Below are 140,908 nucleotides of genomic sequence, written 5' to 3'. Positions count from 1 at the left end.
CTATCCAGAGTCCTCTAGATTGCTCTCTCAACACTACTCTCTCATCATGTCGAGTCGTCGCATAGGCTTCCACATGGCCACCTATAATACAGGCCGGAACATGCAATTTGGCGACAGCGCTTTACGTGACGTCAGGGGTGCTACTCTGCACATCGCCTGGGGTGCGGTGGATCGGCCTCGCAGCTGTTGACGTTAATACGGTTGGACCTCCGTTCACCTTCCCTAAAGTTAAGCTAAAAATTACGGTAGGGTTGAGTTATTCGAGTAGTTATATTTCGTATTTTAACAGCTATTTATTAAAAGTAATCGTGAGAACTAATAACAAGCCAAGGGATACGAGAGATTATTCACGGAAATATATTTAAGTACTGCGATCGACGTCCCAGAAGTTCAGACCAAGAAGGAAATACCGTTTAGTTTACTACTTAACCCATTGGTTGTTAATATGGAAGAACACCCTATAAAATTTATTGACTTAGAAATAAAGAGCGGCTTTTAAATAAACATCATTTCACCTCCCTGCATAACCTAAAAAATTAACATGTTAAAAAGTAATTCGTTATTTTCTAGCACCTTTCGTCGCGGTATTTCAGGAGAGAAAAATAATTTATGAAGTTCAACAACATTTATTTAAACTAAAAATCAGATATATACATTTTCCGGTAAACATTTCATATTGAAGAGGTCAAACAACCTCACAATGTCACAAGACATGGCCATAAAAGCATAAATATTACTCCAGAAAGTGGAATAAATAAAAGCTGCCACAGGTTCTTAATTTCAATTTCAGCTGGAAACAACCTCCATAGATCTTGCCATTTGAAGTTCACCGATGAACCGTCACCAGCAACAGCTATCAGTTTCACAGGCACCACATTACCTGATGGAAAAAAATGATCAGTACAAATGTTAGGGCTAATTAGAAAACTATGTGATATAAAAAAAAACTAGTCTTAGCATTATATAAATTGGACAACGTTTAAAAAATATGAAGCCACAAGGAAGATAAATATATATTCAATCTAATATTTCTTAACAACAAGATCAGTATAATGAAATATTAACGACTTCCGAATTGGAAAAATCTCAAGAAATAACATTATACTAACATTTAACTCAATACTTATAAAAAGAAAATCAAATTTTACAAACGAGAGGAAATTATTGAATTAATCTCGATAATGGTAGCCACAACAGGTTCTTCATAATTGATTATATGGCCAAATTTTCAAGGTTCACTAACAAACGTTCACTCAAAAGGGAGTTTTAGCTGCAGAGAAAATTATTATATTGTTCTAAATACTACATACATATATGTAATTTCACTCAGCACTCATGGATTTTCCAATATACCTACTGTATTGGAAGGCGGCTAGACGTCAATTTACTAAGTATTTTCAATATGAAAACTTATATAGTCATTTCCTCAGAAGTTCTTTCATGTTCCACTAATTCATACAATATTCGTTCATTTCATCTTTAATTATTTCCACAGATTTTCATGCTTCACTGATCACAATAAGGAGTTTTACCTGCAAGAGAAAGATGGATTAGTTCAAAAATACCACGTATAGATATATCACTCAGTACCCTTGGATTTTCAATATACCTAGAATATTGTAAGGCGGATAATTATCAATTAAGGTGCCCTTATCGATAAGAGAACAAATATTGACATTTCATCAATGTTCTTTCATGTTCCACCGATTCATAAAATATTTGTTGATCTCATTTCCAAGATTTACATCTACTTATGTTCACAGGTTTTCATAGTTCACTGATCACAACAAGAAGTTCTACCTGCAAGGGAAAGATGAATTAGTTCAAAATACCACTTATATATTCCGTATCACTTAGTAGCAATCGATTTTCCAATGTACCTTCAGTAGTAGAAGGCGGCCAGATGTCAAATTAGCATGTATTTCGGAAATAATGATAAATATTATCATTTCATCAGCAGTCTTTTCCTGTTCCACTGATTCATACAATATTTCCTGATTTCATTTCTTAGAAGTACAACTCATCTACTTATTTTCACAGATTTTCATGGTTCACTGATCACAATAAGAAGTTTTAATAAGAGGAGAGGGCCTGAAACACTGTGGGAGTAGCACCAGGGGACAACTTTAGGCGATCTAACTCGTAACTTTTCACTTCAACGTTCTTATTCATGTAAGTTACACGGTGTAGGATATCCTGCTCAGCAAAATGCTTGACGCAAACTATTGCGCTTGAAGAAAGATTCCAATCCTTCCGAGGGATATTCTTCAGCCACTTCTGTCAACTGCGTTCATCTTTGGTGAACTGGAACACAGTCACATACCCCTTGTTCTTGGTGGATAGGTAGTTGCTTCTGCAATATGGCACACGATAACGTTTGGGCACCTTAAATGAAAACAATGGAAAGTTGCATGAATAAAAATAGTTTCGCTGATTACAGAAAAAAAGGAGTGCATTCATGATTAGTTTGGAAAATATGAATGACATTAGTACCTAGAAACATTAATAGAGTTAATGAGTAGCCATTCTTCCTTCAATAATATACGACGTTATTATAGATACAGCTACACATAGTTATTCATAAGGCAACCAAATATAGCAATCACTGTTAACTCAAGAATAATAATATTATAAAAAACAACGCAGCATTTAAATACCCGACAAATACACTTCGTTTCATTTGTGTTCTCTTAATGTTCCTTCGTGGCCGGCCGCCAAGAGACGCAATGCTTTGGATGAAATACTGCTGAATATCCACTCACAATACACTGAGAATATCTTTTAACTATTTTACTTGCCGTAAGGCAAAACACAGTACAGAAAAATAATTCTTTTTCCCCATTTAAAACCAGTATTGTTGCACTCTCAATTCCCCTCCATTAATGGCCGGCCGGCATGTGATCACAATACTTTTGAAGTAATAAACGTGATTTTCCTCCTTCAGCTCCCAAAAAATATCTTTAAACTATTGTACGTACCTTTAGCCAGTGGGATATCCACAAAATAAGTCCAGTTCTGCCTTTTTAACAAGAGATTTAATGCTTCTTAGGCCACACGGACACTCTTCACGCATAAGTCGCCATGCTCTTAAGCAAACACAATCGCACCCCGGCACAGCGTTGCCAAAATTCCATGTTCCGGCCTGTATTATAGGTGGCCATGGCTTCCACTATGGCAACCACGACGTCCGCCATTTTCGGTGTAAATACTCCGTTTTCCCATAAGGAGATGTGGTAAAATTTCTTCGTTTTTTTGGTAAGCGAAGAATGTTGGTAATTTTCGGATAGGTGATATTGATTTTCGAAACCTTCAGTAACATAAGTACAAATTTTCTAGGCATGACAACAATGCAAACGGCGAAAATAAAGGTAAAACCAGGGCAAAGGCTAAACGTATTACGACCTGATCGAACCCTTGTTTTAATGGGTTGACACCCAATTGCGCTAAATAATCACTGAAAATACTATTAACGGAAACTCTTACCCTCAATAAAAAGGCTCTTTGCAAAATATGTACTGACACAAGCAATTCCGCCGCGAGTTTAATGACTGAAATCTGATAGTAGGACAGCGGGTAGATGGGCGTAACCAGCTGGAGACGGCCTTTCAGCGGCGTAGTGCGGTGGGATAGGACCCCCCCGTCCCCCGGACAATATGAAAACACAGTTACTTTGATTAATTTAAAAAACAAAATATTGAGAAATGACGAGTTTACAAAAGATTTCTTTGACAAATAGTTTTTTCGATCATTAACCCGAACGAAATTCCTGGCTACGCCCCCCCCCCTCCCTTAGAAGCGAAAAGAAATTAAGCTCGTAACGAAAATTTCAAAGAAATTATTTAAAAACTTATATTCGCATAAGACATGTAACAAATTTAAGTCATTCTCTTCATTGTATAGACCAATGAAACGCTGTCATAATTTACTTACAATTTTGACTTCTTCATTCTTTGCAAAAATGTTACTACTTGAAAGACCACGACATGTCCTCCTTGCTTTGATCCTGGGTACCAATGGAGCAGCGAGGGGGGTTATGGGGGATAAATTCCTCCCCCATAGAGATCAGAGAAATTTTTAATTTTAATCCATTTTACTTAATTGGATTAATATTACTAATAGAATAGTGTAAGGACTAATAAAATATCCCTCAGAAAGCCATAAAACTCACCATTAATCTTAAAATTCGCCAATTTACTAATCTCGCACTGACCGCTTATCCTGGAGGGTATTCCGTTCCCCCACACACCCTGGTATTAGTTGCACCTAAACCCACCCCCCCAGTCTTTAAGTACTACCTGGGCCCCTGCAGGGTACTCACATGGATGGATGTGCTCAATACCAAATGCCAATGATAGAAACAGACAAGAGGGCATATCTGTTCCAATGATAGTAGTATCCAGCGGTCTGGGGTCCTGATGGGGGGAATTAGGAGGTCTTCCTTGGAAAATTTTAGGGAACTGCATGCCCGAAAATGGATTTTGACAATATTCTCGCTCTTAAATAGTAGATAAAGTTAATAAAAAATACTATGAAAATTGAGAAAATTAATAATTTATTATGGAGCTGATATCTCTTTAATGACTTTGTCCCAGAAACAGCACTGAAATCAAAAAAAAGAAACTAAATACAATCTTTCCAAATAACCATTCCAAATAAGCACTTGCAGTTTTTTTTTACCTTCCGGACACCTAACTCACTTCATTTAATTTACAATGAGTATGCAGTAAAGAAAGCAACCAATGAACACAAAACTTTTTATAATTACAAAAAATATTGGTGCAAGTAACCTAAGTAATGAATATCTTTTTTTAATTACACCTTTGATATCCCCTCAAGATGGAGCAGGGCCCCCCTAAGCTTGGGTGACTCAGAGATTGCAAACCTGGCCAGCCCGTCCTTGTACCCAAATAGCAATGCAAGCCGGAATCAGGCTTGCAGCAACCTAGAAAAAACAAACTTGAATCACGGTTTAACAACTTGCTTATTATCATCCCTATGCAAGCCCTTCCACTGTTTACTGCATTACTAATTGAAAAAAAATTTAATAACTACAAGCCTAGGTGAACCACTGGGGTCTTTTCCTGGGAAATAAGTCCTTGGAATAGAGAACACATAGCAAAAGAAAACAATTCTAAAATGAACATCCATACAATTCCTTGAAAAGTAAAAGTAGAACAAAATCTAACAGGGGATCATGTCAGACCATTCTCAAAAAAACCTAGTACGTACACTAAGACGCACTCTTGCAATTAAATCAACACAAAAAATTTGTGGGATACAATGAATGAATGCCTAATAACACAACATAGCTCCGTGAACAGTTAATTGTGATTAATAACAGCAGTAGGTAATACTTAACTAGACATATAAAATTAACTTCTACAATCTGAGTTGACACAAGGGTACTAACTTTCAAAGTCCAAGCAGACACATTTGGTAAAAAATTTATTTATGACTGAAAAAGAGATCATTTCTCCCATAATATCCCAATCCCAGATAAGATATTTGTGATTATAAGCAATTCCCATCTCTGCTTAAGGTGAAATGAAGTGAAACATAAGATAAATAAAGAAGAACCAAAGTGCTCATATTAAGGCCAAAATGCCTAATATATACCGGGGCACTAATGTAGGAATAAAATTCAATCTATATATGACATGAACTATTTTTGTTATTAATCCAAAAACGATTACTGAAGTCTTTTATGACCAGGACACAACTCCTCTAATGGCATGCCCATGCATTTTGTAACAAAACACTCAAAAGTATATGATAAGATATGGAAATAAGTCTTCCTTCTTAGTTAGCTTCAAGTCAGCTAGATTGCTATGACTTTTGTCAACAGCAGGCTCCTCATTTAGTCCACTCTTGTCTCAATTCAATTCCGTGAAAGATTTACAACAGGACATCTCTGTTAACCTAACTGAAATATGCCATGGAATAAAATACAATTTCCATACACTTAGGTATCAATATCCTTAAATTGGAGATTAATGTGAATGACATCCATATCTTAGTAGCCATTTTTTACATCCTCATCATATGCTTAGGATAATTAACATAATAATAGAATGATTTCCATACGTCTGCATAATAGTTACAAAAATTTAACATGCATGAATCACCTAAGTTTATTCATGAGTCCTTTGATGTGATCTCATGTGTTCTCTCTAAACAAGTGGACTAGTAGTAGTACTGTATGGGAATAAATGTGAAAAATGGCTCTTAATCTTGACAATATGTTAAGCAAAGGTAAATACATTTTTTAAAGACCGAACCATGCACCTTTTAGAAGTGATGTAAGAATCTTTCTCTTACTTGAAAATTCATTAAAATCTTAGGTAAGGAGTGTTCTTGGAAATCATTCCTGCAAATTAAGGACTTCTAAGGATATTTAAACAGAAAGATCTGATACTAGGTGGTAAATTATAATAAACTTTGCTCTTTTCATGCCAAAATAATGAAATATCTGATGTAACAGTTGATTTTATATCTCTACATAAGACAACTTAATGCAAACATGTTTCACTAGAATGTGTAAAGCCGTCAACAATCCACATTAACCACGACTCAACTGGTAGATAACCAAGTATTCATGGTATAAACATTATACATAATGGTAATGATAAAATGTGTATATGCCAAAGAGGGATATATGCAATAAGAACTGATTAGTCATCGTATCAACACACAACAAACAAAGAGGGAAAAACCACTTAACCAGGCCAAATATACCTATGTCAAAGCATTAGAATAAAGGTGCTTCCATGCTATTGAATAGATTGAGAATTCCATATCAGCAACTCATCTTCAAATTTGATGTAAAGAACTCAAAAATGTAACCACTTATGTGAATTACCAGAGTAAAGCAATGGAACAGGTAGTTAAGAGGTAATCATTTAAAAAAATTACTCTTGTATAAAATACATCAAGGCCAGGTAAACACTGACAGAAGTGATGCTCTAATAACTAGCTATGTGGAGCAACATCAAACACTTGCTCATAAATAAATAATACAGATGACACCCCATGGAATCAGTTTTAACATAATAGAAGTTCAATATGATTTAGACTGAGCGTTGAACTTGAATATAGAAAAAACAAAGAACAAGTTAGAAAATTTATGAAAAAATACATTTTGCTACTCCAGATATATTCTCTCATTAAGCAAAATACATGGTGACACCACAATGCCAATGCAGAAGATGATTGCTGTGAATATAACGCTGCACATGCTTCTTCTGCTTAGGTTATTTGGACATGAAATGCAGTAATTGTATCTTATCATTGTAGAAGTTGTTCCATTATATAGCCATCAATTCCAAACATGATACAACAGGCAGCATTGAATCTGGAACAAAGGAATAATCTTGGTGACATCAACTGAGGGAACTTGAGTAACATATAAGAATAAAACAAATCACCACTGGTATTCACATAACATGCATTTCAATTTAATGCACAATATATGCACTGCAGAACACCTTGGTAAGAGGACTATCCACTTAGAAAATAAAAAAAGCTAATCCATACAATATTATGGGCCAAATTCAGTACCAAAATATTCTTAAGCACTCCACTTAGGAGGATCTGAATTCAAGATATTGCCCACCCTGTTCCTCTAAATGATGCAACAAGATGATGAGCCCAGGTATGAAGAAACATTTATGCACATTATTGAATAAGACACTCAAGTTTAATGCAATAGAAGCATAATTATAATAGCATCCAAAGTATATTAATCAAGAAACGATACTGAATTTCAAAGTGTCAGAATGACTTTAGCAAACACGATGGTAGTTCTCAAATCAGACAGTCACCAAAACAGCTTAACATAAGAGCAACCAGTGACTCCATTTAATTAATATTACTACTAAGTATTTTGAAAACACTTTTTCAATGTAAAGAAGCAATTTGGATGCTATGGAAGTAATGAAAAATGGTATAACTGAAAAATTGTCCCAATATAAGCAAAGGCAATGTGAAAAAGAACTTGCAATAGATATAGTTTAATCTTACATTCAAGAAAACTTGTCAATTTGGGAAGCTACCTTATTTGATAGATGATAAGCATTAGCAAAGACTGCATGCTTATTTTACAACAAATGTGCTGATTTCTCAAAATATAATAGATGAATGAGAATGTTAACAAATAGTCATTTAAAAATATACACATGTAGTCATATCTCAGCAAAATACCAAGTCCAGGTGACATGTATGGAAGATAGGAAAGAAATGACTTACACCACCTAAAGACAATAAAATGAGGCATAATAGAAACAGACAAACTATGTACAAGAGATTTTAGAAGCCCATGACTCAGGGTAATATAGGTGCTTATGACATGAATAAACACACAAATAAAGACATGCTCAATATCTCCAGCTCATAAGACTGCATTTAGTCTTCAAAAAACACTTAACCTATCCTAAAAACAAGACCTTGGATTCATCCAGCCTTCGACTATGCCAAACATGAATTACACACAGGTGATTTTTTCCAAGGACAACTATCGAGAAACCACTGGTCAATGATTTTGGTTTCAAACAAAAAAATTGCATCATTTCACATTTTAATATAGCATTGAAGTACTCTCTCAAAGAAGTAAACAAATAGGACTTTAACAATGAAAATAGCAATGAGGTACTTCTTCATTAATTACTAAAAAATCCTCTTTATTTTCTTCCTTTAGCCGCAGTAAGTTCAAATATTGTATCACAAAATGAAGGTAGTTTCAAAATCATTTGAATTGTCAATATCAGCAATGTTTTTGATTTGTAAATTAGTTCACAGACCCCAAGAATACAATGAAGCTATGAAGGGAAAGTAGAGATATCACTTGCTTGTGCATGCTTGCCACGTCTTACTTTGTACAAACGTGAACCAATAATTAAAGAGTATGTTTAATTACCACTTCCTTTTGATAATAATACTTCAGGCAGCGCCTGACACTGAGAACCTAAACTATTGAATGGACGATGAGGATACATAAATGCTTTGTTGATGCCATTCCCTAATAAATGCCCTGGCATCACTATCAATCCACCAGTTGTTTGTAAGAAACATTTCCAATGAACCCATTTATAAAGGGATCGATAGTACTTGTACAATCATATTTTTACAGCCTAGAGCTAATAGGTAATTGTCTCTCAGGCTGGTTAATAATCTAAACAGGACAGCCGTTAGCGCTACTTTTGAATAATTTCATAATTTAATCGTCATAAGAAGAGATAAGTGGGCAGTGAAACTTGTGCGTAGGTATGTGGGTGACAGCAAAGGACGATGGAATTGAAAATGCTACTCAAGATGAACAAAAGAAAACAAAGCCCAACAACCAGATGACTGATAGACAATAACCCAATTGAACGGTGCCACAATACTTCGTTATCACCAATAATAATACCGTTCATTACAATGCACTGACACTGATAACATCATAAACACACTCTCAGCAAATGCCAATAGTATGAATAACAGAACAACCTTAATACGTACATACCACACTCGATGGCTCTTCAACTTCAGCAAAGGAAAAGACTTTCAATTCAAGACCGGCAATCGAATATTAGAGGTCTCCTCTTGGTGTAATAGGCTTCGGACGGTTCGCGACGCCGAAAATCGTCGGAACATCATTGGGCTTTTAATATTTTCCAGCCTCTCTTCCGAGCGGATTCAAATTTTGATTCGTATAAGTGCACCTGTGGTAAGGAAAACTCGCAGGAAAATGTTTTCATAATGATTAAATGGCTAAATAAATACATGCATGTAATATATGTTGACTATAATATTAATTAAGGAAGGTTTCGCGGCTTATATAAATCGCATTAATTACAAGGTGTAAAATCCAAAATGGATTCGAATGCAATTACCTACAAACATTCGTTACCAACAACATATAGTTCCAAAAGGGACATGAATATTACATGATTTCAGTAAGTCTTTAATGAAAACTGGTATCATTGATTGTATCACACGTAAAGTTCCTCACGATATTTCAAACGTGAAAGCACTTATATGTTACAGGTATAACTTTCAAGGACACTTACAAGTATAACTTTCACGCGACGAAATAATAACAACCTACCACATTCCATTGTGTGAATAAGTTGCGTATTCTAGTTTATTGTTTAAATTAATTAATTGAATGTAGCACGGGTTAATTGTATCAGTATTACGACACTATCAAAGTTTAAAAACCATTGACACAAATAACCTTAAACCTATACAAGAAAAACTCTCAACAATAGCAGGAATTATTATGCACTCTTTTCTGTTTACATTACGTATACAACGTAAAACTGATTGGCAAAGGTATTAATCTTTGAAGTAAATCACAGCCTTTCATGAAATTATGCCGAAACTAAGTAAGAACTTGATCTTCATATGAATAATTACCCAATACATTGAATTACATCAACTTCTAACTCACCTCACAAATAGTGGAAGACGGCTACGGTTGCCACTCATCCATCCCCCACATTTGTAGCCATTTAGCCCTTACCTGAGGATTACAAGGAAAAACAAAAGCGCGGAACACATCCCTACAACTAATGGAACAGTTTGGTGCAGAAGAACCGCCCATCTCTCTTATTTATCAATTACAAAAATGTAAAAAACTGCACCAACTCGACGTTACGCCTATGCTACAACACAGGCCGCCATTAATGATGAGAGTGAAGATGGCAGACTGCGACGACTCAACTTCGTAGTTATTATATGGCAATATAGAGGACTCTGTCGCTATCGCGCTCTTAGCGCCACACGCTTACTTCGCCGTTCGGGGAGGCTTTTGGCGCTCTGTACTATGAAGCTCCCCGAACGCAAATTTAGCACTCGTCGCTATGGAGCTCCCAAAACACAAATTTAAAGCGCGTATTTCAAAATGGCATCTTTGGATGACAATTTGGAAAGACGAAGGGCAATTTTGTCAGCGGTGAATTTGATTATCCGAGACTTCATTGCCGACTCCGAATCAAGCTCAGATGAGGACTTAAATGTGGCAGAGAGAATGGTTTTGAGAAGACGTAGGAAAGTGCCACGTCTTCAAAATTATGTTGAAGAGGTTTTGCCGCAGTGGACAGATGTTGACTTCAAGTCACATTTTAGGTAAAATTTGAGTATTTTACTATAAAAGATGCATTTATTGTATGAAATTCATTCATTTTAAACTATTTATCCGCAGAATGAGTCGGCTTACATTTGAATATGTCCTGGGCATAATCGCTCATAAATTACGACGGAATTATCCAGGTCTGGAAATGATTGGCCCGGAGAAGCAATTTCTATTGACGATATGGTGAATGGCAACTCCCGACTCTTACAGGTAATAAAAACTATCGTGATACTAATTCACCGAAATACGGACCTCTGCCTTGCAGGTCCGTAATTCATTGCCTATACAATAAGCACCTGGACTGCACGCCGAAAAGGCGTTCACATTTCCGCTCGAGAACGCACTGGGATAGTGTTCTTTGAGTGTTCTTCGCAGTTCATGATCACCTCCATGGTGCATTCTTAAACAATCTGAAAACACTCACATTTTCTCCAGGGTAATCATTCATCAATGGTTACTAAGCAGACCCATGAAACTTTTGAATGAAAATTCCTTCCACCTTGTTAAGGTTGTCTATCATGTGAAGGAATCTATTTGGTGTATATTCTTGAAACAATATGCAAAAAATTGGTATTAATATCCGGAAGGGGACGTCCTATGGATATCTGATTTTGGGACATATGGATATCTGATGGATATACGAGGGATATCGCCGGATTTTCTTCGGATATCCAAGGCCCATCCGCAACATCCGCATTGGACATCCGTCGGACATCCGTTGGATGTCCATGTGTTGTTAGGGTTTATGGGAAATACTAAAAACGACACAAAAAAGCCAAAAATAGATGGATCTTGAAGATTTCACATCAGACAACAGCGGAAACCTACACGGAAGTAACTGACACCACCAGCAATAACTAACTGGAGGTTAAACCACTTAAACACTGATTATCTGGGAGCGGCAAAAAACACGTATGTCATGGGTGAGAGAGAAAGAGAGAGAATATTGAATGAATGAGGTATTCCTAGGCATGACTGCATGGTCTCTGTAGGATCGATATGTAGATTCTGAAAACGATTAATCTAAATTGACCCTTTCAGCAAGCCAATACATCAGCCCTAGTTGGTAGTGAGAAAAGTGCCACAGATGGATTTGTAAACCCAATTGTTTTCCAAAATTAATAATGAATTATTTTTCTTTTGTAAAAATATTATTCAAGCCCCATTATGTATTATTCTATTGGTTTGAGCACCAAACATATCTTCAGTACCAGGGAGGTAGAGAGCAATCTAGCGTAAGGTTAGAGCCAGGAGCGGATCCAGGATATCTTTCTGGAGGGGGCACAAGCAAGGTCATATCCTGGATTTTGTTTAGGGGGGGGGCACAAGGATATCTCGTAATACAAAACGAACCCAATGATAATGGGACCGTATTAAAAGTCTTGCATATTTTTGAGGGTCTGGGGGGGGCACGTGCCCCCGTGCCCCCCCCCCCTGGATCCGCCTATGGCTAGAGCAGTAGTGGATACAGAAGAAACTCAAGGGCAGTGCAAAATATATCTTGAGCTACCTTCTCTTTTATTGTAATGAAAAATAATCAAGTCACAGGCAAATTGTGCGAATAATCCACAGGGAAAAAAAATCATTCACCTTGACCGGGATTAAAACCTGCACCCCCCAATTTCCGGTCAAGTGCTTTATCCAGTTAAGCTACCGAAGTGTATCATTCCTCCCAGTGGATAATTGTGGACACTACCAGACAAGGTGTTATGGACTGCTGAGCATATGATGCCACATGCAGTCCAAATTGTGCACACAGCACCACTCCCGGAGAGCAAGGCCCAGACTTAGAACACATATACGTATAGAGATGTTCGCTCTTGACTAGTTCACATGCAAAGTTTAAGAAAGTTTTATTTAAACTGATTACTCACACATACAAGACAGTACCATCTTATGGTACAAAAAAGTTACAATTGTGGTTATGCTATGTTAGGCAATACAGGCGGCCCCACAATGGGGGGGAAGGGCACGCACCCCCAATATGTATCCACCACTGGGCTATAGGTTACTGTTTTGAGTCTCAAATTACTATAGAAGTGATGAGAAGAGCTATCTTGAAAGTAAATAGACCTTAGTTCAAGAGAAGCAAATGACAGCTAAAAAAAAAAGATCTCAGTAGGTAAAATATGGAATGCATAGGGCTCTTGCCCATAGTTAGGGTGTTCATCCTTTGGTGGTCTCCTCTTCAGCCTACTTGGAACTTTCCTATTTCCATCTTTGGGGGGAAAGAATCAAATCCTGGAGGGGAAAATATTCCTTGGATACACTAGATTTGATGATGGCCTCCATGAGTGCAGATGTATAGGAATTAAATTGCTGATTCCTCAAGTGACTCAGGCAGTTCCAGTTTTCTGCTGAGCTGACAAATGCAGTGGTGGCAATTCGTAATGTGGTGAGAGAAGAAACAGCCATGTATAATGGCGTATGGCCAAGACTCACTACGACATCCAAGACACTGATCAGCTTTCAAATAATTGGAGAGATACTTTGACTTTGAACAAACCTTATCGACTTCAATGAAGATGAGGGAATTCTTTTGATTAACCTGCTGGTTCAGGCACATGGCCAGAAATATGCTTTGGGAGGCACTTGGGTGGTAGACAGATTACCTATACTGATATTTTGTTCTCAATTTGCACACATTGGGAAACCATACATTTGATTTAACCAGCTATATCTTTCATTTGCATAATGCTTTAAGTTAAATTCATCGATAGTTATTGGTACACCTTTTGAAATTTTACTATGCATGCCCAAAAAATGCTGCGGGTCGAAAGCCTCCAAAGTACCCCATGACTCATCATCATTTTTTGGCCTTTGAGGGTTATCGGAGCTCATATTGAGCGATATAACTGTGCCCTATATTACAGCGTATCCATTTATTGTGACAATGATACATGCACATGGAAAATATGGAAATTGGCAGATGGCTGCAGATTCAATGACAACTTTACGCGTGGGCTGGCAGGTCTTCCTCTTGCATGCACTCAGGGACGCTACTTTGTCAGGGTAAGGGCACCAAATCCCTAGGGTCTCGTTACCCTATGGGCACCAAGAGTCCTCTGCCTGTCCTCCTCCAGGCAGTGCTTCCTTTTGGTGGTAGCACGCAATGATTTGAACACTACAACCATTATCAAGAGATTTAAACAAACTTCTTGTATTTGTTATAACCTCTTTACACAAGAACAGCCAAAATGGATAAATTAAATCCCTTTTCGATTTGAGATGAAACCCATTTGAAAATAGTGGGTCGTAGAGCCATTTTATTTTGCGACTTCTTATCATTTCATAGTTCATACATGGGCTTAGAAGCAGACATCAACACTTAGATTCTTACTAAATACTTTGTCAATAAATATCAAATTAACCTCAAAAAGCCACAGGGATCAAATTAATACCTCTGCATGAAAAATTTGTAATTCGAAGAATGGAAAGTTCATACATAGGTAATATGATCGTTCTGATATGATGTAATATCTGTTCAAAATTGAAGTTCTAAGCTCTCCTTCATTGAATTTAACCACAATAAAAGTGCATTATACGTTGTTACATCATATATGTATCTATACTGCTAACTCAGAGGGGATCAATTTCATCCCTTCAGGCATGAAAGTGGTTAACCGTCTGGCTTTTCTAGTGTTAATGATGGCGATGAGCAGCAAAAAGCAGATAAGCTATATGGTGTGGCAAACTACTGAATTTTATTCTTATATTATATACTGGGTTGCTCCCGTACCGTGCGGATTGAGGAGTGAACGATAAGGATCTAATATTAGACCATTCTCGTTCACTATTATTAATTATAGGGCTAGGGAAATTATAGGCCATTCTTGTTCACTCGAGTGAGCTCATATTAATTTCAGGCTACGCGAACCTGTCCGTGACTGCTCCCGCTTAATCAACATTAACCGTACTATAGTCATACTCATATTGGTATCTGCTTAACACTAGTTAGTAGACTAATATACGTTTCATTACATACCAAAGCTTGGACTGAAAATAAGTTGCTGCAACTGAAAATAAGTTACAGTTAGAATGTTATGGTTTTAAATTAGCTCAGTATCAGACTTATTTGTGGTGTAGTTACCTTACCAAGAGCAATAATTTGTTACACAGGAGTTTTATCTCTTCACTTTTATTCAAGAAATGCAACTGATTCTCACTTTTTATCATTTTTTTTCTAATTCTGGTATGAATCAGCAAAATCGGTACTCCTGCCAGTAAAACACGCAAATATAAAATTCCCGGATAGTTTTAGGTCTTTGATTCCAACGTAAGTTCCAATCATCATTTAATAATAACCATTATCAACTTATTCCTCACCATCCAACTCAGCCTATTTTCAATGGAATCCTTGGATGAAATCATGAATAAACTCTATGGATGAAATCCTCTAGGGTGTAGTGATTGTTTTTACGGTTTTTACCGCCATTAGAATTTCCCGCGGCATGCCTCCCGTCCTTTTTTTTCGGTTGACAAGATAGCAACGAAATCCGTTAAAATAGCGTTTCCGTCGCACCTCCGGCTGTGTATGTCGGTTCAGATTTAATATTTCTTGATTCTGATGCTGTTTATCGTTGTCAGCGTTTGAGAATAAGCCTGGTGAAAGTTTTAAGACTTGACAATTCCCTCTGAGGAACATATCTTGCACGTATGCCTTTTTTCTATTTTGAATATAAAGTACAATTTAACCTTGTTTGTTGTCCATCTACTTTGGTATTTATTCTCGTATGTAATTTTCAGTATTTTAACTTGCATTATACTTGCATATACTTGCATAATAAATAACAAATCCTGGGGCAGAAGTATAACCCTGAAAATTTTCCTTTATTAGTTTGATTTCGAGTGATCGATCTTACTTTTCTAGAATGGTGATTGAGTGGTCTCCTGATCCTCCTCAGAACCATTGTGGTGAAGAAGTTGGACCTGTTGGTTCATCTAATTTTACTGTAATGGGAGGGAGTAGTTCTGATAGCGAAACCGATGAGGTTGGAAATAATGGATACGAGTTATTGCCAATGGAACCTGTTGAAGGTCCTGAAGGAAATTCGGACGGTGAAGATGAGGTAAATATGTTGGCAAATATGAAAATTTGAATGGTTTCGTACGTCTTTGGAAACTTTTCGAATTGTAAATACATGCCATTCGCGTTTCAGGTTTTGTTATTTGTTTACTGCCTTTACTTCATTCGGTTTTTCATGAATCTAATTTTGACCCAGACTGCCCACACAGAAAATAAACATCTATTAGATATCTAGTAGATATCTAGTAGATATCTACAGATAGATAAATAGTTATCTAATAGACATCTATCATAGATATCTATTAGATATATTATTGTCAAAATAGCAGCAGTTCTAATAGATATCTACGGTAGATGTCTATCAGATATTAGACATCTACTGTAGATGTCTATCAGATATTAGACATCTACTGTAGATGTCTATCAGATGTCTACTGTAGATGTCTATCAGATGTCTATTGTAGATGTCTATTAGATAGTTAACTATCTGTTTTATACTTATCTATATCTATAAAAAAATTTCTCATGCCTATGCTTGATGCAATTAACATTAGTGAAAAAATTGTCGCCGTATGATCAAAATGAAAACTACAAAAAAATACTGTGACATGGCATTGAACTTGTGATCCCCGTTCCATAGCCAAACGCGCTCACCACTACACCAACTGATCCTGTTGTAATAGAGGAGGTTTTTTGAAATTATATAACTATTGTTAAAAATACCACTTGGAAATTAATTAATTACAGCCAAACTAAGGCTCATTCAATGGAAGCATACATCTATTCATAGATGAAAATAGACAATATATAGATACAGTTGGCATAGTCGCCACGCATCGTTCTACGCGTCGCAAAATTTTTCAAGTCCGCCATCACTCCAGTAAGGAACCAAAAAAATTGTCCCTAAATCAAATGTTATATGGCTTCCTTAGCTCATGAATCGCGTTTTAAAACACACTTTCGGAGATGTATCCAAAATCGCCCCTTGTCACCTGCACATCTAATAGATGTCCAATAGACATCTATTAGATATACATCTATTCATAGATGAAAATAGACAATATATAGATATCTATTTTCCGTGTGGGTGTCTATAACTGTGACCCCGTTCTAAATTTTTTTACCACCGTTTCATTTATAATTTGCTATGAAGTATTTGGTGTGTATATCCCTCTATTCAATTTTTCGTCGCGTCCTTATTTTTATAATGAGCATGACTGGTTATTTTAATTTTTTTGTGAAAATTTGAACGTGTTCTATTTTGCTCGCATGATCCTGTGAATGATCATGTGGTCATTCAGCATGATCATTCGCCATGTATAGCGGCCTTAAGACCATCCAAAACCATATTGTAACCTCAGTATCTTAAAAGATGTTAGCATAGACAAGATATAGGAGAGTAGAGTATGCATAGCAACCAATCTAGATTTTATTACAGAAGTATTTGAAAAATTTATTTCTAAAAGTGTGGCGAAAGATATTTATAAATTTTACATCCTTAAGATTGATAAAAAAGGGAGCTGAAAGTATTTCTGCTGACAACTGAATGGTCATTTCATCTTGGACTTGAGATAAATTCACTTTATTGTCTCTGCACATCTATGTTGACGAGAGAGTTGTTATGAATGTACAAACACAAGTTATATATTTAAGTATATTAAAAACTCAGGCAACTTAAAATCCACTACAGATGCCTTAGAGTATTTTTAATTAAAGAGTATGGGCAGCTCGATACCTGAAATATCATAGTGTGACTTTTCTTGCTCTTAAGAATTACAGTTGCTGCCATGCATATTGAAATCCATATCATTTTGAATGCTACTCGGTGACCATGAGTATTTAGTAGCATCGCAGTGATATGACATTTTGAGAAAGAAGTATTATAGTAAATTTTTATGAGATTTTGATAATTTTCTCACGTTCAGGGAAGTGATTGTGACACACAAGCTGTCCTGCAGCCAGTGGATGCGGAAGAAAGTAGTGGTGGAGATCTTGTCACTGATCCTAACAAATCTGTAAGTACATAATTATTTTATCAGTCCGTATTGGAAGTGTTTCATGATGTAAGTTTTTGGGGGTCAATGGGCATACCTTTGTACTCTAGAGTTGAAATCTATTTTCAAGTTGAAGGCAGGTCTGTTTGTGTAGGTTCTAATTATGTTATTACCATGTGTCTTTGTGGGAACATGTGATTGTGTAACAAATAGCTTTATGGAAGTGATTATGATCATCTGCGTTTGTTACTTCATATCTATGATGATTCTCTCCATAGCATGTCATTTTTGTTTATGGTAGAAGGCTAAAAATATTTTAATGTACATCATTTAGGGCCGGATTTAGATTTAAAAAGCCCCTAGGCTATTCCAATTATTATGCCCTTTCACTCCGAATTTTAAGTTTTCATTCCTGTGGATCTTAACAAATACATATGAATGCAGGCCCCTCTTCATCTTCATGAGGCCCAAGGGTGAAGTCTTACTAGCTTACCGGTAAAATCCAGCCCGGACATCATTGTAAGTGATTAAATATCTTTACAGATTGGAAGATAGGGTAATCATTCAAATCAAGTTTTATCCTTTTAATGAACATATTTTTCCATGGTATTTTAATGCATACCCCTAACTTGTGCTTCTAATATCATATGTTCTTGATTAAAAATATTCTGATGCTAGAAAATAATATGTATTTTGAAATAAGAATTGATTTTTCCGCTCCTTTGCTGTAACATTAACTGGAATGCAATGGGTCAATGGGAGTCCTTTACTGGATCCCCTGTCAGATATAGGAAGGCTTAGAGTTAATCGCGTTGACATGAAGAATCCATCCACCTTAATTTGATGTTATACCCTCAGAGCTTAAAGCATGTAATGCCCCAATGCTCCTACCAGTTACCTTAGTTAATCTTTCTTTGTATACAATCTTTAAATGTTGACACATGTGCAAAAGTCATAGGCTAGACTGTTTAATTTAATAACCAAACACTGCTAGTCATATTCATGCACAGATGTTATTCATTTATAATAATGCCATCATTATTTCTGAGAGTGTGTCAATGGGCATTCCATTTAGAGTCCAAATACATGGACAGTGTGTTTTATATTTTTAATGTTTGGGTCAAGATTCACAGGTTTTGTAGTGTTCTCTTGTTCTAAACTACCCTATTGATTATAATTCAATGATATCTTTGTTTTTTGCATCCTCTCTTTTTACCACTCTTCTTTCGACTCTTTCATTGTCCTCCTCAGTAATATTTAATGCTTTTTACATAGTAAATTCATAATTTAGTGATCATTACCTTCAGTTGTTGTCACATATTGCCTCTGTTGATGATGTTGGAAGAGATTCTGTGACTTTATTTTGTGTAATAAATCTAATATGAACATTCAGTCATGCTAAGGTTTCCTTCCAGGTCTCAGATGTGCCAACAACACCAGAACAAAGCCAAGACATGGATCCTGAAACTATGGACAAGGTAAGGCATGGCAATGCAAATGCTGGAGTTGTGGTACTCTATGGGCAGTGATGTACTTTTGCCTCAATGACTTGCTTCTTATGGCCACTTTTAACAATGCATTAATTAGAATGACAACAACTCGGTGAAATTAGGGAAGCAGGAAGGGATTGCAGGCGGAAGAAAATGGTCAACACAATATGGAGGTTTGTTTGAGCAATTTGAAAGTTTGCAAAGTGATACAAACATGTTCATGAATGAACAAGTGTTTGTCACCCTCTCTCCTCTCCTTAAGTTCCTGAAAACAAATGGTCAAATTCTTTCTCCACCCACTCCTTAATCGACTCCAATCTCCACAGGGGTTTTCCGTCTAACCACCCTCCCTCCGTATTGTGTTGACCATTTTCTTCCATCTGCAATCACTTCCTGGTACATATTCCTGCTAATAGTGTGGTTTCCTATTATTTTTTTATTGCCTAAATCTAAAGATTATTACTCCTGGGGTACGTATTTCTTGATTTCTCGTATTTAGATTTCTAAATGACGATATCTATTTTTAGCGATTGAATGAAAAGTGAAAATTTTCAAGCCCGTGAAAACGCCACGGGTACGTATGAATGCCGGGAAAACTCAGTGTGACGTCGTTCTGGTTCCCGCTGCCGCAAGTGAGGTGACCTCGGGGCGAGGATATTGCACGCCACTGCGAAGCTGGCTGCTAGCAGGTAGCAGAGTACCATGCTAGCTGGTAGTGCTTGGCTTAAATAAGGATTGTTAATACCTTATCAAATGAAGAAAACTTTCCGACCTTAGCCAGTTTTAATAGGTGATTATTAAGACATATTTCCCTGAGCTCTGTGCGTCATGCATGCATTGGTAATCTCAGACGATGTAAAACTCCTATCTACTCGTATAGAAACTAGGTCCCTGTGACGTCACGTGGAGTGGCATCGCATGGGCGCCAATCTGGCCTTTTTCAAATAAGGATAAAAATTGACCATTGCCATTCGTCTAAACCGGTATTTCTAAAACCAAATAATTTGTATATTATGAATACACTAATGGTGGGTAACGAATCGCAATCAATGTCTTTCATTTTCTTTGATGAAGGAAACTACCCTATTCTCACTCCTCCTCAGTTACCCTTCCGGGGACTTCTCTCCCCCACCTCATCCTTGCTTCACTACATACTCCTACCTCTCCATTTTTAATGACATATACTCACGGGTCTACGGGATACAGGTCTCTCTTTTACTCAGGCCATTCTATTCTTCTCCATCCCCTTGGCCTTCCCATTTCTTTAGATCTTTCCCCAGTGTCATTCTTCTACTGTTATGACTAGAATCCCTCTACCACCACTGGGTTTTCCCATATTTCTTTAGCCATATGTTTTCTCACTGTCTCCCCAACTTATTCCTGTTTCCCACCCCTTCCTCAAACTTATCAAATCCTCCCCCACCCCTTCCTCAAACTTATCAAATCCTCCCCCATCCCTTCCTCAAGGTATGAATGAATGTGATGTTCTTATGTACTACCGTGCCTTGTACCAGATGATGGCTCTTTGAGCCTAAACTGAAGCTACCTTTCATTTCAATACTACCTAAGAATGTTATGTTTTAATGTTTGATTTTGCAGTTTCAAGAGTTATAATGTGTATTCATATTCATTTCTTCTCGCTCTTATCAGATCAGGGCTGCTATGTCAGGATTTTCTCTCCCGTTGACTGCTGTCCCCAGCTGGGCATTCCACATTCCTGAAGAAGAGTGGCGCTCCCATTTAGTTGAGCGAATGCAAATCATACAAGATAGAGGTAGACATCTTTCTACAACGAGCCAAAGTGAGACAAATGTGAATAAAGAATGAGCGTCGTTATTCATTTGGACTTTATTAAAAAATAAAAATACTTATCATTTCACACTTTATCACAATATATAATGTATTGTTATGGACTTATGTTTTAATATTGTTGATGATGCCCTCACGCTGGGATGTGATGATGTGACCTTGCTGTTTCTATGTCCAGCAAGGAAATAGAAAGATGATATATGTACATGTTACCTGTGGAATATATATTCAGCCTTTTATCTCAATTGCCTTATCCATATACTCTTGAGGCAGGTTCCAGTTACAAGTTCTCCAGGTAATCAAACATTCCACTTCTGAGATCTCTTATTTGGCACTTCTATATACATTACTGAATGAATATTTTTGGCAAAAATCAGCCTCTGCCTCTACGTCTCCTTCTGGTTACATCTGGTGGAAGACCCTTGGCGTAAGGTTTTCTTGCATTTGTTTCCAGGTAATAGATTCCTCTGGCACTGTGATGAATGAAAAATTTACATTAATGTATCAAACATTATAATTTATCAAGATTAATTCATTTGTTATTCTATATTTATTTTTAAGCTTATAGTAACAGAATTATTTGTTAACAATATCTTTTGTGAGAAATGAATCGGTGAACTTAGTTTACTACAAATTTTTTAAAGTTTATGATGCATAATTGCTAACTTAACAAATATTTTACTTTGGAGGCAGGAGGAGGAGTGAAAAATTTTGTTCTAGCATATACTTAACCATGTTTTTAATGTGTGCGTAACCTTTATACATGTAATCTGTATTTCAAAGTGTTGAAATTGTTGTTTGGTAGTACTTAGCTCAAGTCTATGCTGTGTACCAGTTTAGCATCCAGGCAAGTACAAATTGTGCTTTTTTCGTGGTTATTAACTACCTCTAACAAGTTGTTTATTTATATTGAAAGACATACACTGCAGCCAATGGTGAACAATTTAATAAATTATAAATACGATTGAGATTACCTTTCATTTTCATAGTACTTTTACTTATCTGATAGTTAAAATTTCCTCGTAACGTAATAATCGAATTACATTGTGAAGTTTGGGTAATGGTAAAGTGATTTCATTTCATCACTTGGTATGGGAAATTTTTATTGCCCCTTGGCATTTGGGTTAATTTTTGACAGATGTGAGAAAATTGATTTAAAAAAATGGGCTGTTTTGTTAGAGGGACTGTTGAATGCCCCATGTTTATTGGCATCAGGGGCACAGGTTGGAATTAAGGCTAGGGGGGGTTTTAGGCGCAACTAGTACTTACGGGTGTGGGGTATTGCATACCTACCAGGGTAAGCAGGAGTTGCAGATGCCCTCCTCCAGAAAAAAATTGAAGAATAATGGTTCAAATTGGCGAGTTTTACGGCTTTCTGAGGGATATTTGATAATTCCTAACACTATTCTATAAGTAATACTTATCCAAATAAGTAAAATGGATTAAACTTAAAAATTTCTCTGAGCTCTGGGTGGGGTTTTATCCCCCAAAACCCCCCCTCGCTGCGCCACTGATTGGCATTGAGATAGAAAGTGAACTCATAGGAGAATTTGTGTTGTATTACTCAGTGCATGATAATAAATGATCATTTTGCTTCAATACCGGTGCATAAAAGAGTATATTTAAGGATATGAGATTTATTTGAATAATTTCAATTAAGTATTATGTAAAACGTTTACCACATGGTTTTGTTTTACCTTTTTGCAGACTGGACTAATACTTTCGTACGCTATGTAATCATGACCGCATACATAACCGACGATAGGTAAGGAAAAAAGTTGCATAAATAACATATACTTTTCGCATGCAGGGAATGGGTTGAACTGGTCACCCTCGGTGCTCACTTAAGAAATTCTTTTAGTCTGTGACTATTGTTGCAATTGCTTAAGCCATCAACTTTGTGATATCGATCTCAGATATATTATAAAAGGCCTACAAGAGCTATCGTACATTTTTTTTCGGATCGTCCTTCATCGTCATTTTTCTTTCAGACGATTTATTTTTGCGAATAATCGAAAGAGATTAAATGATTGGTTCTATATTTGTTTTATAACAAAAGTGAGTATAGAGCGAATATTTTTTATTTAATATAAAAAAAAAATTGTACGTAGGTGGATTAAACTGATTATGAAAGTGATCAAAATGAGCGGGATTACAGCTTTTTTTTGTTTTGACATCAGCTTCGATGTTGGAACGATAAGTACGGTGTTGGCCCTGCTGAGGTTAAAGAGTATTGGAGAATTCGGTGAAAATTATACTACTGTTTTGGTTCTTTCGGGATCGATGGTAAGTCCAGAATTGTTCTCAAATTTCTTCCTTTATTTGTTATAACTACATAGGTATGATAGTGTCACGTTGCTTAGCGTACTCCAATTACTATAAGGTATTTATGATTGTAAATTTTACCAATTTAAAATGATTAATTATTCATGAAATCGACGGATGATCAAATTTTTGTACAATGAATTCCTCTTAAGTCAATGCAAATCACGCTAGAGTCTTATCATTTGTTAGGTGCCTCAACATACCCACGTGGATTAATCAGTTCGTACCACGCATTGAGGAAAATTATTGTTGCTCGACAACGCAGTAGCCATTAGGGAGGGGGGTTTCAAAACCTTCCCGTAAAATTTTCGGTAATCTTGGGGGTCTCTCTCCCACCTAAAGAACCCCCAAGAAAATTTGGGAGTCGTGTGCCGGACGCTCGAAGGCTTATAGGTCGTAATGAAACTTGTATATTTTCTCGGCCAAGAGTTCGTTTTTCCTCCACGAACATGCCTTAATTGATTATGAAACTGCAATTATTAACAAATCACGAAATAAAATTATAAGGTAACGCTTTATTTTGCTCAGCGGGATTTCAAGAAAAAAGTTGTTCTAAAAGATAATGCTATGCCATCACAATACCGCTGCGAAAGGCTCACGCAGAATGCTTGAACAATAGAGCAGCGGAGAGTCGGGATTTGGACTCAAGGTATTAAACAACGATAAAATATTTTATTTTTATAAATGGTTACTGGACGTAAAAACGCTGTGAATGTTTGTGCGGAATGTAATTTACTTCAAGTTTTCCCAAGGAAAAGTAATTTGTCGATTTAAGGGTAGTTTACCACTCTTCCGTGTCTACTGATAATAGTAGTAATAACAACCACTATCTGCAAATCTCTGGCTGTGCTATGGGAAGTAGGTTTAGCCCTTCCTGTGCAAATCTCTTCCTCGGCCTGTTCGAAGAAAATTTCCTATCAAATTACCCTCTGAAACCTCTCCTTTGGCTCAGATACATTGACGACATATTTATTCTCTGGTCGCATGACATCAATTCCCTTAACACCTTTGTCTCTTCACTTAACTCTTCCGCCTCAGTTTCTTTCACTTCTTCCATCTCTAATACCAACATCACTTTCCTAGATGTGGACATTCTTCTTTCCGAAAATAACAAATTCAAGACATCTGTCCACATCAAAGCCACCAACAGACAGCAATACCTCCACTATGACAGTTGCCACCCACCACATACCAAACGTTCAATCCCTTTTTCTCTCTCCGTCCGTGGTCACAAAATCTGCAACAACCCCGAAGACCTTGAGAAGTTCCTTTCCAATCTACACACTTCTCTTCTACGCCGCGGGTATCCCAATAAACTGTTAATCAACAAAATTAGAAAAAAACCCTACAGGTCCAATAAACCCCGTGCCGAAAAGAATTGCTCTCCATCTCTTCTCACCACTTACTTCCCCGGTGCTCATGCCTTACAGGACATCCTGAAGGACTTGTACCCCATTCTCTCCAACCACAAATCCACCTCAAAAATTTTCCCCTCTCTTCCACGGATCACGTATAAGAGACCACCTAACCTCAGCACCATCTTCAAAGCCACCCGCCCCCTTCAAAAATTGAATTCAGTCCCCACTATCCCACCCTCGCCGTGCAACCGTCCTAGATGTAAAACGTGTAAAATTTTCTCTCCACCCCCAGCCTCTTTCCTCTCCAAACTTAAATTCCTCCCTATATCTCCTTCCACCACCTGTACCTCCACCAACATCATATACCTCCTTCAATGCAACTTCTGCCCCGCTTTTTATATAGGCCAATGCTCCACCCCCCTCAACCTCAGAATAAATAATCACCGCGCCTCCTGTTGTCCGTCGTCTCCACACGCATCTCTCCCGGTCCCCACACATTGATTTTCGCATGATTCCATCTTTAATCTATGTTTCAAAGTTTCTATCATTGCCTCCCTGTCACCCACTGACTCGCCCCTCAATCTCCACACCCTCGAATTGGCATGCATCTGGCGTTTGCAAGCCAACAAGCACCCTGGTCTGAATGTATCTTGTTGAGTTAGCCCCGCCCCAATACACCCCTCCCCTCTTCCCCCCACCTTTCCCCTTTTTCCAACACACTCCTTTTTCCAACACACTCCTTCCCCACTCAATATCTACTTGACTGATGAAGCGGCTACAACCACGAAAGTCTTTCAGTTTCAGTTTTATTTTTCGTGTGAGTGTTTTCTCCTTTTTTTTCGTGTCTATGTTTATAGAAAAAGAAAATCACGGGAAGGGTGGAAGAAAATAGAACCCATTACTTTAGGAAACGGAAAGGAAAAATAGGCCCTCAGTCATCTTGCCGAGCGTAATGATTAATTGTAATATTGTTCATGCCCCTTAAATAATTAAGGTAGTAAACATTGGCGCCGACTCCATGGGGCCTGAGGGGGCCCGAGCTCCCTCAAAAATTCGTTATCGGTGTGAGGAAAAAATGTGTGAGGTTTTTCGATTTTCCCCGTAGTGTCCAGATATCGAGATTCGAGTTATCAGGGTTCTAGGGTTGATCATATGACTCTTCTAAAATGCTTAAAAAACTTCAAACTCGCTACTTATAAAGTTTCCCGGGGCATGATCACCGGTTTGGGCCCCCCCAATATTTTTTGTAAGTCGGCATCCCTGGTAGTGAATCAAATTTTTTCTATTTGTATTCTTTGGGCTCCTGCAGTAATATTAAGTATTACTGCTATCATCTTTATGGGCGGATCTATACTTGGATTTTCTGAGGGCTGGGCGTTAGACTCCGGAGTGGTGTCAGTGTACAATGAGGATCTGTGGGAAGTATTGGCGGGTGGCGGGGCACTAGCAATGGACCAAGCTTCTGCTTACGAGAGGTGAGGTTTGAGACGAGAATTTTGTGCGGTGGCTGAAGTGTTGGCCTCCATCCATTACGCCCGTGGTCCTTGGTTCAACTCACGGTTGTGGGAGATATTTTTTAGACTGCCTGATCCCTGCGTTGAGTGCTTTGTGGAGTGCACTCCAAGCATAGAATTCCGTCCGTCGCGTCGAATGGGATGTTAAGTCGTGATTTCTTTCAGTGGCGCAGCGCGGGGGGAAGGGGGTTTGGGGGATAAAACTCCCCCCAGAGCTCAGAGAAATTTTTACGTTTATTCCGTTTTACTTAATTGGATTGATATTACCAATTAGAATAGCGTAGGGATTAACAAAATACCCCCCCAGAAAGTCGTAAAACTCACCATTTAAAACCATTAATCTTAAAATTCCGTAATTTATTAATCTCGCACCTACCGCTTATCCTGGTGGGTATACCATACCCCCACACACCCCAGTATTAGTTGCACCTACTCCCCCAGCCATAATTCCTGGCTGCGCCCCTAATTTCTTTGTCATCTTTCGTTGAGAGCTGGCTAATGGGGACGCCGGGTTTCTCTTCTTTTTTTCATCTACATCTTCATTCCACCCCAAAGGCCGCCTCTATATCTATTCTTAATTGCTCAAGTAGTCTTGCGCGTAGACTCCAAATCTCTAGCGGCTGGGATCTTCGTTAAGGCCTGTTTACACGATACATTGACACGTACGAGTTAATGTGCGTTTGCGTGAATGATTTTTGTGGACCGGAACGGAACATGTACGAATGCATGAACCAAATTAGAACAGGTTCAATTTTCTGTGCATGCATTCGCACAAGTTGGGTGGTTACACGGTGCATTTTGGCGTTCATTCTCGCGTTCATACATTTATACATTAACCCGTGCGTGTTAATGCACCGTGTAAACAGGCCTTTAGACATTGTGTAACGCTTTCCGTACGCCCGCAGCAGTTTGTGGCGAATCGCGCTCATTCCCTTTGTATTTTATTAAGTTTGGGATTAAGTCTTCCTGCGCCGGCTCGCTATACCATGCCATATCAGTGGCGCCGACTCCATGGGGCCTGAGGGGGCCCCAGCCCCCCCAAAAATTCGTTACAGATGTGAGGAAAAAATGTGTAAGGCTTGTCGATTTTCCCCGGAGTTTCCAGATATCGGGATTCGAGTGATCAGGGTTCTAATGTTGATCATATGACTCTTCTAAAATTCTTAAAAACTTAAAATACACTACTTATAAAATTTACCGGGGCAAGGTCCCCGGTTTGGGCCCCCTCAATATTTTTTGTAAGTCGGCACCCTTGTACCATATACCATATGCTCACTGCGTATTCAAGGTGTGAATGGACGAGTGCGAAATATCTTTTCTCTTTTATTTTTTCATCCGATAATCTTCGCCCAACACGCTTCAATAATCCTAGCTTTTCTAGAGTTCAGCCAAAAATATATTTTATATGTGTTCCCCACGATAGGTTCGAACTTATCGTTATTCCCAGGTATTTCATTTTACTTATTTCTTCCGTACCCTTTTCGATGGCGCCAATAAATCTCAGCCATCTTCCGTTAAACGACCAACGAAAGGGTTAATGGTCTGTCCTTGATAGTGATTTAGCAGTGCCCGTCTGGAAAATTTTCAAATTCAATTTTCAGAAAATATGGCATATTAATGTCAAGTCTTTTCACGATTGTTCGATGAAGTGACAGTTTGAAGAGCATCCTGGAATATTCACAATTAAGTAATTGAATTCGATTCTCGATGGAACCTGTTAAGGCCACCTGTTAGTGTTATCAAAATACTCTCTCTGTTGTTTCATGTAAAAGATAACTTTCCTTAAAAGTCTTAGGTCTCCACTTCATTGTCAGGTAAATCCGCTACAATTACAGAATTCATTATAAACCAACAGAAAACAAACAAATGAACCAATCAGGACGGGAGTGGAGTGAAAAAATCCAGGAAGGAGGGGCGGGTTTTTCCAATCCACTCCCGCCCTGATTTGTTCATCTGTTTGCTTTGTAATGGTACATAAGAAATGCTATAATTGTTGAGGAATTACCTGACAATGAAGTGTCAAAACAAAATCCGGGTGGTTCTAATGATTTTTGTGGTGTCGAGAAATAAACTTTCGTGTTGTCATTTCCATGATGGAATCGGTTCCAAGTCACGCCAGAGACCGTCAAAGTTACCTGTTTAGACGTTAATATGGTTAAGAACTTACCTAGGTGGGACGTCCTCGCCCATTTTAATGAGCTTTGATCTATCCGTTGTGGTGCACCAGCCGACGAGGTATAGGAGCAGGTTGGAGCAGGGCGTGGCCCAAAAACCCCTCTCGCTCGTAATTGACTCGATGAAGTACGGTGTTACCTTTTGATGATCGCACGCCAAAGTCTCTGGAAGTTCAGAAAATGTGGATTTGGAATGAAGGAGTATTATAGGAATTAGTCACAGTATTCAGTTGGCAATGATTCATGCAATCAGCAATGATACACTTAGTTCCTTTCTTACTTCATGAAAAACTCATATCAAAATGCAATATGTGGTACACCACGTGAATGAAACCGTGTTTTTCTAGTCATTTTTAGTGGAATTGATAGGTTTTAATTTTGCTTACTCCTAAGAACACAATCAAAGTGATTTTTTAAGTATTTCCGAATCTTAATGTGCATCACCTAACGAACAGATTTCAATTTGAAAGAATATATTGAAAGTTGAAGAGAAATTTAGATTTCAATCGACGTAATCTCTTGAGCCATACGAGATTTTTCGTTGCGTAGGCTGCCGAGTTTCTCTCTCCAACACCAACATCACTGATTTTTCGTTTTAAGAATTCTTCTTCCTTTCGTTGCGTCAGCCTTCAAATTTATATACTTAACATGTGTTGTAAGACTGGTGAATTTAATCAACTTTTGAAAACTTGGCTTAGCGCTTGACAGTATTTTTTTATTCCAATTAAATTTGTGCAATGAAATAGACTGATTGAGTATATGTTTTTTAACTTGCAATTTTAGCAATGAAAGGCAAACTTCCACTAAATTTGGAAAGTAACGAGCTCTTCCACCTTGTACTAGCTTCAAGTTTCGATTTAAATTTGAAATGATGAAGCTAAAATTGACGTTACTTCACTCTAAAGCTTCGGAAAATTATTACATAACTCACGAAGGAGATTTTATGAAATACGAGTACAATGTAATCAAGAGAAAAATATTGAGTCACATCCTTTGTTTTCGATATTGATCATCGTAGTATATACTAACTAGAGCGCTCAGGAAGCAAACGCTTAAGCCAACGTTGAAACCCCCCAACATTAATGTGTTATAATGGGAAATGGAAAAAAGTTAGCAAATAAAATAATCCCTGAATTTTTAAAAAGATTTGATAAAAATCATGATGCATCATGTCCTTCGTGAGCATGAATTTAATGGAAATATGTAGAATTTCCAGTCGAAACAAATTGGATATAAAAAACGATACCGTTGTGGTCAGCGTATCAGATCCATTAGCCCCGTCACGCGGTCACAGATTATACCAGTTTAATGTTGGTTCTATGCGTAGTAGTCCTCCCTTCAAGGGTGGATTTTGGGGGGTGGGATCACAGGGGTCATGACCCCCCAAATTTTATAATAGCGTGGTTTCCTATAATTTTTTTATTGCCTAAATCGAAAGATTATTACTCCTGGAGTGCGTATTTCACGCTCTTAGATTTTCGAATGACGATATCTATTTTTCGCGATTGAACGAAACGTGAAAATTTTCAAGCGCACGAAAACGCGACGGCTAAGTAGGAATGATGGGAAAAGTCCGTGTGACGTGTTTCTGGTTCCAGCTGTCGGCGTGTGAGGTGACATTGGAGCTAGGCTTCTGCGTTGATACGACGCAGGCTGCTAGCAGGTAGCTGAGTACCCTGCTAGCAGGTAGCGCTTGGCTTAAATAAGGATTATTATTCCTCTATCAAACGAAGGAAACTTTCCGAACTTAGGTATTTTTAATGTGTGATTATAAAGAGATGTTTCCCTGAGTTCTGTGCCTCATGCATGCATTAGTAATCTCAGACAATGTAAAACTCCTATCTACTCGTATAGAAACTAGGTCCCTGTGACGACACGTGGAGTGGAATCGCATGGGCGCCAATCTGGCCTTATTCAAATGAGGTTAAAATTGACAGTTGCCATTCGTCTAAATTGGGATTTCTATAACCAAATAATTTGTATATTAAGAATACACTAATGGTGGGTAAGGAATCGCAATCAATGCATTTCGTTTTCTTTGATGAAGGAAACTATCCTATTATTTAATTTTTTTATAAGTTTAATAGTTTTTTTTGTATCATGGTAAAGGGATAGTATACGCGAATTAATGGCTACAAGTCCTTAACGTGAGAGAACTTTGAGTTTTTTTTTTGTCGTAGGGCGTAGCACTCCCTACTGTAAAAACACCCCTCTTTCCCGAGGGTATTCCATGCTCCCTGGACCCAGGTAATGATTCCCCACAGTTTTACGTAGAATCTGCCCCTGCCTCTCTCCCTGTTGTATTTTAATACTCGGAGACATACTCGCAACATAAACTTTTAACAACGAAATTCCAATGTGTTATACAATGTAAGAATACGCTTAGCTTCCATGAACAACATACTCTTTCTCGTCAGGAAGATGAAGAAAATAATGGATTAATCGTGATTGAGGGTATCACCAATATGAAAATCCGAAAATCTCCCGTTACCTCGGATTATGCCATTCCAATCTTGGTCGCCTACGCAGTTGCCGATTATAGCTTTTGGTAATAATTTTATTTTGTAGTGTTGATTGATCCACTTACCGTAAATGCCGCCGGTGCAACCAGGCTGGCTCGTCCCCCCGTTCACATAGAAGTCAACGTGTCCATTAGGTCCCCACTGCCCCAACACGCCTGCTCCGGTGTGAATAACATCCACAAACAGGGCATCTGTTGGGTCCAGGTCCCGAGAGCGATTACTACCCATATAGAAGATGATTGTGGGATCCAAGCCTGTTGTAAGCATGCAATTAACAAAGGAATTAGCGTATTTTATGTTTGATATTGTATTGAGTATTAGCTAATTCAAGGTTTTTATTGATCGCGTAGTAATTAATTTTTAATAAGTGTGTTTACAATAATTTCAAATAATATATATTTTGAGATAAAGTTATAAGTGGATATGCCCTACTTATGGTCTTTGTGCATTCATATTTTGTAATTATGAATCAAACCTGGTTAGCTGATCCAGATTAGGTTTTATTCACTTTGTAGATGATTGAATAGATAATGTTATACTAATGATCGAGTAGATAATATAATACTAATACTATTTCCCATGAACACATGAAACACCGTGTCAGCTTATTTAATGCTTAATTTATTCGGGAATGCGGGAGGAAACTGAATAAAGAAACACCTAAAGTGAAAATGTTTTGTTACATTTCTTTGTTCACTGTTAGACGATGATATTATCAAATTGTACCCCTATAAAAACATAAAATTGGAATAGTCTACTTCGTTGTAACTGACCTTGTTTCTTGTATACTAGAGACTAAATATTTTCATTTATTATAGTTTACTCGCCTGTTATCCGTCCTATCCTCTTCTCTCCCACGTAATTTGCTATGAGGCCGGCTATATGTGCCCCGACGCTGTATCCAATGACGTGCACTCCCTGTGGCGGCGATCCCACGAAACGCAGGCGTCGTGGTGTCTCCTGGACGACCTCCTGGGTGATCTTGTCTCCGTTTCCCACGCTACCTCCGCCGCCAATCAAAGCGTTTATCCTGGTGGCGCTGAGGACATTCCTAGCTCCACCTTGGGAATTTCCTCGGGCAAAGCCTTGTGCGGCGCCTCTTCCTACCCCTTGGACGTTCACCCGCGAGAGACCCTGTACGTAAACTCTGCCTGCGTTTGACGGCTTTCCTCGCCCGTTTTCCCTCGAAACCCCCTGTAACTTTGCTCTGTTAGCCCCCTGTACATTTACTCTGGAGACTCCCTGCACGTTTACCCTGCCCGCGCCTCTGGTATTTCCTCTTGCTGTACCCGGTGCGTCCGTCTTGGTGACTCCTATGAATTTTCCACCTTCGGTGTCTACTGCGTCTGTTCCTCGGGGGACGCTGATTAATTTTATTCGAGTTACTCCTCCCCCTCTGGTGGTGCCTAGTACGTTTCCTCTGGTGTCGTCCGGTGCTTGATTGACGGCGCTGGCGGAGTTCCCTCGCGTTACTCCTTGATTACTTCCTCTCGTGGTACTTGGCCCATTTCCCCTCGTCGCGCCTTGTACTTCGTTTCCTCTGGTGGCGCCGGGTAGGTCCGCACCGACTCCGGCGTTGTTGGGGACCCAAGATTCTCCACCGCCCCTGAGGCCGCCACCAACGGCTTCTGCTCCTCCCTGTCCTCTCGTTCTCCCAGCTGTCCTCCCGAGCAATTGGACAACCCTCTGACCGAAGTCGCCGTCCGCGGTCGCTTCGCCCGGGCCTTCACCGTCGTCGTCGTCGTAGTCGTTGAAGTCTCTGTATCGACTCCGCGTGTCTGCTTGGCGCGTCACCCTGTTGACGGAGAGGAGGCCACGGATGGACCAACGCCACGCGTCGTCCAGCCATCCGATGAGCTGGGCGATGCAGAGGGCGCAAAACCGCGGAGCCCACTCTATCTGGCTGAGGCAAGGTTCCACCACGAGCGAGGAGTAATCCACTATGATGACGTTGTACTCGCCGCGGGTGAAGTAGGCTGGAAAACAGTAGGACACGTTTAAATATACAGTTCGAAGTGGTCTTAAAGGTACCCATTTTATGAATTCCATTGAAATGGAGTTTTACATATGCATTACTATAATATACGATAAAATGTATTTGTGCGGAAAAGTTGATAAATTCAATGTTTTATTCGACTCTGCTTAAAATTTCAAGGAAAGATAGAGATATGTATTGCATGTAATTATTACTCTGACAAACACATTAGAATTATTCATCCATGAAGGCGATTTGGTAATGAGCGGTGGAGCTTGAGAGGAAAAAAATGTTTTCCTGGGTGAAACTAGTGAGTAATACTAACGTTTAATTATGCTTCCCACGAAGTGCACACATCAGTGGAATTTCAATACGCACGGTTTTCGTACCAGTTTAAAAAATGACTTATTGGACCTACCTCTAGCTCATGGATTTGTTGAAATTTAATTTTGGACTCTCAATATGTGATATATCCGTAAGCTTAGCCTCCTTTTTTAAAGCTCATGATTCCTTCAATTTTAAAATCGCATCGTTCAGTCATGTAGCCAGCTATAGAGGCACGCTAAATTAGCAAACAAAATTTTTATCCATGAATCTTAATTTATATTAAAGCATGCTTAATTGATGAGTTCCAATATTTTTAAAAATTTAGACCACGCTATCTATATATTGAGCTATCTGCTGATGGAATTCGCCCTCTTAAAAGCAAACGATGAAGGCTGACTTATTTCAAATTATGTGCTTGACAATCTCTCCGTGAAAAAATCGACCTCTTATGTCGTTTTATTGCTTTTTTACCATTACAGTGCTTACCAGACAAAATTAGTCTGTTTTTTTTTTGCTGCGTAGAAGTACCGGAAGCGTCATTACTTGACGGAATCATATTAGTGAGTGCAGTAAAATTTAAGACGCTGATTAAAATGACGTTTCTGACCTGTGATGCCTCAGCCGTAGTCCCTCCATCGCCTTTATTCTCACTTACCTTTGCGCATATCTGGGCTGGGCGAATATTTTCGTCCTCCGCCGAATCCGTGGATGACCACCTTAGTGGGATGAGCTGCGTCGAAGTGCGTCTCCATGAGGGCCGGCCCTGCGTCCTTCAGGAGGTCCAATTTTTCTCCCTCCTCTTGCGTGGACCTAGGCAAAGGGAAAGTGAAGTCAAGTCAAGATTGGCGGGTGCTTAAGTTGAATTGGACTTCGAGTAAGGATTAGATTTTGGATCAAGAAAATAAGCACTCCAGTTATGAAATAATCATGAACATGAAATATTTGATCTGGAAATCGAACTTGATTCCGCGAAGTAGGTGTTCTAAAGTTTCCTTTGCGTTGTGTCGTAAGTCTCGATGACAACTCTAGTGAAGCTGCCTTTTCTATTCCTTGGTTTGGGATTTTTGAAAATTTGAATGAGTCCGACCGACGCAGTATCTTTGGGTCCCGGTGGAGGAAATCTATAAAATTATGGCTTTCTTTTCCATTTTTGATCGGTTTACTTATTTTTTTTTGTATCCGCTATGCTTCGCCCGAGGTATTTCTCTCGAGTCTTTCCAGTTACTCCTCTCCCTCGACCTTGTACAGACCTTCGTGTATTGATAATGTGCCCTGAAGTGCCCTTCTCTTAATGTTTTGGCTGCGTTTATGAATCACCCTCAGTCAAATTAATAGCATTTCGCTATCATCTCGTAACGCAGTAAAATTTACTGTCAGTAAACTTTATCATAGTACAGTAGATTCCGTTTAATGGGTCCACCGGTTACTTGGGGCAGCCGCTTAATTGGGGCAGATCTTGAAGAACAGAACTCAATAGAGGAATAGCCCAGAGTATTCTCCGCTTAATTGGGACAGCATGCCGCTTTATTGGGCCATGAGTCGGCGACATAGACTCTATACTCGCGACGAAATTAAATTTTTTTGTTTTCAGAAAACTATTTTTTCCTCCTTTGATTTACTCTTATTTTTCACAAATATTCCTATTCTTGCCCTATTTTGAAAGCTCTTGTTGTTATACTATCCGCAAGAGGATAGGACTTAGCAAAAGATATTAATTCAACGTCAAAAATGATAATAAATTAATTAAACTCGCTGATTTAATATTCAAATTAAAAGTTTTATAAACTTTTGTTGCATTATAAAACATTCTTTAGTCTTCTTTCTGTCATTTCAACGTTTGTTTATGCCCATATACAGTACAGTTCGCCTAATTGGGGCAGCCGCTTTATTGGGGCAAAGTGCACAAGTCCCGATATGTCCCAATTAACCGGAATATACTGTATTTAAGTATAGCGGGACTAGCCACGGTGATAACTTTTTACGGAGTCACCCGCACAATTTATCGTAGTATATTTAGTATTCATATTTACTACTACATCTTAATTAATGTAACCAGAAGATGCTCGGAAATTGTGTCTTTAGATTTGATTTGTATCGCAATTAGAAGGGTGGGGATTTGACTCCCTTTACAATCATTCACGCCTGCGTTGCGTCTATGCGGACTGGGAAATGACCTACTGGGAAGCGATCTCCTCTAAAACCAAACCTCCTCTGGTACATTCTGGTACATTAGGGTACAGAAATACCACATTATCTCATTTAAAATCATTATGATCGTTCACGAGGTCGTTATAGAATGACGAAGTCACGTGAGGAGGTTGGCTTCTTATGCGAACAGAGGCTTTTTCGTACCTCGCGACATTACGCAACAAAATCCTTATTACGAGACATGGCTCTGCCATCAAGTCGTTTATTCCGAGCCTCGTGTGAGGAGCCATCCATTGTTTACGCAATGTCGTATTCATGTGATGTCCTTCGCTCCGTCTATTTTTTTCTGCGCACATCTTTTTGAGGTCGTGGTGTTGTTAGGCAATAACCTCGGTTACATCGGGAAGTGTTTCTAATTTAAGTTGAATTATTATTTGCGTCAAGTTCCTTTGGCTCCGGCTACGTGTCGCTGTGATGAGTATGGCTGCATCATTGCCCTGTGAGGAATGGCAAATTGTCGATTATGATTTGTCACTTTTCATTAATTAACTGAGTTAATCATCAAATAAATGTGCATTTTTATCACTATATAGACTTGCGAAGATATTAGATTTGACTTATAGAAAGCGTATTTCTGGAATATGTTTGTCATATGAGTTTACTTCTGGAATGTGACGGACGAGTTTAGGGTTTGTGACCTATCGTGATTTTCCCCTGTAATTTTCTACACTCCATTTCATATTGTGATTGAAATTAGTGCAAGTTCCAAGTTTTCAATTCGAAGATAGCGTAATAGCTTAGGTAAATATTTTCAGTTTACGGTACCTACAACCGAATTTCCAAAAATATTAAGAGAATTTTAAATACGTGTGAATCCACTATCAGGACTTAAAACTTGGATATATTGGTGGCTTGCGCCAATAAATTTTCTCGAGATAGTTAAGGTATTCCTAATTATTGATTCAGATCTTCCCTATTCAATACAGTATATAATGCACTTAATATCATATACCACTTGGTGACATTACAGTGGCGACTAAACCCAGGTCTAAATTAAAATTGTTGTTTTTTTAACAATAGTGAATTGCATTTTATTTCTTTTCATTCCAATATGCTCGAATCGTTACCGTGGAAAAGAAAGTGGGCGGGAAGAAAGGTATAGGAAGGCCACGAATGAGTTTCATAGAGAAATAGTAAGTATGTATTGTATTCATAGAGCAATAGTAAGCATAAGTAATATAGCAATCTTAAGTATGTTAAAGAGAGGAAATACTGAACATGAAAAGGTTTGGTAATCGGAGAGCGGGTTCTGTCTAACTACTTCGGTTTGTTGACTTATTTTGGTGATGATGTTCGAATGCTTCGCAATATCGCAGAAGACCACTGAATGTAGTAATCAAGCTAGACCTCGCTGTCTATATTCCCTCTCCATCCAAGCGAGGAGGATTTATGGGCTAATAATAGTGGATGGCGTTCCGAATTCACTCCTCGGTAGAGGCAACCTGAAGGGAAACACATGCTGAATTAACGGTGTTGTTATCCGGTGATACTTTGTAGAGTTTGATGAAAATTTAGAATGGAAAACTAAAACTTTGTTTTTTCTCAGAATTTTTATTATTAAAACACGACCATGGTTTTGACGGTTTACGTCATCTTGATCGGAATATGACGTTAACCGTCGAAACCATGGTTTTGCCTTAATAAAAAAATTTTAAAAAAAAAACGAAGTTTTAACTATTATTCAAAAATGCTGAATTAATAAAATGCATATCTTGTCTATCAGAGTAAACAAGAATTTTGACACCTGTTGATGTACTTCTACACATTTCCCTTGAGGTCCTCAAGTCTATATCATTATCAATTTTTGTAGGCATGGACAGCTTCTAAATCTTGGTTTTTGTTCGTTTTTTAAACACAGCAATTACCCTCACTGGGATTTAAGTGCAGATGGTTAAAATAATTGGCATTTTTTGGCTGAGATTTAGAATATTTCGGCTTCGAAAGGGTTGCAGCTTAGAACTGCTTTTATCATGAGTTATCGAGTACCAAGAACTCGAAAAACGTGAAATTAGCTTCAGTGAAGTACTCTAGAAACGTGAAATCACCTTCGATGATAAATTCCTATGGCGTATGCTATTTATAAGGTCGGTTTCCTAGCGCATGCAAATTCTCAGCTGTCTCCACGCTAAGGTAGGTCAGGTTTCTGTTGCGTGGTAATTGATTGATCTCTCTGGAGAGAAAATTTTCACATGCCGAAAAGCTTTCGCGTGAAATGTTGTTCTCTCTGGCCTACTTTACCTACTGTTATCCAACTCTCTGTGAGTAAGCGTGTTCAGTTATCATCGCAGATATCCAGAAGTGCTTTTCGGCGGATTTGAGGATATAAGGCGTATTAGGTAGATACTAATATCACCCTTAGAATCCGGGCTCTTGCCGCGGTCGTGAAGGAATAACTAGGAAATCAATGTTCGGAAGATTTTTCAATCTCCGTAACTCCTCCATCTTATGCGTAGAGGAAGTCAATAAGAATTACACATTTTTAGTGATAATTGGTTATTTGCCTCATATTCTTCTCTTTTTACACTATTAGCTTTGTTATTTTAGTTCATCATGAGCCACAAGGTCTGGCGAGATGTTGGATTTGATTCAAATTAATGTGATGAGGAAAAAATATTTGGTTTTAAACTGCACTATTGTTGTCTTTACCATAGTGAAAATAACCGACTCATTTTTACCATCCAAAGTGTATTTCGTATATAAAGAATGTTTCATGTGACTCATGTATTCTGTCGAGTTCCTAATGGGCATTGAATGAACGAATTAAGGTCCAATAATGTCAAGAGTAAGGGAAAAGTTGGTACGCCGGAAACTATGAGTTGAAATTGGAATGAATGGCGAGGACTGTGTATGATTCGTTCGTGCATCCGGATCCGCCTGGTGAATCGTTTATTTTGAAATGTAGGTTTAGTTCGCTATCTTGAAAAAAATGCGAATCGGCATAAAAATTTGAATTTAAATACGTGAAATGACTGAAAAAATTCCAAAAAGTATAAAGATGGTTCTCAAGCCGTCCAAATCAGGGCCCTAGGAGACCCGGTCAGCTGGGAAAGGAGACACAGAAGTAAGTTTTCTTACTGTACAGAATACTGAAAGGATAACCATGGTACCCCCTCGGGTGTTTCGCTAAACTCATCACGTTGGCTAAATTATACGGGGAGTGGATGGAAGAGTAATGCAATATTTTTTTTCTTGAAAGTAGGAAATACATTTTCATATTCAGTGGGGTATGGAGGTATACGAGGCTTAAGTTTCCTAGGTGTGAAATCAATACAGAGATATCTACTGTCTAAAATGACCTATGTGTCAGATAAAATACGTTTTAACTCGGAGAAAATGAGATGGAAATTACGTGCTTGAGATACGGGTGACAAAGGTATATAATCGTACGAGGGTCTAATCTTTATTCTCTGAAAAAAGTCAAGATCATTGCTTAAGCGCAGCGGCAATGCGTCCCGAAAAAAAAGGCCGAGCAGGAGTGCCGAGAGGTCGGGCGCCGGTCATTCCTTCCAAGGAGAAAGCCTACATGTCAGGTGTTCTAATTAGGTGCTTTCTTTTTCTTGGTCTAAGTGCGACATTGCCTCTTGTCACGGGAATTCTATCAGAAGCGATAATGTGTAAATGCCTCTTTCTCTTATGGGATATTGATCAGTATAAGCCCTTTCGTCGTGTATTTATAAATTCCTCGTATTTAGAAATTGATATTTCTTGTTTTATAGAACTCCATTCCAACTTTATTAGTTTCCCCTTCAACAAACCCGAGACCTGGCCCCGCTGTTTAAATTCACGCTTTTTCGCGATTCTGCGGTTCGTCCATGACGCATGAAGTTAACGTCTTAAATTCAGTCGATAATATTCCTTTATTTTTTAATTAAGTAATCATGGGGGATTTTCATTTCCCCTCGCTCGAGGCAGATGTTTTCTAGTACCCGTGCCTCGCAATAGTCTCACATCTAATCTCTCACAACTAATGAAGAGATTTCTCCAGCAAAGCTCACTTGACTCGAGGCAAAGGTGAACGACGTATAACTGATGAAGTTCCACAGTTATTTTATCGATCTATCACTTACGATTTCTCTGTGACATTTCATAAGACAGTAACAAGACACATTTTGAAAGTAAACATTTTATTAGGCCACTCTGGGGTCAAAATTAATAGCTTACTAGTTCATGCACCGAGCTTTTTTCCATCGGGTTCAACTGTCACAGTTTTCACTAAATGGTGAATAATTCCAGTATCTTGAAATAATTACGTTGATATTTTTACGCCTTTACATTTTCTGCAATTATTCAAAAATTTCTATTGTTATTTATTTCTGGTGATTTTTATTACTCTTACAGTTGTGACAAACTCAGTTTTACTTCGATTATATTCACCTGATTTACCTCATAATGTTTATTGAGAGCTGTTGTGTCTTAGAATTAGTCTAATGAGTTAACAATAACTGAGTTACTAACTTTTTTTGAGCTCCTGTGACTTTCCTGTGGAAAATTAGGAATTTATTTATTCCGCCTCGATTGACATCTAGACTAGCTTCAAATCGACTAGCTTCAGCCAGTGGCGTAGCGAGGGGGAGATCTGGTGGGTCCGGATCTCTCCCAAAATATAAAAACAATTACTTTTTATCATAAAAGCAAAAAATGAAAAATCTTGAATTTCCAAAAAATTTAGTCGAAAAAGATGTTTTTTTTATTATGAAAAGTGTTAAAATTAGTTTTAAACCCTATACTCAGTACCCTGAGTCTCAAAAATTTTCCCCCAGTTTTGGACCCCCTACCCCCCCGGACGAAATTCCTGGCTACATCACTGGCTTCACCTAGATAAACTATGCTGTTTGGCATGGGCGCAGTCAAAAATCAAGGCTAGGGGGGGTTTTAGGCGCAACTAATACTTTGGGGTGTTGGGGTATTGCATACCCGCCAGGGTAAGTGGGAGTTGCGGGGGCCCTCCTCCAAAAAATTTTTTAAGATTAATGGTTCCAAATGGCGAGTTTTACGGCTTTCTGAGGGATATTTGATTAATCCTAAGACTTCTATGTAAGGAATACTAATCCATTAAGTAAAATGGATTAAATTTAAAAATTTCTCTGAGCTCTTGGGGGGGGGGGGGGTTTAACCCCGAAAACCCCCCCTCGCTGCGCCACTGTTGTTTGGTACAAATCGGTGACTCGAGGAAGAGTTGACTTGGTCATACTTAATGAAATTATGATCGGATCCGGAGGTATTTCAGTATTTTTCTTCTATTAGCTTTCCGAGGCTTTTGCTGCGAAGAATCGTGTGGTCAGTCGTTTTCACATTCCGATTGATTTGAGGGAAAAAATAAACTCCAAGGTCCACGACAGAGAAAGCTTTTTTTTGCAAGGATGTCGATGCCTAATTATGCATTGTGAAAGGCCGTTCGTTCGCTTTCGTTGTCTGCTAGCAGATTCGCTTGTTGAGAATGCCAGGCGCCGAAGTTGCCAGATATTCCCTTTCACGTACGCTCATAATAATTCTTTTCAGGTGAATCCTAGCCTCTTACGCATTCACTTTGGAAGATATACCTTAAAGTGTACACCTTCCAAGAATGTGTTTTGTTTATTAAAATGTAGTAATTTATTATTTTTGTTCGCTCTCGAGAATGTTAATTTCCCCTAGGAATAATTACACTAACTTCGAAATAAGAAGACAAATGAGGAAAATTACCAAAATTAGAACGTGTTATTTTTATTTTTTATCAGTCGCGTAATTCGTTGTGAACATATTTTTTGTTGAAATTGATTGAATAATGTAGCGAAGTGACCTTATTTCAGTTTACTCCTGTTAATGGAAAGCTTAACTATTTAAGTTAGTATGAAAAAGTTCCTTCAAGTATTTTGATTAATTCAGCTATTTGGAAATTCAGTTAAGAGTCAGGTTTCTATATAATTTCATAAATTTGCGACTTCAGCTGGTTCTTCAAATGTCTCATCAATATTGGTGCATTAAGCTCGTTTGATTACTTGTGAGGATTGCATTGATCTTTAGAGGATAAATATAACTGATTGCTCAGATGTTGAAACTGCATTTACAGCCAATTTTGGTAGATAGGTAGGTATTTGGAGTAGGCGACCGACAGCTGAGGTCATTTGCGCCATGAGGGAAGGGTATGGAAGGAAGGGTGGAGAGAAACCCGGCGTCGCCATTAGCCTGCTCTTATCGAAAGGCGCCAAGGGGACCACGGCTTAACGTCCCATCCGACGGACGGAGTGTTGCGCTTGAAATGCCCTCCACACAACATTCAAGCAGGGATCGGGCAGTCTCTGATAATTCTCTGCCATTGCCGGGATTTGTACTCGGGCCCGTCGGGTGGGAAGCCAAACAATAGCCACTACACCAACCCGATCCCCTGCAACCAATATCGTGGGGCGGGATGTGCCTTGGTGGTAGCTAAAAATGGCATGAATCTATTAAAATAGATATCCACACTAATTGAGCAAAGAAAGCTATTTAAAAAGAAAGAAATGTATTAACATCGCGCCTCAGTTTGCTTATATTGTTTTTGTGTTCTTCATGAATTAATTTTTTTAGAACCTGCTATTTCCTTAATGTTAATTAGTCTTTTTGAATTCAATGTTTGACTAACAAGTAAGTAAGTAAGTGTAAGTAAGTGCCAACTGGACAGCCGTAAAATCCCGACAATCTGGTGAGTTGAAGAGAAGAGACGTATATTGAAAAATGCGTGGTATTGAAGTGTCTTTGGAAAATATACGTGTATTGTCTTGGCCAAAGGAATTAGGTCTCAGCGTTACTTTACAACGTTAATAATCTCGTGTAGTTACGGTTAAAGAATTTTCATTCTTATTCCAAGTACTTCGCTTTGACGTAATCCTAAGCATGTATGAAAAATAAGTAATACGCGTAACTAGCGTATTACTCATTTTTCTCAGAATCTCCATGGATTGCTTTGTAATTCGACAAAAAACCCGGGATAGTGGAAATGACAGCTTAGATGAATGCTCTCGGGCCACTTTATAGTCAAGGATAGGGATAATTATAGGCCTCACATTTTTTTTCCTATACATTTTACCTTCATCATCGACCATAGCGTTTTCATTTTCTAAACATGCCCGTGAAATTATTGCTTGAAATAAGGGCACGGCTGAAAATATTTATTGGCTAGTTGACTTTAATAGAAATAGACAACATTCAATGGCAGAAATTCGGAATGACAAACCCTATCACGATGAAAATTATCGTATGATATAGTAAATATTTGATTTAGCTGTAATTTCCATCACAATTAATTAAGACGGACGCTAATGATCCGCGGACTTAAGCGCGTAAAGTTATGGCGTGACTTAAGCTTGAATCACACGAACTTTTTCCATCCCTTTCGAGGGACAGTTCCAGCGATCGCTCCAAGGATGACGGAAAAAAATGACCGTTTCTCTCGACCTTTCTCCGGGATGGCTCGAGGGATGGAACTCCCATCCATTTTTCCATCATTCAACACATCCCTTTTCCGCAGCTGAAACCATCCCTGTCACCGTCCTTCAACCAATCGGAACGCACGTCCGGTAACAGCGATTTTAACGCCACGGTTGGCTATTTAAATTGAATGACAGTTGTATATACAGAAAGTGACGGAATAAGCAATGGAAAAGGGACGGTTGAAATGACCGTGTGATTAAAACAATGATAGGTCGAGCGATCATTTATTTGGCTCATAAAAAGTATCACTGGAGCTATCGCTCTTAGGGACGGAAATAAATGATCGTTAGATTCAGGTTCTAGACTCAGCTTTTATCATTCAATACCAATGCATCGCGCTTAAATCTTGGGTAATGCTCATCCCTTTATCTCACCTTGTGTAGAGGTAGAACTCTATCCTGGGGTACGGGCATCTGTATGGTGGTAGTGCACAGGAAGACGTGTTGAACAGATCGGCGACAGTTTTGGCCCTCGGCCTCGCTTGCTTCTTCACTGTTGTCGGCTGCTTGTCCTGCCTCTGGGGTTGCTGCTGACCAAATGCGTTGCCTGGGATATCATTCCGCAAGCAACCGGCGAACAGAGCGTGACCAAAGTGACGTGACATAGAACAGAAGAGAAAAATTATGAATGGATGCCTAAATAATATGAAAGATGGGGTTTTCTTGATATCTTAAAATATTAGGCGATTTTTTGCCGATAGTTTATCGTGATACTATTTTAGGGAATGATTGAACTAACGGCGGTTATCGTCCCGATATTATTTATCACGATCGCTTATTAATTATGGATAGTAAAAATATCTTATTTCAATCTTGAGTTTTCAATACTGCTCAAGGCGCACCTCTCTTTCCTCCCCGCGGTATGAATCTCTTTGTACTCAAGCCCCTGCAGTACTTAACCCCCATAACGGTTAGTTTAGCCACCAGCCCAATCCCGAATCATCGAATGCTATGCTTGTTGGCTCGTGGAAAGTACGTTGACTCGTTGTAATGGGTTTCAGTTGCCTTCTGTATTCACTTCGTTGACTCGAATTCGGCGTAGGGACACGCATTCATTCCGGGCGTCGATTTTTTTCGAATTTCACCGCGCACCAGCCGTTGCTGATTGCGAGTTCGCGGGTGAAACCGTTTGTGTGTGTAGCGGAAACGTGAGTAAGAAGCCTAGGAGAGAGAGAGTAGAAATGTTCCAAATTCCCAGAAGATTACGAAAGCGTTAATTGAATCATTTCGTGGTACATGCGAGGAGGAAGTTGTCATAATGTCGAGGAAAGTGGTCGTGAAAGTTAGTTTACAGGGATTGTGTGTTGATTGGTAAAATGTTGGAAGAAAATTGTTGTATATTATGTTATCAAGTCATGCAACATTTGGGGTACTTTCCAGCACCATAACCTGTGTACGTAAAAGAAGAACGCTCAGGGAAGTTTAAGTCGTCCTAAAGGAACTTACTTAACGCTTGTCTTCCTATATGCAAGTAACTTAACGCTCTGAATAAGTTTGAATGGTGCGAGCGTGAATAGTGTCAGCACTGCTAATAATTAATGCTAACTATGAAGAGAATTTATTATGTTAATATATTTTATGCCGATGGCATTTAGATTTTGCTATGAGAATCTCTCTTTTCATGATTTTGGTGCTTTGGTGCATAATGTGGTAAGTAGGTACATTCATCTACTGCTGATGAGTGCATTCGTGATAGATTGAACGAACAACTCAGTGGAACTGTTTAATGTAAGAAATGTAGGAGGAAGGTAAAACTTCGGTGTTTTATTTATTGTTCGACTATTCACTAATTACCTCTGCGAAGGTGTCGACTGGCCATTTCAACCTTGATACTCTCGGTCACCCATAGAGTCCTAGTTCTGTTTACTTGTGAATGTCTTCATGTTATTTTAAGCTTAATTTTATTATATTCCTTGATGGACGAGCGGGAATATTTAAAGATGGTTTTTCTAAATTTCGCTCAGCTTTTTTGTTCTTAAAGATGTACGAATGACTCGGTCTCCTGTGTAAAACTTTAGTTCATACTTTAATACAATATGCAAAAACATTGTTTCTGTGTTTGATATATATATATATTCACATTTTTAATCTGTTTTTAGTCGGTCAGCTTCTTCCTTTAATTAAATATGCTGAATCATGCGCCAGTTGTTCATATTGTGAGCGATGAAGTCTGAAGATTTCGAACTGAATTCATTAGTCCAACTAGAAATGGAACAAATGACGTCAGACCATTACGCCATATGTCCAGTAATCAATTGATGTATTTTCTCTTCCGTTGCCATTTTCATGGATTACAAATTTAGTGCGAAATTAATTTCCATCTGCATCTTTGAGGGGGCGTGTTTTGTAATGCGGACCCATGGGCTATTCTTTACTTCTGAATCCATATGACTTTTCGAAAACAGTTTAGGGAATACTGAAAGGGGGATGTGCTTTATACTAATCGGAGTTATTCCTATCGGTTGTCATTAAGAGTGGTTAGTTCCAAGTGGTTCTCAATTAGATTATAAATCACTGTGTTCGATTATCTTCGCTCCCAGGACGACACAAGCTCATGTATTGAGTTATCGGAATGAAAAATTTCTAACACGCCAATTACGATCGCGATGCCAACCACGCTTAATCAACCGGTCATAATAAAACCGATTGGAATGATTACGATTAGTTTCAAGCACACCCTTTGGAAATAATAGGGTATAAATATCATGTGGGCTTTATTTTTAGACACTTTATTGTTCTCCTTTATTTTTATACTTTGTATCCTCGGAAGCTTTTGTAATCGTAGTTCCACATGACTCTTCCTTTTTTACCCGGTTTCGTCGGTTTACAATTCGTCATTAGGATATGAGGCAAAATTATTTACTAATATTTCTCTCTGCTGAAAAGTCGTACAGCGTTATTGTTTCTAAATGATGATTTATTCACCACCCTTCATTGTGAAGCCATTTCTGATAATTATTTATATATTGTTACTAAATTATGGCAATCATTTTCATTAGTTGCGATATTATTCAAATTGTCTCCATTAAGGAGGATTTAGACCTGTGTTTTAATTATGATTTAATGAAATTATTGGTTGAATTTTAGTCAATTCAAGGCGTCTCAGGTATATGTATTGTATGATCAAATTTTTACTCTAGTTCTAAGCTCGACTCGTTTTGATCTGAAGTTATGGTACATTCCTGTGGTTAATGGTGAATTTCCGCTTTCATCTCACTAGTGTAAAGACATCAGTTTTCTGAGGTATCACTACGGTTTTGAGCGAAATCTTTAGCTTCCTCATATCGTTTCTATTGTTTAAAGTTCTTTTTTCACCGCCACCTTTTGATATTCGATTCCCAGTAATAACAAAATAAGTTTTATTTTCCGCATTATTTTTTTACCACCGCGGACATATCTTTCGTGTAGATCGTGCCTTCTCAATATTGTTTTTGTCAGTACACTCACGCATGAGCAAGGAGATCAATGGACATTTCTTCACGTGTGATCCGGTGAAAGCGAGGAATTTACTTTTCCTGGAACATTCAAAGCACGTTGATTCGCACTAAGTATCAAAGCCACGCACGGAGTGCTTCGGAAAAATTGACTTCTTTAGTCGAGGACGATAGTTGGAGTAAACACGAGCCATATGACACGGTGAACAGCATCGGTGATGTGAGGTGTAGCATTCATGGCAGCGCTCCGATGGCCAAGAGCGTACCTTTATGGGAGGAATTTCGTTTCGCCGAGCGAAAGCGAACTCAGGTGCAGCGTTCGTTACGGTGGGCAACAAATGGAAGAACGAATGCATCATGCGTGGAGTGGTGAAAACGAACGCTCGGGCGATATTGTTGCCTCTTTGGATTTACTCCCTGTGGCCAAAGCATTTTCGAAGTTGAGCTTTCTAAGAGACCCAATAATCGGAGGAGGATCCAGAGAGGGGCGTATCCAATTTACACTAGATTAAATGGTGATCCCCACGGACCACCACTACTGCTGGTTGGTTACCTATCTCTCCTCCTCTTTGTCCCTATCCCGAATTCGCCACTGAGACCCATCACCTCCGCCAGGCGCGTAGACGCGGGGTCTTCAGGGGGGCTTCATTGGGGGCTTCAGCTCCCTCAGAATTTTTTCCCATTTCGTGACTGCGCGTGACACATCTCCTGAGACCTGTAGTCCGGACACCTGTCCTCTAACACTCCATTTTTAGATATAGTTACATGTCACAATGTCTGCTCTATGAATTTGAGTTTCAGCATTTTGGAAACGAAATATTTAGCCAACTTGATTAAATGTATAGTTTTCCGATGCATGTGGATTGACGAAAAAACATCAGTGTAAGCAACCCGCATACCTCCAAAGCGCTTCCGAAGCAAAGTTTTGGCTACATGCCTGACGGAGGCTCGACCGATACTTTTTCGCGACTTATTATTCCTCTTAAAATTACGCCATCATCTTGGAATTTTCAGGTTGTGTCAGTTATACCCGTATTAGTATTTTATAGCATCTCAAAATTTAAAATTCAATATATTCTGAGGTATAAAACTTTATTTACTTTATACAAATGTTGATAAAGGTCCGTTGAAAAAAGTGGATATACTCTGAAATCTAGATAAGGCAATTTAAGAACGAGTAAGGCGCCACGAAAACAAGTCAACACACGACCCGACGATTGAGAGTGAGGTGTCCTCTTTCCGTTCAACCGGTAATAATTGTTTCCTCCACATCAGATTATTATTATTCTAGACGCTCTCATATTGGTTAAATTCAGAGGTCGACATCCCCCGTACCACTTAATAATGTCAAATGCCAGCATTATTATGTGCTATGAATTAATTCTCTACGCAAAAATTGAGATTATGGAGGACGATGTGTCGCTTAAATTCATTACATTGGATAATTGCTAGATATCAAAATCTCGTTTAAATCAAGGTCTTTGACTTCCACGCGGTTATGCATGTTGATCTTATGGCCTACGGACATAATGAGGTCGACTGTCCTTGGTTCGAATCGTCAGTCTTTCAAGTCATCAAATATTAGAGACGACGCTCTAGTACCATACGCTTTGAACTCAATTGCGAGTTATTTCAGCATGAGTGCAGTTAAGACATTGGCGTGGAACGCGATCAGATATTCATCGAGGGTTGAGTTGATCGCTGTCTCGTTTGCAGTAGCATCCGATTGAAAGAAGCATTGCATTTTTTCACACTCATGTTCTCTGTTGAATCAGAGGAAGAAACAACGTTTCAAATAATTACTACAATTTTTTTCAAATAGTGCTTTGGGAAATTTTATTTTGGAAACTCTTTAATCCATAATGGAATTAATTTATGCGGAAAATAATTGCTGAGATACGATTCCATTTGGCGATATGTCTCGTCCTCTGATGGACCATTCTAATTAGAGGATATTTAAATTACTATTAATGATATTTTACAGTGAAAACATATCAATTGACTAAAAATCGCATGGAATTCATCGAGAATAAATGTTGATTCATAATTCCGAAACGAGATTTAAAAAAATATAAATATCAACGACTTTGCGTCGCTAGTCTGGCATTTATTCATAGCTATGATTTCATCCTTGGAAATGCCAAAGACACTGTTGCTCAATGTGTGTAGTTGATATCGTTTGAAATAATTTTGTGGCTTCGATTTTTTTGTGAAGAGTTTGATTATGTCATCGAAAAATAGCAGAACCGTTTTCAAGGCGGACATCGATCCTGCAGGCTAGTTTGCGAAATCTTGGCCTCAACATGAGCACTCGAGGGCATCAGTTCTTGTTCCTCTATTTCAGCTTAAATTTCAGTAATTAATGCGTTCTCTGTCCATAAATCTTGATTTAAAAATGTGACCTTTACTTTAGACCCCTAATCTGATAACTCATCGCGATGTAACCCTGGTTTGATATGTGAAGAGACAAAACCTCCTGGCGTATATGAGAAAAATTCATTGCTAATCCTGGTTTGCATTCAAAATTAACTCTGAGGCTTTCTTTGGCGTCCTTTTTCATGGAAATCCTTGTGATTTTACTCTCGGGATGCACCAGTCAGACTTGGGTCGTTGAAGATGACTTGGTGGATCGTTGTCTATCATACCTATATGCCCTTGGCCCCCCGCGTGTGACCTTAAAAGTATGCGACCCTGCCCTTCAAAGTGTTGTCGTGCCCTGTTGCGGTGGCGAGGTGCTAAGGTTGTCTTTTAATTTGGTTCGATTTGACTATCCTTGTATCGTAATAATTTGGTTGATGTGGTATTAACATGGGTGTATATTTCGATACTTCCACTGCAAAAACGCTCAACAATCGCCCACCGAATCAAATCCACTCATCTAGTACCCCTAGTAGTAGAGTTTTTGCAGTGGAGGTATCGATTTGAGTTTGGAATATTTTCCAATATCAATTTTACGTATCGTAAAGTTTGTCAAAAAATAATTTTGCGTTGCGTAGCATTCTTTTCTCTCTTTAAACGTAGAAAAAATGTCTTTGTCACGTAAGTTGTGTAGTGGAATAAAATGAGTTTTAAAGCTTTGAATTTTAGTGTAAATACTTAGGTCTACTATGAAATGGGTGATGTTTATCACACTCTACAACTGCCTAATTTCGATTAGGAATCATCACTGCTTAGTCCACTGTTACTGCCCCATTCCCTTTCGTTATAGTATCCTTACTCGGTGCTTGATATTTTTAATGTAATTTATCAACATTTTGTGATCAAATTAGAGCAAATCCTATGTTACGTCAATTTTTTTCAGGAATCGTTCTAGTATTCATACATTATATATTTTGTAAGTCAAAATGTTCTTTCTACAAATCTTCTTGAATTTCTTTTATTCGTTGGATTTTTCCTATAAAAGGGTTCCCAGAATTAAGTATGGCGTGTGAAATGTCCAAGAGTGCTCTCTCTCTTGATATAATACCTTCCGTTATTGTTTCTAACTAAACTGTTGCGTAATACTTTTCATCACTAGGGAAAAAGCAGACCGTAAATTTATTCAGGTGTGGGATACTTGGTCTCCAAATTTTTTCCAGATGTGATTGGAACGGTTCATACTTCAATTTTCTTTCTAGAACAATTTAATATGGTTACATCTCAGGGGTCCATAGCTATTCGCCACATCGACAGGAGACAGATATTGCACTTTTCCTCTAGGTATTCGTCTGCATTCTTGTGGCACACGTTTGTACTCGTCGTTCTTTCTTCTTAACCAAGTCACTCACACGATGGCAGCGATGGCGGTGGGAGCTAGAGATCAGGATTAAGGATGTTACGACTTCCTTCCGGCTTAATCCTTTCTGGATAGTATCTTAATCCTCGGCCGGATTTTTGGGTGCCATGCCGCTGCCGGCTTTTATAAGTGACCTCTTAACGCGATGAAAGATATTTTTTAAACTAAAATATCGTAATTTTCCGATGAAATTAGATTCTATTTTAAGATAAAATTCCATTCACTCACCGTTACTCACAATCAGTGATGCAACCTAAGGTTGGTTAGGATCTGGGAGGTTAGATATCACCTAGCTCTAAGCCACAGCATGTGAAACTCACTTTCAGGGTAGGTGGGCTAGTTCCTTTCTCTGGACCAGGTCGCACTTCAATTATTTTTGTTTGTGGGTTTCATACACCGAGGAATTTTACCCGGTATTCTTCGAGCAGTAGGTCAACACTATAACCACTGGGCCACTGCGATCTCTTTAGATTAGATTTGGATAAATTATATCTCTGGTTCAATCATTTTGGCATAGCCGATCTATTCATCCGCGGCTACTCATCCCTTCAGCGGAAAGAAAATTATTGCACATATCCTTTTGTCATTTGCTCCTGTGGCACATGGTTGGACTCCTCGTCCTTACTCACCCGATAGCAGCAATAGAGGCAGGAGGATGGTGATCAGAAATAAAGGTGCCGGGACTCTCCTCCTTCCTCTCCGGGGGGTCCCGTAGACTTCCGCCGGCTTCCCGGGCACTACGCCGGTCGGCGCCCGGGCGGCCGCGCCCACCTCTTTCGTCGGCGGCATCCGATGCGCGGGGGATATCGGTCCGTGGGTGGGGCGAGAGATATGAACGCGCGATGACTTTCTCCCGCGAGCTCTGGTCGTGGACTGCGAGGTCATCCGGAGGAGGCGGCCGGCTACGCGCGGAGAGTGAAAGCTCTTTGGCGGCTGCGGGATACGTGTACGCGGGGAAGATGGTCGGGAGGACGGGAGTGGGGAACGGTTCGTGGCTTGCGTGTGGGACGTGATCGTGGTGAAGGGTGCAGGGATACTGTATATAATTCTGCGGTGCCGGCGTGGCGGTGGGGTAGGAAACTTTCAGGTTTGGGTTTTCGGTGGGAGATTATAATTTTCCCTTTCTCGCCGATTGTTTTTGTTTCGTTTCATTACAAGGTTGTGGATGGGGACTGGAGTTTAAAAAAAACAGAACGGTTCCGCTCCAGGAGGTTAGATTTTTGTTGGCAGGATGAAAAACGCTAAGGATTTCGGTTAATGTATCATTGGAACCCACTCTTTAACAAATTAAGGCCAAATGGTGGTGGAATTGTGAATTTCCGCACAATTTTTCTCGATGTTTTACGAAATACCGACCGTGGTTTTAGTCTTTTTTAAATACGTATTCTTTGTATTTTAAGTTTTATATTTTATGAATCAAAACGTTGGAAATTTGAGAGTATATGTTACCGTAGTACGTTGTCGACATTAATACTTAAAAGCATTAGTTTACGTAAGTAATCCATTCGATTTATCGCAGCCATGGCTGCGGGTACGGAAGCTGTTTTCGTGAATAGAATGGACTCCGTCAATTAATCATCGTATTTAAAAAGTAACCCACTACCCCTTCCTGCTATTTCCGCCTTTAGAATATCCAATCTTTTCCTCAATTATTCTCTGTTTCCCGGCTTATTTTTTAGCCTTATAAGCTACGTGAATGCATGGTTATCAGATGATTCTTTACATTATCTTGTATTCAAGATTAACTTAGTTATCTGGAATGTTCTAAGGTGACTAGCAATTCACCTTTCTAATCTCAAAGGAGTGCAGACTTGTCGAAACGTATTGACCCGATTTGCGTAGTGAGCTTGCAGCGTGCCTCCCCTGTTATGTTCAAGCATCGCATTCTCGTTTTCCGTTTTAGGTTTTAAAATTCAAAGTTGGACTGAGTTGCCCTCGAATGGTATAATGGCATGCGCATGCTTCAATTCCTTCATATCCGGGTATCTCAATGTAGGTGCAGTTTGTGCTTGTGGATACATGCGGTAGTGTAATGCGTTGCTCATCATAATTCGCCGGGAAGACTTGAAGTTATATCCGCCATTCTTTGAATGCTCTCCTTCCTGAATCATTTTTGGTTATTGAGAGAAAATCAGGATGATTCTCCGAGATAATCTGGATAAATGGTTAGAAAATCATTGAAAATTGTGGGAAATGTTTGATTCGGCAGAAAAAATTATGGACAAGTGTGAATATGTGCTAAAACTATGCTATGTTTATTATGTAAGTTTAAGTTTTGAAAATATGTCGTGAGAAATGTATTAATTTGGGGGCGTGTAGTGTCATAGTGGGTAGGGCGTTTGACGTTAAGTTACAGACTGATCTAGGGGTCGCGGGTTCGAATCCCGAACCAAGCCTTGGAAACTTCCAAAAGAGCCATCTAGGTATCTGAGGATAAGGAAAAAACCTCCCCACCGTGGATATGTAATTCTCACTCGGTGATGAAATTCTTATTCTGAGGTGGCCTTTACCGATCCATGCCGAATTCGGGTAAAAACTCTGAGTAAGTTTTTTTTTTTTAATTTTGACGTGGTTTTCTCCTTTCCTCTTTCTTTTCCTTTTCTCTGATGAAAAGGTTCTAGTTTCGTGATCGACTCTACACGAGTGTAATGTAAAGAGAAAGCTGAAATGGATAACTTGATCCAATCAAATAGGCCAGTTCATTGACAAGGAATAATTTTGGATTAAGATGTCCGTGTCATCGGACCTGGATCTCGTTAATCTTTCATTTATCTCTATCGTGGCAAGGCTTAGAGAACATTAATCGGGAAAATCCGAAATTGTGCGTGAATGTTGAGTCCCTGGAATTATTTAAGAATTGTTCATTGAGTTTCAAAGTCTTTTATTTCAAATTCATTTCACATTTAATTTTGCAAGTTCAACACCCATTTTCGGGCATAAAATGCGTTCGTCGCAATTTAAAGTGCAGTATCTTACTGGAATTTTTACAGCGGCATCGAAACGTGAAATTTCAGACAAGTCAACAGAATCGAATAAAATTAAAAAATAACACGAAGAATAGAATGCCAGGTGACGTCAGAATATACTTAATTAGGTCGAAACAGCGTCTTGTCTTGCATTTGATACATTTAAAATAGAATGTGCTAACTAACCTATTCCTTGTCCTTGTAAATGCATTAATATAATATTATTTAAAAGTATTGAAGTAATTTAGGGTGTTTTAAAATTATTATCTATCGCAGTAATCGCGTAATATTAACCTGGAGTTTGGTGAAATTTCCCTGGAAAACCGGGAATTATGCATGAATTTCTCTGCTTTGATAAGCTGGACACCCTGATTAAAGCTCAGTTCATGGTGGGAAAAACCAAAACACTAGACCCCTTCCCCTTTGCGCTCGCCTCATTTCCGAGACATCTGTAAAAACGAAAGTAATGACGTCAGTGCGTATTGACTTGGTCTCTCTCAACCTGTTGTGCTGCTGATTTTCTCCGCTTCGTAGAAAGGTGTGCGGCGAGTATGGGGAGGGGGGCGAATAGCATGGCAGCCACTTTCTTACGGTGGGTCAGCGGTACGGGAGTGTGGGAAGAATAATGGGGTGAACTTGCAAGCTGTGACCGGGTGTCAAGGCTGTCCGCAGTTTTTCGTATACATATTTTGTTGATGGCGTGCTGGAACACTGAACAGCAGAACTCCCTAATTAGGATTAAGTCATCGAGGTCACTCATGATAATCTTATGTGCGGATAATTGAATAACTTACAGAATGGCTGCTTACTTTTAAAGGCTAAATAAAATGTGCCGCTTAATAAATGTAATTGTTACAACACGATTTAGTGCAACCAGTGACAGCGCAATGGATTCAATAATATCAAGGATACACGCAGACATAAAAATGTCAGAATGATAGTTTCAATGACGACCTTGTTCTGCTAGCGAGCAACAACCTTACTCACGTAGTTAATTGAAATTCACTCTAGTTTGTCTGCCAGTTGCGAGGACCTATTATACCACGTTTTATTATACTCGCTTTCTTGTTTATCTATCCGGGAAAATCTTGCAACTCAAATGTCGACCACTTCTCGATCACCTAGAGCGCTGAAATTTACAGGAGAGGTCAGAACTTGATGACAAAGCAATTTTTATTTGTCATGCCATGGGTATCTAGCGCTGATAACGTGTTATTCTCCTTTCCATTGCCACATTTAAATACATAACCCTACCTTCAATTTAAATACTGGAACATTCCTAACAATCCGAAACACGGTAATCAAAGTAAGTATGCATTAAAGCTTCTTAAAGTGGCCCACAGATTAGCCTTCTCATAACTGTACGATCAACTTGATTGATTAGTTATATCATATAGATATGCCCTGCTCATTGTGGACTTTTATGAAGGAAACTTGCTTCTAGTTAGTGACTAAGCTCCTTTCATTTTCATATTTCATAACGCTTGAGTGCCGAAGTTGTTCGGAAAGTAGTTTGTTTATTTAAGAAATAGCGCTTCGGCCAGTAATCTGAAATATGTAAGGGGAAAATTGTGGTTGAACACCTTAGAGTAATATTTTGGTATTTTTATTCTATGGATGACCTGCAAGCAATGTCGTTTGTTAACTGTCAGTTAATTTTTAGTTTTTATTTTTATATTTACTAGATTTAAATGGTCTTGACAGAGGTATTCAGAGAGAGAAATTGTTTACCAGCCGTGAAGTAAGATAGGAATGGAAATACTTCGGGTGGAAAAAAATCGTGAGTGGAGCAGAAATGAAATTAAACATCATTGCGAGCTCTTTTTATCGGTGGAGAAATCGTCAATACACGTTCCATTCTTTCGCTTCTTTGCCTCATAATTTTATTTTCTGTCTGCTCTTCTTTAAATTTGCTAATTACTTGTTTTTTCCTAACCCAAGAGTATTTTATACTAATCTGATAATTGCCTTCTGCTTATCAAAACCTAGTCAGAGAGAGTGAGAGACTTTCATTGTTAGCCATCACGACAACGTGACAGCTTGAGGAAATGTACAAAGCCAAACTTTTCATCCTACATCGCGATAGTTAATCTTCATTATTAAGCCGACATTTTACAACTAGTCCGTGCCTCTATTATTATATAACCCATTTCTTTGCTTATCCACTGTGGATGCATGACGAGAAAGTGTAAATATATACGATAACTCAAATTCCCCCTGCTCTTCCTGCGTATATCGCTTGAGGAACCTTCGAAATATTCCGTATACGCTTCTGGAAAAAAAATAACTATTTATTCAGAATGGTTTTGACAACATGCATATGCTCTCCCCAACGTAGTGAAGTGACTTCAATTTGATCCCGTCAAGTTTTTAAGAATTTATCAATTAATTACCATTGTTGGATCATAACCCATCTTGAAGTGTGTTAAGAGGATCAAGGAGAACTCGATAAGCTTTTAGTTGGCATTCGAGACTTATTGTTCTCATTTTAAAAATGGTTAGTTCAGTTAGATTGTCATTCGTTTGTTCAAGGGTACGCATCTCTACTACTCGATCGGGTTTCCGATCGTATTATTTTTTCTTAATGTACGCTACATTCTTGACATTTTTAGGATGCACCGATAAGACCCCTGCCATTCACTGTTTTCCTGGCTCAAATGTAGAAAATTTTAGTAATTTAATTCGTCCATTTCAATTGAAATAGTGGTAGTTACTTTCATCACAATACATTTTAGAAACATTTTAAATGCAAGCGTCCAAGGTTTTGGCAAGTAATGCCTTTATAAAGATAATGGATTTACGTTCGGGACTTCGTCCGGTTGCGTTTCATTTGTTTTTTTTAAATATATTGTGTGGAAAGTTTCTAATACCATTTCAACTGAAATGGTAATGGAGTATTTCCAAGTTAAACCTGATACGCTTTTATAGTCGTGGCCGATTTAAACGGTAAGCAAACTACGTGGCCGTGTATGGCACCAAGCAAAAGGGACGCCTAAGCGCTGGTTTTAGCCATAAATAGCTGGTTTAAACCATAAATATATCACATACAACATATGAGAGCAAGTACGTTATAAGTTCTCGCTGATATTTAAGTCTTGACCCTTATTCCTAAAGTATTTGAATTTACTTTAAAATGTATCCAGTGAGAATCCTTACTCCCTCTCAGGTTATTTTTTAGGGGTGGCGCGGAACGTTCTTCGCTTACACCAGAAAAAGGTCTCCGACCGGCCCTGTTTATAGTATTCATAATTTATATTTGAGATGCAGGCAAATGTTGGAATCATATGAAGATGATTGCATGAGTTTTAAAAACGGAGCTCTGAAAATTACCGAGGGACTAAAATCCACAGTCAGCATATTATTGGCAGAGTTAAGATATTTTCCTTTTCTTCGCGCACCATCAGCCCAAAAAGAAATCCTCGTTGACACCAAAGCTGCACTATTTACGAATGAATGAAAAACAAATCAATACAGTTATTTTTAATAGAACTAGAGAACGTATTACTTCAAATGCACGATCGATCGATCGGGAGTGACGTGTGTCCTCTTTTAATGCTTCTTTTGTTTTCAACCTGGGTCTTTGGCATGGGATGCGGCCGTCCACGTCCTCGAGGTCGTCTGCGAAGACGCGGAAATGTGCATCGTCCTTCGAAGTTGTAACGGCAGTCTGTCGACACGAGCACATCCGAGTGAGAGTGACGGGACTTCCTTTTTTGCCCCTTGGTCTGCTGAGAACGTCCTCTTGCTTCCTCTAACGCTTCCTGCAGCGTTTCACATAATTCCTGGGATGCGTCCAAAACTAGATCGTGTCTCAGACGTATCCTCTGGGAGTTGTTACTGCGCTAGCGTATGACTGGCTCATGTTATCACCTCCAAGATTGTGTTTCGCTATGTTAAAAATGTCTTGATTTTATCGTTTATTCATTCGTAAATAGTGTAGATTTGTTGTGAACTAGGTTTGCTTTTTCAGTTGATGCCGATCGCAGACAGTGAAAATATCTCAACGCTACCAAAATAATGCTGTATGCAGATTATACCCCCTAGGTAATTTTTAGTGCTCGATTTTTAGAGCTGTAATTCTTCTAGACAGCATAGTCTCCTACAAAGTAGCTCTGCGAAACGACTTAATTTACTGAAACGTTAAGTTCCTGCCAACAAATCCTTTTCGTAAAACTTTGCTTGATCAGTGAAAGTGATGCGAATAACATCCTATTAATGCTACATGAACAGTTCGTACGCTTTTGAATTCCCCAGTTTGTCGTGTTGGCAACATTTTTGTGATCTCAATGGCTAAGAATAAAATGCCTACGTTTTCCTCTGACGGCTGTCGAGCATGTAGGGACTTTTTCACGTCCAGTCTTTGCAGTTCACCTCTGTCACAGTATTTGAATTGCTTTTTTTATGCTCGGATTGTCTGAGAGGATTGCTCAATTTAAGTATTTCATACTTCAGTTGCTTAGCCACTCAGTTAACCTCTTTTTCGTCATTCAAAATATCTTGTAGTAAATTAATTATTAATTATATCGTAATGTAGATAAGTTGAGCATGGAATAAGATTTTCCAAAAATGTGTCGCATTAAATCGGCAAAAATATTATTGGATAGTAATTATCCTATCGTATTGTTGGAGTGTGATGATCTTCTTTTTAGTTTTATTGGTATTTTCAGTATCCTCACCCACGATTTCGCCGGTTGGTGGTAGCGCAAAGACACCATTTGGAATTTTTTTAGTCTTTGCTCTTTAGTTTCCCATGTATTTTTTCTCTTTCCAAATTTTTTGAGTCTGGAAGAGGAATGATGAAAACAATATTTCCTTCCTATAAATTCCAAACTATGAATCATAAGTGTGAGCTGGAGAAAGCTTTGCAGGGGTCAGTATTCGCATTCTCAATTATCTTTAAAAAGATTTTGCTAGCCTTCATCTTGATGTGTTAAGTTTTTTTAGGAAATATGTCTCTAAATTGCTTTGGAGAGAGATACTAAATATGTGATCATTGATTTTTGAGCGCTTAAGGTATAGTATATGAGTAATTTAGGCGAGGCTGAGTGTATGATTAGGCGCATTTATAGACGGTTTGTTTGCGGATGTCATGAGAGTCGCTAGAGAAATCAGGTGAATAGGAAATGGAAGCGACGCATAGTTGATGCTAATATATGGTCATTTGTCGGGTTCCAATTAAGGAGACTAATTGTAAGATTAATGATATTCTGCCTTTCCAATCATTATGTCGCTAGCCGAAAACAATATCTGGAATAGAGTCTAGTATCTCGAATGCCACTGCCAGTTGATATCCCTTGTACATGACATAGAGCAAAGCCATAATGACCGGGTGGGGATGGGGTTCAAACCCCCTGACATTATATGGAAAAAGTCTAAGATATATCCCTCTTCTCAAAATGAATACATTCCTAATTCATGGTCAAACTTCCGAAAAAATTTCAATTTCAGAATTTCGGTTTCACTTGATATCGAATATCTATTTTAATCGTATAAATGGTAGGTATTAATCGTAATCGATTTGCGGTTTTAATCGATCTCGATTTTTCCATCACTAACACACGTGATGGCTGGAGTACCAGAGGCCGCTTCGTCCTCAAGTTAAGTCTGAAGTTCCTGTGACCCACTTCCCCCTCATCATCTCACCTTCTCTTCCCCTCCATCCCCTTTCTCCTCCCCTACCACCTCCCCCCCTCTCTCTCTTTCACACCCCCTCCATGCCCTTTCTCCTTCCCCTCTCCTTCACTTTCCACTCACGCTGGATGGTGCGTATTCTTCTTTGGAGAGCGAGGAAGGGCTACTACAACTCTGAATTGGTCTTCTTATTTCCCACAATTTCGTGTTTTATTGCTTTTTTTCGTCTACGGGTGGACCGCCTCCGATGAATCTGCTATTTCTGGGTCAAGATCTTCGCATTCGGCGTCTCGAGGGAGAGGGGAATGTTTGTGACTCGCATCTTCGGAGCCGGGGGGGTCGAAATCCTCTCTCTCAACGCGCGCTCGCTTTCTTCTGCCTCACGTGAAACTAATCTTTTCTTCTCGTCATCGTGCAGGTCAGGCATGAATTCTGGCGCGTCATGACAATTGGTATCCGATGCGCACTACCTGTTGCTCAAACTAACGAGAGAATTATTTCAAGCCCACATCCGATCGTCGCAGAGTGCCGCTATACGTTCCTTTGGAAAGAAATATCTAAAAGCCACTTCATAGAGGACATTACAAGTAAATAATTCGTTGGGAACACTCATCATCACTCAGTGGATACAGATGTGGGGCGCAGGGGACGCGCGCCCCCCCTTGCAGACCCGCCAGTACTACCAAACATGGCAGAACCACAATTATAAATTTTTTATATCATAAGATGGTATTGTCTCGTGTATGCGTGTAATAAATTAAATTAAAAATTTCTTAAACTCTACATGTGATTTGATTATTTTTATTAGGATTAAAGTAAGGGTAACTCAAGATATCTTTTGCGCCCCCCTCGAGTTTTTTCTGTATCTGCTACTGTGATCACTGGTCAACAATCCTAAGGATTGGGTTGACGCAACTCTCCACTCAGTTTTCCTATCAGTCAATCTTTTCACACCTACGTACTTCTTTTCTTTCATATCCTTCTTTACCTGTTTCATATATATTTTGTTCGAGGCCTTCTTTCACCGTTCTTGCCATCTATAGGTCCCTCAGGCCATCTTTGTCTTCATCAGGCCATCATGCCTCAAGATATGGCCGATAATGTTGTTCCGTCTTATAATTGATGTTTTCATGAGGCTTCTTTTCTCTCAAACCAAGGGCGTATCCAGGATCAAAACTAGGGGGGGGGGGGGGCAAGCCATGGTTGTTCAAGTTGTAGGTAAGATTTAAGCATGGAAAAGGTGAACGAAATCAGCATTTTAAGGAAACCGTAACACCTCCTAATTAGTTTTTAAAATGGTTTGCTTGAAAAAACATTATTTTCCTTAAAGACATTTGCGATTTTTGCTTCTAGGGGTAGGGAGAGGGGGGGCAGCTGCCCATTCCTGCCCCTCGCTGGGTACGCCCATGTTTCGAACTCTTCTAAAACGTGAACTTACTGAAACCATGCGTCAATAACGGAATTTATGGAAACAAGTAATGCGGAATGTTACGCGCGAAAATAAGCGTGGGGTGAGGTCGATTTTGAATTAACAGGAAAATTATCATGGAATTTTTGGAACGCGCAATGTCATAGTCATTTTTTTAGTGTTTCATTAATTTTTTACTCGTGTCTTGTCAATTAAAACCGTACAGCACTGGAGAAGACATTTTGGGATGAAGAACATGAACATTGTATGGTATAGAGAAGTAAACCCCGTAAAAGGCAGGGGCAGCTAAGAAACAACTCAATTAAATTTCAGTGCAGTGCGTGCGGCAGTTTACTGTTTGTTCTGCAAAACAATGACAGATGGTGTGCTGTCCACGCTAAACTAGCCTATTTCATTTTCTAGCCTCAACGTTGTGAAGGTAATTTTTCATTGTGCGTTAATTGCTACTTTTGGTATACCTTGACTTACTATGGTTATGATGCACATCGATGACCTTGGTATTCCACCGATCATAGCTCATACTGCGCATAAACACCGATATCGATTCCAAAGGATTTTCGTAAGTTTACATGAATCTCGAGAGATATAGCTTTCGTCACTTTTACAGGCTAATTTCAATAGAAATTTTATCTTTTCTCAACCTGTGGCTGTGCCAACTCCAGTAACGATGCTTGTCATTGTTGTGAACTAGCCGATGATCTTTCAAATTTTTAGCCCTCTAGTTACACCGAGGTGAGTTGTTCTTTATAAGGTGTTAGTGTTTCAATTAATTACCGTAGCCATCCCCCATTCAGTTTTCAGCCCGAAAGCATGTTTTGGTAATTGAAGGATGAGCTCGATCTGAACGAAGCCGTTCGCATGAGAACAGACCTATTAATGAATTAATACAATCAGTACTTGGCCATTTCCATTTTTCGGGGCTACATGCGTGTTAGCGCGAAACTCTAACTATTAGAAATCCACTTTCAAATCGTGTCGTATTTCAGTTCAGTTCGCATGGGGTGTTCAAAGATGACTTTGGTTTGAACTGATAACGTCTCTTATTAGGGTCGGGTCACTCCGATTAGGATGAGTCAAAAAAACAAATTTTTTTAAATTTTGGTACACACCCCATAGAACAGCTGTAAACAGGGCTCAAAGTAATATTGTTAAGATTCGAGGCCCGTCGAGTGATAATTAGGGGCTTCCGTGGTATCATAATTTTTTTCTCTAGAATCAGTATCGTTGAAAGACATGGATAAGTACCTCCTTAATGCTTTCAAAAGCAACAACCATTGAGTGATAATAATGCGATTGATTGGCAAAACAATTATACTCTATATGGCTTATAGTCGTAGCCTCTTATCATGCTTCCGCTGGACCGAGCGATTAATGTAAGGCATTATCCGAAGTCTCTATCACCTCCAGCGAAGATTAGTTAATTAGAAGATTAGTAAATTTCTCGTGTGGTTTTAAGAAAGTGACCTCTTGCCCCGAGCGGTGAAATAGCCTTTAAATGAGCGAGGGCTTTATGTCACTGCCACTACATTCGTTGACATTGATTAGAATTGAATTCCTTTTATCCATTGGTTAATGGAGTTTTTCTCATCTTCGGTGCGCGTTACGGAGACTGTATCGTAACATGTTCTATGGTTGTGCGTCTAATTGGCGTTGATCTACTTATTTATGGAATGCATTCCATTTTAATCCGAGATTATACATCAAGTTACTATCTCCTATGTGAGTTCCTTGTGTGATTACCGTCCTCGACCTAGATATGGAAATCTCCCCCGGCAATTCATCTTACTGATGACGTTACGCAATTGTTTGAAAGTCGCGCCACTGAATCAAATGGTCCATTGCTTTCATGAGTCAAGATGTCGTGGGTTTTCAGAGTATCATATCATTTCTGGGGGAGACATATCATTTCACCTCTGGGGAAGAATATTTAAATATCGTGAGATTTTGTCGCAAAATTCTATTTCCTCCCTGATGGAACAAAGTTCCACATTACCGGAGCACCAGGCCACATTTATACCCAAATATTTTTGTTGGAATGAATGGTTTATTGATACTCTGGGAAATCCATAAGAGCAAAAAACCTATAGGTATAACTTATAAGTATATGCAAAATTCTGCTCAAAATACAATCAATATGAAATAAGTATAGCATAAAAACAATTGAATGCAAGCAATCAAACAAAAATCAAATTAATCAACGCACTTTTCATTCCGTACATTTCAAAAAACAGTGCTACGCTTTTATATATTCGTACTATTTCCTCTTAAATGATTCCGGGGTGGAGGAACATTTTATTGGTGGGGCGGGGTAATGAATTCCAGAATTAGGATACTACAATTAGGAAGGCATTTAGGTACTGGTTGTCACGGGCTTGAGGTATGTGGAGAAGGCTGGACGGAGGTAGTTAGATTGAGCGCGTGCTCGTAATTCCCCTATTAGCATAGAAATCATATTCTGCATCGCTCCGCGTCTTATTAGTCGGCTGCCGGTGTTAAATTCGTTTAAAATGGAAGCTGAAGTACGGAAAACGGTAAAGCAATCTTGCCAATCCACGGATGCGGATACTGGGATTTGGGGTAAGGCGCGGATTTTGACTTTTGGATTGTGATTAACTATATGCTTCTCCGCTTTCTGACCGTTCCGTTGATTCCTCCGTCATGTGTCAAGCCCCCGCTTTAGGCTAATCGCTTTTTACCGTAACAAGACAAGGTCACTGAGAAGGGATATACATAGGAGACCTTAGGTGGCCGTACCATAGGTTTCTCTGCAATGAAAAATGCGCACGGCGGCCATATTGAAAATAAGTAAAATGATGCTGTAAATTCAAACCAAATAGTGCTAATGACTGGCTATTCACTGAAACCAAGAGGTTTAAAATTCAAATTAGCTTAATTATGTCTTTACTACTAAAGGTAGAGCAAGGAACGCCAAATTGCATGGTTTGACATTAAAATGCGAAGGAAACACAAAGTGATAATGATGTACTTTCATAAGTTGACAAATGCAGTACATTTATTTTCCACGACTTTCAAAAGATTTTACTAGAGTTGCCTGGCCTATATCCCTACTCTGTGGTTCTAGGATAGTTCTAAGGCGGCATTAATGAAGAAGAAATCTCCAATTTAATGTGTTTAATGGAAGGTGGAAGACTGTTGTTAATTAAGTACTTAAAAATAGATATAATTGATATCTTGATATATTTTAATTCGTCTTAAGCGTTGAATTTGAATGTAGTATAATTTTTAATCGAAATGAAGAACATGCACACTAACACTACCTTTGGAATGGTTGTAATCATCCAGTCGGCGATCTTGCCATTTCTCCATTTTAATTTTGGTGTAGAGAGCCCTCTTGGGAGTGGTTAGTGGTATTACCGTTCGTTGCGGGGCGGCAGTTAATATTCATAGCTCACTAATGAAAATCTAGGGTGTTTTCATGCATTACGTAGGTTTTATTGTGTCAATTTTTGGGGTGTATACAGTATATGTGTATTAAACATCCCAATGCTCCTCAACAGTCACTATCAACCACATTAATACACCAAATAAAAATAAAATCAATGAATTCGTATTGCCAACTTTGCCAGTAAAAAGAAAAAAAATGCGATCTGCTGCATGTTTTTGGACTTGTTTTTATCTGAGCCATTGTATCATTTGGCAAATAGGGTTGGCATTACAAGAATGCGGCCGCGTTTGATATCTATTCCTTCATTATTACTATAGTTAATTTTTTGTATTCCATCCATTTAAATATTTGAAGTGATGTTGCAAAGTAAATATCGTAACTAAAATTTTTTTCGCTATCCAAGGAATGCTTTTCAAGTTTAGTATTTCATGAGGGAAAATTGAGATGCACTGGACCACACTTTGGATAAGCTTTCTAAAGGCCTGGTTACACGGTACATTAGAATGTACAAGAATCTGTACATTTCTCTGAATGGTTTTCTGAACAGATTCTTGTACATTCTCATGGACAAGATCCACGAGTAGGTGGTTACACGGTACATTTTTTCGGACATTTTTTCGGACATTTTTTCGTACATTTTTAAATGCGCAACAAATTATTTTAACTTCAAATATAAACCGATGGGGAACATGCAAACTTTTTTAAAAGTACTAGAATAATAAGATCCTTACCTCAAATGTACTTGCCGAAAATTTCGCGGATGAATAATGTTTTATAGCTGAGATATGAGTCTTTAAAAATAATCTTCATCGACTGTTTGAAAACACGTGACGGAGCGTGCGCGCGTTACATCACGGCCTGGAATCCACTGATGACAGACTGAGGAAGTGGATAGAAAAACTGTCTATGTAGGGACTCAAACGCAAATTTGGCGAATACAATTTCTGCTTTAACGTCAAACTTCGGATTGTGAATATATTGGGTTGCCAAGGCGTTGTTGAAATAAATAAAGGCGATTGTTTGGGTGGCTTTGGAAAGATTAAATTTAAATAAGTTGATTGCAGATTGTGATCTACGTTACACACCTATATCATTGGCTTAATGCAGTAAGTATATTGCAGCATGGACCTTCAATAGAAAAACGTGTGAAAACCATATTTGTTTTGCTTGAGTTTTTGCTTGCAGTGAGAACATTTTCAAAATTTCTCGTGCCCTTAAGCCGTGTGATATAATAAACAGGACATAATAAAGGCAGTTGAATTTTAGACTTGAAAGCGAGTGTGTCGTGATTTCTCTCCATCCTTCTCCTGTGAATCGGCGCACGCTACAGGAATACACGAGAAATATGAGGCTTATGGCAAGGTAAATTCAATATTTATTACTGCGATGCCCATAACGTTCGCTGCATGTCAACGCAACACCTAAAATTTCGACTCGTTTTGCTGTCGGTCTCGATTCAAAAACAGGAACTTGAGTAAATACAGCGTAAATAGTACTTGAATCTTATTTCTTTGCCAATCACATGCTTTTTTTATGACCTTTTAACGATCATATGGATCTCAATCTTGGACAATTCTCGCGGTTCATACATTCAGCTCCTTTCCATCTGATCCTTCCTTTTACCCATCCCCTTTTCTTGTGTTCCATTCTTTCGCTACCCATATCCAATCAGTGAGATATCCAAGTCAAGCAAGATCATATCAAATCGAAATAACTATCGGGGCCGTGCGTAAACAAAGAAGTCGCCTATACAAGCCAGATGAAATGAATGTGTCGTTTTCGTAGTCTGCCACCAGGTGACTCTGAGTTCAAATTGTGTGATTGTCTGAATGAAATTAGAGCAGGCGTTCAGAAATTCATACATTCTTGCATTTTGCGTGGTTACACGGTGCATTTTCGCGTTCATTCTGAGATTCAGACATTCTCACATTTTCTTGTACATTCTCATGTACCGTGTAACCAGGCCTTAAGTGCAGATAACTGTTTTTTTTCCTTTTTACTTGAACGAGCTAGCATCTCTGAAACCTTGGATTTTCATGCTATATTTCGCTAATTCTGGCAACCACCAGTGAATCATTTAGGTGTCTAAAATGTCGTAATTTAGAATCTCTCTTTAATTGAAAACGTCATTCACGACGCCCGATAATGGATACGGTCGTCATCTCTCTCAATTGGTTTTCGAAGGCCTTAATAACGACCCTCGTGCTCATGAAAGTGAGTGATAACTCTCGTTTTTTGGTTTATTTATGGGAGAATTACGTCGAATTTTATATAACTAGGAAACATGTTCTTCTGTAATCCACTGGCATGCGGGGAAAGTCGAGTTCGAATGAGTAGATTTACCGAGTAGTGTGATCTTTTCTGTTGTCTTGTGACTCATTTTGAGCCAGAATGTTTGTTAATACCGTGTCAAACCGATTTTGAGGCAAAGTTGTGCAAATAATCATTAGAATTATGACATATTAAATTGGTACCTTCTAACACTCTCATGCTAGCTTATAATGAAATTTTCATGCATTTACAGGTGACGTGATACTTTCTGCTGTCTTAACGTGCAAGCTTTCCTTCATTCTACTACGAGCTGTTTCTCCTGCTATCCACGGCGCATATTTGGCAAGAAGTCTTTTTCGTTTTATTGTGAGTGAGAAGTCAACTGCATGGGAAATATTACGGATGAAGTTTATACGAAGCCTTGCGATTGCATAACGCAGCATAGAAGCTTTTGTGTGGATTTTTGCGAAAACTCCGGAAAGGCAAAAGTTATGAATTACTTGTGGTCGCCCTTGGTTCATATTGTGTCATCAGTTTGGACCTCCATGACACGCGTGTTTTTGCATGCTCAAGAGTGAATTTTTTGTCGGAGTTATTAGCATAGGATGAGGAGAAAACTGGGTGGAGGCAAGTCGCAGGAGTATTACGATGCTGATCATGGTAAATTTGAAATCGACTGATAAAGGGATTGATAATGATAGCCGACATCCATCGATCCGAAAGAGGAAATCGAGGAAATTAAAGAACAATTCAAGAGAGCTCCTTGGCGCAGTGTGAAAGATGGAAACATCTGGTAGTAATGAGTGATCGGAATGCTTTCTTTGATGCGGTGAAGGATGGTAACGAAATGATCTGAGCCTGAGGGTTTACTTGATGCTGATGGGAGGTATTGTGAACGTTTTCATTATGAGTTGTTTATTCCGAGTGGATGGCAACGCGATTGCAATTTGGTGAGATCGAAATGTTTCATTGCAACGAATCATGAAGCCTCATGTCATCGTTGGAATGAAACATTTGCAGACACAACCATTCCCGATCGCGTTGCCAACCACACAGTATTAACCGATGTTAGTGGAAACCGATCGGAACAATTCCCATCTCTGTCAAGCATATCTCCATTTGAATGTGGCATGCTAGAAGAGGAAGGCACGAAGAATCCACTGTGAGAAGACTATGTGTCTGAAATCATCCCGGAAAATAACAAAGACGGAGGGAATGCACTTGGAAATTCCGGAAGGCTCAAGAGAAAATGAAGTACGGCCAGATGACGGCTGAAGAAGCAATTGAAAATCTACAAGTGCTACCTCAAGGAGAATATAAACAGCGAAATCATATGGTATAGAAGTCAACCATGAAACAAATAATGAAATATGTTGCGATATCCAAAATGGAATCTGAAAAAAACGGTACTAGAGGAAAGCATAAACGTATAAACGATGTGAAGCGGCTCGCTCAGAATAGGAGGAAGTTTAGAAAGTGGCTGGTGGAAACCGACGCCTAAGAGCAAAAAGGGATAAGAGAAAGAAGAAGAAGAAAAGAGAGCAATGGACAGCAACGGAAGAAATGAGTAAACATGAGGGAAATCGATGAAAATGGAATAAATAGGCCGACGGAAGAAATGGATGCGAAAGGAAGAAATTGACGGAGAGATGATTCGAAAAGAAATAAAGGGGTAAAAAAAGGATTAAATCGACGCGAGTGCAAGAAATTAACAGAAAAGGTCTAAATTTATTAAATTGGAAGAAATTGACGGAAGTGGAAGAAGTGGTCGTAATTGGAATAAATGGAAGAAATGAATGTAAGACGAATAAATGGATCGATAGAAGCAGTAGGCATGGATGCAAATGGAAAAATGGATGAATAAGGAAGAAATGGATGACAGTGGAAAAACTGGATGGATTTGGAAGAACTGGATGAATGCGGAATAAATAGGTGGATGTGGATGGAAATGAAAGAGATGGATACTTATCGGAAGATACGGATATTAGTAGAAGAAAAAGATGAAAACAGAAGGAATGGTACAAATGAAAGGTATTAGTGAAAGCGAAAGAAATGGTAAAAATAGGTAGAAAGGAAGAATTGGATATATTTACGTGGAAGTATACGGAATAACGGAATGAATGGTCAAAAAACGGAAGAATTGCTCAGAAACGGAAAAAATGGACAGCAGCCGAAGATATGGATGTAAAAGGAAGAAAAGGGCTCACGGAAGAAATTGACAAAGATTCTAAAAAATTCGTGGGAATGGAAGCAGTTGATGGAAATGGAATCAAGAGAAATGGATTTATACGGAAGAAATGAATAGAAATGGCTGAAAACGGATGAAATTCATAAAATGTATGGGTGTAGAAGAAATGACTTGAGATCCACAGTTGGTTTGTTTCTTTAGTGCTCGGTGTTTCTTTAGTGGAGTGGTAAGCCCTAATGTGGTGTCTGTGACCGTTAATGTGTGAATATTGAATTGTTGAGTGGTACAAGCAAGGGATACTATTTGGATTACCGATGTCGGGAGGGGCCGTTCAGCTGCTTTTGAAGATCCAGATCATAAAGTAATATCTGAGTTGCCACCTATTATTATTTTTTCACGCTACCTTACTCAAGTAGGTTTTTAATTAATTCCGTAGCGTTCGCGTGCCCGAAAACTGATTATTCTATTACATTCACATGGTTTATTTGATGCGTAGTGCGAATGATGGAATGGGTAAAATGAAATATTAATAGCATATGTATATTTTAATATATTTTTCCAATATTAAATGTATTTTATACTCCTTCAAACTCTTCTGCACAGTCGAAAAATTTAGGAAAAAGTGTTTATTTGCGATGGACTTGTTTTATTTACTTTTTACTGCTCAAGGTCATTAGTTTTAACTATTGCATTACAACAACGAGGATTGCTTGTTGAAGTACTCTTTGGATTGATTTAACTGAATATTGACGGGAAAAGTATTCATTACACAGTGTATACTCTCGGAAAGCGGTCTTCTAAATTTATTTGGCTACTTTTTATTGACTTATATGATTTATATGACTAATTCCTATTTTGGCACATCCTCCGAAAAAGCAAGACTTTCACTTGAATCTGATGTCACACTCACTCCCATTGTCAGTTGACTCGCATTTCAAAGTGTGAAGATACCGTGGTAAAGAGTAGGAAATTAATAGAATGTATTGAAAAATTGTTGATATGGTTTTTATGGGTTAAATTGTTTAGAAATTTAAAATATCCCCATTAATCTGGAGTAATTCTGATATGTGTGTACAGCTATTCTCACTTATTATACCATGTCATTTTAAATGAAATTGGGGCATTAATTGGACGGAAAAGTTATAATTTTTCGCCGTATACGATGGGACACCAAGTGTTCTCATTGTACTTTATCTTAATAATATTAAAACGACATTGACTTAGATTTGCAGTTATACCTCCTTAATTATCCTTCGAATGTGTAAATCCCTCTTTTGAAGTGAGTGAATGAGCATAAAATGTCACGCAGAGTGCCACAAAGTCATTCAGAGTGTTTCTATGTTACAGGTAGGGAATCTACCACCGTTGGACTGCGTCCGACGCCTGGGTACGGCATGGGAGACGCAGCCGCTGCAATGGTAGGGAGTCTTCGAAGCCAAATGCGTCAAACACGAAGAATTTTCAGAACATGACTTAATTTTAGAAAAGTCTTCCCAGTCAGGGTTGGAGAACGTGTTGTACAATTGGCCTTTTTGATGCCCGGAATCAATCTTGTTTCTTTATAATTTCAGCCTGTAATCATGCTTAATTTGGAGCAAAACATTAATATCGCTTTCTTTTCATCCTAATGTAGAAATTTAAAAAAATCATCTTCCGGGTTTCGTCTTTGGATAGAGTATTCTTTACCTTTTACTTTGAGTCTTAATCTTTGCAACACTTTTTTTATATCAGGTTCATCGTACTGACTTTTAAGGCGCGCTCGTCACATGCCTTCGTCGTTTAAGCACGTCCAGGTGGTAGGGCAAATTTTAAGGGTCACGGTTGGTCACTATGGACAACATTATTGTCCAGCCTTCCGCGCGACTTGTGTTCTCTCGCTTTTATTTCATTTTGTGCCTCTCGTTTTTTTCTCCACAGGCTCAGTTATTGGAATAATGTTATAGGCTAATTGTCTATGAACATTGAGACACCCGATAGATAGTCCTAAAAAACCTTATTCCCAACACTTAACTTAGATTTTAAGTCCTAGAGAGTATTCAATTTTTAGATTTAAAAGGATATTTTGTCTGGGTATTAATTCACGGCCACGAATGTGAGCTATCAGCTTCTTCAGATCGCTTTCAGGTACCTCTACAAATGTAGCCATCATTATGTCCTGGTTGCATGACTGTTTATCCGCTAATGAGAGATGCTTTTTGGCTACATGTCGTTTGAGTTGAAAGATTAAGAAATATAGATGACTTCAAGAAGGACTGGTTAATGGACTACTCTAATGGTTAGTAGCTTTATACTTGCTTGTGATTTATTTTTAATTGTGGTGTGGTACACATGTTGTGGTTAAAATTTATTTAAAGACAGGCATTGTAGCTTTATGGATTTCATGCTTCAATTTATATTTATCTTTTGAAGGTGGTGGACTACATAACCTGATAATTATAGCTTAAAATCTTTTAGTTTACCATTCAACCTAGGTGACAAAAATCAAAATGCTAGTATTTTTAGTATCGATAATTAAATTTATTTTTAATATAATAACGCTATATGTTGAAATTTATTCGTTAAGGAATAACCGCTTCTCGTTGTGCGTTGAATTTTATGAACAGGTATTTATTATCTTCACGTTTACGTTAGTAGTCGCTGGACTTCAGCGTCTTACAGAGTTTTGTTGTGGTCGGGGGTGATTCAGTTCTCTTGGAGGTGATTGGTTTCGACCTATTCAGGTCATTACCAATAATCATTTCGGTTACCTCTTGATAATGACCTGAAAAGGTCGAAACTGGTTTATTTTTTAATAAATCCTGGGTGGAATATAACAAAGTTCATTTTTGATTCTATCGATATCCCTCTTACTTTAGTACTGCTCGCTCATGCTCAGCAGGAGTACTTCCCGTAGAAGTAGAGATCTTGTAGATCAGAGATATTCAATAATTATAAGTAATATCCACCACTCAGCGTTATCTTTTTTAGGCTTGCGCTTGTTTCCGAAAAGAAACAGAATTGTATAGAGGAAGTAACTCATTTAAGATGTGCAATTTACGTCGAAGCATAATGGAGAAACTTCTTATCTCCTTGTCGGACCAGTTAGTGAAAATTTCAGTGAAAGGTCGAATTGGCTCCCTTTTTTTTCAGGTTTCGAAATTATTCCCCTGGCGTGTACGCACTCGCCGTGGACATAAAAAGTAGCTCTGCACCGGACGACGGTGAAAGTTGTAAGTTCCTACAGGCGAGGTCTCTTATCAGGTCCCTGTCCTAAAGAAGCGGAATGCCCTGGTAGGCCCGAAAAGTGATAGGAAGGGACTAAAGTGCCGTTTAAAACAATTAGTTACATATTATATTATAGTACAATTTCTTTTTATGGGGAATTCAAAGTATCGTATCGAGAGGTCTTGTATCCTCTAGGCAAGTATTTTTCAAGTGGGAGGTTGTTCAAGCTGTATGTGGAAAACGTTTAACGTTTGAAAACGTATAACGTTTAAAAACGTTAAAACGTTTAAACCTTAGTTTCCAAAAATGGTTTTTGAAGCTTTGACTAATTTTGCTGATGCTTTCTGGTCATTTGGTGGTGCGTCACGTCATTAGGATACGAAATTATCTTCTTTTATTGCGGAAAAGTTGGGAATCTCTGTTCCAGTCTCCAGTTGACACAAATGATGCGTTGAAGGAAAACTTTTAAATAATGGTTGTTGTAAATATACGAATTGTTGTTAATTTAGGAATCTTATTGCAAAAGCGTAGTTATTTTCGGTTTAATTATCAATATTACTGCATACCTTATTCGTTAGTTTTTGTTTCAATTTTTAAAACTAGTTAATCAACCGCCAATAGCCTCATCAGTAAGTATTTTTAGTAACTTTGATGTGAGTTCAATAGATGTTCGCCTTCGTAATCGTGAAAGTAAATTCACGCAGTGCTCTTTTTTCTATCTCCGTCTTTTGAGAATCTGGTATCCGTGGAAATGAATCATATAGAGGAATGTCGTTCTAGGGATTTGACCGGGAGATGTCGTTTTCCAAGAAGACTTCTTACCACTTCTCATCTCCTGTCGTCGGAGAATTTTGCATTGAGCAAGACATAAAAATAATCCCATGCTACATTTAAAAAAATCTCATTTCCTCTGTGTCACAAATCGGATAAAATAATTTATAGTTGCTGGGGCATAGGAAATTTGCCAAAAGTATTCAGAAGTGATGGAAAATCCTCCTTTATAATGGCTGTAATAAAAATTTTTCATTTTTTTCTGTTGGTATAAAATGGAGAGGGTGTTTTATTGATCTTTCTGTGAAATACATGTTAGATATTGTTCGAAGTAACCCATTTAACAGAAAGTTTCCTTCGATAGAAATGAAGAAAAACAAATAATGTGTGTACAAACTATGCTTGCATTTCTCGGGTTTGCATCTGGGTACTCTTTTCATCCAGGAAGACGTCAGCGGAGGTAATTGTGGAAACTCGTCAGCGTCATGACTAGGAGTAAACTAACTCAGAACCTCATGCGAGAAGTAAATCTCTACATAGTATCCTCTCTGAAAGCCATGCATCATTTGTATAAAAAAATAGTTATTTATGTTTAATGGAATGGGCTATACGCTATAACGGTTCACCGTTCTACACACATGGCCAGCTCTTTAAATAATATGAAAATACAAAAGTGTTATGTTATCCTAATGTTTCCCCAAGATAATTTCAATCTTGTATAATATTTCATGCTACACATATTGAATTTTGCATCATTTACTTAGGAGCGAATTTCAGAAGCCCACAGTTTGGCAGTTAGTTTGGTCGATAGGTTGTCAACTGTTTTAATTGGTAGAATTTGATGTGAATACTCTCTGAGAAAAGGGTTACGCATAACCGCTTTGTGTTGTACCATAGAGTAAGTATACTTACTCTATGGTTGTACCCGCTCTTGGATCACGTCGTGGTTATGCGGAATAATTTTTAAATCGGTGATTCTGTTTTTGCGTCCCTAAAGTGCCCAAGCTATTGAGTTTGAAGCCTATTAGGGATGTCCATGGAGCTTCAATAAAACTTTGTCTATGCAAATTTTCCATGAAGTATTACGTTTTGTTTCGCGTTAGATTTGATTTTACGTAATCGACGCAATCAGATGAATGCTCTCTTTACCCTGCGGACACAAGTTTCTAGTGAATATGAAACGGGAGTTGTATATTCATCGTATCTAATGCGTAGTATAGCCAGGAAACATTTCGATGACATGTCTATTGTGTATTCAAATCACATTTCCATTGAACTTATTTGGAAAACATTCAAAAATGTAAGTATTATTGTCATGAAAAATATTAAAACCAACTGGTTACCTGCTGTCTCTTTATGTTCTTTTTCGTCATTTGGTGAAGTACCCTTCATTTTGGAATCGTTGTCTTGTTGATTTGGCCTGTAATTCAATTTCTTACAATTCAACGCGAATATGTGTGCCCGGAAGGGTAAAAACACTGTAAAATTAGAAATATGAGGAAAAGAGGGCGCAAATAAATTATCTAAATGCTTCTACGAAATGCCGTTTTGTAAAATTTAGTATCTGTAGTTGGCATAATTTCTAACTTCTCTGCAGCTCGTCTAATTTTCATCATATAACTGATATTAAGCGACGCTGAAGTTACCGATTAAGGGTAATCTTCTGAATTTAATGGGTTGTTGCAATGGAATTATCAAATTTCAATTTCTGAAAGTTTCCTTTCATCTCTAAGTTTATCATTTTTGGTTTGGTTTGCTAAGTTTCCATGCACTCTCGAAAAATGTGTTTTCTCTGCAATGTGGTTCTTGTCGTATCCCGCTGTCATATTTCCCTCGTATCACAAGTTGATCTTCCTGCCCTCTTTTTAATGCAGTTTCAACTTCTTCCCATTGCAAAGGGCGGCGCTGAGTTTGTATTCACATAGTACGTCCCGCGTGTCCTGAAATGGAGATAAAACTGTTAGTTGACTCCTATAGTACAGTTGTAAAAGTTACACTTGAGTGCGAAGTTTAGATTTGCACAATGTGTCGTTATATATATAAATCGTTTTCAATCCGGATGTTTTCGGCTGACTAATCAATCCCCCTAATTTTAATGAGGAAATTGAAATGAGGAAATTGCTCTTTAATGGAGTAGTAGAATGGATTAATTCACTCTCATGTAGGTAGAAACGAGAGGCTTTTTTCGTAAACTCGCTGTTTCCATCGTAATTTTTAATACTGAAAATTATTCAATCGGATTTCCTGTTGACCGAGGTACAACAAAAGTAACACGGCTTAAGTTTCTTCTCGTGAGTTGGAAATGATTTTTTCATTTTCAGTCCATCCCGTAATGCAATTGACGTATTTTTGAATGCTAGATTATGTTAGTCACGTTAACATGGATTGGCATTAACAATCACAACGCATGCGTTTAAGCTGTCATGCATGTTTGTTTTTAAAGATAGTTATATTTATATTTTAAAGGCTTACTGATAAGTTTATCTCCTTTACCTTGAATGTCCATTTGGACTCATTTATCTCTTTTTACTTTTATGGCTACCTTTTGTCTCCTATCTGGTTTATATGTTCCCTTATTCTCGCTTCTTTTTGCTCAGGTTTTAATAGATGAAGCATGGGTAAGCATAAGTCCCCTTTCTTTGTAGTGTACTGTAACAACATAGTTCCTTGTTGCGGTTGAGCTTCATTAAAACCATGTCCGAAATTACCATTTGTTTTTTGAGTTTTTGGATAATTTTGTATAATTTAGCTGTTATCAATAGCACCCTTTGTGTGTACCAAGTAAAGTCGTCTTCGTAGCTTTTCCGAATCCCAGTCATGCTCTAATTAAAATGTTTGTAACATATTCTGGTTTTCTTATTGATGATCTGTATTGGTGATTAATATCTTAATAAGACTAAAACGTGAAAAATGAGAGAGTCCTTGCTAGTTACCCTGAAAATTTTTATTCATCGTTTGTCGCGTTCCTACGCTCGTCGTGTGGTGAATAATTTTTTTCAGAGGAACTTGCAATATACCTCTCATTTATGATAGATTGGTTCATTTTTTGAGGTATCTATTGTGTGCAAATTCTTAATTAATCAGGTTAGCATACAATCTTTAAGAATGATCGAAGAATATCGCAATCGACTCCTATACGTATATCAGACCTCAAGAAATATAATTTTTGTTTTTTTTTTCCCGGCGAACAATTGCAGTGAAGTTTTCTCGGGTTTCGCACCAGGTCAGGTCCTCCATTTCTCCTTTCAACGTTTCGATGGACGACTCGCCCAACGACCTGACCTGGTGCGAAACCCGAGAAAACTTCACTGCAGACCTCAAGAAGCTTTATTGATTAGAGGTATCCCCATCAAGAAGGTGCGGCGAAAAGTGATGAACCACTCGCTTTCCAACTCACCCCCCCCCACCCCCCGAAACGGCGACCTCAATCCTCCCTTGCACGTCAGAACTATTGAACGTTTGTGCGTCGAATGGAATATTTTTATTTTTCTCCCGTGTCCCGTCATGAACTCGTGCCGAGCGCCGTTGTCCGGCATGCGTGTGGTGCGTGGAGCCCTCACCCTCACCTAGGATCCACATGCTCCCCCATGAGCACCAGCTCTCCATCGTCGGTGCAGAGACCAGCCACGTGATCCATCCAGTTGGAGCAGTGGGTGCCCCAGAAGCCCTCTTGCGATGATATGGACTCTGCAAACACTTCGGTGGCGCGGGTATGCGAGCAGCTGTGCCGATCTGATTGTGTCGTAACGAAAAAAAGAGAAAAAAAATATTTAAAAATAAAGATGAAGTGGAAATAGGTAATAAGCATTCCCAGAGTATTCCAAAATTAGTGTATATCGATTTCATAACCTAATAAGTATTTATCCAATGATGGTATGCTGTTCAAAAATCATTTTACGCTTTCATTAATTCAAATGGACCGCCCTACCATGCCTAGAAATCTCGTAAATATTTCTCCTCTCTTTATGTTTCTTCATCGAAATATCCACCCATTCATGATGGAATACGACATTTGGTCTGTGGAGGTAACGTTTGCTACGCCACTTTGTAAAAAATGTCTTAAAAATACTCCTCTAATTGTCGTGTTTATTCTTGAGGAGTTTTCTTAAAAGTACTCCTCATTTGATTTTCTATCGTGAGTATTGGCTATGATATTTATTCCTGAGCCGGAACTGAGAGTTTGTCAGGGGGGGGCAACGATGAGTTTACCCCCCCTGACAGAGCCTCTTCCCTCATCCCCGTTTTCTCCCTCCCTCCCCCTTTTTCTTAAATATATTACATCCGTAAGCTTTTTTTGAGATGCGATGGATTGAAGTTACGCACCGCATGTTTGTTATTAAGAAATTTTATTAATATTATTGTTTAATAATTTAGTAATTATTTTTCAATCATTTAGTGAGAAAAATTTAATAACTTTTAAGAATAAACGTTTCAAATTTAGCCGTCTCATAAAATCTGCCGCTCGGGGCATGTGACCCCTCCTGTCCCGCGCTAGTTCTGGGCCTGATTTTTACAGTCATTTTTCATCTCGGCATTAATTGTTTTTGAACTATAGAAACGTCACGAGTTTCCGGCTATGTGAGAGGTACTTCAATTTTTTTAAATTTCGCGATCTTTCACTTCTCCATTTTTTGTCGTCAAAGAAATCTCTTCTGTTTGTCGTGCATTTTTAAAATTACTATGATATATTTTCATCATTTAGTGCTTCCGTCCTTTCATTTAACGTTCACTGAATCCTTCCTGTCCTCCTGTTCACTTACCCTTGGTCTTTAGTTCATCTTTTATTCCAATAATTTCTTCGTTTATTGATTTATAGTAACGACTGTTGCAAAACCCCAATCGAAATAAAACTTACGACTCAAGTTTCTGCGCTTTATTGTCTTACATTGTTAGATATGGGGATTTTTACACCAGTACTAATTGTGCTTGATGTCATTACTAGCTCCTTGTTTTTTCGTAATTTGACTATCTACTTGAATTGCTGTTTATTTTATCGTTTCAGTGTTTTATGGTGAGCGGTTATATAATAAATGCGTCTTGGTTGTTCGCGAATATTACCAGACATCCGTGGCTGTCATTAACAGTTCTCAATACTCTTGATGCATTTTGTCTCGCAGGTGTAGAGCTAAGTTACTAAATATGTAATTGTCCACCTTTTTCTATTTTACACAACTTGCTTTGCTATGGATATCATGATAGGCACCGAATTTTTCTTTCGACTCATGTGTGTGACGTATTTCTTTTCCAATGTCCCCGTGCCTATTACGGAATCTAAACGAGAGCGACTGACGAAAGAAGTTATCGAGTGATACACGGTACGTTGTTGCCACGTCCCACTTTTCCGTCCTTGGCTTCTTTAAGAGGCGGTAATTGTTCTCAGCACTAATGTGGCAACGTCGAACGCCTCATCCATCGTCTACCCTCAGTCAGTAGTTTCCTAGCCATCGGACTCGCAACAATTCCTTCGTGGTGATGTCCAGTTTCGTCCGTGGTAACTTCGCTCGAGGAGCCGGTCCTCATTCACGCCACATCATAGCAGTGCTCCACATACACCGCGTTATTGCATGCTGCTGATCAGGATTCCCTGCATCAAAGGATTGAAGAAAGTGGAGGCCAGGGAGATGATGTTTACTCGCCAATGAATGTGTCGTCATGCGATTCGCAACCCGGCTGCATGAATCCTCCGTTCAGGTAAAAGTCCACGTGGCCATTTGGTCCCATCTTTCCTTTGTTACCCGCGTTGGTGTGGATTACGTCCACGAAGTCCGCGTCTGAAGGGTCTAGCACCGAATCGTCGAACACGGAGGCGAAGAACGGCAGTGCAGGGTCCAGACCTGGAAAGTGCGGAAGGGGGAGAATATACCGTGTAATTAGACCAATAAGATTATCGAGACAATAAGATTATTTTCCAGGGCAAGTGTTTATTTTTTTAATAAGTATGAAGTGGATTTAGTTGCATAAAGTAGAAGGGTAGAAAAGGATATCAAGTGTTGATTGATATTTTTTTACTAAACTGGTCCATATGGTGGGTTGAATGAATTCTTTCGAGTAAATTTAATAATAATATTGTAATGATTAGGAATGCTACATATTAGCTGTCTTGATTTTCGACCTAAGGTTGTGTAAAACATTTAAAGGATATCTCACAATTGAAACATCAGTTTATTTCATGGTCAGCCATACCATTTTGTTAGTCTCATTGACCGTGAAATACTGACGAACTGTGAAATTCGGAGGAAAAAAGGTGTTGTTGCCGCTAGTTATGTTAGTAGTGTCACTTGCAATAAAATAGCAGTTTTTAAAAGTCATTGGTGTATATATTTTTGCGTGTAGATAATGCACCGCACATTCACTTTTAATTTCATGAAATAATCTGGATTTATTTGTCTGTGATGCTGCTTCCAAAAAAAAACTTTTCCATATTTCTCGCTTGCCGTTATTAACGTCATGTAGAAAATTAAATTTAGTCTCTCATTTATTAGTGCGCACTTAAATAGTTGTATATGTGTAAGGCCAGCGTATTGTAGCAGATTCTGCGTAAAAATTATGGAGGATGAAAGTGAGGTGGAAAAGGGGGCTGGGAAATTAAGAACAGAATTGAACGCTGCAATAAGAGACCTGCGACAGAATAAGGCACCAGTAGTAAATAATATTCCAGAAGAGCTAATATAATGCTAGAGAGAAAACTCAACTTTACAAGATCATCTACGAAATGTACTGAACAGGAGATATATAAAAGTGACTTCAAGAAAGAACATCGTCATTCCTATGTCCCAAAAGAAGAGAAAAGTGTGAAAAATTTGGGACCATAAACCTGGTGACATGTCTGATAATACAAGCATGCACATAAGGAAACAATTCATGAGATGTTACATAAGGAGCATAATTCTTTATGGGAGCGAGGCTTGGACGCTAACCGGAGAACAGAATTGGAGAATAAAAGCATTCGGAATTTGGTGCTAATGAAAATGATAAAAATAGAATGGATCGATCGAGTAGGTGATGAGGAACTGCTAAGAAGCGTGGGAGAATGTAGAAATCTTCTAAAAACCCTATATAGAAATCGGAAATAGTTACTAGACCACATCATGAGACATGATGGCCTGAATTAGTCTTGGACAGGTGGACTGGGAGAAGGACGTGGGACGCCCCCGAATGAGTTATATACAGCAGATTATAGGAGAGCTGAGCATAGTCGAACTAATCTCACGATTGTTGACTTTTGATGATGGCGATTACTGCGTAAAGTGCATTGATGCTTATTCGCGGATTTTAACAGCTACCACTTTTCTGCTGCTACTGCATCTACTAATGGGCCTAATGGAATCTTGTGGATGTTTAAAAGATGTTAATAAGTTACCTGAAAACCCTCTAATACTCTATAAGATTTTTCTGGGGATTCATTGAGGCGAAAGAGTGTGGTTTGTTTTGTTGTTTGGTCCAAGCGCGTCTACTCTACTGAAATGCGATGATATGGCGGTAATAAGTGCCCCTTCTGCGGTAGGACCATAGTCGTGTGTGAAGTAAGTGGCATTCCTTGTCATTTCCTCACCTGATATCCTCCCGACGCGGCCAGTGGTGACGAACTTGTTGACATGGCCGGACACGTGCGCCCCAAGGCTGAAGCCCACTATGTGTACATCTTTCGGCTGCACGCCGGCAGCGGCAATGGTGTCGATAAGGCGACCCGTGCACGAAGCCACAATCGGAACCCCTTTGGCGGCGGACAGGTAGCACGGCTCCTTGGCCAACGGTGACCAGTCGACGGAGAACACGTTGTAATCTCCGGCATTCAAATAAGCTGGAAACCAAAAATACCTGTTTTTAGGTTCTCCTTTCGATGTGTTTATTATTTATAGAATCCCTTTTCATAGTCGTTTCAAATCGCATGATATGCATACTTAACTGCAAGGCGCCGTAAGGGTTTGAGTTCATCCCATGATAAATTAGGCTGTGAAAGATCGTGCATGAACTATGCCATCAATTTACAGAAATCGGAGTCACCGACAACCTTAGGGTCGTCCAGTCAACGTAGCTATTACCATGCGCCAGTTTACGTCGGTTGAGCGAGGGCTCAAGGTGTATTCCATGCAATAATAACTATCTTCTACTTCAAATAGACTGTCTACATACTTGGAAAACATGTTTGAAATGAAAGATCAGTTCCGTAGAAAAGGTTAAGGGTAGAGGGGTGGGTAAAATAAAATGACTGTCAAAGGAAGAGCGGGAATAAAAAAGAACCGAAAATAATAGTCCTGTTTACGTTCAAAGCAATAAGGTACATTACTTCAGAAGCTATTAAATTGGAAGATATGAATCGTGTTTAACTCACCTGGTCTCACTTGCGGGTTGGGATCATAGTTTCTGCTTCCAGTGTATCCGTGGATTAGGACCTTGACGGGCTGCGAGGGATCGAAGCCAGCTTCCCGCAGGGCTTCTCCTTCTCCAGGGTAAACGCGGATACCATCGCTTGGGCCATCCCTGCAGACAGGCCGTTAGAAATGAATGTTGATGCATTCCAGATTCAAGGGCTTTCGGATATCAGATTTTACAGATTACTACACGGTTGCATAAGAGAGACTCTGTAGGTACGTAGGAATTGTAAATTACCACCGAACGTTACGTCCATGTGATTGAAGCACCATTGATGGAGTGATACAGCAAGTCCAGCCACCTCTATAATTTATATTGTAATGTATCACAACAGATTTCTTACGATTCGCCGCACGTGATGATGTCGTTAGCAGACATCTGGAAACCGTGTGTGTAGCTTTTGGTGAATTGATTAATTTTTTTTTCTTGAGGACTTACTGAAAACGAAAAAGTAAAGCAATTCTGCCACAGCTTTTCAGTATTCTTTTCTGGTCTGTTGGCCAGCATTAATGAAGACCGCACCTACTGACCTTAGAGTATATTCTATACTCATTTATGCACAACTAAGAAAAGAAAACTACTGTTAGGATGGCGGAATTCATCATTTCCAGCTCTGTTCTCCATTTAATAACAACGATTACAATTTCTCACGCGTTCAAAGTAAAGGAATACGTTTTTGTAGGTATTGTGGGAGAAGAATTTGATCGAAAGCGATTTAATTTATTTATCAGATACATTCATTCAACGGTGGCGTTGTCGATCAGATGCAAGGACACCATCGAAGTCTGTAATATCATATATCCTCACAATTGCTTGATTTATTTGGTTCCTCGCGCTCGGCTGGTAGCCAAAGGCGAGAGAAAGGAGAGTAACATTTTTGCCATTAAATACAGATACATGAGCTGCGCTACTGGCGCAACTTATGCTGTCCGCTGGCGCTTTTGCATGTGGCAAAACGTATGCTGTGAGCGACGCGCGCAGAAGGCACAACTGGATGAATTGCATCATCAAGTTGAAGCATCATTTCACTCCTACGGTTGAGTGTCGAGTGTTATGCACTTTCGAATCTTTTGAGGTTTGCTTTACAAATGGAAGAAACATTTCTGCTAACACGTAGTCTTCCGTGGCGTTCTGGAATAGTGGATCTCTCCATCTTCGGGGCTTTCGCCGTGATGTTTGTCAGACGTTGACGACAGTTTCGCCGGGATTCCACCTGGCCGGGATTCCAGTCGAAGAACCCGAAGACGCGGCGAAAAACCGGAATATGGACAGATCCACCCAAACATTTCTGCTTTCCATCATTCTTACGCTCTATGAAAACTCGCCTTTTGTACAGATAAAAGGAGACTTCGTCCCCGGTGCAGGTCTCGGTGAGTTCCTGGGATGGCGACGGGCATCCCACGGATCCGCTGACGAGCGCCATCAGGGAGGAGAACGAAGGCCACTGAGGCATGAAGCGGGCGTCCATCGAGTTGCCCTCATCCACCGAGTTGGTCTCGTCCACCGAATCCTCTGCCTCGCTCCCCCTGCATCCTGTAATTTCAATAGTCGGGGTGAGGAGGGAGGTTTGATTGTGCTGTGAGAACTTGTCAAAGCAATAGTCGTAGCTTATTCAATTCGAAAGTTTGTGCCAACGATAAAAAGTCCACGACATCGGCGTACGGCGCGCGCCGGCGACCACGCCAATGGTCTCCAAGACGCGAATTGCACCATACAAATTAACAATTGAGGAACCTGGAAGCCGGGGATTGGGTTGGTGTGGTGATGGATTCCCACCCAGTGAGCTTGGGTTCAAATCGCGGCGGTGGCAGATAAGTTTCAGAGACTGCCCGATCCCTGATTGAATGCTGTGTGGAGGACATTTCAAGCGCAACTCACCGTCCGTCGGATGGGACGTTACGACGTGGTCTTCTTGGCGCCTGTCGTTAAGAGCAGGCTAATGCTGGCGCTGGGTGTCTATCTACCCTTTCTTCCGTATCCTTCCCTTATGGTGCAAAGGACCCCTCTTATCGGTCGCCTCCTCCAAATACCATACCATATCTAGAGGCCAATGGGTACAATCGCAATTTTATAATTTTGGAGGTCAGTGCAGACTGATTCACATGTATCCCTTATGTTGAAGATATCCTGGTAATGAAGGGAAGTTTGATTGTGCCAAGAGAACTTGTCAGACAAGGGGAGTGTCCGAAATCCGGGTTTTAGAATTCAATCAAACTTTATAGTGATAAGGCCGTTTTACACGGGGAACATAATTGCGCTCGTTAGATCTACGTTGATTATCTCATTATGGCGTTCAATTGGGCGATTGCGTGAACGAAGTTAAAACCAGGTGCTATTTTTCCATCTCACGCCAATGCATTCTCGCATGCGTTCTAGCATTTCAGCGCTTTACACGACGCAATTTCGACTGCGCCTTCGTACACACGTCAGATTGTGCAATTACCTGCCCCATGTATGTCGGCCTTTCATTGGGAGGTGTCCGCGAATCAATCCCTGATGAGATCATGTAACCAAGTGTAACAAAAAACGCATTTAAAGCTCTAAAGCTCATATGAATTTTCTTTTAAGGACTTCTGCACGATGTGAGTGCTGTTGTGCAGTGGTGTAGAGCTGATGTTTATTCGAATTGCATACATTTCGCTGGAATGAGTGGCTAAAAAAAAATAGGGCTGTACTTTTCAAGAGCTTCATAAACTCAATTCGATGGTTCATTTCAAGTAGGAATTTCATGTGGGAATCCTCTAGAGACTATCTTCAGAAAATATTTCTGGGAAGGGTGGGTTTAAACCCTTGAACTCTCAAAGCAAATCTCCTTGTCTACGGTAGGAAGACAGGAGCGGTCGGGAGGATGGACTTACGCCGTTACTAGCCTGCTATGAAATGAAATACGTGGTTACGGGTGAACGGATAAGTCGACCGTTAGTTAAGGTCAATCAAGAGAATGGAGAAAAGAGTGTAGAGAAAGTCTGTTAGTGCTCTCTAACGAGTAACGGATGCAGAAAAAATTGAATGGGGCGCAAAAGATATTTTGGGCGACCTAAACTTTTATCGTAATGAAAAATAATCAAGTTAAATGGAAAATTTAAGATAGTTTTATTTAAACTGCTTAGACGCCTATACAGGGCAATGCTATCTTATGGCATAAAAAAGTTACAATTGTAGTTTTACAATATTCGGCAATGCGGGTAGCCCCGCATGGGGGGACGCCCACTGCGCCCCTCATATGTATCCGCCACTGACTCTTAGAGAGATGTTGATATAGCATCCTCTCCGCAGTCAAGACTTGCTCCATCCAAATCCTTTATCTCCTATAGAAGTTTCCTCCCCTCACCCAAGATATCCATCACTTCATCTACTCTTCCTCTCCCCATCTCTTCAACTTTTCTATTCTACTTCAAACACACGTCTCAAACCTTATCCATAAATAAACGTGAAGTGGTACACTCCAGATCAGACTCTTCATTAGCCTTTTCTTTCGACTCGCAATTAATGAACATCTCATCAGCTCTTACCGATTAATGAACGCCTCCTTAGCCGACACAATTCTCTTCTTGATATTCTCACTGCTGTGTCCATTTTCCTGTAATTACTGAAGAAAAAATGATGAAAGCGTATACTTCGAGTAGTGTGACACCCTAATGGAATGACTTTTTCAGTTTAAAAGCGGATATCGTATGACCTCCGTTTCTTTGACGCCTTGTTTTATTACCGAATCCAAAACTCCATTTATGAATTGAATGGCTACTTGAGGTGAAACCCTGTAAAATTACCTATCTCACCCTGAATACGAGAACTTCTAATGTGCGTACCCGATTTTATTCTTCAGCATATGTCTGGAGGAACTGCTTTGTAGAATTATAGCGTCCGCCTAATTCGGTAATTACGCTGGAGCGTAATACTTGAGGATAATCATTTAAAATTCGAATATTTTTTAACTTAAAAATCTTGAAAGCTTGCCAATTATGTCATTGTAGTAAGAAAAGCAAAAACAGGGCTGCCACGACCAGAAAGTTGGCGCCCAAAACTCACCGCTCGCCGCGTAGAGGAGGAGGATGAGGAGGACACAGTTGACCGGTAATTTCTTCGCCATCTGGTGGATGAATGTGACTTCTCGTTGGGGCAGAAGTACTCTATCCCACCTCCGTCTCAGCAGGTGGCCGCCCTGCCCCCAACCACCAGACACCACCCTCTCACGTCCGAACGCACCCATCAGGGCTCCCTATATCGTAACCGAATTCCTTATTTCGTATCTCGCCAGTGTGCCGTGATTATTTCAGTCGGAAACGCAGTATTTCGGATTAATTCCTACGATGAACGAGTCATGGAAAGGCGTAATCTTCACTTACCTTTCAATTACTTGCACTCTTGATGGATTAAAATTGGCCGTGTTAACTTTGCGTCAGATGCAGAAAGAGGTAGGGCCATACCTAGACTCGGAAATCTCGAAGGCCCTTCTATTACCCTGTAGATTCGAGGGAACGACTATTCTATGAGCAATTGCAATAGCTTAAGTTCTTAGGGTAAGGAGACATTCATTAATTACGTGAGGTCTTTATGGGGGAGGGGGATCAAGCCGATTCTCACCCCTCTCACCTAGAAGATAGGGTGGTCCTGGCTAGTATCACGTAATTTTTTTCTGCAAGAAACAGTGTAAAATGCGTTTTAGACTACGTTATAAGTAATCTGAAAACCAGTCTTAACTAATGTTAAATAAAAATAATGAAACAATTTGTTTTTTTTTTAACAAATCCAGCGCAATGAAGCATAGGTAGGATGCTATCTCAACCTCTCGTTAAGAGTCAGTGGTGGATACATATGAGTGGCGCAGGGGGCAGCCCCCCCCCCCCCCCCCCCATGCGGGGCTACCCACATTGCCGAACATTGCAGAACTACAATCGTAACTTTTTATACATCATAAGATGGCATTGTCTTGTATATGCATAAAATCAGTTTAAATAAGAAGCATACCTACTCTGAAAATACGCATTTTGAACAATGTCACATGAGATTAGAGAGAGGGAGGGTCGAGCCAAATTTCATGATATCTCACTAAAAATGGGTAAAAACTCACAGGTGGGGTCCAGAAATAGTCAAAATCACCTCACGTAATTAAAGCACTCACGCTAATATTTCAATCTTCCAAATTGATGACAGGTTGAATATTTGATGTTTGATAGTATTATGTTGGATAGATGAAAATTTTCAAAGAAAAATCCTAATTAAAAAAAAAAACATTTATTTGAGCTTGAATTGGACATTGCAATTTTTCTAATTTTATAAGTAGCATTTTGCATAATTCGCCGTAAAAAATGATAATTTTGAATTTACTAAACCCTATGCGTCCCTATGTCTTAGAATTTAAAATAGGACTACACTGAACTCCATACTTTAGATTTTTATTTTGCCAAATAATCTATAAAACCGAGGACTAAAACTTTCGCACCATCATTCACATCTTCACACCAAAATCCTCCAGGAAATGACTATGAGGAAATGAATGAATATCGCTCGCTTGAGATGGCCAAGGAAAATGCAGTGCTAACATCGTGAATTTCACTAGCCTTCATCTTCGTCCGGAGTAAGCTCTACCCCTGATACCCCAACCACTGAGTCAGGGTCGAATCACTGAGTGTGAGACCATATTTTTACCGAGTTAGTTTCTTCGAAATATTTCTATTTTTTTGTTTTATTCGGAGAGAAAGTTAATTTAGCGATTCGAGCATTCAGAAAAAGAAAAACTGTGGTTCGTTATATTAGTTATGGACCAAAATGAAGTCGTTAATATGGCTAGCGGGGCGATTGTACAGGGACGTGAGTGGTTTAAGCAAAACAGCTTGAAAAAGCGAAGGGATGGCTAGGCTAAGCTAGTGCTGTCGTCTGCTACTAATGGTGTAATCCTATCAGGGAAATTGAAGGAAGGGAACAGGCTCGACGGAAGTAAGAAACAGTGGAAGGCAAGTTGACAATTTGTGGAGTGGAATTCTCGGAACTGTTGGAAGTAAGCGAGTCTTATTGGTTTCATATCGATCAATGCCGTTAGGTCACCAGATTAGATAATGACGGGTAATTTGACCTTTTGGTTTGAATCACGGCGTGAATGAATACTGTATTTATAATAGCAATATTATTCTGGTTATTTCTGTACTTTGAAAATACGTTACACTGTCGGCACTGCGCTTTTAAATCGAAACTTGGAGCTTGTGCGTGGTATAAGGGCTCATTATTATCAATAACAGACACTTTGTTATTTCGACAATGTATGAAAAATTAGGGGTATGTCAGCGCGGACCCTGAACCACATGTTGGCTTTTTACTGCCTTTAGACTTATGATGCCGCTATTACTGATGTTTAGGTTTGAAATTTTTTTATTTTAGACATATCAGTTGCTAGGTTTTTATTATTTTTAAATCAGAGACTCCTGAGAGTATGACTAGCATGATTAACTTTAAGAAATTTATAATCTAGGTCCTAGGTAAGAGACTTCTTTGCTTTCTTTAGTTACATCTCAATCTAGTTCCCCCATCTTTTGCAAACTGAAAGCCGTAGAAACTGATCATAATTATCGTGATACTTTTATTTCAAATTAATAACCATCGGTCAGGATTTGAATTTGCTGTTTTTGTTGATAGATATTTTATTTTTCGTTATTTTGATTTGAAAGCTGTGCTAATGCCTCCGTGAAATAGGGCTTAATTGGGAATCGTAATTATTTGGAGAATTCCGCTTATTTTTAAGAGCCATTATTGTAAAAAGTGTGGTTTTTGTGGTTAAAAAATCCATTTTTTTCGAGGAAATATTGAAAAAATTACCAAGCTTTTCTGTACAATGAGCATCTTCTCTGGTGATATTGCTTGGCTAGTCCGCTTAACTTCAATATGATAGTTTGTAATTAGGTCTTTGCGACGTTGTAGTATTCATAATCTTTGGGATACAATTTATTTTAGGCTTTTCCCTTTCTTATTTACCAAAACTGTTACATCGTACTCCAAGAAAATTTAGTGGTTGTAGAAATACGTTTTATTAGTCCGTCGATTACAGGGTCATTTGCACTGCTCATTGATCGCAACATAAAAGGAAGCTTATTTGTTTTGTCATGAGTATTCAGTATAAAAGGGTCTCCTGTCGTTGAAATTGTAAGAGTTTAATTATGCTCATTTTCAAGATTTAGGGGAGTACATTATTGATGGCATCTGTATTATAACCAAGTACGGAGGAAATTTATTATGCGACCTTGGAATTATGTGCAAGCGACTACTGATTGAGGTTTATTGCGTGCGTTACTTATGCCTGGAGAAGTCCTACCGGAGACTCCAAATAGTTATTTGCATAAATCCTTTGAAATATCACGTGGCCTTGTAGATTTAGAACTGAGTAGTTTTGTGCTGAAAACTAGCTGCCCGTGAGTCGTTCTGCAGGTTAAACAATTGATGGAACTTAAGAGCTCTAATACATCAAGGATAAAGTTCGCCGTGAAAGAATATTTGTCTTGGCTGAGATTCGAACGTGGATATCCTGATTCAGATGTCTTGGTGGCGTAACTGGCTAACGCGCCTGACCGGCAATCGGGAGATTCGGGTTCGAATCCCGTTTAAGTCAAATATTTTTTCATGGCGAACTTGGTATGGTAACTTTGCGCCCGTGCGCGTGACTGCGTACAAAGCCACTTGCTCCATGCAGTGCTTTCATAGAACTTGCTGATAGCGGTAGAGGGAGTGTGAATGATGTAATGAATTGGGAAATGAAGAGCATTGCTTTAGTTACGCTTTTAATACACAGAAAGTACTCCATTCTGTGCTCATTTTTATATGGGACGTATCCCCTCTAATTAATATTTAGCTGTTGTTGTCGTTTTGAATAGGAAAAGCAAATGAGGAGAGTGGCTTGGACAATTGCCTACAACTAATGTTACTGTATATTTAACTATCAAAAATTTCTTGTAAAATATTCTAGTCGAATTTGAATAAGTTAAAGTGACTAGTAAATTTATTGCTGCAAAATTAAAAAATATTGAAATTAAAATTGCCATTCATATTGAGCTTTACCATACTTTGGTTGAAATGAGGACTTTTTTGCTTCGGTAGTTAAGCAGCGTGGGAGTTGAATGACTTGTGGCTGCAGGCATTTTATAAGGATAAAAATTTCAATTTGATTTCCTCAATTTCGCAACCCAGTACTGACCATCGTGGGTGACCCAAATATTACTCCGGCTGAGGATATCAAGAATGCGGGACCTAGGAAAAAGCGGAGAGATTAGGATTAGTGTGGAATTTCCTAGCTTGGATAACTTGTGAACCACGAATCCTTAGCCGTCGTACGTGTCGATGCTACGTGCACGAATTCATTGGGAAGATAGCACCCACTCCCTCTGCGATATGTTGCTAATCTTTGCCCCGTATTTCCCGACATGCAACTGGTGGGAAAGGATAAGTGTCTTCAAGGTCTCACGAAAGAGATCGGTGGTAAAAAGAGGTGGTTTGTGGTGAGAATTGGATCAAATGATGAAATAAGGCTGAGAACCAGGGGGATTGGAGTGGAGTTTGTGTAGGACTTAGCGAGGTGGATTTTGGGATGGAAAAATGTCGTTCCAAATCGATTTTTCGTGCAATCGATTTTTTATCGAAATGAAAAGCTCGAATTAAAAAAGATCAAAATTTGAACCGAAAGATCGATTAAGCAAAAAAACTGTTCTTGTTTTGATAAAAATACAGTTAGTACAAAAATTTGTTTATTAGTCATTAAAAAACTCAAAATACACATTCGAGTGGCAGAAAAATAAAAACAATCTACTCTCTGTCGACGTCAAAATGATGTGCCGCTGTACTTCACAAATATCTGGACTTCAGTGCATGCCATAATAATAAATGATACGTAATTTTAAATGGAATTTTATTCTCAGTTGTGATTTATTTTTTGATTTTTGAAAAGTTCAAAAATATAGACACGCCAGTGCAATAAATGACTCCGCGCACCGTAAAATTAGCCGTTTTGTCAACTTCATGAACTTTGTAACTCAACCTAGGGAAAAGTACTACGTCTACAACATTCATCTTCCACAATAAGTTGCAAGCATTAATTTAAATTACTAAAATGGCTTTTTCGTATTTTTAAAACGCATTTTTGTTGCAAAATAACGAAAATGTTTAAACGTTATCTAGTCCTACAGTTTACCCCGAAAGAAAGATTAAAATTGATAGAAACACTTCTCAATTTATTTGCAATTTTTCTGTGATCCGAAAAGACGTGATTTTTATGTAGTATAAATTATAAATGGGCATTAAAAAAATACGCCGAAGCGAACGAATGTTGCGTTGCCACGTCTTTTGCGCGTAACTTTGCTTCCCGGTAACCGGCACTGGCCCTGTTCGGCAACATGGCATTAATAGAAATAATTAACGCTCACAAATATCAATATTTTTATAGATTATGGATTTATATTATTTATATAGATTTTAAATATAGTGGCACGATTCCTGGCGGCGCTTTCTTAAAAGATTGTGCATTCAATTTTCAGCTGAGTGTATGGTATCTTTAGTGAATAACTTCATCTGGTTAAAAAATTATATTATGCTTCCCTTCGCGTCAGGTTTCTTTCCAGTGTTTCTCTATCTTGAAACTTTACTTCTGTAAGAAATAAGTTATTTCAGAAATAGCGCAAGCCATTGTGATTAATAGTCAGTCATTCATTTGACAATTCTCAGACGTTACCAACAACTTCAATTCTTCTTATCGCATTAGCTAAACCTAATTTTTGATTTCAACATATTTTCGAAGAGAGGAAATCCGCAGAAAGGTAGTATTTTAGTTAAAAAGTCAATGGGCGAAGAACGTGTATTCACTTAAAAAATAGCCACGATTCAAGTAGAATGGCATGTATTTCTACTCTATCGGCGCCATTTGGAAAGAAATACTAAAGTTGGACTTATACTCTTGTACTTGCTCTTGTAAAGGGATATTTAAGTCCAAATTTAATATCTCTTTACAAGTGGCGCCGATAGATTGAAGAGTTGGGGAGGGAGTGAAGCAAACATGGGGATATGTGATTTCGAAGTAATTTATTTTAGGAATCACAAATAAATACAATCGGCAGAGCTTAATATTGCGTGAGTAAAACTCGTGAAAATATTTACTCGTAATGAATACTATGAATCTTAATTGCATTCTACATTTTAGTTTTACATATAATTTTCCTATGGTAATACTGCATTGAGCAACTAAAACAATGTGATAGTTTTGAGAAAACCTTGTAGAAATTTCATCGTAAAACTGGATTTACTGTAGTGGACACCCGGAATAATTTCGCTAATAATGAGCATTATTTTTATGGAGGGATTTCTTTCAAATGAAGCCAGCAGTGATCTATGTTGATATACCTTAGACGTTATTTAAGTCTCCGCCTTTCCATTATATATCGGTCTCGGACTTTTCTGAATTCTGAAATTCACTTAGAAGTTCGGAAGCCCATAAATTAATGACTTTAGTAATCTATTTCCTTATCAACTCTCATCGTTGTCTAAAAGTAAAATTAATTATTTTTTTACTCTGAAATTTTGCTTGCAATTTTAGCTTTTTTCCCCAAACAGTTTTCGTTGTACGTACCTTGCTTTATCATTTGCTTTTCTGATAGCAGTTAAATAATTATTTTATAATAATTATTATAATTTTATCCTTTATTATGGAAACTCCATCAAGTTGTCTTATCAAGAGATATTCACTCAAAGAATGTTACCTTTTTAATGCAAGGAAATTTCTCGTTTAAATGTTTTCTTCCACTCTTTATAGGAATAATTGATCAGTAATCAAGACTGACCATTCTAAATGGGAGTTTTGTTCTTGTATTTTAATCACAAACCACTGGCAACTTACCTATAAACATATATACCTCAAGCCGTCACTCAGTCGTGAGTTTTTCTTCCTGCAGTGCTTATCCTCCTTTTACATCCGTGTATCGGCAACTCTGTGATTTGGCAGGCAATCTTATTCATCAGCTTCTACAGCAGCTTTTATTGTCATTACTTTTGTCTCCTCCTCGTAAACAATTCTGACGTTGCATCACCTAGTCTAATGATTTCAAGGTTGTATATTCTTAGCTTTGAGAGCATTCGATATATATTTATTTTTTCACGGGTGTTTTTGAAATCAAAATAGTGCGTGGAACAGTGGAGTAGCCAGGAATTTTACGGTGGGGGGGAGGAAAAAACCAGGGCGGAAAATTTTTGAAAACCAGGGTACTAAGTAGAGGGTTAGAAGTTCGAGTAAATCTTTTGTAAATTCATGGTTTTCAATACTTTGCTTACTTTTATGAAGTAATATTCCGGGGGGGGGGGGGTGTCCGGACCCCTCGGACCCCAACCTCGCTACGCTTAGCGTGGACTGGCGTGGAAATATGCTAAAATTTACTCTATAATCTTTTGATTCCTCTGATCCCAGTCCTTGCGACCTTCGGTTTGTAATTACACTTCTACTTAAAAGCGAACGTCATCAATTCATGCTATTTGAGAAGAAAATTGGAATGTAAGTTCTCGAGAAAATCGAGTAAGTAAATCTCGATTCTTCTTTGTTATTAATACATATTTTCTTTTATCTATAGAAGACACCTCATTATACTTCAGTTTAAGCGAACTGTATCAACAGCTGCTTGTTAAATAAAGTAAATTAACACTTTATTTTGATATTTCGGATTAGTTATGTAGCGCTGATCTCGGTCCTGATAGTGCATGAAAGTACAGGATGAGTTCGTGGACACAGCTTTCTTCTTAAACATCTGGTTTAAATTTCAGCTGAAGTTAGTACAAAATTTCATGATTATTTGAAAATTCTTGATTTTCTTGTGTGAATGATATAAATAAGGGGATTCTTATCATAATTATTACTCTTTCAGGGAAGGTCAAGGTTTTCAAACGAGTAATGAAAAGAGATTTCTGGAATATTTTGAACTTTTTACTTATTTTTTATATTTCTTCAGGGATTATTTATACACCTCCAATTATATCGTTTTATTTATAGAACTCCAAACACATCATTTTATCTTTGATTATAAACACAGTGCAAAACCAGTAATCACTAAGTCACCACACGCCTTTCTCAAGGGTTGTGGAATTTCAGACCATTAGATATTTGTTATTTCTTTTGTTTTCCATTCCTTATTTATCAATTCTCAAATATTCTTTAGCAATTCTCTCTATTTTTAATTGTTCTTGAAAGTAATAAATATTGTTTTACTTCGACCATGGAATGACTCGCTGAGTTTAAGACTAGAGTTCTGAATTCTCATATTCACCCGGGTGAGGGCATAAGGGATAGGAGTCTTTCATGATAAGAACAAGGCATGTGGAACGTGCCTGCAGTTGTGGTATCAAACTTTCTTATCAAACTTTCTGTCGTCGGATTCAGAGAGTTATGATACATGCACTTTTTATTTGGAGCATCAGTTGCAACATCCAGCCCACGTTTCATGCCCATTCAATCAAACTTGACTACTGATAGATGGTTTAATGCTAGCACAAGGGCAAAATTTCGTTTTTTTTTCAACAGCTCAATCTCAAGTTCCTGTTTGTACTACCTTAGGAGAGAGACAATGATTTAAAAACAATATGGGTATAATCTTATTATCTGTCATGAGTCCAATGTACTGGCATTGCTGAAAAAATTACGCATCAACTCTAAGATCATCACGATAAGCATTTTTTTTAAATTGGGAACGGAAGGGAAAATACGAAATAGATAAAAACTCTTACATTCTATTTTGTTTTTAGCTATTAAGTATTGTCCGGTAATGGCACTGTGCGTTTTCGTAACTACTGAGCCGTTCAGTTTCTCACAGAGAGATTTTAAATGATCCTACTAGGTGCCGTTTTTCTGTTTATTCTTACTTAATTGCTTAATCTTGACCGTTAGATTTGGAAAATGCTATGAAACAACACCGATTTATTTGATCCTAATAATGCGTTATATTTGTCAGAAATGACAAAGAATTATTTAGAAATGTCCTTTTTCCTTTTAACACCTAGCCTCGTTTTATCTCCAATTTTAAATCTCCCTCGTGCATGTAATCGTACGGAAAGAGCCGTGAAATTAAGGTCACTGGGGAAGAAATTAGGGGCAGAGGGACGGAGCGAGGTATGCTGTCCCAGTGTGGTCGAATCGACGGCATTGATTAATTGAATGCCACGGTTGGTGCTGCTCTTTCTCATTTCATTCTCCTCTGGTGTTGTCAAAATTATCGTCGGTCGCTGTCGCCTTCTCCGCGGGGACGCTGATTTCTTCGGCGATGCGGAAAATCACCTCCTCACTTCGTTTTCGTCATGTTGGTCCTCCTTTGCAAAAGGCGATTCCTCATTCGTGTCCAGGAAATAGATGCCTCTTGCGCTGTTAGAAAATAGATGAAGAGCAAAAATTAAGAAATAAACTTTGTCAGGTTCACTAATATATCGGAAGAAGCACGATCCAGGTTTTATAACATTCTTACATTGTCATATCCAGTGGCTTGCTACAAGGTTGGATCCAGGATATTTTTCTGAGCATTATGACCAACAAAAAACAATTACTGTACGAAGTGTACTTTTTATTTTAATACAAAAGTTATTAACATGAAAATATCAAAAATTAACATACATAATAACGACAATTTTCTTTAATGTTTCCTTTAGACCGCTTATGTTTTTTTTATAATAAACTCGCGATCAATAGTGGATAAATCAGTACGGATTAATTTCATCTTTGCATGGCATGCTGTCGCCTTGATGATTTTCCTAATTTCGCGTCATACCATCTCGGTTCGTTACCTTCTTTTTATTTTACTGGAGATGAAACTTTTGATACCTGCATAAGCGTGCGAAAGAAAAGCTTTTTACATGCCTCCGTGCCCCCAAAATCCGCCTATGACTTGATATGTACTTAGTGGGATGAATGCTCATACACCTATGTAACAATGTTATGAAACCCGAGTCGTGCTTTTTCAAATATATTAGTGAACTTAACAAAGTTTATTATTTCATTTTACATCATTAAGAGGTTTCACACAATTAAGCTTGAAATAATGAGTATTAGATAAAAAGAGATTATCAAACCTCTCATCAATGATGCACTGGATTTTATCTGATGCTAAAGTTTGATACAAAGTTATTATTATATACGTTAAATTTCTCCAGTTTTCCAATTTATTTGCTTTTAGAAGGAGTTTTAGGGAGATAAATATTGGAGTTAAGTGGCCCGCGATCGGTATTCAATGCCTCATTCGTTCCGTTGGAAACACTCATTTCGAAAAACGCAGTCTGTGTATGTATGAACTTCCGAACTAACGGCTGTCAAGGATGTTTTAACAATGAACGCAACGTTAGGGCATACACGGTGTAAGAAGACTAAAGCGATTGATCACAAAGAGTTTTTACAGATTTTTGCAGACGACTACAGATCGAATCGCTTGCTTTTCGCAATAAAATCATTATTTTAATTTATGCATGGAAAATAATCAGAATATATTATGTGCTGAATTTTGTAGTTTTTGATGAAAAGTTAGTGAGGAATAGTCATAATTATTGGGAATGTGTTGAAAAAGGCTCCTCGGATTCGATATTTTTTTACTCGATCGGGAACAAACCGTGGGTTCTCTCTCATTTTTCGTTTTCCAATTCGATTCTAATTTTAAACATCGCAGAGTGTGTAACAACAGGTTAAGTGATGCCTTCTTTCCGTGGATTGTTCGGAGTTAATAAATATGCTTATGAATAAGAAATAGAATGTCCAAAACCGACTTTCTTATTTTCATTGGCATTTGGACCTTCCGTTGTTCAGAAATAGATTGAGGTGTATGGTTCATTTTTCATCTCTATCGAAATTATTTATCGTATTATTATTTGGTTGTTTATTTTCGTGAGCCTTGTAATGGCTTATGAGGTAACGATTCACAATAATGTACTTACATGGCCTATTAGAAGCGGAAATACAAGCAATACATTTAAAAGATGAATACAAGTTTATACTAACAACAATTAACATGAAGTAATGTGTACTCGAGGAAGTGTTTCGCTTCTTGGGATACGTTCGCTAGAACCCAATTAGGGGCTCACTTTCCATAAATCGCTTCTCACCATTCACGCGTTTACTAAGCTCAATACCTTCAAAAATTCGTAGTACCATGCATAAATAAGTTCCCCAGTGATAGTAGCGTCGAGAAACAGTGAAATGGAAATTCTATGTCTTTTCTGTTATCCACAAAAGAACGTGTACGGAGAATGGAAAGAACAGCTGAGATATCTGAGCTGAGTGAGCAGAAAAAAATATACGGCGTGCTTTAGAAGCAGATAGTGGGAGAAATTAGGGTTATTTCCGCTATGGGAGAACATGCGACTAGTTGTCCAATTTATTTTAAGCATACTAACAAATGCCTGTAGTGTTTCAGAAGTTTTCATTGGCCAAAGTTCATTTTTACTTTTTGCTAATTTGCGGGTCCGTTGATGTATTTTTGATTGATTGATTTTCTTTATTAAGGATGTGGGAAGATTTTTCTTCATGTTGGAAGTGCCCTCATTATATAGGGCCCCGTCACCGCCAGTTCTTGCTGCTATTCTTCCATTGGTCGCTTGCTCTGTTTACTCCAATGATCGTCTAGAAGGTATCCATGGTCTCAATAGCAATTGTCTGTCCGGTTTAATCGAACCAATGGGTACCATATAGACGACCGTTGGAGAAGAGTACTAAAGTGGACTAATGGAAGAGCAGCTGCGAGAATTGGCGGTAACGGGGCCCCTATATAATGCAGGGGAAAATTGTGAACCGGCATCTTCGACCTGAAGACGCTGGTAGTAGTCCCAGCGAAAATGTTGTCATCGCCATAGAAACCGACGCGGTGGCAACCGAAAATGAATCATTACACTCCGCGGAAATCTCTGTTCTAACAAGTTCAGATATTTTGATTTTCATCGTTGAGTGTTATTCCATTATTAGTCAAATGTAGAAATGTAAGATGAGGAAATATAAGGATATCTTCACCTCGTCTGGTCTTCCCTCCCAAGTTTGTAGGCATCCCCATTGCAGTCACCCATTTGTAAGTGGTCCATTTCGATGCATGGCTGGGCTTCAAAACCTGCGCCCTCGGAGAGAATCGCCTCGGAGTAGATGTAGTAGGCCCTCCTGTGGCTGCAAACAGCTATAAAAGATTGTGGAGAGTGTCAGGTGTGTGGGATTTTCTATGATTTTTTTATTAAACTTAATCGTGAGTGAAAATTTAAAAAAGAGGGAAATTGATGCAGCACGAGGCAAATTAAAATTTGAAATTTGGGATGTTGATGAGTTAAAGTCGGCAACCCTAAAGTGAGACGAAAGTATCAAAGGGTGTCAAAGTTACAAATTTTTGTTTATGTATATTTCATATAGTATTAGTTTAATGAGGATATAAATTATTATTATGTAATGACTTCGAATTTTTATGGCACACTGCCGTTTGCGGCATGTACCTAAGCCATTTCTAGAAAAATAGTTGCTAACGTTAACTGATGCAAGTTTTGGGTCGTTTAATCTGTTGGATTAGAATGTTAAGTTTTGGTACTAACTATCATGCCTTAAGGGGTAAGATGAAAGAGTGGACTTCACAGTCTCAATCTTGGCGTTTTAGTTTTATTATTCTTTCGCCAAATGCTTAAATATTTCATTAATTTGATTTTGCTCTTTAAATTTTTGGTCAACGGTAGTCGTACATGGGGCAGCTCGTGCCTTAATCTAGTATCCATTTATTGAGACTTATTGTCTTGCGTACTAAATATTGCGTTTAACCAACGCAACGGTCAGCTGGAATAATGGAAGATATGATTTGAAATGAACGCCAATTACTTAATTACACCCTTGAAATTTGGGTTATCATTAGATTTGAAAATTTTTTCTCACGAAACGAGGCCAAAATTCTGGTTAGTACAAACTTTTAGTGGCATAATCTTTTCGAGCTGATGGCCATGAGTTAGAAGCGAGAAATCTCCTTCAGCCCCCGGAAGCAAAAACCTCTAGCATTTAATTTTTTTCCGCAGTATCGGGTGTTTCAAAATGAATTTCGGGGTTTTAAAGCTTTATAATATTAATTGCACTTAACTTAAAGCTATAAATGATACTTCAAATGAAAGAGCAACTTAAAGTTTTTTTGGCAATAATGCGCATGCGCACGCAGTTTTTCCGCCGCTAGCCGTTAGAAACCGCTAGTAACAAAGATAGCGACGAGGGAACAGAAAGATTTTGTGCTTTACAGTTTGCAAAGACGGAATCCTTTGCTGCTGTGAGACGTGCGTTCCATATTAAGTTTGGCTATGATCCTCCAGGTTTTGATCCGTGCCTTCACTACCAGTTAACTTTTCCAAATGGAGAAACAGGATTGAAGTAGCTGTTGCAACAATTACTCGAGGGACCCTAATCAACGTTTGGGAATAACTCCCATATCATCTTGACGTGTGACGTGTGACGAATGGTGCTTACATTGAACATTTGCAGGCTTCTATGTAAAACTGTCTGGCTTGCTGTTTCATTTGCTGTGTGATTTATAGCCGAAAGTTTAAATGTAATAAATAATAGAACGCAGGGGCGTAGCAGGGAGGCTGGGGGTAGAAAATGTGAACATTTTTATCTCTAGAAATCACATTTTATGCTAATTTTGGCTAATAAAATTACACCCATGTCTCGTATAGCGCAAGGGATGCGTTCCTTGGGGTCTTTGCGCTATACGAATTTGCGTTATACGAGAGCGTTTTAACATAGGGAAGATAGGGATGCGTTCCTGGTAGCATAGGTCTTGGGTATTGAATTTCCTCTAAAACATCTATATTCCCATAAAAAGCCTTAGAAAACATTATTTCTATAAATATTTATAGTTTAAAACATCTTTAAAGATAGTATTCACGCATTCAAAGACTTTTATTCACGTTAAAAAAAATTCTTACGTGCTTTCGAAATTCCATCCTGTCGTGCGGGTGGGCTAACATCTGCTATCTCAGGGGATCGTAATGCGTTGCCGGCAGTTGATGATTTTTCAAACCAGTCTAAAAACAACTATTGTGTCACCCAGGCCCTTTTGTCGCTCATCGAAATGACAGGAAAATGCTACTTTAAATGCCATTTCATAGCTAGCGGAGTTTATGGATGATAAATCATTTTAATTTGAAGTCCTCCGAGTCATTAGCAGCTACGTGAAACAGTCTTTAAATGCCTTGAAACCTGACCCAGGTTTTCCTTCCCTGAAAATGAATGAACGAGAATGCATTCTTTTCCAAAAGAATATCGTCTCATCAACACTAAAAACTAGTTGAGGGGGAAAGGAGCCACTTTCAATAACAGCTTGGAGTTCATCAGAAAATGTTGTGGTGGCTGCGCTATCAACACTTGCAGATTCACCTGATATCGCCGCACTGAAAATACCTGCTTGCCGTTTAAATTCTGGAACCAACCGGAGCTTTCACTTAATGTCTCGGAGCGATTACCACTCTCGTCTTTTTGTACTGATTCACCATGAACTTTCCGTATGTGTAGACCGCTTGGTTGAAGTTGGTGCGGCTGAGGTCACTGATGTTTTAACTTCGTCTTTATTCAGAATAAGGCATCGTGAGTTTAAACTTCCGCGCAATATCGCTTTGACGCTCTCCATTTTCAAAGCAATTGACCTATATCAATTTCTCTTCTAGGTTTATAGTTTTTATTGATAAATTCTTGATTTTTCTACGCGCATTCCTATTTTTTGCCATATTCTCTTGGTTTTTACTCTGTATGGCTCTATCTAAATCACCTTCCACTGCTGAACTGTATTCCTGAGACGCAGAAGGCCTAAGACTGCGGGGAGGGAACGAAGCCATTGTGTTTGAGACTCTATAGTGGACCCTTTTATGTGTTGATGCTATTCATGCTCAACTCGGCCACCGCTCCATTTCTCCCTCGTGAATACCGATGACCTTGAAGGCTTTAGCGTAGACTCTCTACTTGGAAGTCAATCGCCCGGTAACCTACGACGGCAAAAATACGTCTCAAACCGTATTGCTGAAAAAAAAAAAACTCATTTCCACTAGCCCCACGCTTCATTAACGATCTAAATTATTTATTATCATTCTGTTAAGGAGACGAGATAAATCTTCGGTAGGCCGGCTATCTAGACCCAATGACGAGTAATACTTTTGGCAATTGCGCAGCAATGAATTTCGATTAATATATAAACAAAAAAGAAGATTTGAGGCAAGAAATAATATTACTATGCGTAAATTGATAGAAATTTCGTGTGTACTTAGCGCAAGTTCACGTTTTATCACGAGAGCGTTTAAGATTTTTGATTAGGCTACACTGCGTTGCAATGTTTCCCCGAGGAACGAATTTGCGCTATATCGAAATTGCGCTAATCGAAATTGCGCTATACGAGACATGGGTGTACACAATTAATGGGTCGTCGGGGAGCTGTTTTGCCTAATCATGTTGGTGGAGTAGAATAAATTTGTTTCATAGATTAATATTTTCCTGCTAAAATTGACTCGTTTTAGCGGGGCATATGCCCTCTTTGACCCCCTGGCTACGCCACTGATAGAAAGCGTTAATACCCCGCTATTCATTTTGAAGCACCCGGAATTGTGTATCTTGAAAGCAGTTCTGAGGAAAAGGTGTTTGGCGGCCAAGTCTCGGCGGCGGCGGCGGCGGTTGGCGGCGGGGACTCCTAAGGGGCATTATTGTCTCACCCACGAAGTCGAGGACGCATCCGGGCTGCGGCCACGCCCCTCCGTTGGGGTACACGTCAACGTGGCCGAGGGGGCGCATGAAGCCCAGATACCCTCCGGACGTGTGCACCACCTCCACGAACTCCGCATCCGAAGTGTCGATCCTCCATTCGGGGCCAGCCGACGTGAAGAGAACTTGAGCGGGGTCCAGGCCTGCGGGCAGCACGAAAAGAATCACGGGAATTATTATGGAGAGGAGGTGTCTATTTAAATATAGTGGACTTGTAAGGGGGCGTCCATTAGTTAAGTGAGGTGATTATAATGATTTTTGGACCCCATTCCTCCCCCCTTAATGAGATATTTATTTATTTAAGGAGTTGCTCACATACATCATTTCTGCCAATTTATAGTGACGCAGTAACAAACATAAAATTTGAACATAAAAAATCTGAACAAAGAGCACAGGCATAAGATAGTAAAGAACAAAGTAGAAGGCACGAGGAAAGGGAGGTGGAGAGGGAGGTTTATTTATTAGCCGAGGAATGGGACATGGCGAGCTTGATAAATGAGTTTAAGGGCAGAAAAAACGGGTCAATATTGTCTGGTAATGAATTGAGCAGGGAGCAAAGGCGGTGTTGGTGTGAGCGCTTATCGAGAGATAGTCTAGGGATAGGCGTATGGAGTAAGGAATGTGTACGAGTGGGTCGGCAAGGCACTCTGAAATTAAAGGATGAAAGCAAATCAGGAAAATCAGTGTGTGAATTTAGAATATTGTGAATAAGTTTTAAGTCTGTTTTAATATCGTGAGATTTAGCTCAGCCCTCTACCCCCTCCCTATAATATCACGTGAGATTGTTCATAATGCCTTCAAACTTTTCTGTACGAATACGCTAATCTATACTTCATTGTGTTGGATTTAGTAAAAAAAATAATTTGATTAATTATTTTTATTTAAGATTAGTTAAGACTAGTATTTAAGATCGCAATGTTACACGTTTTCTTGCGGAAAAAAAATTACGTGGTACTTGCTAGGACCCCCTCTCCGTCTCCCTCACGTGAGATTGGATGAGAATCGGCTTGACCCCCTACCCCATAAAAGCCATACATATTTGATGGATGCCCCCTAACATAACTCAATTCACCCCGAAGGTTGGTTTGGGCAGGTGAGGGTATAGGTCACCCGATAATAATATCGAGTGCGAATTTACACATTTTACAGAAAGTCTTTACGACAAAGTATTATAAATTTAAACTAATGTTAAATAAAAAAATAAAACAGAGCCGAAAATCTCACCGAAATATACGTTCTCAACATTTATATTGATAACCGATAAGTTAACCTAATTAGATTAAATTAACGGCTTGAGTCCCGAAATTGGTGATAGATGAGGAGACGTACTAATAATTATAAGATCCTCGAAGCCTTTGTTTTCGAATCATAGATTCCATAATTTTCTGTCAACGTTAAGGACCTTGAAATTTAGATTTCACTAACTGGAATACCCGGTCAAAATGCTTGTCCACCGCGCGAAGTTATCTATCGTAGGCGGAGTCTAAAACCAGTTCTTTATCGTTATCATTTGTGGAATAACAGTTCTTTTACCCAAAATTTGGGCTTTGAGTAATGAGAGAGTTCTTTATTCGCGTTCTTGGCGACGACTCGAGGTCAGGTGCCCTGGAACGAAAATGTCTCAATTGCCAATCATCGGCTCGTGGGCGTCCGACAACGTAAGTCTCTTTCAAACCATTCGGTCGCATAGCTTATATTTAACCATTCCAGGTTACCTGTACAAGAAAAATAAAACATGGGTTGGTGCTGAATTAAAGTGGAATAATGAAACTTACTATTCTGAATTTCCTTCCTTGTTTTCAGAAATAAATCGATAAAGGGGAAAACGGAATTTTTAATGAAAAAATCACTCAAACCACATTGCTCCTTCCACGCCACTTATGATGGATTGGTTATTAAGCGATTGATATAACACGGTTTTCCGAGAAAAAGATACTACAGTCACTCTGTCTGCCGACTAAAATAAAATGGAGTACTTTTGAGTCCAGCGGCCTTTCTAGGGAAGAAACTCTAGGTTTGAAGAATTCCATCGCATAGTTTTATCCCACAATTCGGTAAATTCGAGCGTCATACCATTGGTGTTAATTTTTAGGATTGGTCGCTGAAATTACTTCGTTATCGAGGCATAGTCTGATTAATGTGGTCTTGGTTCAAAAGAGAATTCACTCGCGCAATCACTTAACCCGAAGGTTAGTGAGCAAATCCCCGCGGATTATTCACAGATGTGTGAATATTGCATTATAATGACAGGGGGTACTTTATTTCCTTGGGCCACCTCACGATGCAAGGATTTTTATTTGGGGTATCAATTTCAGCTGCACTGGAACCGAGTCGCTCTTCTTTCGATAGCCCTATGCTCAATCCCATAAACCACCACCTCTTTAAGGATAGGCATAAGGGGCATTTAAGTAGATATTCCACTGGTACAGGGGTGTGTCTACTCTCAGCCTATACAAACTATTCTTACCTCCACTCACTCTCCCCCTCCCTCACGCTCACTAGATCAACATGAAGGTTGGTTGTGATAGGTGAGGTAAAGTTCATCACATATTAAGCCTCAGGCGTGTGAAATTCACGTATTCAGTGTTAGGGGTTAGTTACTTTTCCTGGGCCACTTTTCACTCTCAGGTTTTTTGTGTGGGATATTCGAAGACTTCACCCCGTATTTGAATCTTGGATCCTTCGGTCAGAAACAGTACACTCTACCCACTAGACCATCATACTCCCTTAATCAAATAATTAGACTAAATTTTGATGTGTTCAGTTTGTTAAGTAAGCCTTACTTAATGTTTAACTTTCATTTTGTATTATTACCTTGAACACTATTTCCGAATATCTCGGGTAATATAAGATCAGGCTAATCGTAAATTGGGTTTTGTTAAAAGAATACTAGGAAAGTGCGCCGACTAAGTGAAAGAAATTAGATACTTCTCCCTCGATAGACCCCATTTAGAATTCGCTGCCTGTTCTAACAGCATAGACAGATTGCCTTCATAAGTAGTTGGCAAGTTTTGCCTTTGCATGAATGTGGAAGTGAAATTTGTTTTTATGCGAAACATTTTTATAACCGCTGAATGTTGGTCACCTCCTGGCTGGCCTCGTTGGCTGTAGGGTAAAACCCTCGCCTGCTAAACTATAGGTCGCGGGTTCGAATCCCGCCTGGTTGGTTGTCCATATACAGCGCATGGATGTTTATGTCGTGCTTTGTTAATTCCTCCGTTGCAAAGGTCTCTATGTGGTGTTTACGGGGAAGTTGAAAAAAACAACAACCTAGTGGTGGATCGGAGGGTATTATGTAGATGGAGATGAAAGTGGCGTTTTTTGAATTCATTTTAATAGGGTGGTTTCCTATTATTTTTTTATTGCCTAAATCGAAAGATCATTAATCCTTGAGTACGTATTTCACGCTTTCAGATTTTTTAATGACGATATCTATTTTTCTGTAGCAGAGTACCCTGCTAGCAGGTAGCGCTTGGCTTAAATAAGGATTATTAATGCCCTATCGAACGAAGAAAACTTTCCGACCTTCGGCAGTTTTAATAGGTGATTATTAAGACATGTTTCCCTAAGCTCTGTGCATCATGCATGCATTGGTAATGTCAGACGATGTAAAACTCCTATCTACTCGTGTAGGAACTAGGTCCCTGTGACGTCACGTGGAGTGGCATCGCATGGTCGCCAATCTGGCCTTTTTCAAATGCGGTTAAAATTGACCATTGCCATTCGTCTAAACTGGTATTTCCAAAACCAAATAATTTGTATATTATGAATACACTAATTGTGGGTAACGAATCGCAATTAATGCCTTTCGTTTTCTTTGATGAAGAAACTACCCTATTGCTCACAAAACTTATTATTTCAATGGAGTAACTTGACGCCCAACCCCTTATTTTCGTCTAGGCCCGCTTGTGTCGTTAACTTGCCCGTTATCCTTCGGATGCGAGCTCCCTCGTCCCCTGGTCTTCTCTCGGCCAGCATCCTGCCGGCCATCCCCACCACGTGGGCGCCCAGGCTGAATCCCACCAGGTGGAAGTCGCCCGCCCTCGCACCATGGCTCTTCTCCAGGTCGTCCACCAATCTCGCGGTCATGGTGGCGGCCACTTCCGTGTTGGAAGCTGCGGTGCTGTACCACGGGACGCTCGAGAGCGGCGCCCAATCCACCAGGAAAATGTTGTAGTCCCCTTTCGACAGGAATGCTGAAAATTACAGTTGGCATGCGATAAGAAATAAATGTGGAGAGAAACTAAATTTTTCTTTCTAATCGTTAAAAAATTCCTGTCGTTCTAGTTTCAAACCGTATTTTGATTACCAAAAATTATAATTACGAGCGTGCTGCGCCCGCTCCCAGCGGGTTTCCCCCGCTCTTTTCAATGCAGGTCCACAGAGGGATAGGCGCGTTTCTAATTTTAAAATGTAGAAAAAAAAGGAAGGGTCTTATGTGCAAATTTAATTGGAATGCTCATGTACAAATTGAGGTCAGAGGACCTCTTTAAACACAACATTGGAAGTAATTACAGTATCCTCTGTTAAACGCACATGATGACTCATACTTACGTATCAGCAGGAGACTTGAATGTGGAATGAGCCGCATTTTGATAAAATTTATTTAAAGAATGCGAGATATTGTTGCAAATGAATAAATGTATCAGTTTGTGCGCCGTTAACGTCAGGAATATTTACAGTTTTCGTTTGTTTTTTTTTTAATTATTTAAAAACCAATTTTAGGAAACAATAGCAACATTTAGGAAGTAAGGTATGCCGTCGCATGTTCTCTGATAAATTCTGTATATTTTGGTACCTCATTTGTAGAGTTTGGTTGCGTATAAGTTGAGAAAAAGGTATCGATACAGTAGAAATAATATAGAAGATTTCACAATGAAATAGAGAAAAGACGTGGCAGAAAACATTTTTAGAGGCGTTTCTTGGAGAAGGTAAGACATTTCGGAGGATTTACAATGTACGCCTGTTTACACGATTTTCCCTTGCTAGTATCTTGCCGGATAAACGCGCGGATAGATGCTCGAAATTAGAATTGGGTCAGTTTCCTGGACCTGCATTCCGCAATTTTAGGTGTTTTCATGGTATAATTTTGATGGTGAATATGTTTAGCATCTACCCGCGTGGGTAAATGCATACTGTAAACTGGCGCCTTTGGACTGTATCCCTAAAAACTCATCATGTGAAGAAGGGGGGAGGAAATAAACTCTTCGACCCCCTCCCTGCGTCATTTTAGATATTTAGGTACGTTCCTTTTATGGTCGTATATGGTAAACCAGTGAAATATTTTGGTGATAAATTAATTAGTCTCTTCAGAATGACCCGTAACTACAAACTATACACTATTCCACACCTTCGAGAATGACATGGTGTAAAGTATCGAAACCTGGGTCAGACCATTAAAAAAATTGTGAAACATACAATATTAGTGTGTCTGTGATTGTTTCATACTTGTGCCATTTTTGTCAGCAGGAAAGAGTTCGGGTATTCTGCTAGAGCCTCATATGCTCAGAGTGTCAGGGGCGCAGCTAGGAATTAAGGCTGGGGGGGGATTTTAGGCATAACTAATACTGGGGTGTCTGGGGGTGTGGAATACTCACCAGGGTAAGCGGGAGGTGCGGAGGCACTACTTAAGAAAATTTTCAGGATAAAGGGTTCAAAATGGTGAGATTTACGGCTTTCGGGGGGATATTTTATTAATATTTACACTATTCTGTAAGTAATATTAATCAAATTAAGTAAAATGGATTTAAATTTTAAAAATTTCTGAGCTCTGGGGGGGGGGGGGTTTATCCCCCAAAACCCCATCCTCGCTGCGCCACTGCAGAGTGGTAGGGTGTAGCCATATGACTACGGTGGGCGGAAATGGGTCAAAGCGAGGTATGCTTCATAGACTCACAGTCCCTCAGCAGGGGCAGCATGTATGACTCCCTGGCGGCGTCCCCGAATCCGTGCACGAGTATCTTGGAGGGCCTGTCCGGGGAGAATCGGGAGAAGCCGAGGGAGTTGCACGAAGAGTTGTACCGTCCCTTCTCGCCCACCTTGGGATGCTCCCTCGTGTACAGGATGAACTCCACGTTGGAGCCCGGATCCTCATAGTTATAGTCGTCGTGGTCGCCCTCCACTCCCCTGGGCTCCTCCGACAGGATGGCCAGCCGCACGTTGCCCATACCGTCCGGCATGAGCATCCACTCGGGCTGCTCATCTTGGAACTGCGCCTCTTGCGAGTGGGTGCGCCCCTTGTTGTTGCTGCGGGCGGGTGGCGGGTAGGGTTGCGGGTAGGGACTCGGTCGCGGCTTGGGGGAGAGGTGCGCGGGTGTAGGAAGCAGGGAGGCTGAGGGGACCAAGATGGAAAGCGATAAAGATAAAAATTAAATAATGATAATGCCGCAGCGTTGAAACTGTATCATTTAGCATCTCTCGCGTGCCTGAAAATCTTCCCTCTGACACGGTTTTTAGCATCTCCTCCTTTCTCGGTACTCTGGTTACTACTTCGAAACTTTTAAATGAATAATACGTTACACATTAAGAAAAAATTCGATCGGTACTGCAAGAGTGATGAGTGACTTTGAAGAACTTCATTTAGGTGAAATAATTACAACGCAGGGAATTAATTTCACCGATTTTTTTTTCAAATTACTGACCGAGAACTTAGCTCATGCGGTGGTGATTTTCACGGGTTTTTGAAAATGACCGTAGTAGTTGAAACGTGTATCAGTTTTACGGTGTAAATCTCTGAGAAATACTATTTCCTTGTATTCACTAAACCAACTGTGTTTCCTCCGTATCCCCTCTAGAAGTTTCCTCTCCGCGCCCACCATGAGGTGTCGTCACTTCGGTCGAGCACTTCGTCGTGTAGAATAAATTTCGTCTACCATTTTACCTAACCCAATATATGTTAGTGTGTTTGACTCCTTGTCGTGATGAGAGCATTTATAATTAAGTGGTCACAATCTTTTTTAAATGGCTGAGGCATGGATAGAAGCTGGGATTTAAACTGTACGGCTAGAAAGAAAATATGATGTGTTTGATAATTCATTAGAAGATGAATGGTGATGAGGAGAAATAATATATTATCCGAGTGCGGAAATCACGCTTCGCTTTGCGGGAAAATGTTGCGGAACATATTTAGAATGCAATCATTTAATCATGTCTTACATCGTGCGGCAACATTGAATTCTTGGAGTAGTTAGCATGGAATCCGTCCCAAATCTTTGAATTAAAAAATATATGCGGTCTTCGAAAGCGCAAGACAGGGAATTACCAAGGCAGAACAGTTTTTGTCAGATAATGTTGATATTCTGTATTTATTGTGGGCGGTTCCCCTTGGTAAACCTTAGGAATTTCATAGAGAAATTTTTCTGTGAGATGAGGGGCCTCGACATGTTGCCACGAATTAATACTACCACGAGCTACTGACTCTGATATTTTAAGGCCTGTATAAACTATACATTAACACCGAACGATTTTGGTGGACCTAAGTGGAACATGAACGAATGCATGAACCAAATTATAACATGCTCTACTTTCTGTTCATGCGTTCCGACACGTTGGTTGGTTAAACGGTGAATTTTCGTCTACATTCACGTGTTCATACATTTAGGCATTAACTCTTACGGGTTAATGTGCTGTGTAAACCGGCTTTATACCTAGCATTGCAGAAATAAACATCTTCATTTATCGTGTGGATAAAAATCTTTGTTTGTTTACTCATCGTAAGGGGAAATTTGTTTTATACAGGATGTTTCAAGGGGAATCTGGAATGCTTAGGAGGTGGAAGGGGAGATATTTTTTGCAGGCATCAGGCGAAGCATTTATGGCCCATAAACATGGGGTTGCAAGTCCTTAGTTACTGGGCTATGGCAATGCAAATTTTTTTTGGATACTCTTTGCTGTTACTATGGGAATGGATTTTTTTTGTATCCAGCCTTATGGACATTTTATTCAATACTCTGGATTTTAAGGACATTAAATAATTAAGGTTGGTCGAAAATGTGCGATTGCAAATATCGGAAACAATTAATCTTTGAGCTTAATTAAACGAGAGCTTTAATTGAGTATCAACGATGCGATTACGCACTTTCACCTATTCTGAGATTAATTTTTTCAGGAAATTATAAACGCACGTTTTCAACGTACTCAATAAAATGTTGGAAAGGCTGGATACCCAAGAAAAACCGTTTTCATGGCGACAGCAAAGTACATAAAAAACTTTTAATTTCTCCCCTACCACCTCCTGTAGTAATGCAGATCCCTCCTGAAACACCCTAAATATAAATTTATACGACGATTCTATTATTATACTTTGTTTTAAAATCAATGCTATCAAATCACTGAATCGTGGTCATTGTGAGCCATTGGCGTGATCTCTGGGTTAAGTGCTCACCAATCGCCACCAGGAAGAGGGCGTCGCTCACGCGGAAGCAGATCATGCCGGCTGCCCCTTGTCGCCTTCACTTGTTTGTTTGGCCTCCAAAGGACGCGACTTGCCCGATCTACGATCGCGTTGTTGTCGGATGAGAGAGAGAGGGAGAGAACCAAACCACCGCCCGCACCCACGGCAGGCAAGAGCGCCTTCCAAAGGGGAAGAAGGCGAGCGCGGTTGCTTTTAGTATCCTTTAGTCCGAGATAACGAGTCTCCCCACCCGCCCGCCCTTCCCTTCTCTTTCTTCGCCACCGATAAATTCGCCTTCCCGTGGACGTCGTCATTTTTTAGGTCAGTCAGTCACGTCGATGCCCGGCGATTCCTACGTTCCCCTGGTGCATCACCGCCGGGAGAGACGTGCCGCGGCGTCGTCCCCGGGAATGCAATCGTGCGCGGCGATAGCCACCGGGGAGGTGGAGTGTATGAGAGAGACTCGTGGACGACTGCGTGTCTGATAAAAAAATGTCGTGGGGTTTGTCTGCCCGTGACGGATGGGCCGACTGAATGCTGTGTTTCGTGTCCCAACCTCCTTCTCCTCCGCCCCCCCCCACCCCTTGGTTCTCTTAAGATAAGCGATAAATTTATTGCCACAATTTAGAGAAATGTGTACAAACTTTTTGACGTAAGGGGGTGCACCTCTCACTCTCGACCGGTCTTTCTCTTTCGTGACATATTACTTGTTTAAAACTTATGCTATAATCTTGAAATTTTCAGGGCATATAAAGTAGACCAGTGTCAACGTTTCTATTCATGCCTTAAATGTGAAAATATTATCGTAGTATTTTCTAGGAGGGAATATTTTGTTTGAGGTACAGTTTAATGTGGACAGGGTTGCACTGTATACACGCTCTAAAAATTTGTGGACGATAGCGTAAATTTTAAATTAATATTTCGTTACAAAATGAGACAAAATGCGACCGGTCATGCTGTAAGTGATGAGTAACTTGAAGAACTTCATTTAGGTGAAATATATATAAAATTGGAAATGAATTTCACGGAATTGTCTGAAATTATTGACCAAGGTTTCAGCTCCTGCTGTATTGACTTTTATAGGTTTTGAAAACGACCACAGCAGTAATATCCCAAAATAGAAGTATCGCAAAACACTCATCGCCGCGCTGCGGACATTTTTGAAAACCTATTAAAATACGACCGAAGTGACCACAGAAATCAACCTTCTATGGGATGGAATTGGGCCTCCACTATGTAGTCCCCTTGATTAGGACCATGCGGTATTATATATATTTTTAATGAATGGAAACTGACGAAGTAACTGGTAGATATTAAAAAATGGGGCCAGTGAGGATGGACTTTGGAGGTATAGGTTCTATCTTCACCTGTACGTTCAACATGCGCTTTCTCCTTTTACGTGTGCTTCATAATGAGCCCGGGTGATTGCTTCGTATCGGTATTCCCCTCAACGTGACAGCGAAGGCGTGAACATACATGGTAAACGTGTGGAATCAGAGAGCTATTTTGAGTCTTACGGCAGATGAATTTAGCTTCTAGATAGCCATGCCTTTTTTGCAATTGTTCTGATTTAAGTACGAGGAACGCATCTTCATAATAATTGCACATGTTTAAGATTTTGCGAGCTCGTAAAGTTTTCTCTTCAACTCTTTACTGCAATCCACTAATGCGCGGTAAAGCCCTTCCTGTGTGCACACTCCAGCGTAATCGAATGCCCTGAAGAAAATTTTTGAGCCCTCAAAACTACCTTTTTACTTTAATTTTTTTCATAAGATGGATTTTTAAAAGAATACAAACCAAAATTGAGGACCCTAAAAACCAATGGGTACTTGTGCAATTTTTATATGTAATTTTGGAGATAAGTGCATATTATGGTTGGTGGGGTACAAAATATTATTGTAACAAGGGGATGCAAATGAATCACTGATAAGGATAGCTTGCTGAATCTATGTAAACATATACTTATCAGTGATTCTCTCCATCAGGAGTTCAAGGATTCTCCCCATTTTACCGAAATTTTACCGTTTTATTTTTATGAAACACAGATTTTTGTGGAAAAATATTGTATTTTCACTAAAATAATTTTTCTAGTTTTTGTCCTAAAACTCATTGGATTGAGCCGTTGGGATTTTATAATTGTATTCTCCAGTGTAATCCAAATTTATCCTGTTTTGTTCGTAGGTAAGTCATTCGTCACTATGTCGTTTGGCATAATTTTTGCTGTTCCTTCATCGGAGGCTTTCGCAGCTGCTTCCGAAAGCCCCCGATACCAAAATATCGATAAATCAGCATTGTATGTAGTTTCCATTTTATAGAACTTACCAACCTTTACTAAATAGAACATACTTAGTTCGTAATTATTCATCGTGGTAGAAGACAATGACTTGTTATCACATACTAATTCCCAAAAGTAAAATCAATATCTTCCGTGGCTATCATTGGATCTTGTGATTGAACTGATTATTTTATTTTATAAAAAAAACAAATTTTGCTTATATGACTGACAGATGCCCAAGTATTTGGCTGTCAAATGTTATCGCTATCAATTACAGTCATGCGTGCGAACGTCCTAGCGGTGACTGGTTGGGTATTATTCAGGTGCTTGATCAACTTGCACATTTGAAGCCGGCAGCAGAAGCCATGGATATTGTCCGGTGAAACAGTATGATTGATGAAACTCCAATTGCCATATCATTCATATTTTCAACCCGAAATCAAAATCCGAAACATGAAGCTTACCTCAAGCTGCTTCAGGTAATTTTGGAATTAATTTGACATTTACGCAATTTATTTTAGTGATGTGATTACAGGGAGATGGGGTAAATTAATATAATAGCCCTTGTATTCACCGCCATATGTAATTTGCTTGCGTTTCAAGCTTGGCGCTCAACGGCTGTAACGTAGATCCCAGAGGCAACGTATAGATCGATTGCATTGCCTCGGCAACCGTCGCCGAGGCAACTGTAGTAAACAACACCTGCTGGATCACGCTGGTGGCGCCAATCAATAAAAGGTGACGAAAACAGTCAGTTTGTGGACACCTTCTGTGGGTTGGATTATCGCCTATGTTTTTGTTGTGTTGAAAAAGTTAGGTTTTATGTAGCGTAGGAAATAGCTGCGCCCTCACCATGTTGGATCCGCTGTGCTGTGCTTTAATGCTGTTCAGGGCACGGAAATATGACGCCTGCATTAAGAAATGCAGTAGTATATTACGGTCTAACCCCCATCACAAGGTATGTCGGTGACTTGAATGGGTGCCAGTCAAATTATCTGTTTCTGCCCAATTTAATATGCGGTAGTACTCGACAAACCCCCATGACAGAACCCGACATGACCCCCCCCCCCGCCATACGATGTCGCTTTTGCGCTATTTTGAATAAAAGTAATTTCTCTCTCAAACTGAAATGGAGGTTATTTTATCACTATTGTTATTTCCTTTGATAGGTTAATGTGGCATTGCTGTCATTGCGTTTTTTCTGCTTAATTTTTGAGTTGTTGTTCTTTTAAACTTCTCTGAGCTGGTCTGCTGAGAGAGGGGCCATGAGCAAGTATCTGCAATGTTAAGGGTCTTCCGTATAGTTTGATACTCCCTGTAACAATCACTGTGGCATGGAGCCCCAGGATTATGCCTCGCCTCTTATACCCCTCCTGCTGCAGGTAGGCACATTGCGATCTCGAGGGAGGCTTCAGCTCCTGCTGAATTGTTTTTCAGTTACGGCGACTACCCGCGGTACATCTGCGGAAAAGACCTCTTGCCCTAGGGTATCTCACTTGTAACTCTCGATAATTCGATCTAGTTCCATTTCACTATGTCTGCCAATAGCTAACGATGAATTCAACGTTAAAAAATCAGGTAAGGGCAAATTAATGGTTCTTCGATGTGTGTGAATTGTCAACAAAGCATCAGTATAGGCAACCCGCATACCTACTTAACCCCCTTCTCCCTTCTCCGCCTTCAAAGCAAAGTTCTGGTTACATCCCTGTCTCACGGGTTTCACACATTTAATGATCTTCTATGATCGCTACTGGCATCCGACCTCGCATAATTTATGGTAAAATAGAAAAATGTACCTCATAAGTGTACTTTTCCAATATGTACATTTTTTTATTTCAGCAGTTCAGTATTCAGTGCTAATGAATTTGCTTGTACGATACACGTAATGTTTGGAAGGAGTTACTACAAAATCTCTGCTTTGCATATCAACATGGCCCCCTGAAAATTCGTGGGGAAATTGATGGAAAATATTCTCGTTGAAACATATGTACAATATTGTACACCTCTTAATTGGTGTGAAACCTGAAGGAAGCTTTCAACTTACCTTAGAATAAGTAATTATGCATGTTCCTTCTGCAACGTATTTCAGAGGTGTATATTAATATAATTATGATACCTTGTGCAGTATTCTTGCCCACTTTGCTATCTATTTTTCTTTTGTGTATTCATCAGATATCTTATGCAGTGGCGCAGCGAGGGGGAGGTTTTGGAGGTTAAACCCCCTCCCCCCAGAGCTCAGAGAAATATTTAAGTTTAATCCATTTTCCTTAATTGGATTGATATTATTAATAGAATAGTGTAAGGATTAATAAAATATCCCTCAGAAAGCCGTAAAATTCACCATTTTGAATCGTTTATCTAAAATTCTGCAATTTATGAATCTCGCACCTACCGCTTATCCTGGTGGGTATACCATACCCCAACACGCCCCGGTATTAGTTGCACCTAAACCCCCCCAGCTTTAATTTCTGGCTACGCCCCTGATCTTATGTATGGCCAATTAAGATATAATTTTGGTCAAATGATCAAATCCATAAGTTATGTGGAATGAAAATTTCTGTCAAGAAAATTCATGGCAAATTGAAAAATCAAAAAACTTAAACCCACAATAAGCCTTGTATGTACGTAATTATTATGTCCTCTCCTTATCAAAAACAATAAATCCACTTCACTTTTTCCTCTATATGCCATATTTAACAAGTCGTTGGACACAGGCATATTTCCTGATTCCTTTCATGCTATCATGACATCAGTATTTAAGGATGGAGATTATGTAGATCTTAGAACGTAGGTTTCCGCGGTGATGGTTTGATCTCTGCATTTCTTCCGGGTTTTCTTCCGCGTCAGCTTGTTTGTAGACAATAGTTTCGCTAGCAGGATAGATAGCGGGATAGCCAGCGAAACTGTTGTCTACAAACAAGCTGACGCGGAAGGATGCCCGGAAGAAATGCAGAGATTATGTAGATCTATTTTTCACCTGTAATTATTGTGTTAAAACGATTTAATGTAGCAATGTTGTGTCCAGTATTAATCATTTTTTATTTTTAAACAATGGTTGATTTTTTTAATTTATTAGATTTTTCTTCATGTATTAGTCTTTTGTATTATGTAGTTGATGTATATTTTGGATTACATTTCAATGCTTCCTGGGCTAATACCACATTATATTTATCATGTTTTCCAGACAATAACAGTGCAATCTATTTTAATTGTATCATTTAAAGGATGTTTACCTATCTATGAATATTGGTAATATTATTTTAGTCTCAATGCCAGTAGGCCAGGAAAACATGAAATTCTGTGTTTTTTAGCTTAATGAAAATTGACTTAGCATGTCTATGAACAGTTGTACGTATATGTATATTATACGCATATAAATGTTTAATTCTGGAAAAAAAGCTTTGGTTGTCATATCAAGTTTCTCTGCAAGGTTACCTATGATTTGTGTGGTTGACATTTCTTGTATTCATTAAGGAGAAGAGTCATCCTAATTTTTAGTTGTCTCCCAAGAGAGCCATTTTTGGTCTACAGGACAAATAAATAAGGTAGCTGAAAAAAGGGGGCAGTGCAGTAGCCTAGTGTAAAGAGAACTTGGATGTAAATTGAAGAGTCCCTGGTTCATATCCTGGGTATGTCCTCAGACATATCAGGCTCTCAGACATATCCCCAAATAACATCCTTGGAGTACATGGTGTCCCAGGGAAAAGAACTTCCTCTCCTTAACCGTGAATGTGTGATATTCACATGCCTTTGGCTAAGTCTTGGGTGAGCGTTACCCTCATATATCCAAGCAAGGCTTTAAGTGGAATCACAGAGTGAGTTAGTGAAAATGGGGAAAAATTAAAAAGATGGGGAAAATATGATTTTGATCAATTCTTATTGTGTCACAAACTGATTTACTCAATGCACTTTATTGCGGTAATAACTTTAATGTAGTAATGAACTTTTAGTATCCTGCATGAGCATGAAATAGTTAAGGTTTTATTATAGCAAAAATAAATGATTTTATTAATGCTTGTAATTTCAGGGTGCAAGAGTTCTGATGCTTCAGTGTGAGGTAGAAGCATCTCTTGTGGATGACTGGGCTCTGGAGTCTGATGGTCCTGGGGGTGAAGGTACCTTAGCTACTGCCCTACTAGTCCACTCAGAGACCTATGCATCTTCTACAACCCCTGGTACATCCTTAAGGTCTGCAGCCACACCTTCCCTCATTACTGGAGGGTGAGTCCTTAATATTATTTTTATAAAATTCTCATCTTAAATTATTCTTTTTAGTCAGTTTAAGACAGAGTTAAGTATGAAATATGTGTTCTATTATCTATGTGAGATCAGCCTAGATTTAATCGATTGTTCATTGATGTGAGCCCAACTTCTTTCTGTGTTTGGCGATAGGTGGAAGATGGCCCATAGCAAAGCATATGTTCACATAACGAAACCCATGATATTTAGGTTTACTGTGATAACATCCTTTAACTTTATGGAATGGGAAAATACATAGGATTTGCACGGCTACTTCAACAATATATTTCAAACAAAAAGAATAATGTTGACTTAGACTGGGTTCTCCATGATGAGACACAGTGGAGACCATGGAAATTATTGATGAGCATGCTCAATTGGGTCCAGGACCATATGCGTACCCAGTGAGGGGCAGGGGGGGGGGGGGAACTGCCCCCCCTAGAAGCAAAAATTGCTCAAGTCTTTAAGCAAAATCAGTACTGAATTGAAACAAAAGTATTCAGCAAATTTTCTTTAAACCCACGAAAAATGATGTTTTAGTATAAGATATGTAACTAAAATGAAACTATTTTTTTTAAGGAAATAATCTCATAAACTAATAAAGCACTGTTATAATTTTCTTAAAATGTTAGTTTCATTCACCTTTTCAATGCTAAAATGTCACAACTTGGCTTGCCCCCCCCCTGTTATGATCCTGGGTACGCCATGGTCCAGGACCAACCTCTTGCTCTTTGTGAGAGCAAGTTATGTGTGTATCTCGGCAAATTAATGTAATAATCATGTTGTAGACAAATTCTGGTGATTTTTTTTAAGCAGTTCCAATGACTTCACAGTCCGATTAGAACTCCATGGCCCCTGAATACACAAAACTCCAACTTTTGGCTCAGGCAGAATTGCCTCTGGTTTGGAACCTTTTGAGGGGAGAGGAAATTCTGAGTGAGTCCCAAGCAAAAGTAGTGCTTTTTACTTTCACCCCATTTAGAATTATTTCTTCAAAAAGACTAGTCCTAGCCCAAAACTAGCACCTTTGCTGGGCCACCAAGTTTTAACCATCATAAATCTTCTACAATTAATATGTTTAGAGATGCACAAAGTAACTGGAGAGCTGGTTTAAAAACTGAATGTATATTTATTATTTGATCCATAATAGCTATTAATATTCTTTTGAAGAGCGATTTTCCTTTGTCAATAACAGAGAAAATTGGGCTCACAGCAAATGGGTATTAAATTGTAATTCCTAGGATTGATTCCTTGGATTCATAGTAAAAACCTATATGTCAATGAACGAATCATTAACTGATGTGATACTCATGTACTTATTACTCTTCTTACTGCCTTACACGTTATCTAATAGACTTAATGCCTTGATATTCCATTTTGTTGATGTACTAATTGATGAAGACTATTATTTCAAATAGTGGTTGGTGAGTGGTGGCAATTTGGAGCTGTCAAAAAAAAAAATTGAAAAGTATTAATTTTTTTGCCTGCAGAACTGCCTGGAGATGTTGAAGCAGTTTTCAACATCTCTAAGCAGTTCCAGAATTTTGTATTTTAGGTTGCTAATTTTATCTATTGTTCTATGTAGTGCCTTTCTGAATGAAATTCAAGTTATCATGTTCAGTGTGCATCCATGAGATATATATGCAATAACTCTTAAAGCTCATTTTATATCAGAATTTTATTAAGGGTCAATCTTTAGCTGTTCTTTGTATATTGGCATCATCTCTAGAAACATAGGTGGTCCATAAAATTTGAGCTTTTCGTATGAGTGCCTATCCTTAATTGAGCTCATATAGTGTGATCATGGAACTAATTATATACGTTCATGTATGTCTGAAGTTTGAATTGTTACCCTAATAACTGCATGCATTCTTTTCAGTGCTTCTATTCCAGTTGGATCTAGACCCCTTTCCCGCGGAGTTGTGAGGGGTCCTTCAGCCGCTCCCTTGCCTCGCACCGCAGCATCCCTGAGAACTGCTCTTCGAACTGCCCACTCATCCTCCCGCTTGACACCTGGGACGGCAACTTCCCTGCGGCCTCTGACCACCACCACTGCTGGGAATCGAGCAGGGGCAGCCCCACACCTGGGACCATGGATTGTGGGAAGAGCAATCACTGAAGCCACCACTCCTGGAGTGGCAAAGACAGTGTTTGAATACATTTTGATTAAGGAGGGAAATGCTTTCAAGGTGAATGTAGACAAAGGCTAGTCTGAATCGGTATGAGCCTTAATGATGAGTTAAACAGATTATTTGAAATCATTGACTTATGATCAAGTTTGGACCAATAACATGGTTGTTAACATTATGCTCTAATTGGCAGATATCAGTTTATTCTTTATGGTAAACGTGACAAAAAAATGAGGATCTGTATAACTGCGGAAATGGTCCATGGAGATTAAATGTATAGGATGTAAGTGTGGAAGATGAGGGCTATCTCGGGTGGGGAACTATAGATGTTATTTGGGACATGAAGGCAATGAAAGCTGTGGGTGTAGACAATTTGCTATCTGAGCTTCTGAAGAAGTTGAGAATTGATTGTTGAAAATCGATTATAAATGTGACCATAAATGTCCTGCATTCTGTAAGATATTGCTATTATGAGCCAATACATCCTTATGTGAGAATGCTGCTTTTAAGTATACTCCATAAAATCTTGACCTCGTCAAAATTTCTGCAACTCTCTTGAAATTTTTTATTTTTATGGAGGGGGTATTCAAATTCAAGACATTGACAAAAAGACATTTTTCCAAAAAAATATTTTTTTTCCTATCCATCTACTTTTTTTTCTATAAGTATCTTATATTGATCTGGTGAATTGACTCTACTGTCACTGGAATCATGAAGAAAAAGAGTCAATTTTATTGTGTAGGTTATAAATGTATTTTGATACCAACAGGTCTTATATAAAACAGTCTATTGAAAAAATGAAATTTTAAGGAAAAATGCTAGCTAGGTGTACTCAGTCCATAATAATTTAAAGGAGAAGATAAATACATTGCTCATACTTGTATTTTATTATCATTTATTATGCCATTGCTGTGTATTAAGTCTCAAAAGAATGGAGTGGAGAGCTCTTTAAAGCCAGTGCCAGTTCTCTACTTTATTTTTTTAGTATAAGCAGTCAAAATTGTAGCTCCTTGTAAAAGGGTTGGGTGTGTAAAAGATGCACCAATGATTCATATTGATTTATTAACATCCTTATGATTGATTTTTTTTACTTTGCTATCCTTCTCTTCGTTTAATTTATTTCTTTCCCCTTTTTAGGGTCTACTCTACCTGGAGTTCATTTTGGACTTCAGTAGATGCCATCCTTACCTGGCATTTAAAGTTGCCCCATACTTGCTTACTTTAAGAACCAGACTTTCATTAAGTCAACCCTTGGGAAATAGCTTTTGATATCTATATGTAGCCCAACCTAAGCAATGTGGTTCCACTATTACTTTTCAAACAAAATTGAGTGTAGCTGCTTATTGGATAAAATGAAACTTAAAAATTCATCCCATATATTCAATTAAAATTCTAATTAATATCTCTGAAACTAGTTTTGTGGTCGTCTAGCCAACTGAAAAACCTGTTTTGGAGATTTAAACTTCGTCACTTGAGAGTGTAATGACACATCCTCTAATGGAAATTTTAGCATTGTTGGTGACCCCAATTCGTATTTCAGGCAATGGAATTGGCTCTGGAGGCTGCAAAGGTGTGCCGTAGTGGGGATATCAGTTGGTGGGAAGAGCAGATTGGTCGATGTCTTGCTCTGACTGGACAACTGAGAGAGGCGAGAATTGCTCTTAGGGCCTCCATGGGTTTACCTCCTGGTGGTGATGGGGTATATGTAAGTAAAATTCTGGCAGTGAATATTTACTTTTATACTTTGGAGTTCAATGTATGCATTGTGGCATTTTTTTAGTGTACCCCCCCAGAAATTCCTCCGAATTCCTCTGAACTTCCTCCGAATTTATCCGCAGAACTGCTTTCGCTAAGGACTTTTCGCACTAAGGTTTTTCGCACAAAGGATTTTCGATGTTGACTATCCATGCTTTATGGAATACAAGGCACAGCTGTCATGGTAGTGCTTGTATGGAATATGAACCTGTCAAAAAATATAATTTTAATTATAATGGCTTCCATTTAAAAGGTTAACAAGTGAAGCTTCAGATTTCTATTGTTGTTTCTTAACCCTCTTAAAATATTCTGGCTTTTGCTTCTCAACCAAAAAATTCCATGAGCTCATATATTCGCCTTCAGGTCGGTAGTTCAAATTGATACTTATGTAGCAACGAAAGTTTTGGATAAAAAAATTGAGATAAATTATCTAATTAAAAATTAATATAATTTGACAAGGATAAATAGCAGGGTGTTCTTCCACAAAAAGATATCACAGAAAATTTTTTCAAGGGGTTGTATATTTGTTTAAATACCCTTGGAATTTCTGGTCAGTATGATTCCAAGTAGGTGACATTAAAGGAGGTAAAGTCTGATTTTCTTGCATATATGTATATAATAATTTGATTCTTTTCCACTCTCTTAAGAAGTCAATTTATTATTGAGAATGTATGAAAACCTGACCTAGAATACAGGCTTTGAGATCGTTGATCTTCAATTACAGGCACTGTGAATATGATTTAATCACCAATATTTTACAAAACATGTCACACTTATAAAGCATTGCACTGTCAATTTCTTAGAATTCCCTTTAAAAATTATATCCTCTGTACAATGATGGCTGATATGGCGCAAAATATTTGAATACCTACAATGTAAGTGAGCTGAGATATACTTATGGTAATATTTCATGTAATTCTCACACAGTCAGAACGTCAAGTATCAGAAAGGCAGAGATCGCATGGTGCTGAACCACGGAGGCGCACATTAAGTGGTGTGTTGCGTTTATCTCGGGTTGATGCTCGACTTGATCAGCCTCTTGCAGCCATTTCGGTTTGCCTAGCTGCTTTAGGACACTTCCCTGGTGACATTACCCTCTTGATAGAAATTGCCAGGCAAGTAAAACAGCATTCATAAAAGTAAAATGGGTATGAGGATACTTTCTTGAAAGGGTTCCACCCATTCTTTGTGCTACATTTGTATATTGGGGTTATATTTGCTTTAGGGTTACTAATAGATATTAGTAAACCCAAACCAACCTAATGAAGGAGAGTGGGACATTGTCATAGAACAAAAATAGGGGCTGCATGTAGGTATCATACTTTTAGTACTAAAATGCCTGTGCTCTTAGAGAGTTTTTCTTCAAATAATAAAATGTTGCAGGAAGATATAACTGATTCTTGGCATGGTAGCTATGTTCTGTGGTTTCTTCTTTTGGAAAATAAACTTACTCGTGATAATTAGCTAGTAGAGCAAAGAAGCCTATGCTAAATGAATGAAGGGGAGTGATAGTACCTCATTAGTTTTTGGGGATGAAATTTTATAAATAGACCACCTTAATATTCATAATAGATAGGTACCATTTATCTCCTCTTTTCGTTGCATGCTGTTAGTGACAAAGTTTCAAGGTCTACTTTACTATATTTTGCTTGGTTTAGTTTCCACTGCTTTTGATAATTTTTGAAACAAGGGTATCCCTACTTTTTATAATTTTTGAAACAAGGGTATTTGGCCTATTCTTGCATGATGAATGTAAATTTGAATTTAAATGAATGAGTAATTGATTTTTAATTCTTGAACATGGTGTATTTCCTTTTATAGGTTATATGAAGCTTTAGGTGATGAAGAAATGTCAATCAAATTCTACAAGGATGTTTTGCAGAATGATCCAGTTAACATTGAGGCTCTAGCCTGCATGGCTGCTTACTATTACTACAAAGAGCAGCCAGATATGGCAATGCAATTTTACCGGTAATCATTTGCAGATTTGTCTAATTTTTAAGTTGGTTAATCCATACGTTCTAATATTAAAAGTTAACCATCATCATGCTATCATTATAAATCAACCCTCTTTTAAATATTGGGTAATTGTTGGTAATTTGATGAGGTTGATCGTATTTCTTTCTCCAAACAATGGGAAGCATGTCTATTGGCTATAATCTAGCATACTGATGCCTGTCACACTGCCCTGGGAATAATGTCTGGAAAAGCAGTGGAAATGAAACACAACCATTCTCAGAGAGAAAAAGATAGGGGCGGATCCAGGATTTCTCTCTGGGGGGGGGGGGCAAAAGCAAGGCCGTATCCAGAATTTTGTTCTTAGGGAGGCACAAGGATACCTCATAATGCAAAGGAAACACAATGATAATGGGACCGTATTAAAAATCTTGCATATTTTTTAAGGGTCTAGGGGGGCACGTGCCCCCATGCCCCCCCAGATCCGCCCATGGAAAAAGATACTGCCATCATGTTAGGAAAACAAATTTAGCCAGATTGTCTTTCATGATTGATTTACTCTGCTCAGGTAGGGTCATCCACTCATATGAATTGAGACCCTGCAGGGATCCATCCCACGGGGATAAACTCCTGCGGCCTGGTCTACAAGTTGGAGACTTTTTTATTCCGACCTCTGTGGAGGGATGGACTGAAGGGGAGATATGCCTCCACGATTGTGATACTGACGACATCTATGGGGTATGAATAGAGAAGGATGGGATGGGAGAATCTTGTGCCGTCATTTTGGGGGCACAAACTACACTTGGACCAAAAAATTACTATTCATTAAAAGAATTTGGCGGATGAAAGGGATAATGAGAAAGATAAGGTGGATTAAATAAAATTTGCAATTTCAGCCTCTCACTCTTTAACTCTTACTTAAGAAAATGTGAAAGTTACTGCCCACATTTCATGAGTTGGTGACATAATTAGAGATCTGGCTCATTTGCTCATTCAGGAAGAACTTTTCGTTAAGGAAAGGAAATATGTAAACAACATGGAACCATGCAAGACCATGTACCAGGCAAAGGAGTCGTGGAGAAGCAGCAACACACTCAGTGTATGTTCATGATGTCATCAACTATTTGCGAAAGGGTTAAGGCTGTCAGCCCTAGAAGTAGGCAATGGATTGAAAAACAATTACTTGTTCAAGGATCTCTACATTTTTAAACTATAAGAATCGACAATAAAATATAAATGGTGATAGCCAAAGCTTCTCTAATTGTTAATAATTCCTTTCTGCAGTGCTTGACGATCTCAATGCAAAAACAATTGGTCTTTACTCCCCATCGACATACTTATGAAGCAGCGCCAGGGTCGGCCCTAGCAGGTGCGGGGCTAGGGGCGAACCTTCAGTGCGGGGCCCTTCACTGAAAATATTAAACTCTATACCCCATCTACAAACTCGAGCATTTTGAATCCCTACCACTCTCTGGCTAAGTATGTGTTCCCCTCGCAAATTCAGACTTCGTAATTACGCCGTTACGATACCATCACGCAGTTCGTTTTCAAAACTATCGTATATTTTAATTTTTTTTCACGAACCCCCAAACCCCGGGCCCCCGAAAGCGCGGGGCCCGGGGCGGTCGCCCCGGTCGCCCCGCCCTAAGGCCGGCTCTGAGCAGCGCTGAACCTTAACCAAAAGGTGAAGCTTCAAACTCTAAAATTACTTCCACTGCTGGATCATGATGTGCCAATACCCTATGTGATGTGTTAAACTTCTTAATTTCTGCAAAGGTCTCAGCTTATAGTCTGCTGACCAATCCCAAACATTATCCTTCTTAAGAAACTCATGCAAAGGAGATAGCACAGAGGCTGACCTCCAGTAAAAAATTTGAGTGGAAACATTGAAAAAAACATGTGAATAACATTCAGTGAAAATCTTAATATGTATATTCAATATGAACCGATAATTTTTTTTTATGAATATTTATTTTAGTCACATCATTCCTAATATTAAACTGATTATTCTTGTATTGCAGGCATCTAATGCAGTTGGGAATTTGTACTGTAGAGGTACTGTGCAACATGGCATTATGTTGTCTTGGCATGCAGCAACTTGATTTAGTTCTACCATATTTATTCAAGGCTATTGCCTTGGCAGAAGCATCTGATGACTTGGAAATCATCAGTCAAGTTTGGTACAATGCATCTCATATTGCTATTGTGAGTAAATAAATTGTAAAATTTTACTTTATGCCTTGTCTGACTGAGATTTCAAAAGAACATATTAAGGTTCATAAATGAGTAAGTATTACATAGGGCTTTGCAGTTTACATAAAATATGAAAGTTAACCAAATAAATGTTATGGAAGCATAGATTTGAATTGCAGCGCACGAATCTGGTGGAAAAGAAAGAAAAATTCCTGCAAGCATAAGATGAAAATGTCTTGTGGAAAGGATGGAAAAAAATCATTCCTGTCTAGTTCAGAACGATTGTCCTTTTTTGTAGATTTGTATTTTGTACAGGCAAAAATTGCAAAGGAATTACATATAGTATGAATGAATATCCCCAACAACACACATTTGGATATACATATGTATATATATTGTATTTTCATGGGTCACATACATATATATTTTTGTTATGTATTACATCTGTAGTACATATGTATTATTGAATGTATTTCCTTTGTATTCATACATATGTAAAAGTGGCACTTGTTACACGATAAATACATTTGTATATTTTGTGTATTTTGAAATTTGGATACTTATGTAAATGTGGTCAAAAAAACACAAAAATACAAATGTATTTATCGTGTAACACGTACCACTTTTACATATGTATGAATACAGAGGAAATACATATGTAAATGTGGTCAAAAATACACAAAATATACATTATGTATATTTCCTGTAATACTTGGGAGGTAGATTTTCGTGGCGTCTTGCGAAACGTTCATAAACATTTTTTCCAGAAATAATATGTTCACAGCAAACGCCAGATTTCCCTATTTTAATGATCATTCATCCATTCGAATTTATACCCAGAAAGCTTAAAAATAAATCATATACTGGTCGATGTGAGCGAGGGTAGTAAATATGGCGGCTATTTATGTTAATTTGTAAATGCACGCGAAATACAGACGTATTACATATGTAAAATTCAGTTTCTATCCGCGAAATATACACATGGAAAAATAGTTCACAATACATGAAAAATACAAAACATAGTACTTGCACAGATCAAAAGTAAAAGCGAAGTTTGATTTTTTAAACAATATTTTAATGTAACTGTTTAGACAAAAAATTAAATTCTCAATTCCGCGGCTCACTGTCGCTAGGGAAGTGAGTGGGACTGATACAGTTATAATCTCGTTGACAGTAAACCTCGGCATTTCGTTCGAGACTACGAGAACGTGCTGTTGCGGAGGAACTCCGGCATCTACGCTAATAAACAAAAGGAAATCCGTTATTAACTAGCTACTGATGTATAGTTAATTTTATATTTGTTTGTATTATTATACTTATTGGAAGAATTGACATAGTGTTTTAATCCTCGATAACCGGTGCGTGTGGATGGTGTGCTCAACCCGAAGCTATGTTTTGCTGGAAATGTGCTTCAATCCCACACGTTATTGCGATTCGTGCAAGCCAACTCCAACAGTTTCCTGTCACTGGATAATTAAGGTAAGGTATGATTTATCTTTTATTGTATTGTACGCCTACATAGACTACATTAATTATGTTATTTGAGTATATTTGGATACAACTATTGGCGCAATGTGTTGACCACATTGCGCCAATAGAGGTAATTATTTTGTTTATGTTTGGCTATTGTTTTCCTTTTTTGTTGAGTTATGTATCGAGGAGACTGGTCTCCATTGAAGTTATATGGTAAAACATAGTAATGTCAATCTTGTACGTATAAATTAATAGATTATGCGTCGTATATAGTAATTCCGTGCTTCGCGGCTGAAGTTAAATTTTTTCTTCTCTTAATTAAGAGCAGAAAAAATTGTTTAAGGAATGTTTTCGTTCACGTGTAAGTTGTTTTATCGCTGTTTATTACCACAACCTACTGTTTTGTAGTTCTAGCATTCCTAGTTATCCTATGCTTTAGTCATAACATCTTTGACCGTAGAGTTATCAGCGTAGCCTTGTCACTAATAGATTCCTCGAGGTTCCGAGCGGTTTTGCCCTCTACTTCTAATTATTTAACGAACAAGAAGTATTGGTCGTGTAATATCGGTTCCCTTAAAGCAAAATGTAATATTTCTTTCATCTTGAAATGCAGTCAATCAAGGTGCATTTCGTCATTATTATTAACACAAGATAAATACGTAATTTTCATGCGAAAGTTTGTCATTGTATGTAAGAAAAAGGTGCGTACGGGCCAAATTAATTAATTATAATTTTCTTTTCATGCTCTTTCGCGCATACCCAGCAGGCGACGATGTAAATAGCTTGGCCTGGACAAGAGGAGAATGGATTACGGAAAAGACGACGAAGCAAAGCCAGAAGACCAGGTGGAATTGTTAATACCGAGGTAAGCTTTGAGGGAATTTTTTTTTTACCATAATGGAGAGGTTTCTTAAAGTTAAGCCTGAAATTATCGGTTATGTATGAAATTTATTTGTTTGAAAATTTGATATCACAAGTTTATATTTTTTCTGTGTGAGTCATCCGCTACTAAATCATGGTAGTAATATATTAGTATCATGTAATAAATAAGCATACCAATGGATTCACGTTTTCCTAGTTAATTTATATTTAAAAGTAGTCATATGATCTTTTCTCATATTTCTCATTCTTCTTAAGAGAAAGGCTATTAATTTTGTAAAATGAAAGCATATCCCCAAAATATATGATTTCTCAAAGGACAAGGTCAAATCTGTGCTAGTTGGGACCTCGACATAATTGGTAAATGAAAAAATTTAAAACTCATGTCTGGAATCTATCAGAGAAGCCAAACTTTCATTTGCATTCAGAATACAGAATTAGTACTAAAATTACAGACTTCACAGAATACTGACTGCCTATATGAATTGATAAAAATAAAATTGAAAGGCCTTGAGCTCCTATTCAGATCTTACAAAAAGATATATTTTTGCATGACTTTTAAACTTGACTTCTTCTTTTCTCCTTTCAGAAAGTGGCTAATTGTGCAGAGTTGGTTTCCTGAATTCAGGTTTCTTCTTGTGCAATGGGTTACAACGCTTGTTCCGTGCTAACATTTTTTTCTATTTTCCAACTCAAACCATTGTTTGTACTTGATTTATCTTTGTGCCATTTTTTTTAAACTAAGTTTCACCTACTGTTTGCTGGCCCTTAATGCTTATTAGCAATATTCATGGCCACACTTGTTATTTGTGTGTATTATTTTATTTTTCTCTTTGAATAAATGTTTTATTATCTGTACGTTCTGGTTTCCTTATATTTATTCATCTGTTTGATCCATATTGATATTAAGTGGATGTGGGTCAGAAAATCAATATGTATAATTCGTGTACGAGGGCCTGCAGATACATATGTATATTACATGTAAGGATATTCAGATTTCCAATTTGTAATACGCATGTATACATACATCCTGAGGGACTTTTGAGCCACTTTTACGTGAAATATACAGATGTAATACGATTGTATTCCATTGTATACATATGTATAATTCATGTATGGGTATTCAGATTTCCAATTTGTAATACGTACGAATACATACATCCATAGGGACTTTTGAACCACTTCTACGTGAAATATACCGATGTAATACGATCGTATTCCATCTTATACATATGTATTTGGGCACGTTTTTTTTGTGTATTATTGATGTTATACAAATGCCGTGTTATCTGGGTATTTTGCTTTTTGCATGAGTATTCCATATTATTTCTTGAAGCATGTATTTAATAATTACCATTTCTAATAGAAATAGCAATATGGTCATTGTCTGCCTCCTGAATTCTGCACTATTGATTTTTTTAATTTCATTTTTTCTCAGAATGTTGGAGACATTGTGCTTGCCACAAAGTGTCTGAAGCTTTGTATTTCAAATAATCCAAATCATTCACCAGCTTTCAATAATCTGGCCATCTTAGAGTTAATGTCATCGGATAATGCTGAAAGATCAGAGGGAACTTCAGGTGGAAGTAGTAATATTCAAGGACAATGGTTGGATATCATGGGTGCTCACCTGAAGACAGCCCATTCATTAGCTCCTGACGATTTTGAGCCAGCTTACAATTTGGCCATCATTTTAGATAAGGTAATAGCTTTTATTTGATACCATTAAATCACTCTTTGTAGTAAAAAATAATGCTCAATCTCAATCAATGCTAGGTATTTTTGTAATTATTAATTATAGACACAATTAGTATGAATTCACAGATGCTGCTAAACATGAATCCTTGAGCAATATAAATAGACCTTTCATGTGATCAAGCAGTACATATTGATAAAAAAAATATTTTATCCCCTTGGGATATTTATGCCTAAATTTTGGACATGATTTTCAGTTTGCCTGCTTTAAAAATGCATATATTTTGTTATCAATTCCTTGTGTATCATCATCCTTGGTATTTCTAATCACTGAATACAGACATCTCTCCAGTTGCATAGTGTGAAGAGAGCTTAACATTACAGAAAATGTCTAATTTAGAGCAGATTCTGTTCGGGTTGAACTATAACATTGATACTGGAATATTACTTACTCACAGAGGCAGATTTGGGGGGGGGGGGAACGTGCCCCCCAGGCATTTTAAAATTAGACAAGATTTTTAATACGGTTATCATTGCATTCATTTTATTTTGTGTATTACGGAGTTTCAATCATTTAATTTAATATTAATATCTTTCATATCAAAATAAAGAGAATATTTTCTGCAGTACGTAATTGTGTTATTTTGTTTTTAATCTCAAATATGAGAATACCTGTCAGACCCCTGTCCCACCACCCCCCAGAAGAAAATCCTGGATCTGCCCCTGCTTACTCATTAAATAAAAGTAGAAATCTTCTGCTTTTAAATGATATAATTTATTGTTAATGAAATAGCTTACATTTTTTTCAGATTGGAGATACTCAAGCTAGTCTTTCATTGGCTGTGAAGGCTCACAGAGCAGATCCTAATCATGTAGAATGCAAGAATTTAATGGAGCAATTGCAAAGTCGCCTTACACTGTGATATAAATATTTGGAAGTGTTGTGGTCACATCTAATGTTCGGTTCATGTTGAACTTCTTCAACACTGACCAAAAAGAGATTCTATCAGGATTTTTTCTCCTACCAACTGGGATTGCAGGTAGTGCTTTCATTTTTTGAAGGAGGTACAGTTCCCAGACTAATTTTTTCTGTTTACTGAAAACATAACTGACTGCCTTCCCTCCCAGCCTCCTATACTGATGTCATTTTTTACATCACTTTGGGCATCAAGACTTTTATTCCTCACATAAACTGTGTATTTGAATGATTAATCAAAACAATATTCTCTGATCATTGGAAAAACTCGCGACATCTATTCAAAAGAGCCTCTTCCTGGATTGTTGCATTGTTACCAGTAGGATTTATGGACAGTCATTGAATCCGTCATATTGTGCCTACTCTGGAGTGACCATTTTTGGTGTAAATGCCTTTGACTATGTCAAATGTTTCATTATACTGCTTTAACGGATATATTGTCACATTGGAACAAAAGAAGTCTAGGGGAGCCCTGTCATGATTAAAGGGTGGCTAGGTATTCATTGAAAACCATTAATTGACCTGTTGGTATGTTGCAAGGATGACTGAGAGGATTGACGCTTTGTTGAACAGAATATTTCATTAATTTGTGATATGGGACTGAATACCTTTCGTCTCTTTTATGTTAGTTCATAGGAAGTAGGGGTTTCCTTTTTTTCATCTCCCACTAGTGAATGCAGGCTATTCTATCATAATAAAAATTGATACTAGTATTTCACTTTGACTCTTGGCATGCTAATTGTTGATGACTGTCCATAAAGGACATCATGGCTACCTTAATCACAGCTCCTAAATATACTTGGGCTGATATGAAATTCTAGCAAAAATTTAATCACTTTCAAGAAAATCCTGTCTTTCAACAAGTGTGACATGGGAGATTTAAATTTCTTTCCTGATATTTGGGCAACCATGAATTTTTAACCTGATTCCTCTCGCTCCAATCCTTTCTGATCTTAGAAGGCCTTGATGTATAATAACTTTGCCCTAAAATCATCGACATTTTTTGGGTTGACTGTATTGTGAATAATTTTTTCTTTGAGGGGGTTGATTGTGTAGTTTCCTGCCAGTTTGTGATAAGAAAGATCATATAGCTCTATTTCTTTATTGATATTGCTAATGTGAGCAATGGTAAGATTTGTAATTATTGCCTCTATTGGTATTGGTTCGTATTGGTCTAAGGAAATAAAGGAACCGTATTTTTTGGTAACTTGAGCTGGATGTGAATTTAGTGATGAAATGAAATATTTATCAATTCTAGCTAATTTGTGTGAAATTATGTAGTTATAAATTATTAATATAGAATAGGTGAATATATATGAAAAAAACATGCCTTTATTTCAAAGTCCACATTTTATGACACACACAAACATTACTTCTCTATTTATTTAAATGAATTTTGATTCATAGTCCAAGCATCAGTCTAATAAAATGCAAGTATGTTATTGTGTTGTTGTAAATAAATCCCCTATGAGTTATCTGTAGTACTATATACATGTATACTATGGTATATATTACCATGGTATGTCACCAGCATATGATAAATGTTGTTTCCGTAGTAACACAGGAAACCCCAATGTGGTGGCTGAAAATTTCTTGATCTGAACTCTAGGATATTTTTTCTGCCTGTAATTATTTTTTATGCATAATATTTCTTGCCTTGCGTGTGTGAATTTTCGAAGAAACCTTATCCCCAACACTGGCAAGCTTTAAATCTGCATGTATGCATGTTCTTTGAGGATTCAATCTCATAACTAACCCCCCAAACCCAATAAATTTCCCAAGTTAAACTTTTCCTTATTGCTATTAAAATCCACCATCCTAGTTCTATTATTCCACTCTAGGCTCTAATATCCCCACAGGGGCAGCATTATTTCTGGGCCCCAAATGTCTCTGGGTCACCCTGTTTCGGATGCAATTTTTAATCTTTGGGTTGCGGGATTTCACGATTTTAGCTGCCCAACTGTGAAGGAGGGTTGGTCTGGTGGAGTTAAGCCCCTTAGTGATCCTAATGGTAAGGGAAAGTGCCCAAGTGCAAGATATCTAGGTACAGAGGCGGATACAGATGGGGGGCGCAGGGGGCGCGCGCCCCCCCTTTGCGGGGTCGCTCACATTGCCGAACATTGTAGAATCACAGTTGTAACTTTTTTGTATCGTAAGATACTGACGTCTATACGTGTATAATGAGGTTAAATAAAACTTTATTCAACTTCGCACGTGGCTTGATTAATTTTTTATTACGATAAAAGTAAAGGTAGCTCAAGATATCTTTTGCGCCCCCCCCTTGAATTTTTTCTGTATCCGCCACTGTCTAGGTAGCAATAATAATTTTGGGCAAATGTCTCAGTCAGCATGCAAAAAGTATTAAAATGTTCCCGCACTCTAAGGGTTAATGAAAACACATCTAATTTTCTATTTTAGGGCCGCTTTTACTTCTGTTCGCATGAAGAGCTATTTGAAACTACTATGTTTTGCTTTAGCATGACAAGTTAAGCTTTGCCTCTTTGGATCCACCATCTCTTCTGAAAAGGTATTTTATGTTGAGTCATTATATTTTCATTACTGTGTTCCTATATGGTATATATTGATCTTTTTACCTAATTTTTCATACATTTTTACCATCTTAATTAGTTGTAATTTATTTACTTATTATGCTTAGGCATGTTTTCATTTTCTGCCTCCAAAAAGATCCATGAAACATTTTTTCTAATGCTTATGCTTTATTATTAAGATATACATATTTAAGAATTTGCTGCATGTTTTATTTAAGATTTCTTGACAAACAAGAGTGGCAAGTTGGATCTAGAAAAGATACGTAACTGATATGGAGCTTCCTGATATGGAGCTAGAGAGTACTAGACCGTTAGTAATGGAACAATGGTATCCATTCTTATGTTTCCTTACGTTGGTACTCTCTTACTCCGTGTTTCACACAAAAGTTTGTGTAGGTGGTGGTGGAGCTCAACCCAGACTAACATACATTCTAGTTAAGATGATACATGGACATCTACTTACTAACCCGCCAGTTGCCTCAATGGACGTATGGTGGGGGTGTTAGGGTACCAGCCGCTTACAAATAAAAAGGATATACTCTAACGAAGTTACGCTTTTCATTTGTTACGGTCCTTTATCGTGCGAGGGGAAAATGATTTCCCACACCTGTCCACTCAGCAAATTATCTCTCTTAATTTATCGTCTCTATTGAACTTGGAAATTCAGTGGGGCATTCTAATACTCTCTCCCTGTCGCTCTTAAAGATATCTATGCTAAATTGATCAAGCAATCTAAGCCTAGAGCTTAGCCTCCGAGTCTACAGTGGCTCCCAGCCTAAGTCGTTGAACATCTGAGTGAGTAGGAGGCCCAGCTTCTTTACCTGGATCACCTCGCGCGTCTAGGATTTTGGCTTTGGGGACTTTTAGGGAGACAAAGGATTTGAACCCAGGACGCATAAGCTAGTAGCATAACTCTCTGCAAACTAGGATACTTCCCTCCGTCTTTATATTTATTCTGCATGACTCAGTAGCTTCCTTTCCTAATTTATCTGTCAGGCAGTTCTTGCTCATTTCTTCAGAATTTTATTGGAAGGAGGTGACCAGCAGAGGTCATTTGCGCCGTATGGAAAGAAGTGTGGATAGAAACACAGCGTCGGCGTGGCACTGCTTTTGAGGAAAGCCGCCGAGAGGACAACGACTTACAGGGCCGTAGCCAGAATTATTGGCCTGTGGGGGAGACAGGTTTTCAGGTCGGGCAACAAGTATAAGTTACTTGGAGGTGGGGGAGTAATGAGTATTTGCTTATACGGTAAAATGTTTGCAGTTTAGGTTGTGCAGGTCGGACGGCGTTCCACCTGGCTCTCCCCTGGCTACGGCCCTGACGACTTAACGTCCCATCCGACGGACGGATTGTTGCTCTTGAAGTGTCCTTCGCCCTAAACTCATTCAGGGATCAGACAACCTCTAAAGGCCGTTTTACACGGGGCACGCACTTGCACAATCTGACCTGTGTACGAATGCGCACTCAAAATTGCGCCGTGTAAAACAGTGAATTGCTATAACACATGCGAGAATGCGTGGACGTAGATGGCAAAATAGCCTCTGTTCTAATTTCGTTCATGCGTTCGCGCAATTCCACGCCATTTTAGAAATTAATGCAGTTCAAACCTGCGCAATTCCGTGCCCCGTGTAAAACGGCCTTAAAAAAATTATCTGCCACCGCCGAGGTTTGAACCCGAGCCCTCTGGGTGGGAGGTCAACATTCTAGTTACCACACCAGCCCCATCCCACTTCGCGGTCCTTTCTACGGAAGGCGAGTCGGAGTCGTCTTGGGATTCTACCTTGCTGCGATCTCCCACCCTTGTCCTTCTCTGCAGCTCACCCCTCGCGGGAAAGATGCTGACCACTGTTTGTGCGACCGCGGACGCGAAAACAACCCCCGCCCGCCTATTTGCTCCGGACATCCCTGAGCAGTGTCACTGCGCCCTAGCCTACAACCCGACTTCCTCGCAAGGATTTCGGTGATCTCCAATCCTCCCTCCCTACCATTAATACTCATATTTCGATATGTATCACTTGCATCATTTTTAAGATCAGTAAAAGGCTGCACAAGATTGGGTAAAATAAGAAACACTCAAATAAGAGATGAACTAGGTGTCCAGGCAGTCACTGACAAACTACAAGACTACAAACATAGATGGAAGGAACATTTACTTCGAATGCCAAATGAAAGAATTCCAAAACAAGCAATGGAATATCAACCATTTGGCAACCATTTGAAGTATAGGAAGACCAAGGAAAAGATGGTAATGTGGAGCCGGAACAAGCTTAGTAGCCTAATGCTGGAAGGAAAAAGAAGATCACTTGCATAAATCTTGCACCACCATTTTGAGATGCTCATGGCGTATTGAGTCGACCCTTGCAGCATTTTTTATATTTTAAAAATAGATAACTATATGCAGCCGCATTGAGATTTTATAGTGGTTAGGTACATAAATGTTAGGATATACAAGCAATATATCAAATGGAAACAAAAATTTAATTCATAGAATAAAAAAAAAACGAGAATCGGCAGGAACAAGCTAGAAATTTGAATTTGCATTTAAAATACAGGCAAATTTTGACAGGGTTGGACTCATCATGATATGAATTTTTTTAAGATGGAAGTATAAGATTTAAACAAGCAATTCACATCGAAACTTGATCGGTCAATCGGGAGTGATACGTCTTCTTAAGCCACTGTCCTACTCACATTACTTGTAGGTTCAGGCTAGAAAAAAATATTACGTGAACTATGTCCGTCCCATTGTGTGTAAGCGGCCGTAAAAGGTGGCCATGGAGTAAAAAATAGAAATCATCATAATTTATACATTTCGTGAGCTGGGCTTACGAGATTAATTGTCCAAAAGCTCGAAATCACTAGTCTATATCTACATGTATAATACTAGTATCTATCCCTACATGCCCAGAAACAAAAAATGGCCAATGAAAGTTTTTCCGGTATCCTGGGTCGTAGGGAGCTGAGGAGGGAGTTGTGAGGGGTTCAAACACCCCTCCCCCGAATTCTGGGAAGATAGTCGGGCTTCGTTCGCAGCATCTGAACTTGGCATAACTGTAGAGTTGAAACTTTGGGAAGACAATCTACTATTTTACAACTTAAAATGGTACAACTCTATATTGTCCATATTTGAGAAAAGGTCTGATTTCCCTCAAGAGCAGCCAGTAGCAAGGAAGACTGTTATATGTGTGACAGTCGTATGAACTATGAAAAGCTCTCTAGAGTGTATTTTACGATTGAAGCACGGTCGTAGGTGTGATTGGTGGGATATTTTACTCGATCATTTGCGTGATATTAAGTTAAGTTTCGCCAAGTTAAGTTGTTTTTTATCGGGGCTACAGGGGTACTACCTTCAAGTGAACCTGCCGAAATAGTTCGATACCCCCTATAAAATGTTCCCTGAAAATGTTTCTGGCTCCAGCATTGCCGGCACCTGAGAGGGCAACGCTCTTGAAGCAGTGAGGTGTTGTTCTACTATCTTGGAATTAGAGTAAATTCTGGTAATTCAGGTCTCGTTTACATGTGAAAGTTATGAGTTCAAATAAAAAACGAACTTTTGTGCCTCCCCCTGCGCCAGTTTAGTTGCGCCTGACTTCTGCGCCAGGATTTCGGTCTGCTCCTGAATCCTGTCCATCCTGCCACCCCCCACTCATTTGGGCTTTAAGTCCCTATCCTAAGCACACCACTCGAAAGGTCTGGACCGGGGAAAAATTTACAGAAACTGTCCCCGTCCTTTTTTACTTTTGCATTCAGCCATGACCCCACTCCTTGGACACTATTTGTGCCTCGTTTCGTTCATCGTAGGACTTCCTCAAGACGAAAGTAGTCTGGACGAAGAACAGTATGTTCTCTTTTTGATTTGCTGTTCCATTTTTCTTTTGTTAAAGTGTTCTAACGTAGGTTTACATGGAGGATTTTGCCGATCGCCCCCGCCTGTATTCCACCTCAACTTCGAGTTCCCTTTTAAATTCAGTGTAAGGTCCACGCCCTTTCATTTTATCAAAAAATCATGTTCTCTTACTTTCTCTCCTTTGAAATGAAAAATAAACAACCTTGGTATTTTTTCACTGGGAATTTTTATTAGTACGACGCGTTTCAACGCTGGGATGTCATTTTCAAGTACTCTTAAAGGTTTTCTCTCCTTGGTTCACCCAATATTCTACCCTCTAACATTGCATTCATCATCATCTCCACGCTCAGTACTCGTTCCATACAAACCATCTGTCACCACCATATCACATCTTGATGCTGCATCTCTTTACCCGCCGCGTCTAGGTCTTCGTCGTTCCTCTTCCTCTCCGTCTACTTCACCTACTCCATTTCCATAGCTCGAAGGGCTCCTGTCTTTTTTCGTCCTTCTTCCTTAAGGCTCATGTTTCCGCAACGTAAAGAGCTGCATTCAGGATCAGACTCTTTACTTGCCTTTTCTTCAAACGCTTACATAACGATTTTATCATCAAATATTTCCTTTTCATGAACGCCTCCTTTCCTAACGCAATTCTCTTCCTGATCTCTGCGTTATTCTGGTATGGGGGTTTCCCTCGAAGGAGGATGATCAACGCCTCTGTACAAGGCGCTCTCTCTAGCCCGTTCTCCATGGACATACTTGATCAACTTAATGCACGTACGAACGTTAAGCCAGAACTTGCATAGAGCCATGCAGAAATGCATGAATTCAGGGTAGGAAATAGCCCCTACTGTCTGTAAAAAAAAGCAAGATACTCGAGTTTGAGGAGCTCTAGCGTCCAAACGAAGCAATCGATTTCAATGCAATAAAAAGCATACGAAAGAGAATTTAGTTCTACGTTATATCATGTACTTTAAAAATTCTTCGACTAAATAGTATTTCCTGTACTTAATTTTTTCTCAAAAAAGTACCCGTTTTTTGCGCGTAAAATCAAGTTGCCCAACTTTGAGCGCTTGGCATTCCCGTAGTTTTCGCTCCTATAAGTTGAAATTTCGATATAAAGAAGCCACATCTATTGCTAGCAATTTGCCGAAAACAAATTGTTTATACCACAAAAATTAACGTAGTTGTTGTAAACAACGCAAACCTCTGCTAACTTCGAAACCAGTGAGTCAATTGAAAATTGATTGGTACTGTTGTCTTCCGTAGAATGTTAGTAATGCAAGCACATATGAAATGTATATTAAATATCAATAATAACGTCAATATCACTTATTATTTATCTGGATGTTTCTATGCGCGTACCGGCAGCTCCGTCGTGGGAGGGGGAGGCGAAAAGAGACGCGTGGTTGCCACCGACTCAGCAGAGGGCGCTCTTCCTTTAAATGACGGGCTCGCACGATGAAAGTATCGTTGTTGCACCCTTCAGGTAAACTTAAGGTCAGGTTGGGCTGAGCTTTCATCAAAATGCTTGCATCAAAAAGACAATCAGACACAGTTTGATACACAGGATACTTTTTGTCCGCACTTTTTCTGCTTCGCAGCGAAAAAAGCAAAGTCCACTCAATACCATTTGGACTTCCGTTTCCGAAAAACCCGTTCTTGGACGCATGATTTACCGAGGGAATCTGCACTAACAATAGTCGAATCATCCCTAAAGGTAAACGTTTTAAACCAACCAGCGAATGATTCATTAACTGCTAGGGTACTGTGAGTTACGATGCGCTATGTGGCAACTGCGCACGACTTCGAGAGACTTTCTCTTTTCTGTTGCATTGTTTAGGCTATTCCCGTCAGACAGAGAGAAGGCGACAACAAGAGCTAAAAACAAAAATAAATATAAAAAGATATTGAATATACTGCTGACATTTAACGTGTATGATCTACGTACATACATTACTAACATTCTACGGAAGACAACAGTACCAATCAATTTTCAATTGACTCACTGGTTTCGAAGTTAGCAGAGGTTTGCGTTGTTTACAACAACTACGTTAATTTTTGTGGTATAAACAATTTGTTTTCGGCAAATTGCTAGCAATAGATGTGGCTTCTTTATATCGAAATTTCAACTTATAGGAGCGAAAACTACGGGAATGCCAAGCGCTCAAAGTTGGGCAACTTGATTTTACGCGCAAAAAACGGGTACTTTTTTGAGAAAAAATTAAGTACAGGAAATACTATTTAGTCGAAGAATTTTTAAAGTACATGATATAACGTAGAACTAAATTCTCTTTCGTATGCTTTTTATTGCATTGAAATCGATTGCTTCGTTTGGACGCTAGAGCTCCTCAAACTCGAGTATCTTGCTTTTTTTTACAGACAGTAAGTACTCGAATTCTGAAATGACAACACGCCCGATTGAGAACAACATGGAGTTTGAAGATGTACATTCACATGCCTCTTGTTTGACGACTACATGAATGGTGAATTGTGTAAAATTGTACTATGTAGTAGTAATATTTATCTGGAGGCTGTGGCAAATATCAAGAATAATATGTGTGCAGTTCGCGATTAATGCTGGAAATGATCGGTGTGTATTAGGGATATGATATCGCATTTTACGTTAAAAAGTTGCGGGTGGTCTTCACTAAAGTTTAAACTTTTGGGATACGTCTCCACGTCACTGTTTGGTTGGTTGGGCCCTACGTTTTCCGACCGATACTGATCACTTTTTTCGCTTACTGAGTTACCTTACTTTTCTTGCCTTTTCGATGATATATATTGCCACGAATGAGAAATCAATGAGCGTTTAAAAATTGCGCATATCGTAAATTCTTTATAAGTTTGGAAAGAGTTGAAATGTAATGCATTATTTTATAAAGAATGGTCTTATCTTTAGGTGCTACTTAGATGATATCTTTGGTGAATGGCTAACCAATATCTCAAGTAAAGTTGGAAAATAGTCAAAATTGTCTTGAGATACCGTCCTTTTGATTGCAGTCAGAAATATATGAAATGCTAGCAGGACATCAGGTATATATCTCGTGGTATCGATATTCAGAATAAATAGGTTTCAAGCTGTGAAAGAAACTCCGGAAAATTCACCTATCAAATATATGGAAAGGCGCGAAAAATCCACTGAGAAAAAATCATCCGGGTGATAAGTAAAAATGCCTTTCCGCATTGATTAACATACTCTCTCTCGTATTTTTACTTTCCTAATTAAAAAACGCTGCTCTGATGGTCAATTTTCTTCCTTATTAATTTTGCTCCCGGCTTCCTCATTTTCGTACTCCTTTCCCCCAAAAATATTTTTGATCCTGTTACGGATCAAAAATAATAAAACACCTTCGTTTCCGCTCTTCAATCCATCATCTTCTCACCTTTGTCTCGAGTTACCATCGGCGAAGCCGAAGTTCTTCATATGTGGAAAAGGGGAGCAAATATTTACGGACATCTCTCGCTGCTCGCGTCCAATCATCGCTGTTGCCACTACGATCTTCACGTACCTACCTACCTTTTCCTCTCTCTCCCTCGGCATTTTGAATACTTCCCTAACTTATTGGGGAGGAAATATGGCTAATGTTTGTTTTTCACCTAGGTTTGAGCGGCTTCATGAAAATGATGTATTTTTTGGCCATAATATATTTATCGTCAACTGTGGTCAGTTCAGGCTTGACTTGATTATATTTTCTCACTTTCGTAATGAATAATCTATTTTTACTTCGCACAGATGTGTGTATTCGGATACTATTTTTCTGAGGTGTTCGGGTACATATATATGGTTAATGGAGGAGGTGAGTTGGGGTATCTATCTTCCATCTAGAGAATTTGTGATTTGGTTATAGTATTCATGTCATAGGAGACTAACACATTCTTGCTTTATTTTGGAATGTGATCGGTAGAATAGCATCACGCCCAATTTTAGTGTGTTAGGGTAATTTTATTTGGCGTCTTAGGCCACCATGTGTATTAAATTGGTGTTAACCTAGTTTTCCGATAAGTTCCGGTTGGTCTCGAAAGATACGGCCAGTCAAAGACATAAGTTACTAGTACTTTTCTCATGTTGTTAAAATAATGTTTTGCCACCGAAAACGACGGCCATCGAGGTTAAAAAAATCAAGGGTACTGGAAATGTGAGTGATTCATTCTTGATAATATGAAGTGAACACTCTTTCCAGCTATTCGAGCTTGTCTGTGCGCCATTTTTTGTAATTAACGTGATTTTACTCTTAATTATTTAATTAAATAATTTGCTAATACCTCATTAACTATCATAGTAACGTTCCAATTATTTTAGTACGATTTTCATCAATGCTGGTATTTTTTATGATTTTGCTTTAATTTTATCGTGATTGATTCATTTTGTATAACGAAAATAATATTAGTTTTTGGACGAAGCGGCAAACATATTGCTGCGTAAATCAACAATTTTTCAATACTTGGACCAGTATCATCACAAGAACGTGTTTTAGAATGCTAAATTTCAAACGCAATTTCCTAAAAATATAGCTTGAAATGCCTATTTTTCGTAGCCAATGGTCCACGAAGTATAATGGAGTCGTTCGTTCGCAGCCGAAGTCGTAATTCATTATAAGAGTCAATAGATGAATGGATGAGAACGAAAAGAGATTTGGTTGAAATACGTTATACGGAACGGAAATGATTTGGTGACGTCATAAGAGATTCGGCTCATGTAACTCACCCATAATAATAGCTCATTGAGAAAGGAATCGGTCTCGCGAGTGTTAACAGCAATAAGCGATGAACGAGGTGTACCTGGGACTGGGTGACCCGTTCGAAAAGAGGGGTGACGTCATACTTAACTACGATAGGGTTATTATTATTTTTTAAAGTATACCGGGACTAGCCGTGGTGATATCTTTCGCACGGTTATTATTATAATTATACATTGCTGCAAGTAGGCTATTGTCTGGTGGCAGCATTAGATGTACATGAATAGCCGTCGACTAGCGAATAGATCGAGAAATAGGCGGCAGAGGGAAATTTGAGAAGCACTGGTCAGTTAGCTTTTAAAACTCTCTAACAATGGCAGTAATAAAACATTGGTGATCAATAAGATAAGAAGAAAATTTTCTTAAAAATGCCATGTTCTCAGGCCAACCTACTTACATGGTAAACTTGCGGCATCCGCTACTAGCTTCGTAGGTGAAAAATGACATTTTTTTGGTTCCATTGAAGAATGCTTGAGGTTCTAATGACAGTAATAAAAATTGCTGAATAAGCAGATTTGAAGAACGTACTTTTAAATATGTCATGAAAATGGCGGTGAACTTCGTTAATAAGGACAAGGTACCCAAATGGTAACTTTGCGGAATCCGCTGCTAGCAGCGAGTAGGCGTGTGGTATGGGCACTGTCCTCCCACGCAGCTACCGCAACACTCCTTGTTGCCGCAACCTCCCCACCCCTTCCTCCTTCTCCCAAATCCCCGCCCCTGTGTGGGGTCCGAGGGTTCCGACACACCGCAGAGAAAACCCTTACAACCCCTTAATCCCCGCGTGGGTGGCCTTACTCCCCGGGTCCAAAAAAATCCCCCGCGGCGCATCTTCTTTTTCACCTTTTTCCGGGCGCGAGAAAGGGACCACTAGATCGGCCGGAAAATCCCGGTGGTGGTTGTGTGTGGGGGCCCCCCAGCGAGAATTACAATGAGAGTCGTGTTAGATATGCATTACTTATGCCGGGGAGGGCTCTTTTTGCGGGAGAGAAAGGAAAATAAGGTGGGAAGGAGAGAAGATTTTCCTCCACCTCCTTCCATCCGCTCTCGCACACGAACCTCTTTCATTATGTTTTTTTTTCGTGAAATATTGCTGTCCGGCCGCATTTCTGCGCACTGACGACGGTACACTACTTGCAAGTTCTAATAAATGGATATTTTTCCGTTTTAGATCCGTCTCACCGACTTCCCGAACTTTTTTTGCAGTGAAGTTTCTTCGTCAAGTTTCCAAGTAGGCTTCCGCGGAGATTATGATGAATTCTGCTGGTTTTTCCGGGTATTCTTCCTTCTTCTTTTCCGGGTATTCTAAATGGATAAACGCGGAAGAATACCCGGAAAAACCAGCAG

General features: G+C 38.8%; 5 protein-coding genes across 5 annotated transcripts; 2 read left to right on the top strand and 3 right to left on the bottom strand.

Annotated features, from left to right (window-relative positions):
- The first annotated feature begins 15,617 nt into the window (after nucleotides 1–15,617).
- Nucleotides 15,618–22,400, top strand: LOC124157472 (male-enhanced antigen 1). The gene is made up of 5 exons (XM_046532208.1): nucleotides 15,618–15,767; nucleotides 15,984–16,182; nucleotides 18,065–18,154; nucleotides 19,549–19,611; nucleotides 21,274–22,400. Exons 2-5 carry the CDS (start codon nucleotides 15,985–15,987, stop codon nucleotides 21,448–21,450), a joined length of 528 nt encoding a protein of 175 aa, XP_046388164.1. The 5' UTR covers nucleotides 15,618–15,767; nucleotide 15,984; the 3' UTR covers nucleotides 21,451–22,400.
- On the bottom strand, nucleotides 21,454–51,382 carry LOC124157471. The gene is made up of 7 exons (XM_046532207.1): nucleotides 51,122–51,382; nucleotides 43,659–43,830; nucleotides 34,283–34,437; nucleotides 32,153–33,301; nucleotides 31,391–31,579; nucleotides 28,797–28,968; nucleotides 21,454–21,905 (listed from the first exon to the last, which is right to left on the bottom strand). Exons 1-7 carry the CDS (start codon nucleotides 51,375–51,377, stop codon nucleotides 21,806–21,808), a joined length of 2,193 nt encoding a protein of 730 aa, XP_046388163.1. The 5' UTR covers nucleotides 51,378–51,382; the 3' UTR covers nucleotides 21,454–21,805.
- Nucleotides 51,383–75,920: 24,538 nt separating this feature from the next.
- Nucleotides 75,921–84,941, bottom strand: LOC124158140 (phospholipase A1 member A-like). The gene is made up of 6 exons (XM_046533323.1): nucleotides 84,761–84,941; nucleotides 82,057–82,264; nucleotides 80,691–80,839; nucleotides 79,911–80,159; nucleotides 77,995–78,192; nucleotides 75,921–76,090 (listed from the first exon to the last, which is right to left on the bottom strand). Exons 1-6 carry the CDS (start codon nucleotides 84,939–84,941, stop codon nucleotides 75,921–75,923), a joined length of 1,155 nt encoding a protein of 384 aa, XP_046389279.1.
- Nucleotides 84,942–93,529: 8,588 nt separating this feature from the next.
- Nucleotides 93,530–109,000, bottom strand: LOC124158138 (lipase member H-A-like). The gene is made up of 6 exons (XM_046533322.1): nucleotides 108,850–109,000; nucleotides 106,363–106,797; nucleotides 104,390–104,662; nucleotides 100,418–100,609; nucleotides 96,720–96,876; nucleotides 93,530–94,097 (listed from the first exon to the last, which is right to left on the bottom strand). Exons 1-6 carry the CDS (start codon nucleotides 108,893–108,895, stop codon nucleotides 94,010–94,012), a joined length of 1,191 nt encoding a protein of 396 aa, XP_046389278.1. The 5' UTR covers nucleotides 108,896–109,000; the 3' UTR covers nucleotides 93,530–94,009.
- Nucleotides 109,001–111,921: 2,921 nt separating this feature from the next.
- LOC124156861 (tetratricopeptide repeat protein 8) lies at nucleotides 111,922–130,191 on the top strand. The gene is made up of 9 exons (XM_046531352.1): nucleotides 111,922–112,091; nucleotides 115,161–115,354; nucleotides 117,252–117,561; nucleotides 119,042–119,206; nucleotides 120,184–120,371; nucleotides 121,078–121,227; nucleotides 123,234–123,417; nucleotides 127,196–127,459; nucleotides 128,262–130,191. The coding sequence occupies exons 1-9, from the start codon at nucleotides 111,987–111,989 to the stop codon at nucleotides 128,373–128,375; spliced, it is 1,674 nt and encodes a 557-aa protein (XP_046387308.1). The 5' UTR covers nucleotides 111,922–111,986; the 3' UTR covers nucleotides 128,376–130,191.
- The last annotated feature ends 10,717 nt before the right edge of the window (nucleotides 130,192–140,908 follow it).

The sequence above is a fragment of the Ischnura elegans genome, chromosome 4 (assembly GCF_921293095.1).
Source record: "Ischnura elegans chromosome 4, ioIscEleg1.1, whole genome shotgun sequence".
Taxonomy (NCBI): Eukaryota; Metazoa; Arthropoda; class Insecta; order Odonata; family Coenagrionidae; genus Ischnura; species Ischnura elegans.
Note: the sequence above shows the minus strand (reverse complement) of the source record. Positions and strands in the feature narration are given on the sequence as shown.

What these genes read in the sequence shown, in the direction of transcription:
- LOC124158140 (XM_046533323.1), bottom strand. Translation starts at nt 84,941, where the DNA reads ATGGGTGCGTTCGGACGTGAGAGGGTGGTGTCTGGTGGTTGGGGGCAG. An exon ending in CCTCCTCTACGCGGCGAGCG is followed by an intron (nt 82,265 to 84,760) that starts GTGAGTTTTGGG and finishes TTGAAATTACAG; the next exon opens with GATGCAGGGGGAGCGAGGCA. An exon ending in GCATGACGACACATTCATTG is followed by an intron (nt 76,091 to 77,994) that starts GCGAGTAAACAT and finishes CGACACAATCAG; the next exon opens with ATCGGCACAGCTGCTCGCAT.
- LOC124158138 (XM_046533322.1), bottom strand. Translation starts at nt 108,895, where the DNA reads ATGATCTGCTTCCGCGTGAGCGACGCCCTCTTCCTGGTGGCGATTG. An exon ending in CCTCTTCCTGGTGGCGATTG is followed by an intron (nt 106,798 to 108,849) that starts GTGAGCACTTAA and finishes TGGTCCCCTCAG; the next exon opens with CCTCCCTGCTTCCTACACCC. An exon ending in GGGAGGGAAGACCAGACGAG is followed by an intron (nt 94,098 to 96,719) that starts GTGAAGATATCC and finishes ATTTTCTAACAG; the next exon opens with CGCAAGAGGCATCTATTTCC.
- LOC124157471 (XM_046532207.1), bottom strand. Translation starts at nt 51,377, where the DNA reads ATGACCTCGCAGTCCACGACCAGAGCTCGCGGGAGAAAGTCATCGCGC. An exon ending in CAGCCCAGATATGCGCAAAG is followed by an intron (nt 33,302 to 34,282) that starts GTAAGTGAGAAT and finishes ACTGTTTTCCAG; the next exon opens with CCTACTTCACCCGCGGCGAG. An exon ending in GAGGATAGGACGGATAACAG is followed by an intron (nt 31,580 to 32,152) that starts GCGAGTAAACTA and finishes TGCTTACAACAG; the next exon opens with GCTTGGATCCCACAATCATC.
- LOC124157472 (XM_046532208.1), top strand. Translation starts at nt 15,985, where the DNA reads ATGGTGATTGAGTGGTCTCCTGATCCTCCTCAGAACCATTGTGGTGAA. An exon ending in ATTCGGACGGTGAAGATGAG is followed by an intron (nt 16,183 to 18,064) that starts GTAAATATGTTG and finishes TCTCACGTTCAG; the next exon opens with GGAAGTGATTGTGACACACA. An exon ending in ATCCTGAAACTATGGACAAG is followed by an intron (nt 19,612 to 21,273) that starts GTAAGGCATGGC and finishes CGCTCTTATCAG; the next exon opens with ATCAGGGCTGCTATGTCAGG.
- LOC124156861 (XM_046531352.1), top strand. Translation starts at nt 111,987, where the DNA reads ATGTTGGATCCGCTGTGCTGTGCTTTAATGCTGTTCAGGGCACGGAAA. An exon ending in GGTCTAACCCCCATCACAAG is followed by an intron (nt 112,092 to 115,160) that starts GTATGTCGGTGA and finishes TTGTAATTTCAG; the next exon opens with GGTGCAAGAGTTCTGATGCT. An exon ending in CCTTCCCTCATTACTGGAGG is followed by an intron (nt 115,355 to 117,251) that starts GTGAGTCCTTAA and finishes CATTCTTTTCAG; the next exon opens with TGCTTCTATTCCAGTTGGAT.